We start from the raw sequence: 143,803 nt of genomic DNA on the forward strand, positions 1-143,803 counted from the left end.
GATACAGGCTTGCAGGCTACAGTTATGGGAACACATCTGTACCTATCATAGGCCACTCACAAGGGTAAAATTACACAACAGCTTAAGGTGTTAGCAGAATCAGGCCTTTATATTCACTGAAGTCAAGAGGACTACCTGTGTGCTTAATGTTAAGCATGTGCTTATGTGTTTGCAGCAGCAGAGTCTTGGACTGAAAGCTCCTTGGGGGTAGGCTCTGTGGGTGAAATCCTAGTGCCAGTGAACCCAAAGGCAAAAGTCCCATTGATTTCACTGGGGGCAGAATTTCCCCCATGTCATCTTCTGTGTATGGTGCTGTGCTGAATGTAGGATCAGTGCTTAAAAAGAATAATGGCCGGAAAGCTAAACTGACCAGTTGAGTTCACTGCCCAGGCTGAACGAAACTTCAACAAATTGACAGGCCAAATGGGGAAAAGGAAAAGTGCTGTGATACATGCTTTCAGCTGGACTAGCCAAAGGGTTGCTTAGTAAAAGGCAAGGTCATTTGGGGGCAAAAGAGTGAGTTTAATATCATTATCCCTTTAAATAAAAACCTAATCTTTCCCTTATTTCTTTTCTAAGATGGCTCATTGGAGATCTTCAAACATTCCTTGCAAAGTCCTTTGGAAATGGAAAGAAGATTGCTGTGACTGCTGCTGCTACTGATTGGCTAAAAGCTGCACCCACAATGTGTGCTAAACCAGCCTCCTGTCTGCGCTATCCTCCTTGCCCCTTCTCCCTGCTGCCTATTTGTTTTTTAGTCTCCAACTGTCTTGTCTCTTTGATCCCCATCCTATAAAGAGAACCACATCTGCGAGTCCCCATCCCTGCATGGAGTCTCATTGGTTTCTCTGGTGCAGAGGTTTGTTCATGCAGTCCTCTTGGCAGGATCAGGGCCTTAGACTGTAACCTCTCTGGGGCACACACTAGGTGTGTCATTTACTAGGTCTTTGTACAGTGCCTAGCACGCCTGGGGCCCAGATTTGCTTGAGCCCTTTAGATGCTATCACAACATAAACAGAATAAATAAATCAAGACCAGGGGCGGCTCTAGGTATTTTGCCGCCCCAAGCACGGCAGGGAGGCTGCCTTTGGCGGCTTGCCTGCGGGAGGTCCCTAGTCCCACGGATTCAGCGGCACGCCTGCAGGAGGTGCCCCGAAGCCTGGGGACCAGCGGACCCTCCGCAGGCATGCCGCCGAAGGCACTCTGCCTGCTGCCCTCGCAGCAACCAGCAGAGTGCCCCCCATGGCTTGCTGCCCCAGGCACACGCTTGGCGTGCTGGCGCCTGGAGCTGCCCCTGATCAAGACCAATAAATGAATTATCTACAATGAGTTGGTTTCTCTTTGTTATTCATCCTTTTGATGTATAAAGAGAGCCTGAAAAGGAATTTCTATTGTTTACTGTATAAATTAATGTCTTTTCTAGTCTTTTTTCTGGGAAAACTCTATAGATGTCTTAGGACTCTGACATCACAACTACATGGGCAGTGAAACCTGAGTAGCTGAGACAGAAAGTGATTGTAATTCACACTGTTGAAAACTGTTTAACATCTATTTACTCAAATGCTCAGTAAGCAGTTGAGAGAAAAGCTCTTGTTGTTAAAGATTCAACAATGACCCTTTCAAAAAAATGTCTTCTAGCTAAATTAGGAGACACCAGACTTGATATTCCTGCTATTTCAGAGGATATGTCTACACTACGGGATTATTCCGATTTTACAGAAACTGTTTTTTATAAACAGATTGTATAAAGTTGAGAGCACGCAACCACACTAAGCACATTAATTTGGTGGTGTGTGTCCATGTTCCAAGGCTAGCGTCGATTTCCAGAGCATTGTACTGTGGGTAGCTATCCCATTGCTATCCCATAGTTCCCGCAGTCTCCCCTGCCCATTGGAATTCTGAGTTGAGATCCCAGTGCCTGATGGGGCAAAAAACATTGTCGTGGGTGGTTCTGGGTACAGCCTCACCCCTCCATCTGTGAAAGCAGCAGCAGCAAACCGTTTCGCACCTTTTTTCCTGGGTGAACTGTGCAGAAGCCATACCATGGCAAGCATGGAGCCTGCTCAGCTCAAGACAGCAGTCATGGACATTGTAAAGACCTTGCGCATTCTTGTGCAGTCTATGCTGAACCAGGACCTGCAAAACCTGGAGGAGGAGGTGGCTGCGGCACAGCGGCAACGAGAGTGATGAGGATATGGACACAGAATTCTTTCAAACCATGGACCCCGGCGTGTTGGAGATCATGCTGGTAATGGGGCAGGTTCTAGCCATTGAACGCCAATTTTGGGCCCGGGAAACAAGCACAGACTGGTGGGACCGCATAGTGTTGCGGGTGTGGGACAATTCCCAGTGGCTGTGAAACTTTTGCTTGCGTAAGGGCACTTTCATGGAACCTTGTGATTTGTTTTCCCCTGCCCCGAAGCGCCAGAATACCAAGATGAGAGCAGCACTCACAGCTGAGAAGCGAGTGGCGATAGCCCTCTGGAAGCTTGCAACGCCAGACAGCTACCAGTCAGTCGGGAATCAATTTGGAGTGGGCAAATCTTCTGTGGGGGCTGCTGTGATGCAAGTAGCCAAAGCAATCACTAAGCTGCTGCTAACAAAGGTAGTGACTCTGGGAAACGTGCAGGTCATAGTGGATGGCTTTGCTGCAATGGGATTCCCTAACTGTGGGGGGGAGATAGATGGAACCCATATCCCTATCTTGGCACCGGAGCACCAGAGCAGCCAGTACATAAACCGCAAGGGGTACTGTTCAATGGTGCTGCAAGCACTGGTGGATCACAAGGGACGTTTCACCAACATCCACGTAGGATGGCCGGGAAGGGTCCATGACGCTTCCGTTTTCAGGAACACTACTCTGTTTAAACAGCTGCAGCAAGGGAATTACTTCCCAGACCAGAAAATAACTGTTGGGGATGTTGAAAATGCCTATAGTTATCCTAGGGGACTCAGCCTACCCCTAATGCCATGGCTCATGAAGCCATACACAGGCAGCCTGGACAGTAGTCAGGAGCTGTTCAACTACAGGCTGAGCAAGTGCAGGGTGGTGGTAGAATGTGCATTTGGCCGTTTAAAGGGACGCTGGCTCACATTACTGACTCGCTCAGACCTCAGCCAAACCAATATCCCCATTGTTATTGCTGCTTGCTGTGTGCTACACAAACTCTGTGAGAGTAAGGGGGAGACCTTTATGGCAGGGTGGGAGGCTGAGGCAAATCGCCTGGCTGCTGATTACGCACAGCCAGACACCAGGGCAATTAGAAGAGCACACCAGGAAGCGCTGTGCATCAGAGAAGCTTTGAAAACCAGTTTCATCACTGGCCAGGGTACGGTGTGACTGTTGTGCTTGTTTCTCCTTGATGAAAACCCACCCCTTGATTGACTCATTGCCTGTAAGCCACCCACTCTCCCCCTTCGTTCACAGGTTGCTTTCTAAGGAAATCAAGTCACTATCATTTAAAAATCATGTATTCTTTATTAATTGATTATAAAAAGAGGGAGAGAACTGACAAGGTAGCCTGGGTCGGATTTGAGAGGAGGATAGGAGGGAAGGAAAAGGTCACTAACAAATTTCAAAATAATGACAGCCTTTTGGTTAGGCTGTCCACTGGGGTGGAGTGGGCGGGTGCACGGAGCCTCCCCCCACGCATTCTTACACGTCTGGTGGGTGAGGAGGCTAGGGAACATGGTGAGGGGGGAGGGGGGTTATACAGGGGCTGCAGCAGTGCTCTGTGATCCTGCTGCCGTTCCTGAAGCTTCACCAGACGCCGGAGCATGTCAGTTTGATCATGCAACAGCCCCAGCATTGCATCCTGCCACCGCTGATCTTCCTGCCGACACCTCTGATCTTCCTGCCCCCACCTCTCATCTCAAGCGTCTCTCCTGTCCTCACGTTCATCCCTCCTATCCTCACGTTCACTGGCATCTTTCATGAACCATCCACTCATTCAGATGAGCTTTTTCATTGTGGGTCACTTTCATGATTTCCGAGAACATTTCATCTCGTGTCTTTTTTTTCCGCCGCCTTATCCGAGATAGCATTCGGGATGGAGTAGGGAGGCTTGAAAAATTTGCAGCTGCAGAAGGGAGGGAAAAAAGGGAGAGAAGTATTTAAAAAGATACATTTTATAGAACAATGTCATAAACAGATAAGCAAGAGTTAATAGAACAAAAATGCTTCATATCTCTTTTGCCTGGAAAGGATTAACAAGAACAGTGAGCCTGGCAATCACCTGACCAGAGGACCAATCAGGGGACAGGATACTTTCAAATCTTGAGGGAGGGAAGTTTGTGTGTGTGCTGTTAGTTTTTTGTTGTTGTTCACTCTGGGGGCTCAAAGGGACCGGACGTGCAACCAGGTTTCTCTCCAATCTCTCCAGTACAGGCTCTTATAAGTTCAGAATAGTGAGTACTAGTTAGATAAAGTGAGTTAGGCTTATGTTTGTTTTCTTTATTTGCAAATGTGTATTTGGCTGGAAGGAGTTCAAATTTGTATTTTGCTGAAAGAATTTTAATTTGTACTTGTATACTTCGGCTGGGAGGGTATTCCCAGTATCTATAGCTGAAAGACCCTGTAACATATTCCATCTTAAATTTACAAAGATAATTTTTACTGTTTTTCCCTCTTTATTAAAAGCTTTTCTTGTTTAAGAACCTAATTGTTTTTTTATTCTGGTGAGACCCCAGGGGACGGCGTCTGGATTCACCAGGGAATTGGTGGGGAGAAAGGAGGGAAGGGGGAGAGAGAGGCTAAATTCTCTCTGTGTTAGGATTACTGTCTCTCTCAGGGAGAATCTGGGAGGGGAAGAGAGAAGGAGGGGAGAAGATGAATTTTCCTCTCTGTTTCAAGATTCAAGGAGTTTGAATCACACAGTGATCTTCCAGGGTAACCCAGGGAGGGGAAGCCTGGGAGAAGCAATGGTGAGGGAAAGGGTTTACTTTCCTTGTGTTAAGATCCAGAGGGTCTGGGTCTTGGGGGTCCCCGGGCAAGCTTTTGGGGGGACCAGAGTGTACCAGGCACTGGAATTCTTGGTTGGTGGCAGCGCTACAGGTTCTACGCTGGTAATTAAGCCTAGAGGAATTCATGCTGGTACCCCAACTTTTGGACGCTAAGGTTCAGAGTGGGGAATTATACCATGACAAATGGTTACACTCTTTCACGGTGCACATGTGATTTCCGTACAAGGTCGCATTTTGCATCTTGATATTGAGTGCCTGTGGCTTTGATGTTAGAGATCACAGATGCAGGTTCGGGCAACAGAATTCAGCTTGCAGGCGGCCATGGTAAGCCATTGTCTTTCGGTTTCTGCAGCCTTCATATATCCAGCGCCCTCCTTTCCCACATATCAAGCAAAGCCCGTTGAATGCTGCGGCTTTCCTGTTAACGTGCAGCAGCAGAAACCAAACTCCTCCCACCCATCCAATTCTCTGGGATGATCGCTTTACTCCTCCCTCACCACATGGCTGGTATCAGGGAAGATCCCTGCTAGCCAAACACAAAAATGCTCAGCGCCAATCACCCCCCCGCCCGCTCCTCCCCCTGCTTGGCTAACTCCAGGGAAGGATTTTTTTTCAGTCACAGGCAAACAGCCCAGTAGGAATGGCCACCTCTGTCCCCTTAATTTAATTCCTGTATTTCAACCAGGTTACCATGAACGATATCACTCTCTTGAGGATAACACAGCGAGATAAAGAATGGATGTTGCTTGAATGCTAGCAAACACCGAGCTCATACGCTGCCAGGCTCTGTCATGCAATGATACCAGATTACTTGCTACATGCATGGCGTGGTCAAGTGTCCTACCATGGAGGACAGAATAAGGCTGCGCTGCCCAGAAACCTTCTGCAAAGGCTTTCAGAGTACCTCCAGGACAGCTTCATGGAGATGTCCCTGGAGGATTTCCACTCCATCCCCAGACACGTTAACAGACTTTTCCAGTAGCTGTACTGGCCGAGAATGCATCCCAAGTCCTCAGGGCAAAGTAATCATTAAAAAACGCTTGCTTTTAAACCATGTTTTATATTTGCAAAGGTACACTCAACAGAGGTCGCTTCCATGGCTTCATTGTCTGGGCTAGTGGCTTGGGAGGGCTGGGAGGGTACTTCTGTCAGGCTGAGAAAAAGCTCCCGGCTGTTGGGTTGAACAGTGTGCTGTGTGCTCTCTGCAAGTGCATCCTCCTCTTCCTCCTCATCTTCCCTGTCCGCAGAATCCTCAGCCATGGCTGAGATTACCACCCCCACCTCGGAATCCACAGTCAGGGGTGGGGTAGTGGTGGTGGACCCCACTAGAATTGCATGCAGCTCAGCGTAGAAGTGGCATGTTTTCGGCCCTGCCCCGGACCTTCCGTTTGCTTCTTTGGTTTTCTGGTAGGCTTGTCTGAGCTCCTTAACTTTCACACGGCACTGCACTGAGTCCCTGGTGTGGCCTTTCTCCATCATGGCCTTGGAGATTTTTTCAAATGTTTTTTCATTTTGTCTTTTGGAATGGAGTTCTGTTAGCATGGAATCCTCTCCCCATACAGTGATCAGATCCAGTACCTCTCGTGCGGTCCATGCTGAAGCTCTTTTTCGATTCTCAGGAGACTGCATAGTTACCTGTGCTGATGAGCTCTGCATGGTCACCTGTGCTGATCAGCTCTCCATGCTGGCCAAACAGGAAATGAAATTCAAAAGTTCGCGGGGCTTTTCCTGTCTACCTGGCCACTGCATCCGAGTTCAGATTGCTGTCCAGAGTGGTCACAATGATGCACTGTGAGATAGCGCCCGGAGGCCAATACCATCGATTTGCAGCCACACTAAACCTAATCCGACATGGCAATACCAATTTCAGTGCTACTCCCCTTGTCAGGGAGGAGTACAGAAATCGGTTTTAAGAGCCCTTTATATTGATAAAATGGCTTCGTTGTGTTGACAGGTGCAGGGTTACATCAGTTTAAAGCTGCTAAATTCAGTATAAATGCGTAGTGTAGACCAGGCCTAAGGTATAAAAATGAGGTGCGGGGGAGGGGGGGGACGGACTTAAAAAAACCTTCTATCCATTGAAAAGGAGCAAACATAGCATGGAAATGTTTTCCTTCTTGCAGGTCACCTCTACGCTAATCCTGTATGGCCTGAAGGAGACATGATTTACAATAATGCTTAATATATATTTGGTGTGGTTCCACTCTCCTTAGGATAAAGCAAAAGAGCTTGGCAGACAGCCAGGATGAGGCATTGTTTCCTGCATTCTTCATTAAAAAAAAAACAAAAAAAACCCTCTTCTAAGCCCACAAGCCACCTGTAGCCAGGGCTCCCCTTCTGTGTCACAGGAACTGCTTAACCTGTTACCATAGGGCTGATTTCAATGTTACAAATGGAAGATCCGGCGTCATCCCTCATACCCTGCACACCAAGGTTGAGGAGGGGGAGGTGAGTTATGAAAGCATTTAATAGCTTTTACTTTCCTCGGGTTTCTAAACAATTCAGGGTGACAATTCAGAGGCCACACAGCAAGCTGGAGGTGTGAGAAAGCCCATGCATGCGGAGCAGTACCACGCTTGCTGGGTTTTAGTAAAGCTTCCACTACAGCTAATAGATTCAGTAGCCTTAGGCAAGCCCGGGCTGGGATTGGATTTCCTTGCCAGCAGAAGCACGTGCCAGTCTGGACCGAGTGCTTTTTGCTTCATGTCCCACTCTGCCCCAGGCACTGAGATAGGTCAGCCAGCCTGTGCAGGGGAGAGATTGCAGTGTGTAAATCCACTGGGGCAGGGACCATCTCTTTGTCCTGCATTTGTACATAACCTAGCACCATGAAGGCCTGGGCCGTGACAGGGGCTGCCAAGTGCTACTGAAATACAAACAAGTTAGAACTTTAAGTGGCCAGGACAGTGGTTCAGAGCAGCAACTTACGATGAATTGTCAGGCTGTGCTGAATAGGAGTCAGTACTGTCTGTGTATTTTTCACAGTGAAGGCAATACAATCTAGTGGCCTGGGGAGAACTATCAGCCCATTTACAGCTGGGGAAACTAAAGGATGAGACTGGGCTGTATAGGGCTGACTCTGGTGGGGGCAGGGGGGATTGAGTAAAATGCCTGACTGGGGGAGGACAAGTAGGGCTGGGGATTGATCTTTGCAGCGGGAGAGGGCAGCAGGAGCTAGGCAGGGGTGACTGAGCAGAAATGCTGGGGCTCCAGAAAAGGGTGTTGCTGAACTGGCCAAGCGAAATGGCCAAGTAAAGCCCCACATTCAATTAACAGTCACTTCTCTTGGGGTCCATAATGGGAACATGGGGCATCTGTTACTTGGGGGCTGCGTGCTGTCATGCATATGAAAGCAGAGCAGTACACCCAGCCAGGCCCCTTGCCCCCACTCCAGCTAGCTCCCCCACTGGGTCCCATGCCCCCCTCCAGCCAGCTGCCCTCCTTCTCACCCAGGGTACTTGCCTCTACTCTGGCCAGGCCCTAGCCAGGCCCCCAACCCCAGTACCACCAGACCACCCTCCATTGGCCCCTGGCCCCCTCACCAGCCAGTTAGGGTTACCAACTTTGAAAACCGAACACCCTTGCCCCACTCCTGCTCCGCCCCTTCCCTGAGGCCCTGCCCCCACCCACTCCATTTGCCCCTCCATCCCTCGCATGCTCTCCCCCACCCTTGCTCACCTGCTCATTTTCAACAGGCTGGGACAGGGGGTTGAGGTGAAGGAGGGGATGAGGGCTCCAGCTGGGGGTGTGGGCTCTGGGATGGGGCCGGGGAGGAGGGGTTTGGCCTGCAGGAGGGGGCTCTGGGTTGGGGGTGTGGACTCTGGAGTGGGGCCATAAATGAGGGGCTCAGGGTGCAGGAGGAGTCTCCTGGCTAGGGTAGGGGGTGCAGGAGTGGGTGAGGGCTCTTACTGGGGGTGCGGGCTCTGGCGTGGGGCCAGGGATTAAGGTTTGGGGTGCAGGAGGCAGCTCTGGGCTAAGCCTGAGGGGTTCAGAGTGTGAGAAGGGGCAAAGGTGCCAACTTCTGCTGCGCCAGTGGGTGCTCGACCCCCCTCTGCCCCTGGCCCCACCCTGACTCCACCCCTGCCCTGCCCCCTCCCACCTCTGCCCATCCCTCATTCCTACCCCTTCCCCAAATTCCCCGCCCCAACTCTGCCCCATCCCTGCCCCTATTCCAACCCCTTTCCCAAATCCCCAGTCTGGCCCTGCCTCCTCCCTTGAGCATGCCATGTTCCCTTCCTCCCCGCTCCCTGGTGCTTACCTCAGGTGGCTCCCGGAAGAGGCTGGCATGTCCCGCCGGCTCCAAGGCCAAGAGGCAGCCAGGTGGCTTCACGTGCTGCCCTCACCCGCAGGTATTACCTCTGCAGCTCCCATTGGCCATGGTTCCTGGCCAATGGGACGAGCGGAGCCAGCACTCATGGTGGGGGCAGTGCACGGAGCCCCCTTGGCCATGCCTGCGCCTAAGAGCCAGAGGGACATGCCAGCTGCTTCTGGGAGGCACGTGGAGCCAGGGCAGGCATGGAGCCTACATTAGCCCCGCTGGGGACAGCAAACTGGAATTTTAATTGCCTGGTCAGCAGTGCTGACCGGAGCCGCCAGGGTCATAAGAACATAAGAACAGCTGTACTGGGTCAGCCCAAAGGTCCATCCAGCCCAGAACCCTGTCTACCAACAGTGGCCAATGCCAAGTGCCCCAGAGGGAGTGAACCTAACAGGTAATGATCAAGTGATCTCTCTCCTGCCATTCATCTCCATCCTCTGACAAACAGAGGCTAGGGACACCATTCCTTACCCATCCTGGCTAATAGCATTAATGGACTTAACCTGTATTAATTTATCAATTTCTCTTTTAAACTGGTCCTTTTTCAACTGGGCCATTCTGGTTGAAAACCAGATGCCTGGCAACCTTACAGCCAGCCCCAGTCCCTCACCTCCGTTTGCCTTTAAAATACTGCAGAGCTCGACCTACAGGAGCAACACAGTGTGTGACTCTCTAGTTCAGAAATAACAGTCCAGAGTGACTTACCCACCACCATGGTGCATGGCAGCGGTGGGGTCAGGATTAGAACCCAAGATCTGCTGTCTCCCATCCCCCTGCTGAGTTCTCCAGACCTGGCAGAAGGACCCCCCTGCACACACACATCTGAAGCAATGAGGGTGTTCTTCACATTCTGTCCCTCATCAAATGCAGCGTGGCCCACGACAATGCTCAGCTGAAGCTGTAGGTGCTGCAGCACAGGCCATGCACGCCCACAAGCTTCACTGGAGAACACCGTAGGCTGCATGTTTGGCCACCCCCGAAAAATGGAATCACAGAAACGGTGCTTTGCCCTCCTCTACCTTCCTGCTTTATGTGACATGTTCCCCTAGATGGGGCATCAGGTGCAGTGATTGGCTCTGGGACTTCAGTGCGTGAAGCTCTCTTGCCTGGGTAAAGAACATAGACTAACCCTGCTCCTGTCCTGAAGGGCTTAAAACAGCCCTAGAAGAGGGCTGTGGCGGGGAACCAGTAAGCCTGGGCCGTGAGCTAAAGGCTGGGCCAATTGGGGAAGCAGCTGCAGCTAGGCCACACCCCTGTCAGGCCACAGCTGGCCCTATAAAAGGCCCGTGAGCCAGGAGCTGACAGAGTCCCCCTGGCAATAGAGAGAAGGATGTGGAGTGGGGCCAGCTCCAGCTCCAGCTCCAGCTCCAGCTCCAGCTCCAGCTCCAGCTCCAGCTCCAGCTCCAGCTCCAGCTCCAGCTCCAGCTCCAGCTCCAGCTCCAGCTCCAGCTCCAAGAACCCCCTGGCTGCAGGCCTTGATAAAGGCCAGAACAGGTACTGGGGCTACAGAGGGGTAATCTGGGGTAGGGAAAGGCAGCAGGTCCAAACCTCTGTTTGCCAGTGATGAATGGTGTGTACACTGCAGTCTGCCCCAGTGAGTGGGGGCTAGATGGTGACTGGCAGTAGCCATATACTGAGGTGAGGTGGGGAGAGGGGGTTCCCCTGGGAGGGGAGACCCAGAGACTGGGGGTGGTACTGGGGAAAGGGGCACTGGGGTCCAGGAAGGACACTAGCCAACAGAGGCTGCTTTGGAGGCTGGTGAGCTAATTCCCTGGATGTCCAGTGAGAGGCACCATGCTGGTGAGTTGCCACAATGCTCCAAGGCTGAAGTGGACTCATGAACCCCTATATGTGGTGTGACACTCCCAAGAGCACCATCCCCAAATTGGTTGTGAGTTCTAAACTTTGATTGCACCAAGTACAAACTCCTCAGGCACCTTCACAGCCTGAACACGGAGTCACAGACAGTCCCTATGGGTGCTCTGGTCTGTCTTGCCACCCAGGTGAGTGTAGCTCTGTGATAGACAGCCCCTTACACCAAGAAGAATCACAGCAATATTCAGTAAAAGCAGCAAAGAGTCCTGTGGCACTTTATAGACTAACAGACGCATTGGAGCATGAGCTTTCATGGGTGAATATCCACTTTGTTGGATGCAAGTTACTCCTAATCCTAAAGGACCAATCACTTACCTCTGGCCAGTTACTCTTTAGGTCTCATCCAAAGACAATGTTTGTAGCTGACCCTATAATAAACTACATGAAGTTTTATCAAGCAGGAAAAGGACATGGGAGAGTTATTTACAAGGCTAAAGCAAGTGAACATAGACACACAAATGGGTTACAAGCTCATGTTTCAAAAGGTAATATAGGCTTCTCTCATCAGCAAGCTGTAATTGTCCTTTAGGGCTAACCCAGGCTAAGTTGCTGGGGAGCTCTTGCTTATGCCTAGAAACACCTTGTCCTCCAAGCAGCACAGAGGTGCTAGGTCCTTTGCCTTAGGGTTTTTATCCCTCTCCTGCCATGTGCTCTGAGCTTTTAAAAGTGATGAGGTCATGGCCCCCAACCTGCCCCCATTCCAATGCCCCTGTGACCAGGGTGCTGGAACAGTTTGTATAGTGGCAGTGCTAAGAGCCATTGAAACAAACTGTAAACTTGGATATGATGGAAATCACTTCTCGACAGGGGATGCTGCAGCACCCCCAGTGCACCAAGTTCCAGCACCAATTCCTGGGACTACCCACTATAGGGAGACAGAGAGATCCACTGTGGAAGTGTGGGCAACACAGTTTTTAATTCAATAAGCCTCACAACCCTTCTATCCTGTGAGTTAGGGAAGGATCAGGATCCCTATTTTACAGATAAGGAAACTGACACACATAGCTCATTGCATTCCAGTGCCAGAGCTGAGCTCGGCACAGGGCCGAAAAGGCTGGGCCTCCTTTGTGCCTTGCCTGTCCTGAGCCAGCTGTGGGCTTCTTTATCTCCCAGAGCTGATCAGAGCAGCCCAACTTGCCTCCTGGCTGCCTAGGGTCCATATGACTGTTCCAACAGCTTGGAATAACTAGAGTGCAATTGCACTCTAGCCTCAGCCCCGTTTCTGCTCTGTGCCATCAGGGAATCCCTACATAGGGGAAATTCCGTAGGGCCCAGATCCATCAGCTTAGTGACCCTTTATGCTAGGAAACCCACAGCACAGGGGTGAACTAAAGAGACCCACTGAAATTAAATACCCTGTCTAAGAACTCATGGTGAGCGTGGCAGAAGTTGGAATAGAATCCATGAGTCTGTAGACACTACTCTTGCTACATGTAAAATTTCTAGGAGCTCAGGTTTGCCAGCCACCTTCTGGAGTTTGCTCTGCTAGTGCTAGCCTGTGAGGAGGCTTGGCAAAATTCAATTTCAATTTTTTTCAATAATTTCAACTGATATCACTTCTCAGCCTTTTGGCTAAAATCAAGTGTAAACATTTTGATGGATAATATCAATGTTTATTTATAAGCATTTACTTTTAAATTGTTGTCTATTTACATTTTCCCGGTTGTGCAAAATTATGGATTTTAAGCATATTTTTCAGTTATTGATCCATCAAGATGTTTACAGTTGCAGGAAATTCTGGGCAGGGCAGGTGAGACAATAATTATTTAATGGCAAGAGACGATGAGATTCAGAATGTTAAAGCTCTATGACTGTTAAAGCACCACTTGGCAACATCACATGTCAAAACAGACAAAGTATCCTTAACTCAAGTTCTGACAAGTTCTGAGGCAGCATTTTTCTTCTTTTGCCTATCTGCCAGTTTGATTATTACTGATGGGGATGTTTTTGCATGGGTCTGTGTGCGTACGTGGTGAAATTGATGTTTACTGATAAAAATCGAATCCTTCCAAGGCTACGTGTAAAGAGTGTTTTCACTGTGCTGTGCAACATCATAGTGTCTTGCACGGCTGTCCTCCTGGTGTGATGCTGACGTGACGATGACAGATAGTGCTATCCTATCAGTCTGCCGTGGCGGGGGCAAACATGACCGTGCACAGATTTCTGAGGCCCCCCCCACACCCCATGTACAGAGGTGCTGGAACTGCGGATGCTGAGGATGCTGCTGCATCCCCTGACTTGAAGTAGTAATAACAAACACCAGATAGGTGGTTTCCATCATCAACACCCCCCACTATAAGAACTGTTTCAGCCCCCCTGCCCTGCCCACGTGTTCTGCTGTGACGTTTCCTCCCGGTTCGCTGGCACAGAGGGGACCCCCGGGCGTGAGGCTGAGCAGGGTGAGGGCTACCACTAGGGGGAGCCAGAGCCCGTGCTTCGCCTTCCCGCCAGGGGCCTGCCGTGCTCAGCAGTCTCTCAACCAACCCTGCTGGGAAGGCGGGACCTATGGAAACCAAACCCGACAGAATGGCAGCGCCAAAAGCCAGTCAAATTGTAGATAACTCCGAAATCTAGGCGGGAGGAACATCCTGTTGGTTAAGATGCCCCTCCGGGAGGCGGAGGGAAGGGCAGTGTCCCGCCCCTGGCGAGCTACTGGGCCAATGGCGGAGCGCGGTGCGGCTAGGCTGCGCTGGCAAAGGCAGGTAGCGCTGCTTCCTGCGGCCCCCACCCCCCGGCAGGGCCCGATCCCCGAGCGGCCCCCGGAGCGGTGGAGGCCGCCCCACCCCGCAGGCCAGGGCCCCGACCTGCCCCGGAGCGCCCCCCCCGGCTAGGTCCGGCCGGCCCCTAGGCCAGGTGTCTGCAGGCGGGAGTGCCGGGGTGAGCCGCGGGCCCGGCGTCAGGCCGATGCGACGCCCCTGCCCCCCGCTGCAGGCCGGGGGGGCGGGCTGACCTGCCCGGGCCCGGTATTGCACCCGGCGGGCGTCGGGCCTTCCCGGAGCCTGGCTGGGGCGGGGGCGTTCCCGCGTCTCGCCATGGCCGGGGCCATCGCCTCTCGGATGAGCTTCAGCTCGCTGAAGAGAAAACAGCCCAAGACCTTCACGGTGCGGATCATGACCATGGACGCCGAGATGGAGTTCAGCTGCGAGGTAAGCGCCGGGCGGCTGCTCCCGAGCCGCGCGGGGACGGGCCAGTCCCGCCGCGGGGCTGGGGGGGCCCCGGGGACACTGCCCGCCGGGGGGGTGGGGGGAGGCCAAGTGTAGCTGCCCAGGGCGGAATGTGATCAGCGCGCCAGGGCTGGCACACCTTGTGAAAAGCTTGGGGTGAACTGTAATGAACAAAACCGGGCCTGAGATCATCTCAAACATAGTACTTCCCGCGCCGCGAATGGCCCCTTGCGTCCTGCTGGGGGCTCTGGCCTGTTGGTAAATCAGAGAAACGTGCTCCCCACTGAATCCACTTTCTGCTGTCCCCCCTCCCCACCGATATTCCCTTCTGCCCGTGGTGGGGACCTGCTAGCTAAATATTGTACAGATCCTCTGTTGCGAGATGAATGTGCTTGTAGCCCGAAGATGTGCGGTTTCAGTTTGAATGTCCTTGGATCTACTCACGGCCACCTGCATCTGTTCTGGTTAGGAAGTTCTATGCTAAATGGTGCCGTTTTTCATATGCCTGCATTGTACAGGCACTGGAAGACTACAAGGAGGACCTCTAGGAATCCATTGTTAAGCTAGCAACCAAGTATAACGACTTACCCAAAATATGTGTAGGGAGAGAAACTGTATGAATATAAAGAACTTGTGTGTTAGTGCAGGAGGTTCCTTGGTGCTGTGCTGTGATTCACCAGAGGGGATGCAGTTGTGTCGTCTTGTGGGAGGCTCCAGGGTACTGTGCCATAATATAGAAGAGAGGAAGTCGTGTCTTTGCACAGAAGGTTCCTCAATGCAATTGTCTTGTGACTGCCAACCTCTACCAGAATGGTACAGCGCATCCTTGAGCAAAGGAATTGGGGGTGGGGTCAAAAAATAATTGCTCTGATTATATTGCAAAATAACAAAATTGGCTCTGGGTCATCCCCTATGATGATGGTAAATTAGATACTTTCCACTCCCTTGTAGCCCCTAAGAAAGAACGGCTTGCGGGTACACTCTGTACAATAGGTAAGCAAAAAGCTGTAAACAAATAACTATTAAGTTACAGTGAGGTTTCTGAATGACTTGAAATATCTTTTGGGGATGCTGAAGGATAAACTTTGAATGCCTTTGGCCTTTCGTACCCTTTGTTATCACCCCCAGCAACATCACTACTTTAGTCTGCTCTAGGAGTGCTGTCTTAGTCATTTGTATTTTCATATCAATCTGCTTTGATCTTACTAACTGGCAGACAGCAAATTCCAGAGATCAAATTTTGCAAGGAGCATAGGAGACCTAGTGATTTGCCATTGTAAGTTGGCATTACAGCTATCTGGTGCTAGCTGTCTGAGTGATGCAGTTCGAAATAGAAGCAGGATGAAGTATCCAAGGGGGTGGGGGGAGGGCAGTAATAGAGACTGAGCATAGGCTGTGAGATGGCTTGAGTGTCTTCACAACATGATGTGGCCCTGATCCTGGGTTGGGCCTGTGGGCACTAATGTAGTGTAAGTAACTTGTTCCTAGGCAAAATATGTCACTAAACTGGAGTCCTAAGAATGTATAGTATCCAGGCACTTGCTATCTGGAGAATGATGCAAACAACGTGAGGGAGGATTTGGAGGGGTCCATCAGATAAATCCAGAAGCATTGTTCTGATGAGAGGTCTCCACCCCTCAACTACTGGAAGGTGTGGGTGCTGAGAATCCTGGCAGGTTGTCGTCTCCAGACGTGATTTGGGCCTCCAATTAGTCTACAGCTAGAAGGTGTCAAATTACACTTGAAGTTTTCTCCCAATACTCATGTCAGGGTTGCTGATGTGATGGCCACTCTACTGCTTGCTCTCTCTAGGTACTCCTAGCACACGGTCTCTGTAGTTTAAGTGCTTAGCCTTAATTATACTAGCCTCTGAGAATAAGCAATGATTTAGTCACAGAATCCGTGACTTCCAATGACCTCCATGCCTTCAGCCTGTGGTGGTCAGGAGCTGCAGGGTCCCCTGCTGCCCACAGGGGCAGGGAGCGGCAGGGTACTCCCACTGCCTCTGATGGCCCCACAGAGCTCCAAGCTGCTGCAAGCAGCAGGGTACCCTGCAGCTCCCGTCTGCCACAGGATACCCCATAGCTCCTGGTCACTGCTGGCTTCAGGTGGTGTGGGGACCCACAGACCCCCATTTTCTCACGGATATTTTTAGTAAAAGTCATGGACAGGTCATGGCTTCTGTGAAATTTTCCTTTTTGCCTGTGACCTGTTCGTGACTTTTATGAAAAATAGCTTCCTCCAAGGCAGTATATTATAATTAAGGCTAAGATTGTGTCAGATATCAGTGACCCTCCTCAGTCTGAGCGATTGAGAGAGGAATGGCGCTACTTAAAATTCTTGGCTTTTTTTTTTTAACACCCTCTCCTGTTTAACTCAAATACTTGACAACAGTTAGAAAGAAGAACAGGAGTACTTGTGGTGCCACAAGTACTTCTGTTCTTTTTGCTGATGGAGAGTAACACAGTTGCTACTCTGAAATCAGTTAGAAAGAAAAAAATCTCTGTTAAAAATTCAACTCTTCTGCCCCTTCAGTTAAGGTCTGAGAAAGCTTTGTGTTCTCTGGTCCTCCAAGGAGACCTTCAGAAAAGGAAAGAAGACTTGATATTACTGATTTCTAAGGAGTAGTAGCTCCCCCAGTTAAAAAAGGCCACTTTTCAGGCTTTTATGCCCACCCTGAACAGAGAGGGCGTAAACCCGGTTTTGGTTCCTGTTTGTGAGTGACCTTTAAGAATAAGGAATGTTAATATTCAATACCCACACCCTGGCCTAATTTAACTAAAAAACAATTGAATGGATTCTCTCCATATGTTCTTAAATAAATACATCTTGTTTCAGCTAAGATCAAGCATGGAAAACTTGAGCCCAAAACGAGAGTTTTTCAGTAAGTGGGGGCAAAAAGAGTTGTTTGTAACTCATTTATTTTGCACTTGCTACTTACTGAGCAACCGGTGAATTGGCTTTTGTGGAGCTTGAATTATACTGGTTGGTGTAGTTTAAATCTAAGCTCCTAGAATGGCTGACCAAATGCTGTCTGTGACAAGGATAAACAAAGCCTTCAAATCTTATATGGCTTATTGGGCCTCTCTAGTAGTTGAAAATTGTTCAAGAAGATGTGTAGGCTAAAGGGATTTTGTTGTGGCTTTCTCTTCCTTTTCCATCTGTTGTTTCTTCAATATTTCATTTTTCTATCTTATAATAGATTATAAACACTGTTTTTCTTTGTGGTTGATATTTAACCCTCATGAGCCTAACTCATATTGCTGTGTTTTGTAATGATCCGGTGGACTTCTAAATTGGGTAATGGATAATAGGAAGCTGATGTAAAAAGGTTGTGCCTTTTTAAATGGAGAGCAACAAGTAGTTTAAAAAGAGTCATGGGTCTCCTGTAACTCCATTGAGTCCAATGCAATTATGCCGGGGTGAGTTTGGCCTTGTATGTTTTTATCATTTGTAAAATGTCATTAATGGCTCTGGATAATGAAATCCTCAATCCCCAGAAGAGGTAGAGACAATAGAGCATAGCAGTGCAACTGCATATCTCAGGGCATGTCTGCACTACAATATTAGGTTGATTTTATAGACATCGATCTTTAGTAACCGATTTTATACAGTTGCTCGTGCGTGTCCCCACTAAGCGCATTAGGTTGGTGGAGTGCGTTCTCAGTACTGTGGTTAGCATCGATTCACAGAGTGGTGAATTGTGGGTAGCTATCCCACAGTCCTACTGCCCATTGGAATTCTGGATTAAGCTCCCAATACCTGATGGGGCAAAATCATTGTTGCGGATGATTTTTGGGTACATGTCATCAGTCTCCTTACCTCCCTCCCTCCCTCCTTGAAAGCAATGGCAAATAATCATTTTGTGCCTTTTTTCCTGGGTTATCCGTGCAGATGCCATAGCACAGCAAGCATGGAGCCCGCTCAGCTGCACACTGCTTTTGTGACTGTTGTAAATACCTTGCGCGTTATCCTGCAGTATGTGTAGAGCCTATCTAGGAGCTGCCAGCACGAGGCAGATTGTGAGGAGGACATGGACACAGACGTTCCTGAAAGCATTGGATGGGGCAATTGGGATATCCTGGTGGCACTGGGGCATGTTGATTCTGGGCCCAGCAAACAAGCAGAAACTGGTGGGACCGCATAGTGTTGCAAGTATGGGGAGATTCCCGGTGGCTGTGAAACTTTCACATGCATAAGGCCACTTTCATGGAACTTTGTGAATTGCTTTCCCCCTCTCTGAAGCTCAAGAATACCAAGATGAGACCTGCCCCAACAGTTGAGAAGCAAGTGGCGATAGCCCTGTGGAAGCTTGCAATGCCTGACTGCTACCGGTCAGTTGATAATCAGTTCGGAGTGGGCACATCTACGGTGGGGGCTGCTGTGATCCAAGTAGCCAGGGAAATCGGTACCCTTCTGCTAAGGAAAGCTACAAGAAGGAACTTTCTTCCCAGACCAGAAAATTACTGTTGAGGATGTTGAAATGGCAATAGTTATCCTTGGGGACCCAGCCTACCCCTTGCTCCCATGGCTTATGAAGCCATAGACAGACAGCCTGGACAGCAGTAAGGAGCAGTTCAACTGTAGGCTGAGCAACTGCAGAATGGTGGTAGCATGTGCCTTTGGATGTTTAAAGGGGTGCAGGCGCAGCTTGCTGAGTAGGTCAGACCTCAGCGAAAGCAACATTCCTATTGTTACTGCTGCTTGCTATGTGCTTCATAATATCTGTGAGAGTAAGGTGGAGATGTTTATGGCAGGATGGGAGGTTGAGGCAGATCACTTGGTGGTCAATTTTGAACAGCCAGACACCAGGGCAGTTAGAAAAGCACACTGAGGCACGCTGTGCATCGGAGAGGCTTTGAAAAACCATTTCATGACTGACCAGGCTACGGTGTGACAGTTGTGTGCATTTGTCCTTGATGCAAAGCTGCACCCTTTGGTGAATGTACTTAGAATCATAGACTTTAAGGTCAGAAGGGACCATTATGATCATCTAGTCTGACCTCCTGCATGACACAGGCCACAGAATCTCACCCATCCATTCCTGTATCAAACCTGTGTGTGAGCCTTGTAGTCCTCAAATCATGGTTTAAAGACTTTAAGGTGCAGAGAACCTTCCAGCAAGTGACCCATGCCCGACGTTGCAGTGGAAGGCGAAACCCCCCCAGGGCTTCTGCCAGTCTGCCCTGGAGGAAAATTCCTTCCCAACCCCAAATATGGCGATCAGCTAAACCCGGAGCATGTGGGCAAGACTCACCAGCCAGCAGCCAGGAAAGAATTCTCTGTAGTAACTCAGATCCCATCCCATCTAATATCTCATCACAAGCCATTGGACATATTTACCGCTAATAGTCAAAGATGAATTAATTTCCAAAATTAGGCTATCCCATCATACCATCCCCTCCATAAACTTACCAAGCTTAGTCTTGAAGCCAGATATGTCTTTTGCCTCCACTATTCCCCTTGGAAGGCTGTTCCAGAACTTCACTCCTCTGATGGTTAGAAATCTTCGTCTAATTTCAAGTCTAAACTTCCTGATTACCAGTTTATATCCATTTGTTCTTGTATCCACATTGGTACTGAGCTTAAATTCCTCTCCCTCCCTGGTATTTATTCCTCTAATATATTTATAGAGAGCAAGCATATCTCCCCTCAGCCTTCTTTTGATTAGACTGAACAAGCCAAGCTCTTTGATAAGACAGGTTTTTCATTCCTCGGATCATCCTAGTAGCCCTTCTCTGAACCTCTTCCAGTTTGAATTCATCCTTCTTAAACATGGGAGACGAGAACTGCGTACAGTATTCCAGATGAGGTCTCACCAGTACCTTGTATAACGGTACTAACACCTCCTTATCTCTACTGGAAATACCTCGCCTGGTGCATCCCAAGACCGCATTAGATTTTTTCACAGCCATATCACATTGGCGGCTCATAGTCATCCTGTGATCAACCAATACTCCGAGGTCCTTCTCCTCCTCTGTTACTTCCAACTGATGCCTCCCCAGCTTATAACAATAATTCTTGTTATTAATCCCTAAATGAATGACCTTGCACTTTTCACTATTAAATTTCATCCTATTACTATTACTCCAGTGTACAAGGTCATCCAGATCTTCCTGTAGGATATCCCGGTCCTTCTCTGTATTGGCAATACCTCCCAGCTTTGTGTCATCTGCATACTTTATTAGCACATTCCCACTTTTTGTGCCAAGGTCAATAATGATTGGTCCCAAAATCGATCCCTGAGGGACTGCACTAGTAACCTCCCTCCCTGACAATTCACCTTTCAGTAAGATCGGTTGTAGTCTCCTCTTTAACCAGGTCCTTATCCACCTTTCAGTTTTCATATCGATCTCCATCTTTTCCAATTTAGCTAATAATTCCCCATGTGAAACTGTATCAAATGCCTTACTGAAATGGAGGTAAATTGGATCCACTGCATTTCTTTTCTCTAGAAAATCTATTACCTTCTCAAAGAAGGAGATCAGGTTGGTTTGGCACGATCTACCTTTTGTAAAAACATGTTCCATTCCTTGTAGGCTTTCTGCTTTTTCTTTATCACCTCTCTGAGATGCTTGGTCTACAATTCCTGCCTATTAATTTTTTCACCTATCTTGGGATGCGGGCTTCTGATAGTTTCTGCAACTTTGACTTGAAGTAATTCCAGGCTTCCTCCACCTTAGATCCCTAAGTTCTTCAGTCCAATCCATTTCCCTAACTAATTTCCTTAGTTCTTTAAAGTTAGCCCTTTTGAAATAAAAAACCCTAGTTCCAGATCTATTTTTGTTTATCCTTCTATTTAGTTTAAACTGAATTAGCTCATGATCACTCGAACCAAGCTTGTCCCCTACAGCCATTTCTTCTATGAGGTCCTCACTACTCACCAAAACCAAATCTAAAATGGCATCCCCTCTTGTTGGTTCAGCAACTACTTGGTGAAGGAATCCATCAGCTATTGCATCTAGGAAAATCTGAGCCCTATTATTATTATTATTATTTTATTTATTACTAGCATTTGTTCTCCAGTCTATATCTGGGAAGTTAGTCTCCCGTGATCACACAATTCCCATTAGTATTTACTTTGTTAAAAAAGTCTCTATCCATATCCAGATCAGATTCTGGAGGTTTGTAGCACACCCCAAGCACTATCTCAGGGGAGACTCTAGTAACTTTCTTCCTCAATGTGATTTTTTTGCCCAGACAGACTGTTTTATCCATTCTATCCCTTCTTAATCCCTTCCCTGTAAAACAATCCCCCTCCCCCTTTTGACCACAGCTGGCTCAGAAAATAATGTCCCTATTGTTCTGAATCCATTCATTCTTTATTTATTAAAAAATACATGAGATCACTGACAATGCTGATTAGTAAAAGGAAGCCTAGGTGTACAAAAGGTTTGATAATGGGTGGGGTGGGGGAGGAGGGAAGGGTTAGGATTAGGGTTAGGGCTTCGAATGACAGCCTTCTGTTGCTTGAGCCAGCCCCTGGAGTTGAGTGGCAGGGTGCCTGGAGCCTCCCCCTCTTCTTGGGCATCTGGTTGAGGAGGATATGGAACTTGGCAAGGGGGGTAGGTGGTTATACAGGATGCAGTGGGGTTCTGTACTCTAGTTGCCTTTCCTGCAGCTCCGCCAGATGCCTCATCATGTCCATTTGCTCCCCCATTAGCCTCAGCATCTCCTCCTGCGTGTTCTGATCACACTCGCTGTATGCTTTCCTGGCCTCTGCCACCGAATGCCTCCATGCATTCAGCTGTGCCCAAGCAGTGCGAGAAGATTGCATGAGCTCTGAAAACATGTCATTGCCAGTGCGGTTTTTTTCACCTTCTAATCTGCGATAACTTCAGGAGTGGAGTTGATGCGGGGAGCATAGAAGCATTTGCAACTGCAGGGGAGGAAAAAGGAGAGTAGACTTTACAGAAGATACATTTCTGAGAACAAAAGGGAGACTCTTTCACAGTGAATCAAGCAATTCACAGCAGACAGCACGTGTTTTAGGTACAGGGTCACATTTTGCCTTTCATATTGAGGGCTTGCTGGTATGATGACATATCACACACGGCTAGGTGACAGAATTCAGTTTGCAGGCAGCCATGGTAAGCCAAAGGTTATGTGGGGTTGGCTTCTTCCACGTTCATGACATGTGAGAATGGTTTCAAACTGCAGCGCCCTCTTTTCCCATAGCAACCAATGCCGGTTGTGTTTGCCTTTTAAAAGGAGAGGTTGCAGTTTTGGGGTGGATGTGCAGCACACCCCTTCCCCTTCCCTCCATGGGGCTATTCTCCAGGTTAATCCCTTTTAACCAAGTGCAAACAGCCTAGCACGCCCAGGGTCTAATGTGTCAGGGATCAGCAAACAGAGGGATTACTATTCCCTTACAAAACTGCCCCTGTTTCAACCAGGTGACCATAAATGATATCACTGTCCTGAGACTGACACAGAAAGATAAAGACTGAATGTTGCATGAATGTGACCAAAACCCAGGACCATTGACTGTCATGTTTTGTGCTGCAGTGATTTCGGACCAGTTGCTACTGGCATGGCATGGTAAAGTGTCCTGCCTTGGAGGATGATATAAGGCAGCCCTCCCCAGAAACTCTCTGCAAAGGCTTTCAGAGCACCTCCAGGAGAGCTCCATGGAGATGTCCCTGGAGGATTCCCGCTCCATCCCCAGACATGTTTAACAGACTTTTCCAGTAGCTGTACTGGCCCCGAATGCATCCCAATTGCTCAGGGCAAATCAGATATTAAACACAATTGCTTTTAACCCCTGTAATGTCGTTACAAATGTGCACTCACCAGAGGTGCCTTCTCCGCCTTCAGGGTCCGGGAGCAATAGGTCCTGGGAGGGGTATTGGCTCCAGGTTGAGGAGAAGGTTCCGGCTGCCGGGGAGAACAGATTCTCCACTTGCCTGCTGTGCATTCTCCTCCTCCTTTTCCTCATCCACAAAATCCTCATCCTTGTTGCATGAGGCTGCCACCTTGCAGGTGTCCACAGAGAGTGTTGGGGTACTAGTAGGGTTCCCCCCTAGAACGGCACGCAGTTGATCATAGAAATGGCATGTTTGGGGCTCTGATCTGGAGCAACCGTTTACCACCTGAACTCCTTAATTTTCATGTGGCACTGCCATGCATTCCTGATGTAGCCTCTGTCCACCATGCTCTGTGCAATTTTGGCATATATATTTCAGCATTTCTTCTACTGGATCAGAGTTCTGCCTGCACAGTCTTCTCCCCATACTGCTGTCAGATCTAGTGTCTCCCATTTGCTCCATGCTGGAGCTCATTTGTGATTCTGGGACTGCATGGTCACCTGTGCTGCTGAGCTCGCCACGCAGACCAAACAGGAAATGAAATTCAGAAGTTCCCCGTGCTTTTCCTGTGTTCCTGGCGAGTGCCTCGGAGTTGAAAGTGCTGTCCAGAGTGGTCACATTGGAGCATTCTGGGGTAGCTCCCGTAGGCCCATACCATTGAATTGCACTGCGTCTACAGTACTCCAAATTAGACCCAGGAAGTCAATTTTAGCGCTACTCCCCTCTTCGGGGAGCAGTAAAGTGGTCGATTTTAAGGGCCCTTTAGGTCGGCAGAACGAGGTTGGTTGTGTAGACTTAACATGGCTAAATTCTACCTAACCTCGAAGTGTAGACCAGGCCTCAGAATTGCTCAGGAGGACACCTCTTTCCTTTCCAGGGACGGAGGGGGAGTTGTCTTGTACAAGACAATTGTTCTCTCCCTGTAAGAATGTCAGTTAATAATATATGTAGTGGCTTTCTATGGCGTGAAAACTACTCACTTCCTATAGGCTGTACAGTATTTGTCAGATAACAAAGTGGGTTGGATTTGAACTGCTAAGTCTTACATCTTCAAATGACTCCTCAGGGAGGCTTCTGCTAAAGAAGCCCTTTTTTTATCACTGCAGATGAACTTCCACAGCCTCTCCTGAAAGCACACAGAGAAACTGACAAGAATTGTCAGTGTATTCTCTGTCAGTGCTGTTATAAAAGCAGAACCTGCAGGAACTCTGCTGCGATCCTTTGCTGCTGCTGTTAGGGAGCCTTATCTTTGTGGGGAAGGAAGGAATGAAGGGAGGTGACTTGTGGCCTGGTGGCAGCACATCAGGGCTTGCATTCCACCATCGTCCCTTGCCTTCCATACTAGAAGCAATGTTGGAGGGATTATATTTAGCTGGAGGGGATTTGATAACCACCCACCAGACAAAAGACAGTCTGCTGCAATTTGAGCCTTTGATGATGTGGATCCTGGAATGAACCCTGAAAAGAGCATTGGGACATGAGGTGAAAGAATGATATGCAGCTACTAACTGCCATGTATTTGTCCTGGAAACAATCCCCCTTCTTCCCCCGCCCCGTGTGTGCGCACACAGACATGCAGAGCTCTAATGAAGAGTCTGTCTTCAGGTTGGAAGGATGGTCATACCCCAAAGGGGCAAGACTTTGTGGTGAGGGGATGAAGCTGCCAGTGAAGCGGCTTCCTAGAGATTTGTTCTCTTGGGAGAAATGTAGGATGCAGATTTATTCCTGCTCTTTCCATTCACTTGTCATCTGTGCACAAAGCAACTTTTCCTTTGTATTGGCTGGAAGAGCTAATGGCCAGTTAGTCCCATGCAGGGGGAGAGCTGCTACAGTGTTCCTGCTATGGCTGGCAGTACAGGGACTCTTCTCCCTGATGAGCCATGGCAGGTCTATTGGGTGGAGAAGGCAGGGAATTACTACGTCCGGCCTTCTGCCCCTCCTGCATTTGCTTGCCCCTCCCCATGTCTTTCAGACACTGCTGTTCACTCCCAAGGCTTCTGCCCAGCCATTGGGGACCCCATTGCTATTGAGGCTGTGAAATATTGGAAAGGATTAGTTTGTTAGTAATTGCCTAGATTTGGGCAGATAATGCATTTTAATTCTGTTTTTACTTCCTCCCCACTTCAAACCCCTTGGTATCCCCACAACCTCCTGCCCAGTCTCCTGATATCCACCTGCCCGCCACCATCTGCTCCTCTGCCTCCCTCCCCGTCTGCCCTTCACTGCATGCTGCTTCTCTGTCTCCATCCTCATCCATTGTTCTGCTGCCACTGCTTCCACCACGTGTGTAAGTGAATTGGCTGTGTGTGTTGGCAGCTGTATGGTGATGTGAAGTGAAGGGTTTGAGGGGATCTGGTAGTTATGATGCTGGCTGGTAGAGCATGTGTTTGAGGTTGTGCCGTATGTTACGTAGCTCTAATTGGTGGCTTAGGTGCTTTGTATTGTTGCTGGGAAATGAACTTCAACAAACTTAACTCTTATTTTAAAAGGTCTTTTTTGTGGGAATAATATAATTATTTGCACTTCTCTAGTGCCTTTAATCCAAAAATCTCAAAGCCTTTAACAAATGTAAATGAATCAAGTTCCCCCAACCCCTGTGGGTGTGACATTCCCCAAGGTACAGTCTGGGCTGTTGACCATCGGTGTCTCTTTAAGTCTCTAGCCAGGGGTGCCTTTTACACTGCTTTGTAGTCAGAACAGCCACTCCTGACTTGCTTGCGCAGCCTTCAGCATGCAAATTCACTCCCAGCAAAATACATGAGCATGCTGAGGAGTTACTCATGAATTACATACAGGGTGACACCTGCAAATTCTTACTCTCAGCCTTGTCCCCCAGAAATGTGTGTCTTGTGCTGCTCAGTACCTTTCTGAACAGTATACGCCCATAGAAAGTCCATCACTTCATCAAAGGAAAATGGATGTTTCCCACATACTCTAATCCAAACATACTGGATAAAATAAATCAATAAGATAAATTTATTAAGAGACAGATTTTAAGAGATTACAAGTGATGATGCATAAAAGTCAGGATTGGTTACAAAAGAAGTGAGTAATGCACAAGCTAGTATTTAACAAGCTTAAATGAACTTAAAAGCAAAAGTTTTGTCTCAACATACACTGTAGTAAATTCCACAGGCTAGGTCTCCTTCCAGTCTAGGACCACTCCCCTTTACTTCAGTTCTTTCAGGGTGGTTAATATCGTGAGCAGAGAGATGGGGGGAGAAGACATGAAGTCAAGTGTTTTCCTCTCGCTTTATAACAATTTCTTGTGCTAGAAACATCCTTGCTCAGTCATGCTGACACGCAGGGTCAAGCAGGACATGAAGTTTGAATGGTCCCTGAAGTGGAAATTTCTTGTTTATACTTTCCTGTTGCTGAAGAATTGCTGCTTAAGCCATGATAGCTTATTAACACCTGGCTGGAGTGCTAGTGTGTCTTTGGGTATGTCTACACTACGAAATTACTCTGATTTTATAGAATTTGATTTTTGGCAACAGATTGTATAAAGTCGAGTGCATGTGTCCACACTAAGCACATTAATTTGGTGGTGTGCATCCATAGTACCGAGGCTAGTATCGACTTCTGGAGTGTTGCACTGTGTGTAGCTATCCCATAGTTCCCACAGTCTCCCCCGCCCATTGGAATTCTGGGTTGAGATCCCAATGCCTGATGGGGCAAAAAACATTGTCGCGGATGGTTCTGGGAACGTGTCATCAGGCCCCTCTCTCCCTTCCTCCCTCCATGAAAGTAACGGCAGACAATCGTTTCATGCCTTTTTTCCTGGGTTACCTGTACAGACACCATACCATGGCAAGCATGGAGCCTGCTCAGCTGACCATCCCCTTATGTCTCCTGGGTGCTAGCAGATATGGGACTGCATTGCTAAATAGCAGCAGCTCATTGCCTTTTGGCAGCAGACGGTGCATTATGCCTGGTAGCCATCGTCATCGTACTCCTGGGTGCTCTTTTAGCCGACCTCGGTGAGCTCGGTCAGGGGTGCCTTGGCAGACATGGGAGTGAGTCAGCCAGGTCATTCCCATTTTCTGCTGAGCAGCCAGGAGATGACAATGGCTAGCAGTCGTACTGCACTGTCTGCTGCCAGCCTAAGATGTAAAAGATAGATGGAGTGGATCAAAACAAGAAATTGACCAATTTGTGTTGTATTCATTTGCTCCCCCCTCCCTCCCTGCCATGAATTCAACGGCCTGCTAAACCCAGGGTTTTCAGTTCAATCCTTGAGGGAGCCATACTGTGTGACAGTTGTTTGTGTTTCTCCTTGATGCAAAACCACCCCCTTTGTTGATTTGAATTCCCTGTAAGCCATGTCGTCAGTCGCCCCTCCCTCCGTCAGAGCAACGGCGACAATTGTTTCGTGCCATTTTTCAGTGCAGACACCATACCATGGCAACTATGGAGCCTGCTCATCTCAACGTAGCAGTCATCAACATTGTAAACAACTTGCACATTATTGTGCAGTTTTTGCAGAACCAGAACATGAAAAACTAGGTGAGGAGGAGGCAACAGCAGTGCGGTGATGAGCGATGAAGACATGGACACAGAATTCTCTCAAACTGCGGGCTCCAGCGCTTTGGAGATCATGGTGTTAGTGGGGCAGGTTCATGCTGTGGAATACCGATTCTGGGCCCGGGAAACAAGCACAGACTGGTGGGACCGCATAGTGTTGCATGTGTGGGATGATTCCCAGTGGCTGTGAAACTTTCGCGTGTGTAAGGGCACTTTAATGGAATTTTGTGGCTTGCTTTCCCCTGCCCTGAAGCGCCAGAATGCCAAGATGAGAACAGCCCTAACAGTTGCAAGCTTCCACAGAGTTATCTCCATTCGCTTCTCAACGCCAGACAGCTACCAGTCAGTCAGGAATCAAATTGGAGTGGGCAGATCTACTGTGGGGGCTGTTGTGATGCAAGTAGCCAAAGCAATCACTGAGCTGCTGCTACGAAAGGTTGTGACTCTGGGAAATGTGCAGGTCATAGTGGATGGCTTTGCTGCAATGGGATTCCCTAACTGTGTGGGGGAGATAGGGGTATGGGTTCCATCTATCTTGGCAGTGGAGCACCAGGGCAGCCAGTACATAAAGCGCAAGGGGTACTGTTCAATGGTGCTGCAAGCACTGGTGGATCACAAGGGACGTTTCACCAACATCCACGTGGGATGGCTGGGAAGGGTTCATGATGCTCGCGTCTTCAGGAACACTACTCTGTTTAAACGGCTGCAGCAAGGGATTTACTTCCCAGACCAGAAAATACAGCTGGGGATGTTGACATCATATAGTGTGGCAAGTACCTGTTTCTCCTCTGCTGGCTCAGTCCCTTTTTTCCCTGGAGACACAGGCTTGGGCAGAGTAAAGTCCTTCCCGGTTGCGCAGGGTATGGCTGATCCTTTTCTCAGTCAGTCCCTTGCTCTGTTTTTCTCCCCTTCTGGGAAGAGTACAAGTCTTCCTGGCTGGAAGAATTCGGAGTCTTGCTGCACCTACTCACTGGCAGCTTCTCTCACTCCCCCCCCCCCTCCCCCCGCTTCCCTGCCAGGGAGGGTTTAAAAAGGTCTCCAGCAATTTGGGCCAGTTGAACCTAATTAGTTCCCTGGCAACCCCTGTTCCAGCTGACCCTTATTCCTCCATGGCTATCTCCGCTCAGTGAATAGGGAGAGGCCTTTTAGCCCCTCTGGGACTAATTACTATCCTTCTTTTGGTAGCTATTTGTCCTGGGTTTGTCACAATAGTTATCCTTGGGGACCCGGCCTACCCCTTAATGCCTTCGCTCATGAAGCCATACACATGCAGCCTGGACAGTAGTTAGGAGCTGTTCAACTATAGGCTGAGCAAGTGCAGAATGGTGGTAGAATGTGCATTTGGACGTTTAAAGGGTTGCTGGCACACTTTACTGACTCGCTCAGACCTCAGTGAAAGCAATATTCCTATTGTTATTGCAGCTTGCTATGTGCTCCACAATCTCTGTGAGAGTAAGGAGGAGACATTTCTGGTGGGGTGGGAGGTTGAGGCAAATCGCCTGGCCGCTGATTACACACAGCCAGACACCAGGGCGATTAGAAGAGCACACCAGGAAGTGCTGTGCATCAGAGATGCTTTGAAAACCAGTTTCCCTCCTACCCCCTCCAATCACAGCTTGTTTGTGAAGGGAATAATCACTGTTTAAAAACCATGTACTCTTTGTAGGGGGAGGAATAGCTCAGTGGTTTGAGCATTTGCCTGCTAAACCCAGGGTTATGAGTTCAGTCCTTGAGGGAACCACTTAGGGATCTGGGCAAAAATCAGTACTTGGTCCTGCTAGTGAAGGTAGGGGGCTGGACCCAATGACCTTTCAAGGTCCCTTCCAGTTTTAGGAGATAGGTATATCTCCAATTTTTTTTGGGGGTGGGGTGGGGTGGGGTGGGGAGGGATAGGTCAGTGGCTTGAGCATTGGCCTGCTAAACCTAGGGTTGTGAGTTCAATCCTTGAGGGGGCCATTTAAGGAGTTGGGGATTGGTCCTGCTTTGAGCAGGGGGTTGGACTAGATGACCTCCTGAGGTCCCTTCCAACCTTGATATTCTATGATTCTATGAATTGATTGTAAAAATAGGGAGAGAACTGACAAGGTACCCTGAGTGGGGTATGGGAGGAGGAGAGGAAGGAAGGAAAAGGCCACTTCAGAACTTGCTGAATGGCAGCCTTCTGTTGCTTGGGCTGTCCACTGGGGTGGAGTGGCAGGGTGCATGGAGCCTCCCCCCCCAAATTCTTGGGCATCTGGGTGAGGAGGCTATGGAACTTGGGGAGGGTGGTTAAACAGGGGCTGCAGTGGCACTCTGTGATCCTGCTGCCATTCCTGAAGCTCTGCCAGATGCTGGCGCATGTCCATTTGATCCCGCAGTAGCCCAAGCGTTGAATCCTGCCTACTCTGATCTTCCTACCGCCACCCCTCATCTTGATTGTCCCTCCTGTCCTCACGTTCATCCTTCCTGTCCTCATGTTCATTGGCCACTTTCCTGTACTGTGATATGTCCTTCCACACATTCAGATGAGCTCTTTCATTGCAGGTCGACTGCATGATCTCAGAGAACATTTAATTGTGCGTGCATTTTTTTCGCTGCCTTATCTGAGATAGCCTTCATGATGGCAGAGGGAGGCTTGAAAAATTTGCAGCTGCGGGAGGGGAAAAAAAGACATTTTACAGAACAATGGGTATACTCTTTCATGGTGAACAACACTATTCACATTACACGGCACATGTGATTTCAGTACAAGGTCACATTTTGCATCTTATATTGAGTGCCTGCGGCTTTGGTGTTAGAGATCACAGACGCAGGACCGGGCAATAGAATTTGGCTTGCAGGCGGCCATGGTAAGACATAGTCTTTCGGCTTTTGCAACGTTCATAAAAGCAGCGCCCTCCTTTCTCATATCAAGAAAAGCCTGTTGGGTGCTGCGGTTTTCGTGTTAACGTGCAGCAACAGAAACCAAACTACCCCCCCCCCCAATCCAATTCTCAGGGATGATCGCTTTACCCCTCCCCCCACCGCATGGCTGGTATCAGGGAAGATCCCTGCTAGCCAAATGCGAACAGCCCAGTGCAAATGCCCACTCCCCCCTCCATTGCTTGGCTAACTGTGGGGAGGATTTCTTTTCAGCCACAGGCAAACAGCCCAGTAGGAACAGCCACTTCTGAATGTCTCCTTAATTTAATTCCCGTATTTCAACCAGGTTACCGTGAACGATATCATTCTCCTGAGGATAACACAGCGAAATAAAGAACGGATGTTGCTTGAATGCCAGCAAACACCGGGACCATACGCTGCCAGGCTTTGTCATGCAGTGATACCAAATTACTTGCTACTAGCATGGCGTGGTCAAGTGTCCCACCATGGAGGATGGAATAAGACTGCTCTCCCCAGAAACCTTCTGCAAAGGCTTTTCGAGTACCTCCAGGAGAGCTTCATGGAGATGTCCCTGGAGGATTTCTGCTCCATCCCCAGACATGTTAACAGACTTTTCCATTAGCTGTACTGGCCGCAAATGCATCCCAAGTCCGCAGGGCAAATTAATCATTTAAAAAATGCTTGCTTTCAAACCATGTACCACTTGGGAGGGTATTTCAGTCAAGGTGAGAAAGAGATCCTGGCTGTTGGGGAGAACGGTGTGCTGTGTGCTCTCCTCAAGGTTGTCATCCTCTTCCTCATCTTCCCCTTCCGCAAAATCCTTAGGCATAGCTGAGAGTACTCCCTCATCAGAATCGATGGTCAGGGGTGCGGTAGTGGTGGCGGCCCCCTCTAGAATTGCATGCAGCTCAGCATAGAAGTGGCATGTCTGCGGCTCTGCCCTGGAGCGTCCATTTGATTCTTTGGTTTTCTGGTAGGCTTGTCTGAGCGCCTTAACTTTCACGTGGCACTGTAGTGAGTCCCTATTGTGTCCTCTCTCCATCATGCCCTTGGAGACTTTCAAATGTATTGGCATTCCGTCTTTTGGAACGTAGTTTGGATAGCATGTAATCGTCTCCCCATACAGCGATCAGATCCAGTACCTCCCGTACGGTCCATACTGGAGCTCTTTTTCGATTCTCGGACTGCATGGTCACCTGTGGCGATGAGCTCAACTGGCCAAACAGGAAATGAGATTCAGAAGTTCACCGGGCTTTTCCTGTACAGCTGGCCAGTGCATCTGAATTGAAAGTGCTGTCCAGAGCAGTCACAATGGTGCACTGTGGAATAGCTCCCGGAGGCCAATACCATCAAATTGCGTCCACACTAACCCTAATTCAAACCGGCGATGTAGATTTCAGCGCTAATCCCGTTGTCGGGGAGGAGTACAGAAATCGATTTTAAGAGCCTTTTATGTTAAAGTAAATGGCTTTGTTGTGTGGACGGGTGCAGGGTTTATTTGATTTAATGCTGCGAAATTTGACCTAAACTCATAGTGTAGACCAAGCCTTTATTTCTGAACACTTGTTTGAGCCTGCTTTTCTTAAACTTGGAGCATGGTACAGCAATGATGCGTAGTAGAATCTTATAACCCACATATAATGTTGATACATTCAGAGTGGTGGCCGTGTTAGTCTGTATCAGCAAAGACAAGGAGTCCTTGTGGCACCTTAGAGAGTAACAGAATTATTTGGGACAAGCTTTCGTGGGCTAAAACCTACTTCATCTGAATAAATTTGTTAATCTCTAAGGTGCCACAAGGACTCCTTGTTATTGATGTTGATCCATGTATTTTACCAGGGCAACAATGTTCAGCAGATGGAGTTTTCAAATGATACCTCACAGGGCATACTTTGATATTTTTTTTTACAAGGCTCTCTCATGGGCTCCTCCTCTCATTTTGTACTAAACCTCACAGAGCACTAGTTTTGGTTTGTTTAAATATATTTTGTTTTAAATCTGCCCCTCAGCAATTCCCAGATGTATATTTTGGGAGATTAAACCTCCTTTGCATCTGTCTACAGTGCAACTAACATCTCTAAATTAAACCCAAATCTATAATAATTCCTAGAAATGGAAGTTTAATGTCTTTTTACACTGTACAACTTCATAAACACAGTTAGGATTTTATTTTAAAGCTTTTAATTTGTTTAGGGAAATATTAAAGGTACAAACCCACCCTCTCTCCCTGTTTTCTGCTTTCATTATGGCCATTGAAGTGTGAAGTTTAATTAATCAGCAGCATATTAAGGGTGGAGACCTAGGGCTGGTTTACACCAGAAAATCAGATCAACTCAGCTGTGTTGCTCGGGGTATGAAAAATCTGCACCCTGAGCATTATAGTTAAGCCAGCCTAAGCCTCCTTGTAGACAGGACTAGATTGATGGAAGCATTCTTCTGTTGACTTACCTCAGGGATCGGCAACCTTTGGCACTCGGCCCATCAGGGAAAGCTGCTGGTGGGCAGAGGTGGTTTGCTTACCTGCAGTGTCTGCAGGTTTGGCCGATTGCAGCTCCCACTGGCGGTGGTTCACTGTTCAGGCCAGTGGGGGCTGCAGGAAGCGGTGTGGGCCAGGCCACCTCTTCCCACAGTCCCCATTGGCCTGGAACGGGAAACGGCAGCCAGTGGGAGCTGCAGTTGGCCGAACCTGCAGACGCCAAAGGTTGCCAATCCCTGACCTAGCTATTGCCTCTCGGGGAGGTGGATTTACTACAGTGATGGGAGAACCCCTCCTGTCACAGTAGAAAGTGTCTACACTGAAGCGCTACTACAGTGCAGCTGCAGTGGTTTAAGTGGACATACCCTACTTGCATAGCTCTTAGTATCACTGCATTATGGAAAAGCTGGGTTTGCCCCACCTCCCTGAGAACTAGACCACAGATGTTTTATAATATTGACAGATGGCTTTGTACAGGTAACCTGCTTGGAGATCAACATAGACCTTCTTTCAGCAAGATTATCTTATTTAAATGTTCCAGAACAGTTAGCACTGTGTCACGATTAAGGTTAAGATTTTTGTCATGGTTATTTTTAGTAAAAGTTACGGACAGGTCACGGGCAACTGTGATCTGTCTGTGACTTTTACTAAAAATAATGGGGGAGGGGCTGACGGGGAGAGGGCTGAAGCCTGAGCCGCATGAAGGCCGGGAAAAAGTTCAAGCTCTACTGTGGGAGAAGGGAGTCCAGCACCCGCTCTGCAGCATCTGACAGCGCCGGTGCCTGTGCCACAACCCCAGTGGCTCAGAGCTCTGGGGTCCCCCTGCTGCCCACAGCAGCTGAGTGCTCCGGCTCCCGCCACCGCCTGTGGTGGCTCAGAGCTCCAGGGTCCCCACTGACTGATACTTTCAGCCCCACTGCTCCTGGTGCTGAAATGGAAAATGTCACAGAGGACTCTGGAACTCTCAGAATTCGTCACATCCGTGACATAATCTTATCCTTAGTCATGATGTAAGCTGTTAAAGTAATCTAGCAACAGTAACGCAGTTCTGTCAGTAGGTGAAACTTTCAGATGAGGTACTGTAATATCCTTGATTTCTGCTGCTGTATCTGAACTCCTGTCCCTGTGTGCCATTGTGAGATGATCAAATTCATTTAGGAAGGAAATTGCATCTTTCCATGCTTTTTTTTTTTTTGTTCTTTCTCTCCATGAATTAAGGGTAGGTTGGTCTCTTAACTCCCTCTGATTTTGTGGCTGGCCAGGGACCCCATATCTTTTGTTCTTCACTTGTGTGTCTCCTTCCCTACCCCACTTTCTCCTTTTCTTTGCAGAGTTCCACATCCGGTAGGGTGACTGTCCTCCTAGTAGGGTGGGTTCTCCATTCAACCCCTTCTATAAGGCCTGGGATCTTAGATCCAAAACTCCTCTTCAAATTCTTACTCTGCGGAGATTTAGCTGCTACCCCAGCTGGTTCCCTGACCTTAATACAGTGAAACCTCGCTATAATGCGATGTTTGGGGTCCAAAAACTTCCATCATGATAAATGTGGGGTTGCGGTATAGCATGGTTTCAAGCCAGTCAGTGGTCCCCCAAGGCGGTGCATTGATGTGCGCTGCCTAGTGCCCAGCACGGGAGAGGAGCCGCAGCCCTCCACCTGCCAGGGACAGAACTCCGAGGCTGTGAGTGCCAGTGCTCTCTGTCCCCAGCAGGTGCGGGGCCGCGGCCTCTCTCCCCTGCCATGGTGTTGGGGACCACTGGTACTATGCCTTAAAGAGGAGCCAACCTATGATCACATTATATGCAATTTCATGTTATGGTAGGTTGTATGATTGAGAGATTTGACTGTACTTTGACAGCAGGAGCTTTGTGGGTCTTATATTAAAAGTGAAATGAAAAGGTTTGCAACCAATATAGAGAAATAATTTAAGCTCCCAAACCACCAAGATGCAAGTTTAGACTAAATGTATTTGTCTAAACTTTCATCCTGGTCTGGGGCTTAAACTAATTCTTTATTGGTTGGAAAGCTATTCAGTTGACTTTTCAGTAGATGGGGGCCCAATGCTGACATGGTATGGTATTTGTGGTAAGATTCCTTATCAGGATGTTGAGCACTACTTAGCTAAGCCATGACACCTATGTTTCAACCCAGTAGTAAACCAGGGTTCTCTTTCTGGCAAGTTGTGGGGCCAAATTGACTTCTTGAGTGTTGCACAGGAAGCGATGAGGCTGTAAAACAAGGCAGAATTTCATAGAATCAGAACGTCAGGGTTGGAAGTTACCTCAGGAGATCATCTAGCCCAACTCCCTGCTCAAAGCAGGACTATTCTCCAGACAGATTTTTGCCCCAGATCCCTAAATGGTCCCCTCAAGGATTGAACTCGCAACCCTGGGTTTAGCAGGCCAATGCTCAAACCACTGAGCTATCCCTCCCCCCAATTTGATTCTAGTGCTAAAAAGTGATGGCAGATGAGTAAATGGGAGATGAGTGAACTTCCCCTTCTTTTGCACAATACTCAAAGTTGTGTACATCCCTCCCCACCTGTAGATAAATACCAAATGACAGCAGTTTGACAGTGGTGTAACAATACCAATAGTAACAATGAACTGTCTTAATGCAGCTGAGCTTCAACAAATAGCTGGCAAGTTAACAGCTCAGGGAAAAACATATGGTTGTCAGCAGCAGTAAATTTTCTCTTTAAAAGGTAGGAGAGGGGGAAAAAAACCAAACCCTTCCCTGACTGCAAAGTGTATTTCAGTGAAGTAACTGAAATGCCAACTGCCAAATCAATGTGTGATTGCTCAGTGCTCTTATAACGTTCTGAGACTGTTCGGGAGGTGGGTGCCAATTGGAAGCTGCATTTCCTGTATTAAAAAAAATAATAAAAAATAAAATCAGCAGAGTGGAGGGTCCTATTTTAATTTGAACTTTCTGGTGATGCAAAGAGGTGTGCACACCAAAAAAGAACGCAATGCCAATTGAATTCTAACAGGTTGTGTGACTTGGGAATTAGCTTACCCGAGACATCTGCCTTGCCTGTGGTATAATTCAGCTTTGCTTCCCCCTTCTTATAATATTTAAGTCATTCACGTGAGACATATTCTGTGGTCTGTGTACCTTCCTTTGTACTGTCCCCTATGAATGGACAGCCCTCTCTGATCCTGTATGTCCCATAACCATCTTCTCTCAATTTTTTTTTCAAATCCTACCTTTCCTACCACAGTCTAATTCCCTATAAACCATGACAGTTTCTGTGGCTCTGACAGATTGTTGTTATTTTTAAGATAAACATTCTTTTTTGAGGTCGAAATTCATCTATCTGGTTGTGTGTGTATTTTTAATACTATATAATGCTCTTGTTTTGCTTGCAGTGCCATCCTACAGGCAGCAGCCTAGGAGATTCAGGGGAGGTCTACACTATAGCTGGGATCGATGCTCTGAGATCAATTCACCGGGGGTCGATTTAGCGGGTCTAGTGAAGACCCGCCAGATCGATGACAGATTGCTTTCCAGTCGACCCCTGTACTCTGTCCCAGCCAAGAAGAGTAAGGTAAGTCGACGGGAGAGTTTCTCCTGTAGACTCCCCCGCGGTACTCTATCTAAGGTACGCCGACTCCAGCTATGTTATTCGTGTATCTGGAGTTGGGTAGCATAGGTTGATTTACCGCGGTAGTGTACATGTAGCCTCAGTCTGGGCAATTTGGACAAGGAACTAACTTTTTACCAATGGCTTATCTCGCTTCTGGAAAGCACTGCATCACAACTAACAAACAGCATTTCTCCAAAAGCTGTCTATCATTTTATTATTTGTATTATTGTAGTGGCTAGAAGTTCCAGGCATGGGTCAGGCCCTCATGGTGCTAGACGTACAGACACCGAGCAAAAAGACTGTCCCTGCCCCGAAGAACTTATAATCAAAGTATAAGACAAGACGTATGAGATGTCTTAGTAATCTAAGTTCTGTTTCACAGTGTATAACAATGTCTCATTGTTTTTGTGCTCCCCAGTCTGTCTGTATCTGTATTAATATTAAAATATGTGTAAATGCCCAGTACACTTTCATGCTCAATATGAATAATATAGAGAAGCAGAACCTTTTTGTGGCTACAGTGCAACATAAATCTGCAACAGTAGTACCACAAATACTGGGGAATGGATTGCAGAGATCCTATGAAGTTTAAGAGCGTTCCACTCTTAGTGCTTTAAATAAATCAAAATATGCTGGGCTTTCTCTGAAAATGCAATCATTCCGCCCCCCAAAAATCAACAACTGATACCTCCCCCACAAATACAGTTGGTAACAGAAGAGCCCCATCTCCCGAAAAGCTGCATTCCTTCCAAACATTTCTGCCCTCTCCTAAAGCCCAAGAACATTGATGGGTTTTGCAGAGTGCCTATCAGGTGTGTAATTCCCTACCCAAATTTGCTCAATTGACGTTACCCTTCTTAGTTGTATGGTGAGGCGCCTTCAGCTCAAGTGTGTCTGCTGGTCTCAACTGTGGCAGTATAGTGCATGGAGATTTCTTGGAAAGGCAGGTGCCAATCTGTTATGGCCTTTGTAGGCAAAAATTGTGATACCAGTTCTTCTGTCATACACCTTTTGTCAGTCAGTCAGGAGTAACTCCTGAACTCAGTACAGTAGTAGAGGGTTTCTTGACCATTTCAGGTTGGCGATCCCTTATTCAAACTCAGAAATTTTCAGGATACCCTTACAATTGCTACAAATATAAGAATAAAATTGTAACCATCTTATTGTTGGTAAGCTTATATAATGTGTGTATATAGCAGTTGCAGGAGAATACTTGACCTGGAAATCAACTATAACTACATTTGACCTCACCAACTTTGAAGGTTTTGGCCCTTGTGAAGTTATTCCAGAAATTTTTTCTTTGCTTTAGAACTGTAATAACATCTTCAGTGCCTTGCAACCCCCTCCTATTCCCTTTTGCGACCTACCCCCAGGGATTGTGACCCATTGATTATGAAACGTGGCAATAGTGTATCAGTGTTAGTGAAGGATTGGGTGCTTTCTTCTTAAACTCCACCCAGAAACCAGTTGGCAGCCAGTGCAGATCGTAGAGTACCGGTATAATGTTTGCAGTGAAGAACCCCACTTAACAAGCAGGTAGTTGCATCCTGCACCTGTTTCTGTCTCCAAATGGATTTCAGGTGTCTCTCCTTGTAGAGCACATTATTGTACTCTAATCTCAAGGTGACAGAGGCACAGATTGCAGAACTGAGATGTGGATCTGGCAGGTGCATAACCTCCTGGACACATCCAGGGTGGGAGAGAGCCATCCCAGTTACTGTTGCTATCTGATTATCTCACTTCCAAATTACAAACTCAAGTGTTTAAATGATGGTAAATACCCTCAGGCTAGGAGGTCTATTTATAATTTTCAACATCTCTTCTGGCTATTTTCCCCCTAAGGTACCCACTGTTACCTGGATAGAGCTTCCACCCCCCACCCCTCCCCAGATCCCAGGCAGACACTGAGATACACGCTCAACTGCACCATCTGGGTTGATGTGCCTTAGTGCATTTTCAACCTCCTTGGTGGTTAACTGAAATAGAGTTTAATTAAAATCTCATTATCAAGTTGTCCTACAACATTAGTAAATAAAAATAACTTTAACAGCTGCCTCTTGTGACTTAGTAAGTGGCAGTTTCAAGGATTTGACATCTGTTCATTAAAAAAGAATTTGAAAAATATTGAATATTTTTTATTTCCTGTCTGCTCTCAGAAGGTTTTAAATCCAGCTATATTGTGGTCTTTTTTTCCTACTGCTGCTATCGTTTAAAATTCCCAATGAGAGGGGGAGTACACCCCATAGCAAGCTGCCGTGGGTATGCCTCGTTTGGATTTATAAGATGCCTTGGGAGTCATTTGGACATCTCCCTTATGGGTCAGGGGGTGGATGTGTCTGTCTCTCTTGTTACAACCTGTTTGATGCACCCTCCATTTTACTACCTCTTATTTGATGCACCTTGCTGTTTTAAAAAGCACAGCTAGCAATGTTCAGCCAGTCTTTTTCTCCACTTCAGCCTACTTACTCCTATTTCCATTACTTTCAGTTTTGCTAGTGAAACCTGCTTACCTCCCCTCCCCATGTCACTTCTATTTTATTCTGCTCCCTACACCTGGATCATCCTCCTTATTCCAGCATGATAGGTGCCCATCTTCTTTTCATTCAAATCTGTCCTCAAAGCTCACTTCATCCACAAAACCTATAAACACAAGTGTGTCATGTTAAGAGTTAGTGCTGTTCTCTGGGACTCTGTTTCACTCGTCTGTGTCTGATCTTTGTCTTTTTAGACTGTACGCTCACCGAGCCAGGACTGTGTCCTCTAGGAGTGGTACAGGGCTCAGTAGAATCTGTGCTTGAATAAATAATAGTGACCTGCTTGACTGAGGATCCATTTTCTTCTTTAGTCACTAAGCAAAGTAGTAAACACAAATGTTTGTTCTACGGGCTCAAATAATCTCTTCAAGGTCACACTTTCAATTGACAGTTTGACCCCTATGATTTGATTCTAACAAGTGACTGAATAAATAGTTCCTTCTTATATAACAGGTCTTATCCCTGTTTCATATATGGGGCCATGCCGGCTTGCTTTAGTCACAAAAGTAACATTTGACTCCTGTTCAGTCTACTGAGCCAACACAGCTGCAAGGGAGCGAGCTGGATTCTGTTGTGGCTCTTGTGCTCTTGGTTAAACCTGTGCAATCCCAGTGGTGTTGCACAAGTGTGACTGAGAGCCGAATTTGGCCTGCAGAACTGTTTTCCTAATGAAGCCCCAGAAGGTCAGAACTCAGCTTGACTCTTGGGTGGCAGAGTTTGCAGGGCTAGTAGTTAGACAACCCAGTTTTCCTTGTAAATTTAATCTGGAGTCATTAAAACAAAAAACACGGAACAGCACGATGCCTGCCTTACTATCATTTTGCAGAGTAGATCCATATGTGAACTTTCTCTCACAGCAACTGGATCTTCTCCTTGTATGTTTTTTCACTAAAATGTGGCCTCCCTACCATTTACCCTGCAGTATTTATGGAAGCTCAGCCAACCTCTCTGCTCATATTTGCAGCTACTGTGTAGGCTGTAATTGCCTAAGAAGCAGTTGTGACACTTATAGTAAGGATGCAATACCACAATAAATTGTATTAATAGATATCAGAGGGGTAGCTGTGTAGATTGGATCTGTAAAAAGCGACAGAGTCATGTGGCACCTTAGACTAACATAAGTATTGGAGCATAAGCTTTTGTGGGTGAATACCCACCTTGTCAGACGCATGGGACGTATTATCAGTGATGCTTTGGCTGCCTGCCAATTGCATAATGACTCCTGGTGCAGGTTAATAGGTAACGGACCCCCTGTTAATAGATCCCAAATCTGATCATGTGAATAACCAATGCTGGATGTACTGTATTCCAGCAACCAGCTGCTGAGTTTTTAAGTGCTTAGTGCTGTTTGTTTAACACACTCTTTGCTGATAAATTACAAGCACTCTGCACTTAGTAAAGAAAATAAATTCCAGCCCCACTAAATAACAGCTTTGCAGCACTTAGCCCTGTTTATAGAGTAGTTCATCCACTATTCCCCCAAGACTCGCAAATATAGCTAACAAATCATGTGAAGATAAAGTCAGTGGGGTAATATGAGACCACAAATGCAAGATCGTTCTTTTTGAAGGCTCTGGCTCAACAGTGACATTGAAGGAGCATGGTGGCCCCAAACCTTGTTGTGCCTGGACTGTAGCAGAGCCATTGCTGTTAGTTTAAGGTCACTCATCTAATGTAGTTTTCATTTAGGGATTTAGCTTTTATTACAGGAACCATTCTAGTTCACGGCCGAGGTGGAGAATGTTCATTATAAACCTTGCTTTCAGGCACTCGAACTTTCTAAAAGATGATCCTTTATGCTAAACAGGCCCATGATTAATATAAGTGGGGGGGATGGTGGTGTAAAGCACAGGTCAGAGAGTCAAGAAGTCTTGAGTTTTATTCCTGGCTGTATGTCAGGCTCTCTGTGTAACCAGGCTAAGTCATTTTGCCTCTCTGTGCCTTTTTATGTTCTTTGCTTGTAAATTGGGGATTACTGATACTTGCCTATCTAATAGGGTGCTGAGTGTTTAGATTAGGAATGTCTGTAAAACACTTGGAGTTCATGCTGTCTAAAATGCAAAGTGTTATAAGTAGAGCACAGTGTTTGTCATGGAGGTTGCAGGAAGTCACAGATTCCATGACTTCCTGCAACCTCTGACTTCTGTAGCGGCCAGTGTGACTGACCCCAGGGCCAGCTGCTTGGGTGGCCCTGGGAACAGCCACAAGGCTGCTGCTGAAGCGGCTCTGCAGTAAGCCTCTCCGGGGGCCCCGCAGCCAGCCACACCAGCTGCTGCTGGAGTGGCCCTGGCCCCCAGGCCAGCTGTACTGGCTGCTTCTGTGGTTGTCCTGGACAGGTTTAGCTCCATTAATTTATTTTATAACTATCTCCTAGAACTGGAAGGGACCCGGAAGGGTCATCGAGTCCAGCCCCCTGCCTTCACTAGCAGGACTAAGTACTGATTTGCCCCAGATCCCTAAGTGGCCCCCTCAAGGATTGAACTCACAACCCTGGGTTTAGCAGGCCAATGCTCAAACCACCCCCACCCCTAAGATTCAGTCAGGGATATTTATATCAGGTCACAGGCTGTGATTTTTTTGTTTCTTGCCTGTAACCTGTCCATGACTTTTTAGTAAAAACACCCATGATTAAATCATAGCCTTAATTATAAATACAAAGATGTGGAACTCAATCATGTACGTTGAAATAAACTGGATTCCTATTCAACTTCTATTTTCAGTTAAAGTGTGTGTGTGGGGGGAGTATGGTAATATGATGTGGTTGGGATTTTAACACCACAGTAAAACGTACGGTTCCCACAGCAACCATAACTGTCATTACATGTGTGCGTTAAGGCCTAAAACTTAATAGCATAAACAGTCATTCAAAATACTTTATACACAAAGGGCTAAATTACATTTGTGGAGAGAAACCACAGATCTCAGTTTAAATGCTGACCACTGGTATTTGAAACTAACCATAGACCTCTTTCTGGGGAGGAGTGAATCTTTGAATTTCCTTACTTGTGGTAGTTAACTCAGTGTTTGTTGTGGAGAATTTTAACATAGGTTTTCGCACAAAGTTATGTAACTGCAGATCATTTGTAGTCTGCAGGCTGGTTTAAACTCCAGCTGGAGTGCCTCAGTGTAGTTTGCAGTCTAAAGCACAGCTGGAGCTTCAAAACATTGATTCCATAGAGTACAAATTGCATCTGTGGATGAAAGCCTCCCAATGGCAGTGCGCAGTAACCTGAATTTGAGAACGCTTTCTTTTCCATCTGTGGTGGATAAATGTCTGCACGTAAACATTAATTGGCCCTTTAAAACAATAGCCATAAAAATGGCCTTTTAAAAAATTGCTGATGCTGTTTTACCCAAAGCAATTTAGTCCTAGTTAGGAAATAACCTCTTGCTAAAAATGTTGGCAACCCAAATCTGTGTTCTGAATTTTAGAAGTGCAAAATAGCATCTTAAATCTTTTATTCTCTCTGTATTTTACTTAAAACCCCAGATTAAACTCCCCTTGAAAAAACTGGCCAGAAAAAACTCCCTCCCAGGCTGAGCCCTCATACACCAAGTTGTATCCCATTGCGGGGGTTGCGTTTGAGCCCCTGGAATTAGGGCATGGATAGGCAACCTATGGCACAGGTGCCGAAGGCGGCACTTGAGCTGATTTTCAGTGGCACTTGCATTGCTCAGGTCCGGCCACCGGTCTGGGGGCTCTGCATTTTAATTTAATTTTAAATGAAGCTTCTTAAACATTTTAAAACCCTTATTTACTTTACATACAACAATAGTTTAATTATATATTATAGACTTATGGAAAGAGACCGTCTGAAAACGTTAGTATTACTGGCACACGAAACCTTAAATCAGAGTGAATAAATGAAGACTTGGCACACCGCTTCTGAAAGGTTGCCGACCCCGAATTAGGGCCTTCTAATGGCAACACTGGAAAATCAACCCTGGATGTTTTCAACCTCACTGTGTCTTATGTGAATCCAGAGATGCTCTCTGACATTTGATTTGTTTTTATTTGAGCATCTGCATTCTTCTGTTCTTCCGAATGCTGTGGTAACATTTGTGCGTGGGTTGGGTGGAGGAAGGAGTTCTGATCTGCTCCTTTTGACTCAAAACGGCTGTGGAGTAATGAAAGGGACTACATATTCCTTGACTGCATTACCCACAGGGTGGCAGTGTGTGACAGCAGCTGGTACTGGTGAAGCACTTTCTCTGTTCTTTAGCATTAATATTGAAGCTGTCCAGGTGGTACTAAGATTGAGCAGCAGTGACAGGGAGGGGTGCTGAGATTCTTCTGCCCATGGGCTTTGGGAAAATGGCCCTATGTCCCTGCCCAGCAGTGTTTCCATCCATGCAAATGGAAAAGTGAAGTGGCTTTGGAATATAGGATCTCCTGTTTTATATCCCTCTTTATCCCTCCCCCCCCCCCGCTCCCTCCTCTTTCATTTTTTAAAATCAAACTTTAGCAAGGCCTAGGCAACGGTGAAACTGTGGAAGATCATGACCTGTGGCCTGGACCAGTTTTCTCAGCTCCATCAGTTACTTTTTATTACCAAATGTCTCCAGTGTAAAGTATGGTTGTATTCTGTGTAAAAATAGCCCTTTGTTATACCACAGCTGCGCCTTGTGTGTGTCTAGAACAGAGCTGCAAACTTCAGTGATAAAAATGAGGCTTTTGTTACTTTTTATGCCTGTCAGTCCTGCACAGCTAATGGCTCTGGGAGAATAAGATGGTCTGTTCTTGTTTGTGCATCATCGTTAGAAATTGTTTAAGTTCTGGTTGCAGGGCCAAATTCTGCTCTGCGACATCTGTGAAACCTGACAGAAGATATTGAAGTGAGTCTAGGGATAGCTGGGAACAGGATTTGAAGACATTGAGGTTGCACATGTGCAATTAAGGGCAGAATTTTGCACACTGAATATTGACTGCTGATGGTGATGTAGGCATCAAAAAAACTCAGATTTTTCAGATCCCAGGTGAGGTTTGGTGCATTGGCAGTAAGAGAAACTGACTTCATTCTTCTAAACCGAACCAATTTGGTAAGGTTTCACTGAGACATGCTCAATATGGGACCGCCATAAAGGCATGTTTGTAGTCTGTTTCCAGAGTAAAATCACCCTTCCATGCAGTGCTGGGTAAATTGCTGATCTGCTGTCTGCATTCTGTGGGAGGATTTAATGTATAGTGTGATTGCAAAAGGATAACATTGGCATTCCTAGTGCTGTATCTTTATTACCAGGCATGACAGTGGGAGTAGTGGGGGAGGCCAAGCACACATGCAGGAGAAAGTGCATTTGATGTGGCTGAATGGAAAAGTAGAGGGTGGAGCTATATATAATTGAATTTTTAAAATGCCATTTGCTCTTTGCTCTCTTGCTGCAGGTGAAGTGGAAAGGAAAGGATTTGTTTGACTTGGTGTGCAGGACCTTAGGACTCCGAGAAACCTGGTTCTTTGGACTTCAGTACACAATCAAGGATACCGTGGCCTGGCTCAAAATGGACAAGAAGGTTGGAATAGGACTTTTTTTTTGGGAGGGTGGGGGGGGAAATGTGTGTGGTGGGTGGAAGGGTAGATCTTTCCCTGGCTGTCCATGCATGAAACTCAGAGATGCATCAGAGGGAATTCTGAGGGTGCACCAGAAGCAGAACTAGGCTTTGGCTGATCTATAGATACATTAGTCAGGAGATCCTATTACAAGATGATTGTCCTCCAGCACAGCTAATGTTAGGTCGGACCTTCAGTCTATCCCTGAACCATCACAAAGCCTTAGACCAGGGGTCGGCAACCTTTCAGAAGCGGTGTGCCAAGTCTTCATTTATTCATTCTGCTTTAAGGTTTCGCGTGCCAGTAATACATTTTAACGTTTTCAGAAGGTCTCTTTCCGTAAGTCTATAATATATAAATAAACTATTGTTGTATGTAAAGTAAATAAGGTTTTTAAAATGTTTAAGAAGCTTCATTTAAAATTAAATTAAAATGCAGAGCCCCCCGGACCGATGGCCAGGACCTGAGCAATGCAAGTGCCACTGAAAATCAGCTCAAGTGCCGCCTTCGGCACCCGTTCCATAGGTTGCCTACCACTGCCTTACACTATACGTACAAAGTCACTTCTACGCTATAAAACTAGTGTGTTAGCTGTTTCAAGGGACAGCCATGTTGTAACCATACTCCCAAGATGATTGTAATGTAAATAGAGTCTAATATCCTATTTGGAGAGTCCCCATGTGTACATGAATGGCAGACCCTTTAGAGATGGTAGCTTTCCAGAATATTCTGTGCAAATAGTAGAAAAGTGAGGTTGAAGTTTGACATTTCTTTACTAACAGTCTGCCAGTGTTTGAGGTATGGAAGTACCTAGGAAGGAGAGACAATAGTGAACGTATATGGGAGATAAAGTTAAGGAAAAGAATACTTCCTGAGAATGTGATCCTCTTGGTTGTTGCATAATCTCCTAATGGAACCACATTTCCTTTGCTTGTATGATTTAAAACTGAACTGGACAAACCACTAGAAAATGTACAATAGGGAATAATCCTGTATGCCCGCTCCTCCCACCACCTAGGTATTCTTCCTTCTGGTGTCTGAGAGGAAACTTCTTGAGCAGTATTGAAACAAGGGTCTGGTTGAGCCTCTGTTTCAAAACACAAGATATTTAGTTCAGTGAACAGAAGTTAGGATTGTATCTCTCTCTGCCTAAGAAAAAATATGGAAGCAAATTCCAGGCTCACCAGTTGTCTTTGTAGCAGGAAACTGCATATTTTGAAGAAAGATTTATGTGTGTTGGTAGAACCCTGTATGTGCTCAGCAGGGAAGAAGAAAAATGAATCCTCTGCCTCCTGAAAAATTGTACTCCATGACATGCAGGATGATTTATTTCTGCTTTGAGTTTGTTTTATAAATATGTAGAAATTGCAAACTTCTTACAAGCCTGTGAGGCAATGTTTCCTGAACTTCCCAGATTTCATCATATTGACCAGGTGACCAGAAAATCTGGAAAGGGGGGTGCTGCAGTTTGAGGGGAAGTAGAAGTTTAGCACCTGTGTCTAGGCTATAAGAGGCAATGGTGTTGGAGGGGTTGCAGTCACTGATTGTCAAATCCTGCAGGTTCTGGATCATGATGTTCCAACAGAGGAGCCGGTCACATTTCACTTCCTTGCCAAATTTTACCCTGAGAATGCGGAGGAGGAGCTGGTTCAGGAGATCACACAGCACTTGTTCTTTCTGCAGGTATGCACTTCAGCAATTGGTTGTCCTTCCCAAGGGCTGGGGAATGTGGTGGGTGGTAGGGCTGTAGATATGTTTCTTAATGTTGACTGGCTCTGGCCATCCCAGCATGGCTTCTCTTCTTTAAGTTCAAACCCACTCCGAAATGAGCAACTTCAACAAGCACATGGTGTTCTAAAAATAGAGAAAAGATGGTTTGTGTAAACCTAGTAGCATTCAACCTAATCGGTCTATAAATCTGGGAGCAGGAGATGACTAGCAACATTAATAGGGGGAGAGTATATCTCTGTGAGAGAGGGGCAGTTTCAGGAGCTGAGCAAAGTGCAGGAGGCGTCACACCCTTGCAGCCAGTGCAAATGTCATGTATCAAGATATGCTGCTAGCTGTTTATAATGCATGGCTAGCATTTTCATTGTATAAAACACAGGTACATCTTCCTGAAGGAGAGCAGGACGAGTCCAGCCCTTGCCATATTCAGGGTACACTGTAGAACTCTCCTCTTCACCAAAGTAGGCCCCAAATTACTGGAGCAGAGGAAAATCCCAGAAGCCCAATGGAATCAGAAGCTGATGGCTAAGATGGAGTTGGATGGAGAACTAAATGTTCCAACTAACATATTGTCGTTTGCAAACTGTGATAACCATACCTAGCTCTTGTTCAGCACTTTTCATCCAGTAGATCTCAAAGTATTTGACAAAGGAGGTCAGTCACTATCACTGTCTTTTTACAGATAGGGAAACCGAGGCACAGAGCCAAAGTGGGTTGCCCAAGGTCACCCAGCAGGCCAGAGCTGGGAATAGAACCCAGATTTCTTGAGAGCCACTCCACTGTGCTGTCCACTAGGCTACATTTATAGTAATAGGCTCTTTAGCTTTAAGGATTTGTAGAGAGAAGGAAAATGCCATGCAACTTTGTTTTGGGGAAATCTGCGCTGATGCTGTTGCAGTGGCAGCTCTCTACTTCAGGTGATTAAGGTACTTTCATAAGAAGTCCCATTTTTCAGGCAAGGATGATTTCTGAAATAACTACCTTTTGGGCTGCAACATTCCAGGTTTATTCTCAGCCCATAAGTGGACTTGTGTGTATGTGTGAGAGACTTACCGGACTAGGAAAATTACAGTGATGTCTAGTGGTTACAGTAGGATTCCTTGGTTCTATTCCCAGCTGTTTTTTTCCTTGGACAAGTCATGTAGGCTTAAACTTTCAAGTGACTGCTGATTTTTCTATTTTGGGTGCCTCAAGTTGAAGAAGGAAGTTGGATTTTCCAGTGTCCCAAGTTAAAGCACCCCAAATTAGTAGATGCTTGGCTATTTAGCCCCAAAACTGAAGCCATCCAGATCAGTGAACACTTGCAAATGTAGGCTTCAATCCTCACTGTGCTGTTTTTTGTCCCTCTGTAAAATGGGTGTAAAAGCTACCTCAATGGGTTGTTGTGAGACTTAATGTTCATGAAGTACTCTGTGCCCTTATATAGTACCTTTACTCTAGGGAGCAGAGCATTAGTGTTAATTTTCAGGCCCTTTTTGTTGCTCAGATACCTCACATAGGTATTTTAAAATTATTTTAAAACGACAAACTTGCCACAGATTTAATCCTGGGTGAGGAAAAGTGCCTTTGATGTAATTTAAGAGTTAAAGCAGTGGAAAACTGCATCTCGCAAGTGCAGCATGTGACTTCTTACTAAAGTGCAAAGTGAAGTTACTGTAGCTGATTGTGTGTCAGTGTGACAATCCAGTTAAAGCTCGCGTTGAAATAAAATGAACTTTTTTTCCTTTGGAAAATTAGTGTTTAATTAAAAAAAATAATCAAATGCATGAAAGTCCGGAAATGCAGAGTAGTGGTCCTCAGTAGCTGTAATTTGGCCCTCGTGGGAGTGTGTGCAGTACTGTGCATGCCACTAAAAGTACTGTCACAAGGCGACTCACAACTCTGATAATGGTCAGTGGTATTTGAGGGTGGTTGGCACCTCCTGGATGAAGACCAGGGTTTCCAATAATCCAGTAGCCAATAATTAATCGGAATCCAGTAGCTATTTATTAATCAGTAGCCAATCATTAATACAGATAGAATTTATGAAGGAATTTAAAAAAATGTAGAAAAGTCAGTGATTTAATGTATTGGAAGATGAGACATTAAAACAGTGCATGATGGAAATAGGTATCAGTCATGGTTACCAGAATCCAGAGGAGCAACACTACAGCAATGACAAACTAATCACAGTCTTGTCTAGGTCCTGATAATTGCTTATCCCTTGCCAATATTTATAGTAAGGTTGGTTACAATCCCATTAGTTCCTCTTTCCATATCAAGGATGAAAATACATACTTGTCAGGTACATTTCATACATTTTCAAGCACAGCTGTTTGGTTACTCATTACTTTTATATTTTATATATTCCTGTCGGTTGTGGTTTAAGACATTACTTGCTCGGTCACAAAAGCAGGACACTGTGTTAAAAATCAGAGGGGTAGCCGTGTTAGTCTGGATCTGTAAAAGCAGAAAAGAATCCTGTGGCACCTTATAGCCTAACAGACGTTTTGGAGCATGAGCTTCTTCAGATGCATGTCGTGGTATTCACCCACCAAAACTCATGCTCCAAAACGTCTGTTAGTCTATAAGGTGCCACAGGATTCTTTGCTGCTTTTACTGTGTTAAAAGGTCACTATATCTTAAGTTTAGCAAGCTTGTATTTTCCCTTCTTAGCATGACCATAGAACAGTGGTCCCCAACCTTTTTTGTCTGGCGGGTGCCAGACGACGAGCCACAGAGGACTGTGGTGGCGGACAAGCATCCGCCAAAATGCCACCGACAAGTGGCAATGTCAATAGACATCACCGCCAAAATGCTGCTGACAAGCAGTGTCATCCAGAGGCGTCGCCGCCGAAATACCGCAGAAAATCTGTGGCATTTAGGCAGCGATGCCTCTGCATGACGCTGCTTGTCAGCAGCATTTCGGCAGATGCTCGTCTGCCGGTCAGTACATGGACGCACTTAGACGCCGCCCACGGGCACTGCGTTGGGGACCCCTGCCATAAAGGATTATATTAGTCTAGGTCATGAGCAAGCTATAGGCCTTGTAAAAGTCTGGTTTGTAGTTGAGCACTGACTGAGCACTAAAGCAATCACAGTTATTCCCGTATATAATAATAAAAAATCCTTCATATGCTCAAAGAGAAGGAGCTGCAGATGCTGTACAAGTCATTGTTTTGAAGTGTGTGTGTGTGTGTGTGTGTGTGTGTTTAGACTAACAAAGGGATAGGTTTATTTTTTGCTCAGTAGTTTTGCATGTGGAACTAAAGTTCTTCTCATGAATCCAGAGGTGGATTAAAGTTTCCCAGGGCCCTGGGCCACAGCAGGTAGGGGGCCTCTCCCCACCCCTTCCACTTATGGCCCCACCCCTTTCTGCCCCTTCCCTGGGACCCCACCCCTGTTCCATCCAGGGGTCCCCTCCCATTCTGCCAGCCCCACAGCCCATTTGCTCCTTTCTGGTTGCCCCCATCGCCTGGTGACCCCAAGACAGGAGAAGCTCTGTCCCCATGCCACAGCTTCCCCAGCCACCCCTGCTCTTCTTCAGGGGACCAGGGTAGGGATGCTGGAGTTTCTCCTGCCCTGCCCGCCCGGCGCTTCTGCTGGAGAGTGAGATTGGGGGGTGGGGGGCTTCCCCTGGTGCCCACAGCTTCTGGGACAGGGTTGGGGCACTGGAGGCTTCCTCTGCCAGGGACAGGGTCGAGTGTTTTGGGGGGGGGGGGCCTTCCCCCTCCGAGGGGCTTCTGCCGGGGGTGAGGTCGGGGGGTTGCTGGGGTCAGGAGATCCCAATCCCATGTCTTCTGCTGGGGGCAGGGGCTGCTGGGGAGGCTTCCCCCATCTCATGGCTTCTGCCGGGACAGGGTAGGGGTGTGTGCTGCGGGGGGCTCCCGCTGTGCTTGTGCTGGGGACCTGGTCAGGGGTTGCAAGGGCTTCATCTGCCAGATGGCAGAAACCGGGGCCCCCGGGCCCTGTGGGTCCAGTGGCTAATCCGCCACTGCACGAATCCATCTGAAACAGTGGCTTGTGGAAACCTGATCCTGTTCCCCAAGGAGTGCCAGAGTTTGCATCAGCCAGACTTGTGCCCTGTCTGAGGAAAATCTTTAACTGGCTGGTTGGCAGCCCTAGTTAAAACAAACTGCAGCCATCTGCTGTGATGGTTGCGCCTTGCATAGCTCCACTAAAGCAATGTTATATCTCCTTTGCTCAGGTAAAGAAACAGATTTTAGATGAGAAGATCTACTGTCCTCCTGAGGCATCTGTGCTGCTGGCCTCCTATGCCGTCCAAGCCAAGGTAGGCACAGGTGAATGATGGGAAATCTCCCATGAGCCCATTGATGTCCAAGTGATTGGTTTTATGTCCTCATGCCTTTTGAGGTGTCAGATGCTCAGTGATAGACCTTCATCTGCTGAGGAACTGGAGCTGTGCTAAATTTGTGCAGACTTGAGTGAATGGCAGGAATGCCGGCTTCATTGCCTTCTCTGTGCTAGTGACCCTTTGGTCCTTTAGGATAGACCCTGCATCCCTATTAGGAATTTGCAGCGAGGGCAGAGCTTATAAACTACAGTACCCACACCAGCTGGTGTTGCTACAGGATCGGATAAATCGTCATACCGCACCCCTGCTCTCGGCAGAAGCCATTCTACTGCCTGTTCTTTCACCTTTCAACTCTTCTTTCTGCCAAAGACCTTCCAGCTGGACTGCCACCATGGTATTCAAATAAAACCCTCCATTTCTGGCACCAAGCCTTGCTTCAGTCCATCTTATGTTTGTTAGTGCAGATTTGCTGGGGTGAGGGAAATATGGTGAGGTGTTTTTCTTTCCCCTCTTCCTTTCTCTTAGACATCAGGTCATGGCTTCTCTTGTTACAGCTGGCCTAGCCAGATCACAGGTTCAGCAGTCATTGGGTTTTCTCCCTTTGAGCCAAATTCTTGTCTTGCATGATAAACCTGAATTGTGCTGGGGACCCATATGAAAGTGGCTAGCCGGGAGGAGAAGGGATCACAGAGTCAGAACTCAGAGCAGCCACACTGTCATTATTGAAACCTGCAGGCTATAGTCATAGTTACAGCTTTCTACATGCCTGTTGATCAGAGCTTTTGGCCAAAGGAATGGCCTGCCCCCCACCCCCCATGTATGAGAAAGTGAATGTGGAGCAGTGCTTAGTGATACACTGGGCATAGAGACATCCTGCTTCTCTCAAGCCATCCATGATGTTCCTCTTCTTTATGAACTGCAGTTGCAGAAGGGGGAATTTGTCTCACCATCTTTGTAGAGCCAACACTTACCCCCTTGTCTTTTCCTACCTGTCTGGCACTTCGCCTGTTGTGTCATCCTACCCCTTTGTTCAGACTACGTACCTCATTAGTGTTACCTCTGCATAGTTGGGTGGCACTTGACATAAGTATATATTGGTAAAAGTTTGGACTTATTAAAAAAAAGTGCAGGGCTTTTGGGTTTTATTTGTTTTATAACTAAACATTTTGTCTCTGTTTTTAACAAAGTGTTATAATTTTATTTAGAGCAGTTACTAGCCAGGAAAATATATCTTTTTAAAATATTTATTTGCTAAGAAGCATTGTACTGAGTATTCATTCAGCACCCTTGTATTCAAGAGCATGAGCGAACATTTGGTTTGATTTCGCTCATTTCCTGTTTCATACAGAATATACATGCAGGCTGTGTCTATACTACAGCTTATGTTGAGATAATTTGTCATTCAGAGGGGTGAATAAACTGCCCCCCGAGTGACATAAATTACATGGACATAAGCGCTTGTGTGGACAGTGCTGTGTTGGCAGGAGAGCTTCTCCCACCGACATAGCTATCGCCGCTTGCAAAGGTGGGTTTATTATGCCGATGGGAGAGCTCTCTCTCCCATTGGAATAGAGTGTCTTCACCAGATGCGCTGCAGCAGTGCAGCATGTATGTATGTGTAGACAAGCCCACAGTGACTCTTCCAATCACAAAAATAGTAGAACTGTTGAGTAAACACTCTGTGCTGTTAGTTTCCCAGCCACTTCAGCTACAGTTCACGTGCTCAATGCCAGGCTGAAGTTAAGTAAGACATATGTGGTCTTTTCACTGTACCATCTCTCCTGCCCCAGCCACTTCTGCAGTTCCTCTGTTGACCACATGCTTATTAACACACTTTTGAATTGTGCTTGATGTTTAGTTGTTTGTAAAGTGCAGCATGGTTTTAAGCAGGGTTTCCTACCTGTGAGCTGTGATATTCTATGGAATCACAAGAGGGCAGCAAAAAATCCCCCTTGATTTTCAACATCTTAATCCCAGGGCTTCCATGACTGCTTCCTCTAGTGACCTCACCACTGTCATCTACTGGCTGAGCATTCCTGCAGTTGGGCTGGTGCTGGTCAGAGCTAGGAAGAGAGAAATTTTTGACTGCTGGTCTCTCACCTGATAAACTGTGGGACAGTGGCCTCTAGAGGTAGGGATGAAGCCACTAAAAGAGGCATTTCCCTAATGATCCGCTGTTTGTTGTAAGCAAGTGCTTAACAGTAGTGCAAACTGATGCATTTACATTTGATTTCACTGATTGACAAGTGCATATTTGTGTTACTGTTTTACCTTTATCTATAATAACAATGTAACCATCAGGGACATAAAATATGTCTTTAATTCCAAGAATGAACAAAGTAGTATTACAAATACTGTGAATTTTTCCCTCCAGTGTTGCTTTCAAATCACCTCCACCATTTTCAAATGTTGGTATAGTCTTCAGTTTCAAATAGTAAGCATTAGGACAGAATCTACTGGAAAAATACATCCCTGCTGAAAACAACAAAATCAGAGATTTTCCTATTTTTTTTCAATGTGATTCATTCAGACTCTAAGCCCGTTCAGCCTCTCTGATGTTGTAGGATTCCTGCAAGAGTTATTTTTTCCCTATTTGTTTTTATTTTTTCCTAAATAAATAATGCGTTGCATTTATATTCAAAATATTAATGTACACAGATTTATACAGTACGGTATAAACCAGATGTCTGAGTGATACAAAGACAATCTCAGAGTATAAACACAAATATTAATCATATAGTTCAATTAACAAGAACTAAACTGCCATGACAGTTTTTGAGTTATAATTGAATTGGAAGATTTTTTTAATGTTTGCCAAATCATTTGAACCAATATATCCTGCAGTATTTCGGCCATTTGTTGATTTTCATTTTTGAATAATTAATGTTCTCATCCAGAATTGCTCCCTGCACACACATTCCTTTGGATGTGGTGACATCCTTGACCGTACTAAAATCACATAATCCACGCACAGTCTTAGGTCCCCATGATAGATCACAACCTAAAATAATCATATTAATACTATTTATCATTTTTTTCCAGCCAGAAATAATTTATTTTCTGCCTGTCCAAGTTCATGGAGTTGTGTTGTCTCCCAGCTCCTGCATTTTTATTATTATTTCCCAGTTTGACGTGTTCAGTAGATCCGTATATGTAGCCTGTTTTTGAGAAGCACTGAGCACCTGCAGCTATGATTGAAGCCAGTGGGGAGTTGCCAGGTGCTCAGCACCTCTCAGGATCAGGCCAGTGGTATCTTTGTTGTATTAATTCATGTCTGTGTTGGCTCTAAATCAGTAATTCCATCCTTAATCTCCAATTGTGTGAGATGTTGACCATTTTGCTGTTGAGGGGTTATATGTACAGATTGTTGATTCTGAACTCTGGTGTTTGTTAGTATATGTCATCGCAGCTCAGGCATTAAATGGAGGCTGATTTGGAATGTCTCTTGTCTTCCTATTGTTGCTGTTTTTTATTATTTGTCTCTCTTGTAACAATTGCTACTGTTTGTTTTTTTCCAAGCAAGAAAGAGAGATGAAGGACATTTTCATCATGAAATGACTGACTTAGGGAAATGGTATCCTGTCTTTAATTGGATGATGCTGTATTGTGACTCTTGCATTGAGAGATGAATTAAAATCAAAGTATTTCCTGTACATATCACTTGTAAATCATCTCCTTTCAGTCAACTGACTCATTTCAGGCACTGTGACTTGGCCATTACGTGCCCTGCGAACTGTGCAGGAGGAATGTTGTTTCTCTCACACTGCAGAGATATTCAGCGTTTGAATCTTTAACTGATGCACTTTATATCTGAAGTGGTGGTTTTGCCAACTTCATTTTATATGAAGCTTGAAATAATTTATAATCTAAACTAGTGTGAATAATTGGGCACACTTTTCAAAAAAGAATAGTAAATTCGGTCAGAAAATAAGTAAGAGAACTTCTGGCAGTGGGACAAACTGTCTGAGAAGTGTCCCCAACTGTCCATTGAAATTTCTCTTTTAAAAAATTGTTCCTAATGTTAAATTTATTAAATAGGACACTGAGAGGTGACTGAAAGGGGGTGCCAGCTGCATCAAATGACTTGCTGCTCTTGGTCCATGCCACAAAAACCATTGATGCAACTGGACCCCTTGTGGACAGCCTCAGCTTAGAGGTCAAAGTCTGAATAGCTATGAAGAGCAAACTCCCCTCTTGCTGCTAGAAGGGGACCCAGGAGAACAGGGCTGAGGCCCATTGGTGGGAGTTGTTGAGGGGTGTTTGCTGTACTACTGTCCAGCTATTCTGGAGATGAAAGAAGGTAGTTGGTCTCCAGGCCTGCACCATACAGCAGCACTAACATCACAAAGAAAACATATGGGGCTGACACACTGGCCAATGTGTATTGTGTACTCTACTCTCACACAGTGGTTATTTTAAGGGTGTGTGATATTGAGTTCAAGTTCAAGAGTGTAGATGGTTTCTATCTTATCTTCAGACATAATTTCTGTGTGTTGTCGCCATCTCAAATATGCAGTGTTTGCGTTTCTTTTCAGTATGGTGATTACGATCCCACTGTTCATCAACGTGGCTTCTTAGCACAAGAGGAGTTACTTCCAAAACGGGTAAGGAGTTCAACCAGGCAGAATCCTAAATTTGTGGCAGGGTCTCTAGAACTTACTGGCATCTGCTGTAGAATATTCCTGTAGGACTACCTACAAAAGCCACAATGGTAAATTATTTTCTCCTGATCAAAGTTCCCTTATTGAGGCAAGTGATACAATGTGCCATGTCCTTTAGCCACAAATGGTCACCTGGTAAAGCTGTACCACAACAGCAGCCTGCTGTTGACACAACTTATACTGGCAGAAGGTATAGAAACACCACCCCCTCACCGAATGACATTAGCTATGCCAGCAGAAGAACTAATCTGTTGGCATAGAATCATAGAATACCAGGGTTGGAAGGGACCTCAGGAGGTCATGTAGTCCAACCCCCTACTCAAAGCAGGACTAATCTCCAGACAGATTTTTGCCCCAGATCCCTAAGTAGCCCCCTCAAGGATTGAACTCACAACCCTGGGTTTAGCAGGCCAATGCTCAAACCACTGAGCTATCCCTCCCCCTGCGTCTACACTGCAGGATTTGCTGGCATAGCTCTGGGTATGCTTGTGTTGCAGCGGGGAGCAAGCCTCCCAGCCTGTGTGGCCAGACTCTTGCTAGCGGGGCTTGAGTTGGAGCACTAAAAGTAGCAGTGTGGAGATTGTGGCTTGGGCTCTCAAGCCCACGTGACCATCGAGGCTTGAGAGCCTGAGCTCCAGTCCAAGCCACAGCATCCATGCTGCTGTTTTTAGCATGCTAGCATGAGCCCCACTAGGAAAAGTCTATCTCCCCAGGCAGGGAGGCTCCCTCCCAGCTGCAGTGTAGCTGTACTCTCTGTGGCTAGCAGGGGGACGTAGCTATACCCACAGAACTTTGTCGTGTAAACCTGGCCATACTGAATGAGGAAACCTTAATCTGTACCTAGAATATTTTAATAAATATGGAAGTGAATGTTTTCTGCCCACTGGCTTTTGCCAGAATAGCAGCTGTATTCTGCAGGTGTCCTGGTGTTGGCTTGGGGATGGCTGGAGTGTGGTGTGCTCAGAAAGGCTAACTGAGAGCTGATTAATGAGAGCATAGGGTTGATCTTAGCTTAGTCACGAGGGAGTTGGAAAGGCATATGAACTGGAGATTAGATGTTAGGGTTGGGATGGTGTATGTGAGGGGACAAGAAGGGCATTTTGAGCTTGAGGCTCCCTGTTTCTGGCTTATTCTTTAGGTGATGAGTCAAAGCCACAGGTAGGACACTGTGAGTTGAGGATTTCTCTGCCTGTCTTTCTTAGGTAATTAACCTGTACCAGATGACTCCAGAAATGTGGGAAGAAAGAATAACAGCCTGGTATGCAGAACATAGAGGCAGAGCAAGGTGAGTGTCTATTAAGTTGGGCAATTGACTGATGTGAATTCTCTAGCCCCTCTGTGAGCAGTCAGAGAGTGAATAGGGTCTCCAAGATCCCTAGCAGGCTATGGATGAGTTCTGCTAAAAGAGCACTTCTGGTAGGTCAAGCTCAGGTCTCTGCCAAATTCACAGCCATGAAAAATGCATCACGGACCGTGAAATATGATCTCTTCCCCTTCCCACCCTCATGAAATCGTGTCTTTTGTGTGCTTTTACCCTATACTGTATTATTCACTGTACAAGTGCTGGAGAAACTAACTAGGGGCCGTGCTCCTCTTGACCTGCTGCTTACAAACAGGTAAGAATTGGTAGAGGAAGTAGAAGTGGCAGCCTAGGCAGCCGTGACCATGAGATGGTTGAGTTCAGGAGCCTAACAAAAGGAAGAAAAGAGAGTAGCAAAATACGGACCCTGGACTTCAGAAAAGCAGACTTAGACTGCCTTTGGGAACTGATGAGCAGGATCCCCTGGGAAGCTAATATGAGGGGGCAAGGAGTCCAGGAGAGCTGGCTGTATTTTAAAGAAGCCTTATTGTGGGCACAGGAACAAACCATCTTGATGTGCAGAAAGAATAGCAAATATGGCAGGTGACCAGCTTGGCTTAACAGAGAAATCTACAGTGAGATTAAACACACAAAGGAAGCTTACAAGAAGTGGAAACTTGTACAGATGACTAGGAAGGAGTATAAAAATATTGCTCGAGCATTCAGGGGTGTAATCAGGAAGGCCAAAGCACAACTGAAGTTGCAGCTAGCAAGGGATGTGAAGGGTAACAAAGGTTTCTACAGGTATGTTAGCAGCAAGAAGGTGGTCAGGGAAAGTGTGGAACCCTTACTGAATGAGGGAGGCAACATAGTGACAGAGGATGTGGAAAAAGTGAAGTACTCAGTGCTTTTTTTTGCCTCGGTCTTCAGAGACAAGGTCAGCTCCCAGAGTGCTGCACTGGGCAGAACAGCATGGGGTGGAGGTGAGCAGTCTTCAGTGGGGAAAGAACAGGTTAAGGACTATTTAGAAAAGCTGAACAGGCACAGGTCTGTGGGTCCAGATCTAATGGTGCTGAGGGAGTTGCTGATGTGATTTGCAGAGCCTATGGCCATTATCTTTGAAAATTCATGGCGATTGGGAGAGGTCCTGGACGATTGGAAAAAGGCAAATATAGTGCCCATCTTTTAAAAAGGGAAGAAAGAGAACCCAGAGAACTACAGACCTGTCAAGCCTCATTTCAGTCCCTGGCAAAATCATGGAGCAGGTCCTCAAGGAATCCATTTTGCAGCACTTGGACAAGAGGAAGGTGATCAGGAACAGTCAACATGGATTCACCAAGGGCAGGTCATGTCTGACCAACCCGATTGCCTGCTATGATGAGATAACTGGCTCTGTTGCTATGGGGAAAAGCAGTGGATGTAATATATCTTGACTTTAGCAAAGCTTTTGATACGGTCTCCCACAGTATTCTTGCCAGCAAGTTAAAGTAGTGTGAATTTAGATGAATGGACTATAAGGTGGATAGAAAGCTGGCTAGATTGTCGGGCTCAATGAGTAGTGATCAACAGCTTGACATCTAGTTGCAGCCGGTATCAAGCAGAGTGCCCCAGGGGTTGATCCTGGGGCTAGTTTTGTTCAACATCTTTAATGATCAGGATGATGGGATGAATTGCACTCTTAGCAAGTTCGCAGATGACACTAAGATTGGGGGAGAGGTGTAGATACACTGGAGGGTAGGGATAGGATCCACAGTGACCTAGACAAATTGGAGGATTGGGCCAAAAGAAATCTGATGAGGTTCAACAAGGACAAGTGCAGAGTCCTCCACTTAGGACGGAAGAATCCCATGCACTGCTACAGGCTGGGGACCGACTGGCTAAGCAGCAGTTCTGCAGAAAAGGACCTGGGGATTACAGTGAACAAGAAGCTGGGTATGAGTCAACAGTGTGCCCTTGTTGCCAAGAAGGCCAATGTCATATTGGGCTGTATTAGCAGGAGCCTTGCCAGCAGATCGAGGGAAGTGATTATTCCCCTCCTGTTTGGCACTAGTGAGGCCACACCTGGAGTACTGCGTCCAGCTTTGCTCTCCGCACTACAAAGGGATGCGAGTCCAGCGGAGGGCAACGGAAATGATTAGGGGGAGGGGGCACATGATTTATGAGGAGAGGCTGAGGGAACTGGGATTATTTAGTCTACAGAAGAGTGAGGGGGGATTTGATAGCAGCCTTCAACTACCTGAAGGGGGATTTCAAAGAGGATGCAACGATGCTTTTCTTAGTGATGGCAGATGACAGAACAAGGAGCAATGGTCTCAAGTTGCAGTGGGGGAGGTCTCGGCTGGATATTAGGAAACACTATTTCACTAGGAGGGTGGAGAAGCACAGGAATGAGTTACCTAGGGAGGTGGTGGAATCTCCATCTTTAGAGGTTTTTAAGGCCCAGCTTGACAAAGCTCTGGCTGGGATGATTTAGTTGGGGTTAGTCCTGCTTTGGGCAGAGGGTTGGACTAGATGACCTCTTGAGGTCCCTTCCAATCCTAATATTCTGTGATTTCATGGGGGAAACCAGCGTTTTTCAGATTGAGCGTCCTGACCCAAAAGGGAGTTGCACGGGGGGTCATGAGGTTATTTTAGGCAGGGGTCACAGTATTGCCACCCTGGCTTCTGTGTTGCCTTCAGAGCTGGGTGGCCAGAAAATGGTGGCTGTTGGCCCGGCGCTGAGCTCTGAAAGCAGCACTCTACAAGTAGCAGCACAGAAGTCAGGATGACATGGTATGGTATTGCCGCCCTTACTTCTGTGCTGCCGCTTCCGAGCGGGGCGGCTGGAGAGTGGTGCCTGCTGACTGAGGGCTCGGCTCTGCACGCAGCAACACAGAAGTAAAGGTGGCAATAGCACACCATCCCATCCTTACTTCTGTGCTGCTGCTGGCACAGCTCTGCCTTCAGAGCTGGGCTCCTGGCCAGCAGCCGCTGCTCTCCAGCTGCCCTGCTCTGAAGGCAGCACTGTCACCAGCAGCAGTGCAGAAATAAGGGTAGAATTACAAACCCCCCCCCCCCCCACAATAACTTTTTGAGGCACCCTCACAACTCCTTTTTGCTTCAGGATCCCTACAATTCCAGCACAATGAAATTTCCCATTTAAATAGCTGAAAACATGAAATTTATTATTTTTAAAATCCTATGATTGTGAATTTGACCAAAATGGACCGTGAATTTGTTAGGGATCTATTCATGCTGGATAGTGAAAAGGAAGAGACTATGGAAGAATGATCTGAATTACAAATACTGTATTGTGGGCAGGGATAAAAGTATGAACAGTGGTGTTCTGGATCAGCCCTTTGGACCTGAAGTCAATTTAGCAAGGCAACCTCCCTCTTTCTAGGCTGCCAGCACAATGGAGATAATGCTCACAACAAAGAACGTGTCTACACAGTTTTTTGGCATTACAACTCTCTCAGCTAGATTGTTTGTTTTCTACCAAAATTGTTAAATCAGTACACCCTTAGTGTGGATACAGTTACATCTGTACAAGGCACCTACATAGCAATATAGATTATACCCTTTCCCCTACCAGAATAAGATATACCAGCGTACGCACCATTATATCAATAGAACTGCAGCAACGTGAGAGTGTTTGTACCATTGAAGTTATGAGTATGGCTAGTGTGGTACAATTTTGTAAGTAGACAAGTCCTAAAGGAGCAGTTGGAGAGAGCTTTTACCACTCCCAGTGCCCCCTGCTGGCCTGTCATAATGGTATGTTGAGATTTTAGTGGAGGCTCTGGAATGCCACTGCAGCAGGGCCATGCGTGTGGTAGGGTGTGGCATCACTCCTGCTGCTGAGCCACTGAAATGGCTTGAGATGGGAGTGATGCTCAATGGGCAGGAGAGAGAAATAAGAGTCTGGATTCGTGAGATTTCACTCACTTAATGATTCCTTGTACCACAAGCTAGTATGGGTAGTTATACCCTTACTGGACAATACACTTCTTCTTGGGGGTGAGCAAAAAGCAAGAGATGTCTGAAACACACGGCTGAGTATGTTCAAGGGATTGGGGTAGAGACGAGGCCTGAAACGTTGCATCCTCTGTGCTGTCATTAATAGGCATTAGGATGCAGGTAAGCTGCAAACTGGGATTTACTGGGGATCTTTATCGATTCTGCTAGTAAACAGGGACTTGACCCTTTCAATAGAGACAGTCCTGGCTCCAGTGCATTACATGCCTGCAAGGCTTAGAAGGCACCTGTTTCCTGCCCCCCCCCCCCCTTCCTGTCTGTAACTTTGGCCTGTATTTACCTGACAGAGATGAAGCTGAAATGGAATATTTGAAGATCGCTCAGGATTTGGAGATGTATGGAGTAAACTACTTTGCAATTAGGGTGAGTTCAGAGTTTGGGTCATGTTTTCAAGGCATCTTGAGTCCATTGTGTGTCTGGGGCAGGAGAAGAGGCATTTGAGAGGGATAATCCTAGTGTTAAAGGTCCCCTTGTCAACTTGTCTTGAGCCTACTGTGTGGAATTCAATGCTGCCTGCACTCCCGCAGTATTTTACCTGTGGGCGGGGGCAGGGAGGAGAAGGCAGTGGATAAGCTGCTGCCAGAAGCCTCCCAAAAGGATGAGTGAATGAGTCACTACTGCAGTGCATTATGCCTGGGAAGCAGGATCCCCTCTGGGATAGTTGGTGCTGCATCCCTGGTCAAGGCTGGATGAAACTAGTAGAATGTAACCATTTGTGTCAGATCCTCCTTAAATTTTCCTGCTTCAGATAGAAATGGTGTGTTCTGCTCTGTTCTTCCCTCCTGTAGAATAAGAAGGGCACTGAGCTGTTGCTTGGGGTTGATGCACTGGGGCTTCACATCTACGACCCAGAAAACCGACTGACCCCCAAAATCTCTTTTCCATGGAATGAGATCCGGAATATCTCTTACAGTGATAAGGAGGTAGGGCACCTTTTTATCCTATGTATAAATACCAATAGGAATGCAATAACAGATCAGAGAGACTTCTCTTATCTCCTGTTTCACGTGCACTTGCTCTCTCAGTCATACCAAAGCTGTCTGTCTTTCCAATAGAACCCTTAATACCCAGGCTTTTGTATGTTTTTTGAAAGCAGGCATTCCAGAGCTCAGCCCAGGAGCTATTTTTTTTTAGAGCTCTCTGTTTAACCATTTTAAAAAGAAAAATTACCCCTAGTGTGCACAGCTCAGCCAGCTGAAAGCTCAGAAGATGAGAATCTTGTCTTACTATGAATATGCCCTGGCATCGGGAAGTATAATTAAATGCATTCCTGGTAAGAAATGCTTTTGGCTCTCACTGCTTCATTATAGTACTCTGAGCTTCCGAATTTTCAGACTGCCAGGCTCAGTGCAACAGATTGAATCTTTTCTTGGTGTCAAGTAGTGTAGGCCCAACACCTATGGTCGATTTTTGATTATGTGAATAGGAATCAGGGTCAGTGCTACCATTTAGGCCAACTAGGCGGTTGCCTAGGGCACCAACATTTGGGGGCGCCAAAAAGTGGTGTCCCCAATTTTTTTTAAAGCCTTTCAGCGGCTGCTGCGCTGGGAGGGAGAGGGAGTCTGAGCCGCCGGCAGGCAGGCAGCCCAGGGCTTCCCCTGGGTCAGTGCACCGCTGCCGACAGGCAGCCCAGGGGTTCCCACAGCATGGCTTCTGGAGCAGAGGTGAGCTGGGATGGGTAGGTGCTGGATGGCTCCCCGGGGAGGGCGGGGGCTGCCATGGGGGGGCTTCTCAGGGCGGGGGGGGGGGCGCCTCAGGGCAGAGATGCCGCAGGGCTGGGGGGTGTAGGGCGCAAGATGGCAGTTTTGCCTAGGGCGCGAAACTTCCTTGCACTGGCCGTGTAGGAATGACTTCCTGAATAGTTGTAATCCAAACACCAGCACCACTAAGACTAGAATAAGGGCTTGGCTACACTTGCAAGTTACAGCGCAATAAAGGAACCATGGGCTCCCTAGCTCATTCCCCATCCACACTGGCAAGGCACGTAGAGCTCTCTGACTCCGCAGCTATAGCGCTGCTGGTACTCCACCTTGGTGAGTGGAATAACGTTTGCGGCGTCCCCCTGGAGCACTGTGGTGCCAGTGTGGATGACCTGTCCTGTTAATTCGCTCTGATCAGCCTCCAGAAGTGTCCCACAATGCCTGTTTTAGCCACTCTGGTCATCACTTTGAACTCTACTGCCCTGCCCTCAGGTGACCAACCATCAGACCTGCTCTTTAAATTCTGTGGGAATTTTGAAAATCCCCTTCCTGTTTGCTCAGCCACATGTGGAGTGCTCTCAGCGAATCTTTCCAGGTGACCATGCCTCCACGTGCCAGGTGATCCCCAAGTGGAGCAATGGTGAGGTGCTGGACCTCATCAGTGTTTTGAGGAGAGGAAGCTGTCCAGTCCCAGCTGCGCTATAGCGGAATTACAATACCTTTGGGCAGATATCAAGGGACATGATAGAAAGAGCCATGACTGGGATGCTCTGCAGTGCAAGGCTAAAGTAAAGAAGCTGTGGAATGCCTACCGCAAAGCCTGTGAGGCAAACAAGTGCTCCCATGCTGCCCCCGTGACCACCTGTTTCTACAAAGAGCTGAACGTGATACTTGGGGGCGACCCGACCTCCACTCTGAGTACCACCATGGACACTTCAGAGCCCAGTTCAACAAGGCAGGAGGAGGAGGAGGAGGAGCAAAGCGGGAGCAAGTGTGCTGAGGCAGAGGAAAGCACCCCAGAATCCCTAGATGCATGCAGCCAGGAGCTGTTCTCAAGCCAGGAGGAAGGTAGCCAGTCACGGCAGCCGGTGCTTGGGGAAGGACAAACACCAGAAGAGATTCCTGGTAAGCAGCTTTTTATTTTGGGAAGGAAGTTACAAGGTGGAGGCTCTTGGGGCGAGGCGGATTAGGTCTGCATGCATGCCTAGACAGGGTGCTGATGTGCTCTCACATCACGGTAATCGGCCTCAGTGATTTCTTCAAAGGTCTCATCCAAAACTTGGGCAATCCACTTGTGCAGGTTTCTCGGGAGAGCCACTGTGGTCCTTGTCCCAGTAAGGCGAACTTGTCTGTGCCGCTGTGCTGTGAAGGGGGGAGACCATTGCTGCACACAGGCAAACTGCATATGGGCTGGGACAGAAGCTGCATTGCAGTAGAAGACCCTCCCTTGCTTCCTGGAAAATGTGAAGACAGTGTTCAGTATAGGGGCCCCCTGCTGCTGTTGGCTCTCCCCATGGCACAGAAACCCGGAGAACAGTACAGCCATGAAACAATAAGTCATGCTTGACCCTGTGCTTACCATTTTGGGGCTCCCATGGATTTGTGTGTGCTTGCTTTGGGATGGGCAAATCATGCTATTGCGTAGACTGTTCTTGCCCTTAAGTACAGAGGAATCATTGCTCTGTCAGGTGTGAACAATGCTGCCTCTGTAAAGTGTTACATTTTGCCTTTACAGATGCAACCTTGAGATCTCAGCTGTCCATGTTATCACTGGCCAAAAGACTCCGAAGAATCAGAAAGAGGCCACGTAGAAGCAAGGAAGACATGTTGCATGAAGTAATGCAGCATTCAAGTAATGAAAATCAAAAAGTGCAGGAGTGGCTGGAGAGTGAAAGGAGGATTCACCAGCAGAACGAGGAGTGCTGGCATAAAAGTGTGCTGCTCTGGCAGAAAAGCATGGATCGGCTGATAAGCATAATGGAGTACCAAGCAGACTCTATCCAGGCACCCGTAGCCATGCAGGCAGAACACTACTGCGCCCCCTACTTCCCCCCACAGCCCTTGTCCCAAACTTTCCCTTGTGCCCCCATTTCACCTCCAACCCACTTTCCCCAACATCTGGGGTTCTTACTGTCACCAGCTGCCTCCAACACCTGTAGCTTCACGACCCAGACCTGAAAACTATGACCCTTACCCACTGCACTCAACCCCCATCACCATGCAGTACAGCCATCCTGAAGTGCAGCACTCATTGCACAGCACTCCAGACAGGACATATGCAAATCTGTGATCGTACCGTTCCCCACTCCATCCCCTTGCCTTTTCTGTTTCCCAAGCAGTTTTGTTTCTTTTTAATAAATAAATGGATTTTTTGACTTTGAAAACATTCATTATTATTGCATAAAGTAAAAGATGCAGTAAGTAAAAGGTTTCTAGCCCAGGAAAGAAACAGGCACTGCAAGTCAGCGTAGCAAACACAGATTCCTACTAACATTGGAACCACTGTACTTCACTCCCGTGCAGGGCACCAGACATTACTGGTGGCTTTCAGCCTCAAATTGCTCCCTCAAGGTATCCCTAATCCTTGTTGTCCCGCGCTGGGCCCCTCTAATAGCCCTGCTCTCTGGCTGTTTAGATTCAGCCTCCAGATGTGTGCGTGAGTAAATCGTTCACCCTTCCCTTCACAAATGTTATGGAGGGTACAGCACGTGGATATAACCGCGGGGATGCTGTCATCGGCCAGGTCCAGCTTCCTATGCAGAGAGAGCCAGTGGCCCTTTAAACAGCTAGAAGCACACTCCACAGTCATTCTGCACCAGCTCAGCCTGTTGAACCACTCCTTGCTACTGTCAAGGCTCCCTATGTAGGGTTTCATGAGCCACGGCATTAAAGGGTAAGTGAGGTCTCCAAGGATGAATGATTTCCCCTACAGTGATCTTCTGGTCTGGGAAAAAAGTACCAGCTTGCAGCTTCCAGAACAGGCCAAAAGATGCGTGTGTCATGCACCGTTCCGGGCCAGCCTGCGTTAATATTAATGAAATGCCCATGGTGATCCACAAGTGCTTGGAGAACCATAGAGAAATACCCCTTCTGATTAATGAACTCAGAGGCTAGGTGGGCTGGTGCCAGAATTGGAATATGCATGACATCTATTGCCCCTCCACAGTTAGGGAAACCCATTTGTACAAAGCCATCCACAATGTCCTGCATTTTACCCAGAGTCACGGTTCTTCTGAGCACGATGCGATTAATGGCCCTGCAAACTTGCATCAACACGATTTCAACGATTGACTTTCCTACTCCAAACTGGTTAGCGACCGATCGGTAGCTGTCTGGAGTTGCCAGCTTCCAGATTGCAATAGCCACCCGCTTCTCCACCGTCAGGGCAGCTCTCAATCTCACATCCTTGCGCCGCAGGGTGGGGGCGAACTCCTCACATTGTCTCATGAAAGTAGCCTTTTCTCATCCGAAAACTGCAGCCACTGCTCATCATCCCAGACTTGCATGACGATTTGATCCCACCACTCAGTGCTTGTTTCTCAAGCCCAAAGGTGGCGTTTCACGTTGCTGATCACGTCCATGAATGCCACAAGCAGTCGTGTCGTATGTGTTACTCGAGTCGAAATCCTCGTCGGAGCCCTCACTGTCACTTTGGATCCTAAGAAATAACTCGACTACCAAACGTGACGTGCTGGCAAGACTCGACAGCATACTCAGCAGTTCAGGCTGTATTCCCACAGACCAAAAAGGAAGACCGAGCACACAGTACAAAAAACATTGAAAGATGGTGCCAAACGTGGATGGAAGCACAGGGAATGCTGGGATGCGAACCGATATGTCATGGGGTGTTGGGACAGGACACAGAATGCCCTGCTCCCTTCCCATAAGCCACAGCGCCAGAATGGGAAGAGGTGCTCTGTGGGATGGCTGTCCATAATGCACCGCTTCCAATGCTGCTGCAACTGCCACAAATGTGGCCACACCAGTGCACAAGCAGCTGTCAGTGTGGTCACACGCTCTCCGAAGGTGGATTTAAGTCTCAGCACTCTACATCTGCAAGTGTAGCCAGGCCGTAAGGAGGTAAAACTGACTATAGAAAGTGAAAATGGCCAATTCCCTGTTCAGCCTCAGGTAATTGCACAAAGGAAACTAGCTACCTTCAGGATAGGTAAACAAATTAGCTGTTTAATTTCTGTTTTATTTTTAATTTAAAGATATTTGAGGGCAAAAAGCTATAGATTTCTCACTTCAGCTGAGTTTATGCGTGATTTTCTTAAGTGATAAGCGCATAATTTAATCTCTTTTTTTTTTAAGAATTAAAATTAAAGCTCTCCATAATGTAGAACAACAGCCCAAGCACAACAGTTTTTTTTCTTTTCCCAAGACTCTTTTCTGCCCATACCCAGGTCAGTTCAGTGCAAGCTCCCTGATCATGCGTTACTCTAGGACTCTGAGGCTGAAGCAGCTGCAAGTAGGCCTTGGCTTAATAGATCTTTCTCCTGGGGGAAGGCACTGTCATCTTCTATTATGTCAACAATCCTTGTAATAAAATGACCACAAACTGATCTGACATGATAGTAAGCAGGCTTAATAGCAGTGAATGACAGCTATATTGACACAGTGGAGGTATTTAATCTATTTTAACAATGATCAACTGTGTATGTGGAACTGATATTACTCTGGAACCTGGAGTAGAGGGTGGGCCTGGGTTTCCCCCAAACCTCCCAACTCCTGATCTAACAGAGGAGGTTCCACCAGAGGGGAAGGTCTCTGGGCTGTTCCCTGACCCACATGGTGGATCAGCAGAAACTGTGGGGATTGTTCTTACTCTTTTTTTCCCCATACTGGCCAGTGATGAGGTTATCTGAGCGAATAGCAGATTTGAGCCATGAAAGTGGCCAAACCGAGGGCTACTGAGAATCTCTGAGGCAAGCAAAATCCACCAATAAGCGCAGGACCCACCAAGGTAGAGGAGGAACTTTATCACTAATATATCTATAAATAAAAAACATAGACTCTGTTGGAGTTAAAATCCAAATAAATTTATGCACATCAGCCTATGTGAAAGACTGTTTGCCAACGCCGTTTACCTAGAGCAGCACCGGGGTGGCAGTGGCACACACCAGGGCCAGGGCAGGCTCTCTGTATGCCTGCCCTGGCCCCATGCTGTGCTGCTCCAGGAAGCGCTGTGGCACCTGGGGGAGGAGGGGCAGAGGGCTCCACATGCGCTGCCCTTGCTGCCCCTCCAGGTACATCCCCTGAAGCTCCCATTGGCCACGGTTCCCTGTTCCCAGCCAATGGGAGCCTTCGGGGGATGTACCAGGGCTGCAGGGAAGTGGCGGTGGCTGTTTCTGAGAGATGTGGGGACCGCGGTGCTACGGGAGGCAATCCCACGGGCCGGGTCCAAAGCCCTGATGGGCTGGATCCGGCCCATGTGTTGTTGTTTGCCCACCCCTGCTCTACTCTGATGGGTCACAATTGTTTTTAATCCTCCCTGTTCCTAGTTCCCCATAGCCTGCTGGACAGAAGCACCTCGTCTTTGGTTGGAAGGGTGGGTAAACAACCCCATCCAAGACCTGTGAGTTGGTCATCAGAGAGCACTTGCTGAGCAGACAGGAATCACTCTCTCCTCTTGCAGCTTAAGGACATTGCTTCTGCAAGCACTTGAGCTTTCATGATGAGGAACAGCAGTTCTTGATTGCTTTTGATCCTAGCTGGCCTGTTTGGCAGGAAGCCAGGAGGACTGCTCTCAGGCTTGTTTATCCAGTACTCCATTGACCTGCTCTTAGCCAGCATGCTGTGAAATTCTTTCTGCTACCCTGTTTTGTTCTAGGCTCTGAGTTTGATAACTTTTTTTTTCTTTTTCTCTCTTTTCAGTTTACAATAAAGCCACTGGACAAAAAGATCGATGTTTTTAAATTCAATTCATCAAAGCTGCGTGTGAATAAGCTGGTAAGTTCACAGGCACAGTGATTTTATTGTCTGCAGCAGTGGCTCTTGAGGAAGTCTCTATAGAAAATGTGAGGCAATGTTCTTTCAGGGTTTTCCTTATTCACATATCTTGACTACTGTCAGAGGTAACACACCTGACTTGAGGGACTGCAGGTCTGATCCAATGTTTTGGATCCAATCAAGAATGTATGGCCTCTGAGAGAGAGTGGGGGAAGAGTCAAGCTCCTTCATGGAATTTCTCCCCATCTCTTCCATTGATCCCCTTTTTTGAGCCTTTTGGTTACATCTGCCCTGCACTGTAAATAAAACATTCTTCTCATCTCCTTCATTCCCCGAATGTCTTTTTGCTTCTCCTGGGCTTCCCCTGCTACTCTGCTGATTTGTTTCAGGATGATTGCAGTGTCTAATAGAAAACACTAACTGGTCTGTGCTCACTTAGTAGTGAGCTTCTATCGGGACACATCCCTTGAGTCATGACAAGTGGTTGTCTGAAAAGAGGAGGTTAACTCGGATCCACTGCATTCATCTTACATATGGCCATTTATGCAAGATGAGAAAAAGAAGTTACTCACTTTAGACATTTGTGTCTGTTTTGACTCTGAAGTTTACAGCCGGAAAACCACATCATAAATATAAAAGCAGCAAAGAATCCTGTGGCACCTTATAGACTAACAGACGTTTTGGAGCATGAGCTTTTGTGGGTGAATACCCACTTCCTCAGATGCATGTATCTGAGGAAGTGGGTATTCACCCACGAAAGCTCATGCTCCAAAACGTCTGTTAGTCTATAAGGTGCCACAGGATTCTTTGCTGCTTTTACAGATCCAGACTAACACGGCTACCCCTCTGATACTTGACATCATAAATCTAGAGCCAGATTTTCGAAATTGGTCGGTAGCCAACAGTGCTTGTTGAGGCATCCAGACTAGTGACCAGACTTTCAACAGCACTCTGCATCAGGAGAACAATAAGAGCTGCTGGCTCTTGAAAGTCTGACCCAGAATCTGTAATACCCATTACTCTGCTGCTCTCTCTAGAGGAGTATATTTTGGGTTCTTTTGTGGGTAGGCAGAGGGATTTCTGTCCTGACTCTGCCAACATAGTCTGCCCTCCACCTAGTCTCAGGAAAGGTACTGTTACCTTAGCAAGGCAGGGCCTAATCCTTGGGCCTTATACTTACTGGACTCTCCTCAGTCTCACAATGGTATAGCTCCACTGACTTCACAGTACTGAGATGAGTCTGAGGGAGGTTATAGAGGTTTCACCTACCCCTTAGCTTTTTCCTCCCATTCTTCCCGCCACTGTCAGTTTCAGATCCTCCTCCTCCTCTGCCCCAAGGACTAGAATCAACTGCATTACTCTACAAGCTGTGCAACAGGCATGGCTGAAGGCTTCCAAGGCTGTGATCCTGCCCCAGGCTGGGCAGAGTAAGTGGGTTGAATGCTGTGCATCGGGTAGCCTTTTTGTCTTTTCATCCCCCCCTCCTTCCCGAAACTGAAGCTATATTTCTTACGGCACTGTAAACCTCATCCCATAGTGCTCCTTGAACCTGTATGAGGGTTGTGATCCAGCACATAGGAAAATGCATTGAGATGTAGAAGACCTGGGTTCCATTCCTGAGGGTAACTCACTCCACCTTTCTGAGCCTTGGTTTCCCCATCTGTAAAATGGGGATAATGATACTTTGTAAAGTGCTTTCAGATCTATGGATGAAGGTGCTATATGAGCACTAAGTATTAACTCTGGTCTATGTGGTGGCATACAGATCATGTCATCCAAGTATGTCTGTATGTTCATTTCTTTCCTTTCTTCCCCCTTATCTTTGGTTGGGACAGATTCTTCAGCTGTGTATTGGAAACCATGATCTGTTCATGAGGAGGAGGAAGGCAGACTCACTGGAGGTCCAGCAGATGAAAGCACAGGCCAGGGAGGAGAAGGCCAGAAAGCAGGTGAGAGAGACACCTTGTAGTACAACCCAGCTGTGAGCCAAAATCAGAAATATAACTATACTAGGAGGGAACAGAATATTACAAACCACCAGCACTAGGTACGCAAGGCAGGCCCTGCTGAACTGCTCATCTCTCGTAGCCTGCCCTGTTATTACCTGTAGTTCTTACTCTTCGATATATGGACTGATGGCAAAATGGTTGACAGGTCACCAGACTACAGGCTTGGGGGTATAAGTGGGTGGGGAAAAGGATAACCTGTGCGCATGGTACATATGTTTGCATCCATCCCTACCTAGTCCTGTTGCAGGAAAGTTGTACTGTCTTGAGGAAGTTGATTGTAATTAAGGCAGGAGTTGTGCTTTGCCATTGCACTGTGCTCTCATTTCCTAATTAGATGGTGATGGAATGAGTGCTGGCATTTTGGGGCCTGCAGCCTGCATGCTGATTTGATCCTGGCCTCTATCCGCCACAGGTCAGGCAGCAGGAACGACATGTCACAGGCAGCAGCTTGTAGCCAATGAGCATATATCAGCAAATTGGATTGTATAAATCATTGTTTTCTGTTCATAGATCTTTTCTACTCATTGAAACCCACACAGCTAATCTGAGTGCTGCTGCTTAGAATATAAATGCTCATTTCTGAATAAGCCACTAGATAGCAGCAGTATCAGCCAGCTGTACCAAGAGACTTTAAATGCAGATGTACTGCTCTTGGGCTAGGTCTACACTGGGCAGGGGAGTCGACCTAAGATATGAATAGTGTAGCTGAAGTTGGCGTATCTTTGGTCGATTTACCTGGCCGTGAGGACGGCGGCAAGTCAACTACTACTGCTCCCCTGTCAACTTTGCTTCCACTGCTCACCACAGTGGAGTTCCGGAGTTGATGGCAGAGCTATCGGGGATCGATTTTATCGTGTCTACACCAGACGCGATAAATCAATCCCCAATAGATGGATTACTACCTGCCGATCTGGCAGGTACTGTAGACGTACCCTTGGATTCAGACATATCTGCTGAGATTTATTGCACAGGATTGGGGGTTAGAACTGAGTCCCTTGCCCAACCAGGAGACCTGTGTCCAGTTCTCCTTTTTTCAGCTTCCTATGTTCAGAGAGGCTCAGAGCATGGCAAGGGCAGCACTCTCGTCTTTGGTTGGGAGGAGAGACTACTTGCATCTAACCTAGGTGCCTCTGGCCAGTATAGGAATGGTGTTGGCAGACTAAAAGGAACCCCAAGCAGTCCTCCTGGAGGTTGAGGATGATGAGTGACCTGGAATCTTCAGGAGTTAGCGGGGAAGAGGGCACTGTTTGGAATTTGATGGGCTCTTTGAGGGATATGAAGGACCTGTCTAAATGAAGCCAGGAAGAACTGAGAAGCCTGAGTGACTGCCTGGTAGGGGTCTAGGGGCTTTGGAAGAGTTACTAGGGAAGTGACCACCTGTCTCTGGAGGTAGGGGATGGGTACACATTTATCACTGAATTTGAGATGAAATGGTTAGAGCTTTGCAAGCAGGCACAGAGGAGGAGGAATAATACCTGGCTCATATCTAGCGCTTTTAATCCAGAGATCTCAAAGTGCTTTGCAGAGGAGGTCAGGCTCACTATCTTGATTTACAGAGGGAAAGTGACTTGCCCAAGGCCGCCCAGCAGGCCAGTGGCAGAGCTGTTAATTTAAACCCAGGTCACCTCAGGCACAGTCCAGTGCCCTCGCCACTAGGCTGTATAAGAAGTGTGGAGATTTGCTGCCCTCCCTTGGATTAACCCCCTTATTGTATCTCGCTGCCTACACTCCAGGGTTACTGTGTGAACTGGCTCTGAGCAGCCTTCTCACATCATGAGCCCTGAATGGGATCCCGACCATAACAAGTGATGATTGATGAAGGGTACTTTAGTAGAGAGAAGCACCACCATTAAAGCAATGGGTGTCCTGCTTTCAGAACATGGCCGGTGCCTGAGGATCACAGGGAGATGGCTTACCTCCTTGTTCAGCCCATTAAACTTAGCATGTGGCCTGAGTAATGCAGTGATCTATACATGTACCCTGGGTATTTATAATGGGCCCATCTCTGTGAGATCTGGGTGCTGAGAGGTGGTGAATTAGCTGGTTTTGCAGTTCCCTTCCACCGCTTGGTTAGCAAAGGTTGCAAGTTGTACAGTGTGCAGCTGCTGCTTAAGATACTGAATGCGGGGTGCTTTCAGAGGCAGTGTATGTGCTGCACATTCTCCTGGGAGGAGGTGGAAGGGATTCCACTAGATTAGGCTGTATCAGAGAGAGCCTGACTGGCTGTTTCTCACATGGAGAAGTCCTGTGACTTGCACACTGTGAGAGGAGGCAGCTTGACTTGGATAGGAATCTTATTGTTGGTGATCATATGCTTTCTGGCCTACCCATTAATGAATGGAATGGGGAAGAATTTCCAGTGCATTAGGCTTAATCTTCTGTTGCATCTGATGGAAAATAACAAAGGTCCGTGTTGTTTGAACTTGTGGCTCCCAGTGCTGTCATCCTGGGATCACAAAATGCTTCACATGCATTAATAGGCCTGTCCCCTTTTGGTAGTGAAATATCCCTAGTTGACAAATGGGTAAATTGAAACAGACGGAGGAGATCTTACTCATCCGAGTGCTCTCCAGCTAGTAGACAATATTCCCATCCTGTCCACGAAATGCACCATATCTAGGGAATTGTAACAGGGCTGAGGGAGACTCCATCCAGTGCAAGGTGAGTGCATTCCGTCTTTCTTAGGGCTGGGGTGGGACGTACGTAACCTACATCTGTGCCTCTTCAGCCTGAGTCAATATACTTGCCCTTCTTAGCAGGGCAATGAGGCCTTAAGGCAAAAGTCAATGTACTTGCCTCTAATAGCTGGGCAGTGCTGCCCAATGGCCAGTGTCAATAATTTGCCTCAGAGGAGCAGTAAGGCCTAGTGGCTAGAGTCCACAGGTGCACCTCTCTTAGTAGGGCAGTAAGGTCTAATGGCCAAAGTCAGTAAATTCATCCCTGGTAGCAAGGTGGTGAGGCCCAGCTGTCTGTCAGGAAGGGGGCCGCCACGTGCACAAAGGGGTCTGGGCCCTCCCTCTCCATTGGACACCAGTCCAGGGTCCTGGGAGTGCTGGAATGCAGTTCTGACTGAAACACACTGACTCAAAATTCAGGGTCACTAACAGGGCCACTATCTAGTTGCGCTGGGCTGCTTCCTACCGTATTTCCCGCTGCTGCAGTCTGGGCATCTCAGCTGTCTCTGGGTTCCCTGGTCTGCACTGTCCCCAGCAACTCCAGACTCTGCAGGGCCTCCGTGGGTAGCTTGGCGTCTGCCTGGGTTGCGGCATCTCTAGCTCCATGACCTCAGGCTTCAGCTAATCCTTTGCTGGAGCTGGTGGCATCCTTCCTCCCTGGCAGCAACTCCCAGCAGCAACTGAGCTGAGCTTCTCCCTTTTTTACTAGTGCATTTGGAGCATGCCCAGTAGAGTTGAGGGGGCTTGGTTAACACAATGTAATGTTAACCCTTGCCTGTCTAGTGTGAGGCGAGTGTGCCCTGTCGCAGGAATACACTGAATGTTGGTTATTCTAATATTTGTTATTTCCTTTCCTTCCTCTCCTCTCATCTCCCTAGATGGAAAGACAGCGGCTGGCTCGAGAGAAGCAGATGAGGGAAGAGGCAGAGCGAACAAGGGATGAACTGGAGAGGAGGTTGTTGCAGTTAAAGGAGGAGGCGACAATGGCCAATGAGGCTCTGGTATGTCTTTGTGATGGTTGTTCTCCAGTCACTCCAGACGTTCGTGACTTCCTTTGTTGAAGTCAGCAGACATACAGTGTGCATTCTGAGGCTATTTGTAAGCCCCGGTTTGTGAACAGTGATTAAAAAGACAGATGGGTCAGTTGAATGGTGTGGTGCAAGGGCCCTGCTATGACACAGTCTCAGTGGAGGATTAACTGGAAGCAGAGAGCCTGAGAATCAGTGTCTTGGTTGAAAGCTTATTGCAGTGGCCAGGGCACTGCAAGGATTGTGGAAATGGGAATTTGAGCACATGTGGGTCATAGTATAAAGGTGGGGCAGGGGACCTATGGTCCCTACCATAGGGATTTTGAACATGTCAGAGTGGGGCCCTTGTGTATGCTGACACTGCTGTATGTGTTGGTTCCCAGATGAGATCTGAAGAGACAGCAGACTTGCTGGCTGAAAAAGCCCAGATCACAGAAGAGGAAGCCAAGCTGCTGGCTCAGAAAGCAGCTGAGGCGGAGCAGGAGATGCAGCGGATCAAAGCCACGGCAATCCGGACAGAGGAAGAGAAACGGTTGATGGAACAGAAGGTCGTGGAGGCAGAAATGTTGGCATTGAAGATGGCAGAAGAATCGGAGAGAAGGTCAGAGGGAGGAACCCTACACCTGCTTCCATGCTCCACTTTCCAGATCTGCCAATGAGTTTAGCTGAGACAGTATTCTGGGGTCACACCTTTATACGGGCCTTCTAAACTGTGTGCAGTGAGCTCTTGGTATTCCAGACACGTGTGAAGGCTAGATGACCACAAAACTCAGCTGGTTTCTTTCTTTAGGCAGTTATGTTTTCAAAATTAGGCTGCTTCTGAATGGTAAACTGATGCGAATAAACATATTGGGTCTCCCTAATTTTTGTGTATTTGAGCCTGATGCTGGAGAATTCTTATAGGAGAGAGACAGTGAGGAGAGAGTGACCAGGAGAGGGAATTTCAGCTACTGGCTTTGGTGAGTGGCTGGAATGTAGTCTTCCTTTCAAACTGTCCATAGGACTCTTCTTCCCTGGCTCATCTTGGAGCACTAACTAGAATGTACAGCCATTGGCTCAGATTATCAAGGAGCTGTAGGATCAGCCACAGAAACACCTGCCGTGTTCTCTAAAGTATTTGGCTCCATTAATTAATAACACTTTAGTTTTGCTTCTAGATATTAATCTCAATTCATCATTCTCTCCCTTGCTCCGGCATTGCACTCCCAGATCTCTCACCTTCCTGACTAGTCATGAGACTTCTGTTGCATGTTGGGCCTGGGGACCCTTTGCACCAGAGACCCTGTTGCATGTTATGCCTGGTGTTCACAGCCTTGGTATGCCAGAGCTCTTGTCACGTGTTGCATTAATTAGTGGGTGAATTAGTGTTATTTTTAACTTCCTCCCTGTTATCACTTATGAGTGCACTGGGCTTCAGCCCTCTCACTTGTTCAATAACTTTATTCCCAGTCATCCCTTCTCTATCTTGAGCTCCCTTTAAATTCTGATTCAGCAAAGAAGGCTTCCCTCTCTCTCTCATCTCTCCTTTTGCTTTCTACCCAGGGAGTGTTCTCAGGAGCTGCCATACATCAAGGATAAATGGTAGTATGAGAACCCTTGGGCCCTGAGATTGACATGTTAAAGTCCATATAGGACTTGTTGGGCATTTTTCTTCTGTTCCTTTTAGACAAACAACCCTCAGTAGATGATTAATATTCAGAAGACCAAAGATTCTGCTCCCCAAGCCAAAGCTTCCTACCTCTGCTCTGATTTTGGTCACTCACTGTGTTCTCAAGTTGTCCTCCCCACTCCAACAGCTTGACCTGATTCTCCAGGTGTCAGTCTTTTTACAAATGCTAACACAACATCCATATTTTAGAGCACTTTGTGACTTGAATTTTCTGCGGCTGCTTTGTTTGTGTTCTCCACTGCCCTGCAGGCCTGAGACCTGATCAGCCCCTCTCCAATCCCCTATTAAACCAGCCTTGGATGAAACGCGATGTTCACCACTAAAATTGGGGGGGGCACCCTTAAACTTAGAGTGCCCTAAATTGAGTGGGTAACAGCCCCACGTGCAGTATCAGATCCTATCAAGAAGGAGAAGACCTGGTAGGTCATCTAACCCAGTGATTCTCAAACTAGGACTGCCGCTTGTTCAGGGAAAGCCTTTGGCAGGCCAGGCAGGTCTGTTTACCTGCCATGTCCGCAGGTTCGGCCGATCGCTGCTCCCAGTGGTCACGGTTCACTGCTCCAGGCCAATGGGGGCAGTGGGAAGTGGCGGCCAGTACGTCCTTCGGCCCACGCCGCTTCCTGCAGCTCCCATTTGGTTGGAGTGGCGAACCGCGGCCAGCAAGAGCTGCGATCAGCCGAACCTGTGGACATGGCAGGTAAACAAACTGACCTGGCCCACCAGGGGCTTTCCCTGAATAAGTGGTGGCCCTAGTTTTAGAATCACTGATCTAGCCAGTCTTCTCCATCCTTGACAGTCGGTGCAGGTTTGTTTTCTTCAGTATTTGTCCAGTCTAGTTGGAAGGTCTCAAGTGATTGGGTTTCCGCCATTTCCCTTTTGGAAATTATTCTGCAGCTTAATAGAACTCATTGCCTGATAAATCCCAAACTCCCTTCACCCACACTTTGGTGCTGCTCTATTTCTCCTTCTCTGACTTTCATCCCATTCCATTCCTTCCCTGTCCATCTCTGATCTGATGTTTGTTACTGTACGTAGGGCAAAGGAGGCTGATCAGCTAAAGCAGGACCTTCAGGAGGCTCGAGAGTCCGAGCGGAGAGCAAAGCAGAAGCTCTTGGAGATCACCAGCAAGTCATCATACACGGTAAGAGTGTTTTATATTACAGCTCCATTTTTAACCAGGAAGAGGGCAGCCTCCACTTGAGGGCTTTAAAAGAAGTTGGGCTGTTTTCCATAGTGCCACCTCCTAATCAGAGGGGTTATGAGATTACTTTGTTGTGGAACTCAGTTAGGGTAATTGCAAACGGTTTCCTGTGCTCCTCAGCCAAGTCCAGATCTGGTGGTCTGCAGTTTAGCAGAGAACAGACTGCTTCACTGTGTCTCCCATCTACCCTTTTGCCTAATACAAGAACAATGAGGTACAAATGAAATTGAAAAGACAACAGATTTAAACCCAATAAAAATTGTGTTTTGTTAACCTGTGGAGACAAATATAAAGTATTGAGGCCAAGGGCTTAGTGGCATTCAAAAATAGGATTAAACACTTGTGTGAATAAAGGCATCCTCTGTTTCCTTAGATCAGATAAAAATTGATCAGAACCTATAAACGCATTAACCCAACCTCCCTTCCTGTGTTCGGGAAGAGACTTACCCTGTGAGAGATTACTCTATAACTGCTAGTAAGAGGATTGCACACCTTCCTTTGGGGGATCTGGTACTGGTTGCCATTGAAGATCAAATACTGGGCTAAATGAAAGTTGTTCTGATCCAATCTGGCAATTCCTTCCTTCCTGGCTTTGCTTCTTTTGCTGTGAATTTTATTGGGACCTGTGAATGCCATCAAGTAGTCTCCACCCCGCAGCATACACCTGGTGGCCTTGCTATCCATCCTGTTGTTCGTTACTCCCAAGAGGTGGGAGACTGTGGCGTGAAGGAGTGTGAATAATCTTCACAGATGCATCCCATCTGGAGCAATTACCAAACCTTTCACCATTTCAATTTTTCTTTGAAATGCCATCACCTCAAGTAAGTGTTTAAACAAGCCGCATGAAGGTGGTTAGAAGTAAATGGCTTCTCGTCCACATTCTCCAAAGCTATCTGCGAATGATCAGAAACTTTTAAGAGATTGCAGTGATTGAATGTCTGAGATTTCCAGACTTAGGGCCCCTCCACTGAGGGCTAGCCGCTTCTGTGCTTCATAAGCCTACTCTTTGAACACACCTAGCTTTACTGCCTTAAGGACTAACAGGCTGCTGGGGTCCAGTAATTCTTATGATGACTTTGTCATACACAGATGGAGGATTGTGGTTTGGAAGCCAAATGGTCATATCAGCCAAGTACCAACAGCTGTGAGGAGCTTGCAGCTCCAAGCTCTCTCAGGCTGGTGGGTCTGTCCTTTGTTAAACCCACAAAGCAGAGACTAGCGAGTTCTCTCCTCTCCTGCACACACTCTTCTGTCTCATTCTGTGCCAATCAGCAGCCAGTGCAGATCTATTTTGCCTATAGAATGGAAGTATAATTAAGGGAAAGATTGTTGGACAGAATCAAGCTTGACTCCACCCCTTTCCTGTCCTAGAGGCATTGCATAGAGAATTGTTTTTCCTGCTGTATATTATGTTGCCTTCCTCCCATATCTCCTCCTTTCTTTAGAGACAGGGGACCTTCTCCCACCAGAGCACCCAGTATGGAGAAAGAATCATAGAATATTAGGGTTGGAAGGGACCTCAGGATGTCATCTAGTCCAACCCCCTGCTCAAAGCAGGACCAATTCCCAACCTTCTTTTTTGCCCCAGATCCCTAAATGGCCCTCTTAAGGATTGAACCCACATCCTTGGGTTTAGCAGGCCAGTGCTCAAACTACTGAGCTATCCTTCCTCCCTCTCTCATCCCCAGTTACATTGCAGAGGCTCCCTGTGGATTTGCTGGTGCTCCCGCTTCTGCCCTTCGGGTTAACTCTGCAGGTACCAAGACATCACACCAGCAAAAAGGCTGCTATTTTCCAAGGTGCCAAATGTCAGTAGTATGCGAGTATGGCTATTGTAGTTTCATCAGCACAGTAATACTTATTTTTAAATCTCTCTCTCCTGTCCTTCCGTTGCTATGCCTGTCTCTCTTGCTTTTCCCATGCGGTCTCTCTCTTTCTGCTCTGCTCTGCTGCATGTGTGTTCCAGGGCAGTCAAGTGAAATGTACTGAAATCCTGTTCTTGCACATTGCTTCAAAGAGCTGGCTTCTGGTAAGTCCTCCTTCTCTGCTAACACGCAGAGGGACCCAGCTGGGCAAGAGCCATCAAGGAAAGAGAATAAGAACATAGTGGCTTAAGGGGGATCAGAAGACGTGACCCTCAGGTGAAGGCAGCTGTCTAATACACAGTACAGTACCCAGACTTCCTCCCTCTGTTAACCAATCTGTCCCACTGAATGTGTTTTTTCTTGTCTCATTCCTGTATTTTGGTTACTCAGTCCCTCAACTCCAGAGCAGGCAGGATCTGATCCCTCTATGCTGTCTAAGCAGCAGATGGCTAAGCTACAGAAAGGACAAAGACTTACTATTTTCGTAACTCAGTCTTCCACCAAACTGGTAGCAAATATGCTTTATAAAAGGTGCTAAGTTGTTCTCAGAGCTCTTGAAGCCCATGACCAGCCTGCTTCTGAGGGGTTTTTTTATGTTACCAAGCAGGGAGAATTAGGCTTATTTAGGACCAGTGTGTGAATTTGAGTCTCAGATCAGCAGGGATAGGAGGCATCTTTGCACCACTCTTCAGTGACTCAGTTTGGGCTGATTGGCTCCAAAGAGAGCGTTATCAAGTTCCCATCAGTGGGAAGGAGAGAGATCTTTACACAGCTGAGGGGGGGAACACCCTTGAGGCTCTGAGAAGAGCATGATGGTGCCTTTACAATCAATGACATCCCGCTTTTCAGATGCTACTCTTGATCTTGGCTGTCAGCAGCTACCTCCACTCCCTCTCCTTCCTTAATGATCTATCCCAGCCCTTTGGTTTTTTTCCATTCATGGTACCTCTTGTATCTCATTATTTCAATGTGCCCTCAGCCTATTTCACTGCTCTTAGATACTGCACACTCCAGGCAGTTCTAAATATTGTCTGCCTTTCTTTGATCCTGTTAGCATAACCAGTTCTCCTGTGCTTGTCCTAAATTTTCCAGCTGGCAAGGACAAAAGAAGATGGCAACTTACAGGCCATGACTATGATGTGACTTTGTTTTCATTCCTTCTGCCAATCGGTGTCTTCCATGCCTTCAGGCACTTAAACCTTACCTCTTGGTGATGGCTGCTACAAGCAGACTGTTTGCCTATATTTGTTAAGTGCAAGAGACTGGTAGTGCAGCATTAAGATTGTACAGTTAAAATCACTTCAAGGGAGGAAATGCAAACGTTCTTCGAGTGATTTCCCTGTGGGTGCTCCACTTCAGGTGTCAGCGAGGCCTGGCGCCGTCAATCGGAGATTTTCAGCAGCAGCATCTGTCAGGGCCATGCGTGCGTAGTAGTCATCTCGTGGCGCTACTGGCACCTTGACTAGTGTGTGACCTGACCCCCTCAGTTCCTTCTTAACCGTCCTCAGCCTGAGACAGAGCTCTGGGGAAGTGTTCCAATGTCATCTTCTACAAGAAACAGTTTAAATAAGTTAGTTGTATACTTCATAAGAGGTTGGTTAGTTTAAAAAAAAAAAAAAATTTTTTTTCTCTCTTCATCGTTGTTCCCCCGGAAACACTCAACTGCCTCAACGATGCCTGATTCATCAGGCTTTAGGAGATATGACCCCTGCTGTGAAGCGATGCCAGTCTCCAGTGGACGCTCCTTGTTTTTTTCGATGCCTTGATGAGTGGCACATCCCTCAAAAGTTTGCTCACTTTAGTAGTCTTAAAGTGAGAACCAGGCATGAACATGATTTCCACCTCAAACTGATTCTTATGGAGAAATCGCTCTAACCGAACCGGGACAACAGACCTCCCCGTCCACTTTGGAATCAACTGAAGATAAGGCTCAATCCTTGACAGGTTTGAAGAAAAGAGTATCGACCTCTCCACAGAGAGAATCACAAAAAAAGATACTGTCTTCTGTCAGGTCGCTGTCGTTGGTGCTGACCGCCATGGGTGAGCACCTTTGAGGCACAGGGCACCTCCAGCACCATCTGTATCAAGACCTCTGCTGAGCCTAAAGTGAGAGACATGGCGTCAAGGTATAAACATAGACATGGCTCCTCCATGGCACCGACCACAATGGTGCAAGAAACTGCACAGAGACCCTTACTGACAGTCATGCAGCCACTGATGGACAAAGTCAAGATGGTGCCGCCTGCATCAGCTAAATGAAGCCGCAAAACACTGCCTCACTTTACGGCTCCATCTGAGACTACATCATTGGTTCCACCAGTACTGCAAGCAATGGCACCACAATAATTTCTCAAACAGACATTTCAGTCTCTTCAGTACTGATGGCTCTGCAGAATGCATTGCCACAGACCAGCCTACATCTCTTATTGCATCATCAATGCTTAGTGACGAAGAGAATGAGGAAGAGGAGGAGGATGCGTTTTAATCACAGCATTCCTCCTCTGAGGAACGCAGACTCCCGGGGGGACCCTTTACGGTTTAAAACCCAGTGTAGGCAGGCAGTCCATCCATGGTATAGACAACCTTGGATGTCAAGTATCAGGGGGTAGCAGTGTTAGTCTGGATCTGTAAAAGCAGCAAAGAGTCCTGTGGCATCTTATAGACTAACAGACGTATTGGAGCATGAGCTTTTGTGGATGAATACGAAACCCTGGATGTGTCCACCTATGCCAGTCCTCATGCAGTGGCCACTCTGGGCCCCATAGGCAGCATACAGGGCTCATTCTTATCTCCTAGAGGCGAACTCAGATCATCTCCACCATCCTCCAGTCCACAAATCTTAGTAGCCCAGGAGGACACAGGAGAGGAAGAGGAGAATGCTGAATAAGAGCCCACATCACCAGCTCACAATTCCTCTTAATCATCAGATGACGCCATTATGCCACCACCTCCTACCATAGCATATGATTTCAAACAGTTTCAAGAACTGTTCAAAAGAATTCTGTTGAACCAGGACAGCCCCCTGGAGGAGGTCCAGGACACACAATACAAACTTTTACAGATTTTACAAACCTCGTCCACCTCTAAGATAGCCTTGGTGATAAATGATGCCAGCCTGGAACCAGCAGAGAAGTTATGGCAAACACTAGCTACCATCCCACCAACATGCAAGAGGGGAGACAAGAAATATTATGTGCCTACCAAAGGAATGGATTTCCTCTTCACCTGCCCACCACCCAACACTCTAGTAGTTGAGACAGCTAACTAACATGGCAAGCATCCACATTACAGGTCCACTCCTCTGGACAAGGACTGCATGAGGCTCAACCTCTTCGGGAAGAAAGTGTATTCCTCAGCAACTTTGCAGTTCACAGAGCTAATTACAGTGCTCTCCTACAAAGTACAACCATAATAATTACGGCAAATTGTATGAATTTACCAACAATCTGCTGGAAGAGAAGTGGGGCCAATTTAGAGCCGTATTGATGGAAGGACAACTGGTAACCAGAATGGTCTTGCAAGCATCCCTGGGTGTCACTGACACAGCAGCACAAGCAACAGCTATAGTGGTTGTCATGCATAGGTTATTACAGCTACAATCTTCAGGAATTCCGAAAGAGTTGCAAGTGAAAGTAGTAGAACTCTCTTTCGATAGGGAAAAACTGTTTTCCACCTAAACCAATGAGGTCTTGAGCAACTCTCCGCACACTAGGTACTTACACACCTCTCATCAAACGGAAGTGCTACCAGCCATACCCACGACATAGAGGCACATCGTTCCAGAGACCCTATGAGATGCAAAGACAGAGATGGAGACCATCTCATCACAGCCAACAGCGAACAAACAGTTTTGAAAGATTGGTCCAGGGTCTGAATGATCTCCCCCACCAGACAGCACCACTGACAAATATTTCTCGCTTATTTGGCCATCGACTGCGACCATTCATGGGCAACAATCACCACGGACTGTTGGGTCTTAGAGGTCATAAGATTGGCTATGCTATCTCCTTTACCTCTTGCCCACCCACCTTACCCCCGTCCCCATCCCTCTTCAGGTACCCTTCTCACAAGCACCTGCTGTAACAGGAAGTAAACAATCTTCTACAACTTGGTGCTGTGGAACTAGTACTCCTGCAATGCAGGGGGAAAGGCTTCTACTCCCACTACTTCTTAACCCAGAAGAAAAACTGGGGATGCAGAGATCTCAGGAAGCTCAACCAGTTCGTCCAATCCCAGAGATTCAAGATGGTCACACTAAGTACGATAATACCTGCCCTGGAATGTGGGCACTGGTTTTCAGCCCTCGCCCTACTAGACGTATATTTCCACATTACCATCACCCCAAGCTCATAGACGATTCCTGCAATTCACAGTAGAAAGCAACCACTACCAATATAGGGTTCTACCCTTTGTCCACTGCACCATAACTCTTCTCTAAAACTCTCAGGGTAGTCGCAGCACACCTTCGCAAACAAGGAACAATGATTTTCCTGTACCTAAACAATTGTCCCCTGAAAGGCCCTACCCAGATAGCAGCGACAGAGATCACCCAGAGAGCCCTCACACTCTTCCAGAACCTAAGTCTATAAATAGACATACAAAAGTCAACCCTTGTGTCCGTGCAGCGTCGGGGTGCACCTTGACTCCATACAGGCCAGAGCGGCACTACTGATGAACATGCGTTGCAATGATCAACCTCATCTTGGTAGTCAACACCAGTCCATGAATCATGGCACGGAACCTGCCTGCAATCGTTAAGTCATAGCAGTTACAACCTTCATATTAAGCCACCCAAGACTACACATGCACTGCCTTCAAGGGTGTCTGAGTTCGGTGTACACACCCAATAAACACAGCCTAAACATAAACCTACCACCACCACCAAAGGTACTGGAATCTCTACAGTGGTGGACAAGACCAGAGAATGTGTGCACAGGGATCCCCTTTCATCAGGCTCTGCCATAGATGATAATCACAACAGACGCCTCATCTGTTAGGCTTGGGCACCCTCCTGTACCACCATGCAATTTAAGGCAGATGGTCACATGTGGAGACCCAACTCCATATCAACCTGCTGGAACTGCAAGCAGTACACAATGCCTGTCTCTGCAGCCTACCACTCCTAAAGAACGGACTAGTACCAGTGATGACCAATAACATTGCATGCATGTTTTATGTTAATCAACAAGGAGGGGCAAGTTTCCATTCACTGTACAATGAGGCCATGAAATTATGGAACTAGTGCATCCATCACCACATAAATATCTTGGCCTCCTACCTCCCTAGATGTCAGAACGTGACAGCAGACACTCTACACAGACAGTTCTCTCAAGACCATGAATGGGAAATGAACCACACAGTCCTAGAATTCATATTGCAACAATGAGCCGTCGCTCCCATCGATTTATTTGCAACGTCACTATGCCTCAAGCAGAAGAGTGGACACTTGTGAGCAGGATTGGGACATTAGTCATTAGGGGATGCCTTCCTCATCACATGAGATGCAGCACTTCTATATGCATTCCCACTGATTCCACTGCCTTCTAGGGTGAGACACAAGATATGTGCCAACAAGGCCAAAGTCATACTGGTAGCCCTAATCTGGCCTAGTATCCTGACCTGATGCACATGGCAGTATATGTCCCACGAACTTTCCCATCAAGGGTGGACCTTCTTTCTCAGGACAACGGAAGTGCGCCAACCTGCATGGGACCTAAACCTGGTTCTTAAACACCTCACCAGACCCCCATTCGAACCTCTGGCTATTTGCTTCTTGCTCCATCTATCGATGAAGGTGGCATTATTGGTTGCAATCAGCTCCGCCAGACGAGTAAATGAAATAGGAGCACTAATGGCCAGTCCCCGATACACTGTATTTTTTTAAGGACAAGGTCATATTGAGACCTCATCCAAAATTCCCCCCTAAAATATCATCCTTCCATCTAAACCAGCCTATTCACCGTCCCACATTTTATCCCATTGTATGTGGGAGCGCACAAGAGACTATTTTGCACTTTCTAGACGTTAGACGTGTAATAGGTTTTACCTGGACAGAACAAAGCCTTTCCGAAAATCCTTAAGGCTTTTTGTCTCCACAACAGAGTGATCCAAGGACTCCGCTATATCTACACAGAGACGCTCTACATGGATCTCCAAGTGCATCCAACTCTGTTATCAACTGAATAAAACAGAATTGCCAAGAGGGCTCAGATCTCACTCTACCCGACATCAGTAGCTTTCCTGAACAATGGACCAATCCCAGATATCTGCAGAGCTGCTACTTGGGCCTCTGAACATATGTTCATCAACCACTATGCAATTACCCAAGACTCATGATCAGACTCCATACTAGGCCTAACTGTGTTTTCCATGCAACTCCAAAGTCCCCCCCGCCTCCACCCTCCATCATAGCGGGGCACAGCTCTGCAATCACCTGAAGTGGCGCACCCACACGGACAGCGCTCAAAGAAGAAGAGAAGGTTACTCACCTTGTGGAATAACGGAGTGCTCCACTACCCACCCTCCTCCCCTCTACTTCGGAGTTCACAGTAAGGACTCTACAGTAGAGAAGGACTTGAGGGAGTCTGGTTGTACGCACACTAGTCAAGGCACCAATGGCGTCGCAAGATGCCTACTGTGCCCATATTTCCCTGGTGGACACTGATACCGAAAATCTCCGATTGACAGCACCGGGATGCACCGACACCTGAAGTGGTGCACCCACACGGATACACATCTTGAACAACCTCAGTTACCACACAAGGTGAGTAACCTTCTCTTAAGATACCTCAGTTTAGTAATCACAATTTGCCATGGGAATTTCTCACCTCTTGTTACAAGTTTATTTTAGGATTACTGAAAATGAGAGAAGTGAGATGGGAAAATATTTCCCCCAGATTTGAAGTTGGTGTACGTGAGAGCACTTTGTGTATAATTGGTTTCACTGTTCTTTGCTCTCTCTGTGGTCTCCGGTGCATATGATCAGTTAGTCTATTCTTCACCTGCTTAGGTGGCTCTTCCATACAGCAACAGTGAAGAGAGGGAGGAATGTAGTTGTATAACTGCAGAAAGTTGGCATGGGAACTCAGCAGATGTAATATCCGAAACTACTGTTAAAATCTGTAAAACTTGAAATCTAGTAATTTTTTAACCAGTGATTTAAAGGGCAGAAAGGGAACCATATTGATCATCCAGTCTGACTTCCTGCATAGGCCAGAAAACTTCATACAGGTAAAGCTGTCCAAAGTGCCTCAGTCCCACTGAAAGTCCATGAGATTCAGGGTCTGTCTACACTGCAGTCAGGAGGTGAGACTGCAGCAAGGGTAGACATGCCCAAGCTAGCTTTGATCTAGATAGCTGGAATAACAATAGTGCTGAAGCTGCGGCAGCATGGGCTGAACAGCGCTGCCCGAGCAGCTAGCCCATGCTGCCATGGCTTCACTGCTATTGTTCAAGCTAGCTAGATCTCAGCTAGCTCGGGTATGTCTACGAGTGCAGCAGTCACACCTTTGGTTGCAATGTAGACGCGCCCTTAGGCTCTTCAGTCACTTAGGAACTTTAGTCTGTTTTACCTCTCTCTGAGATTCTGATATTTAAAGTCACAGGTGTCCCTTTGAAGAGTCTCACAGCAATATTAACTTGGCTGCGTTGCACACAAACAGCAGCAGGATAAACTCTGTGTTGGCAAAGAAACAGGAGTAGGAAATGGTATTTACGTATTATGCACAAAGTGGGTAAATTAACATAATCCTTGCGCCAGGGCAAGCATCTAGCTTCAGCTGCCTTGTTCTCACAGCTTTTGCTTGTTCAGAATGTTCCCATTTCAGCGTCAGTTCTGCAGGACAAATGAAATGATGTCCTGCTGGATTTGTTCATTGCAAGCGAGGGACAAGCCCCTACTGCAAGTGAAGTTTATGCCTATGGCAAGGGAGGGAGACTTATTGTGCGGAGTAAATCCATTGCTATCCCAATCAGAGCTGCTGCTGCCAGCCTTGGACTAGCTACAACAGTCCTTGGATTATCTTAATCTAGGGAGCAAGGGAGCTCAGCACAGCATTCTAGTCTGTGAAATCCGCAGATAGTTCCTGCCTTCGGTCCCAGAGTCAATACACACAAAGCATGGCCTTATTCTTCTTTGAGTGATTGCTCATATGCATTCCAGTTAGGTGTGTGCGCACCGCGTTCACGTTCGTCGGAGAAACTTTTGCCTTAGCAACACTCGGCGGGTCAGCTGGGCGCCCCCTGGAGTGGCGCCCCTATGGCGCCTAATATATACCCCGGCCGACCCAGCCACCCTTCAGTTCCTTCTTACCACCCGTGTCGGTCGTTGGAACAGTGGAGTGCAGCTTCGCTGACCTCCACACTCCCTAGCTACTCGTAGTCTCTTCTAGTTATATTCGTAGTATAGTTCATTAGAGTTAGTTGTAGTTCATAGTTATAGTTGTTAATTAGTAAGTATTGCGGGGTTTGGGGGATAGCCCCTTCCCTGCACGGAGCTCATGCCTGGCTCACCGGGTTTCAAGCAGTGTTCGGCCTGTCATAGGCCGATGCCGACAGGAGATCCACACGATTCCTGTCTGAAGTGCTTAGGGGAATCCCAATTTGCAAGGCTTTTAAGCCAAGGACAAAAAAGGAGCGGGACATTAGATTGAAGCAGCTCCTGATGGAAGCGGCTCTGACACCGTCGCCCTCGGCACCGAGCACGAGCCAGTCGGTGAGCAAAGGCACCCCTACAGCACCGGGCGTCGCCGGTACGCCTAAGGATTCCCGGCACCGGCCACCGCTGGCACCGAAATCCACCCCACGCCGCTCCCTCTCCCCGAGGTCGAAGACGGCGAAGGGTCAGATGACAACGCCAGTGTTGCAGCCAGAGACTGCATCTAAGGCTGACCGTCTGGCACCGATAACTGCTGCGGCACAGCCACGAGGGCAGTTGAGTCTGGCACCGGACAGCTCCCCGGCACCGGCCGTGGTAGAGCTCACCTTACCATCGACTCCGGAGACTTTCTCGGCGGCGAGGGACTTGATTGCCATAACTGAAGTGGCACCGCCCCTAGCCCCGGCACCGCCGGTGCGGGTATTGCAGTCCCTGGGCAAGCCGACCCTGACCAGACCGCCGTCGATCAGCGTAGGGGACCGGCACCGATCAAGATCACGGTCCCGCCGCCGCTCTGAGTCGAGACATCGCTCTCGGTCTCGGCACCGGTCCTCGCCACGGCGCTGGTCGGGCTCTCGGCACCGGTCAGTCTCTCGATCACCAGCACGCTACTTGCGGTACCGCTCCAGCTCCCGGCACCATACCAGGCACCGTACCTCCCGGAGCAGATCAGGGCGTAGAGACTCAAGATCCCGGTTGACCTCCCGGTGCCGGGCCGGTCGCAGGTCCCGGTCTCGCTCTCGGTACCACTATGAGTACTGGCACCGGTCCCCACGATCAAGAGGTGCAAGATCGGTCAGGACTTCAGCTCCAGGTTTTTCTGCTCCACCTTGGCCATCCAGACACACGTCCACATCCTCCCAGGCGGACAGCTACTACGACCGGGACCAGGATACAGAGGTACCGGTGGGGGTGTTCCAGTACTCTCGGCCGCAGGACATGGGATCTCAGCAGTGGTCCTTCTGGACACCCTGGGTGTACCACCAAGCCCAGGGTGCTCCTCTGGTCCAGACACGCTCTGCTGCCTCAGAACATCGGGCACCAGAGGCCACCGTTTCCCGCCCCCCCACGGTTGAGTCAGAAGAGCAAGTCACACATCCTCTGGACTTCCCGGGGCAGCTGGAGCAGGAACCATCCCAGGAGCAGGAGGCCATCGAAGACCCCTTCGTTCCTGGGGTATCCTCCTATTCCTCACCGGATGAGGCTGTGGCAGGGACCTCATCATCAGGGCCCCCGCCAATAGACCTCAGGGCCTCTCAGGACCTCCTGCGCAGAGTGGCCCTCAACATCAACCTCCCAGTGGAGGTGGTCTCGGAAGTCGAGGATCCCGTGGTGAGCATTCTCACCGCTGATGCTCCCACCCAGGTCGCACTGCCGTTCATTAAGACCATCCAGGCCACTGCCGACACCCTCTGGCAGTCTCCAACCTCCATTCCACTGACGGCTAAGGGAGTTGAGAGAAAGTACATGGTACCCTCTCGGGGGTACGAGTACTTGTACGTCCATCCTCCTCCCTCCTCCTTAGTTGTCCAGTCGGTCAACGAAAGGGAACGACATGGCCAGAAGGCACCAGCCCCGAAGTCCAAAGAGGCCAGACGAATGGATCTCCTGGGTCGTAAGGTGTACTCAGCGGGGGCCCTACAGCTCCGTGTGGCCAATGAACAGGCTCTACTGAGCCGATATAACTATAATACTTGGGCTGAAGTGGGTAGGTTCTCCGAGCTGCTACCCCGGACTCACGCCAGGAGTTCAGTGCGTTCCTGGAGGAGGGAAAGAAAGTGGCCAGGACCTCTCTCCAGGCCTCCCTGGTCGCGGCCGACTCGGCAGCCAGAACCTTGGCCTCGGGGATTACCATGAGGCGCATCTCCTGGCTCCAGGTCTCTAACCTGCCTCCGGAACTGCAGTACACCATCCAGGATTTACCCTTTGATGGCAAGGGTTTGTTCTCGGAGAAGACCGATCCCAGGCTGCAGAGCCTGAAGGATAACAGAGTCGTCATGCGCTCGCTGGGGATGCATACCCCCGTAACCCAGCGTAGACCCTGCAGGCCCCAAACTCACCGCCCGTATTTTCCACCTCGCCAGAGGTAGGACCTCAATAGAAGGTGCGGGCTGGGAGGCCGCAGACGCCAGTCCGGTTTCCAATGAGGCCAAAACCAGGGACCCTCTAAGGCACCACCAGGCCCCAAGGCTTACCAGCCTCAGAACAGGATCCTCTCCCTCCCTTCTCTAACCGCCTCTCCCACTTCCTCCTGGCGTGGTCCCAATTAACATCAGACCTTTGGGTTCTGCGCACAGTGAAGCAGGGATACCACCTCCAATTTGCTTCATCACCACCCTCCCGCCCCCCTTCCCGGTCCCTCTTCAGGGACCCCTCTCAGGAGCAAGCCCTCCTACAGGAGGTCCAATCTCTCCTCGCTGCAGGAGCTATAGAGGAGGCATTAGACGAGAGGGGGAAGGGGTTTTACTCCCGCTATTTTCTGATCTCCCAAGTCCAAGGGAGGCCTCAGATCTATCCTAGACCTGCGGGGCCTCAACAAATGGATGCTCAAGTTGAAGTTCTGCATGGTCTCCCTGGGAACGATTATCCCATCCCTGGATCCTGGAGACTGGTATGCCGCCCTCGACATGAAGGATGCGTACTTCCACATTGCCATCTTTCCACCGCACAGGAAGTACCTTCGCTTTATGGCCCACCACCAGCACTTCCAATTCACAGTCCTCCTCTTCGGCCTCTCCACGGCCCCGAGGGTGTTCACGAAGTGTATGGCCGTCGTTGCCGCCCACCTCCGCCGGCAACAGATACATGTGTTCCCGTATCTGGACGACTGGCTCCTCAAGGGGTCCTCTCAGTCTCAGGTACGGCAGCACGTCAATGTAGTTACGGCCCTATTCTCCCGGTTGGAACTACTTCTCAACACCTAGAAGTCCACCCTGGTCCCCACGCAGAGGCTGGACTTCATAGGGGCAACGCTGGACTCCACTCAAGCCAGGGCCTACTTGCCTTAGCCCCGCTTCCAAGCGATCGTATCGATCATACGAAGCTTACAGGCCTCCCCGATCACCTCAGCTCGCACCTGTCTTGGACTCCTGGGACATATGGCCGCATGTACTTATGTGACAAAGTATGCCAGGCTCTGCATGAGACCCTTCCAAACGTGGCTCCATTCGGTCTTCTGCCCGGGAAGGGACCCTATAGACGTCCTGGTGACAGTTCCCCCCAGCCCCCTCCGCTCCCTCGATTGGTGGCTAACTCCATCCCTGGTATGCACAGGGATGCCGTTCCATCCACAGCCGCCGTTGATGAACTTAATGATGGATGCATCATCCCTTGGTTGGGGAGCCCACCTAGGTCACCTGCGTACCCAGGGCCTTTGGTCGTCCCAGGAGCTGACACTCCATATAAACGTCCGTGAGTTGAGGGCAGTCCGCCTTGCTTGCCAGGCGTTTCAACTGCATCTGCATGGCCGTTGTGTTTCGGTGTTCATGGACAACACAACAGCCATGTACTACATCAACAAGCAAGGAGGGACCCGCTTGTCTCCCCTGTGTCAGGAGGCCATTCGACTCTGGGACTTCTGTATAGCCCAGTCAATAGATCTGGTGGCGTCCTTTCTTCCAGGGGTCTGGAATGCTTTGGCGGATCGGCTCAGCCGGTCCTTTCTATGTCACGAGTGGTCAATAAGACCGGACATCATCCATTCACTCTTCTGGAGGTGAGGATTTCCCCGCATAGACCTGTTCGCCTCCTGCTCGAACAGGAAGTGCCAGGAGTTCTGCTCTTTTCAGGGTCTCTCCCCGGGGTAGATCACGGACGCATTCCTTCTGTCGTGTAGGCACCACCTGTTGTATGCCTTCCCTCCGTTTCCCCTGGTTCACAAGGTCCTGTTGAAACTCCGCAGGGACAAAGCGCATCTGATCCTGATCGCACCTGTGTGGCCCAGACAGCACTGGTTCACCACCCTGCTAGATCTGTCCGTAGACACCCCAGTTCTCCTCCCTCTCCTCCCGGACCTGATCACACAAGACCATGGCAGGCTTCGTCACCCAGACCTGCGAGCTCTCCACCTCACGGCGTGGCTCCTGCGTGGCTAAACGCAGCAGAGTTGAGCTGTTCCGCGCCGGTTCAGCATGTTCTCCTCAGCAGCAGGCAGCCTTCCACCTGCTTCACGTACTTGGCAAAGTGGAAACGCTTCTCTTGCTGGTGCGCAACACAGGGCGTTACTCCTTCGGATGCCTCGATCCCCACGGTCCTAGACTACCTCTGGTACCTTAAGCAGCAGGGCCTGGCGACATCCTCTCTGAAGGTGAACTTAGCGGCCATATCCACTTTCCGGCCAGGTGAGGGCAGCCACTCCGTGTTCTCCCACCCCTTGGTGTCTCGGTTCATTAAGGGCCTAGAGCGTCTCTATCCCCCCATACGTCGCCCTGCCCCTACCTGGGATCTTAACTTGGTCCTAACCAGGCTCATGCTCCCGCCATTTGAGCCACTAGCGACTTGCTCGCTCCTGTACCTATCGTGGAAAACAGTGTTCTTGGTGGCCATTACATCGGCCAGGCGGGTCTCCGAACTAAGAGCTCTCACGGTGGACCCCCCATACACTGTTTTCCATAAAGACAAGGTACAGCTGCTCCCTCATCCGGCATTCCTCTCTAAGGTTGTGTCTGCCTTCCACACCAACCAGGACATCTTCCTCCTGGTCTTCTTTCCAAAGCCCCACTCTTCTCTGCGGGAGCAGCAGCTATACTCCGATGTGCGCAGGGCACTCGCCTTCTACATTGAGCATACAAAGCCGTTCTGAAAGTCTCCCCAACTGTTTGTGGCGGTCGCGGAACGGATGAAAGGCCAGCCAGTCTCCTCCCAGAGGATCTCCTCCTGGGTGACTGCATGCATCCGTGCATGCTATGACGTAGTTCATGTCCCTTCGGGCCACCTTACGGCGCACTCTACTAGAGCTCAAGCATCATCAACTGCCTTCCTGGCGCGCGTGCCTATCCAGGAGATATGCCGTGCAGCGACCTGGTCATCAGTCCACACCTTCACTTCGCACTACGCGCTGGTCCAGCAATCTAGAGATGATGCAGTCTTTGGCGCAGCGGTTCTGCATACCACCACATCTCACTCCGACCCCTCCGCCTAGGTAAGGCTTGGGAATCACCTAACTGGAATGGATATGAGCAATCACTCGAAGAAGAAGAGACGGTTATTCACCTTTGTAACTATTGTTCTTCGAGATGTGTTGCTCATATCCATTCCAAACCCACCCTCCTTCTCCACTGTTGGAGTAGCCGGCAAGAAGGAACTGAAGGGTGGCCGGGTTGGCCAGGGTATATATCTGGCACCATAGCGGCGCCACTCCAGAGGGCGCCCAGCCAATCCGCCGAGTGTTGCTAGGGTAAAAGTTTCTCCGAACGTGCACGTGGCGCGCACACACCTAACTGGAATGGATATGAGCAACACATCTCGAAGAACAACAGTTACAAAGGTGAGTAACCGTCTTTTCTTGAAAGTTATTGTCAAACCTCCCACCAGCCCATAGTCCTTTTGCTGTGATCCCCCAAGCCAAGCCAAGTAAAGCTGGGGCAGGTTAGCCTTTGGCTAGAAGACCTTAAAGGAATAGTGTGTGCAGGAATTAGTGTTGGTGATTTTAGTACATGGCGCTTTTCTCTTTGAATCAATAATAAGCCGGTTCCTAGCATAATACTAGAGGGTGCTGTGTGAGATAAGGTGCCATCTTTCAGATGAAGCTTAAAATGGATGTTCTGACCAATCGTGGCAATTGACTATACCATGGAACTTTGCAGGGGTCAGGATGTGTTGGTCAGAGTCTGAGGTCCTGACCGGTTTCTGATTTGGGGTAATTCCATTCTGCCACCCTTTTCTTTGCTCTTCCAATTGAATATAGGATTCTTCTATCATAGAGGGTTTTGTACTAACACCCTTCGCTTCCTGTCCTTAACTGGTATGCAGTTTTACTGTTAAATAGCTGCCAAGATTCACCCTAGAGGAAGCTGAATTCCAGCAATGTCTTTAGTGATCCTTGTGTATATATATTAAATAAAAATAATACCTAACTTTTAAATAGTGCTCTTCTTCAATAGATCTCAAAGGTCAGTAATATTATCCTCATTTTACAGATGGGGAAACTGAGGTACAGAAGCAAAGTGACTTGCAAAGAGGCAAGTGAGTTGCCCAGGGTCACTCAGCAGGTCAATGGCAGCGCTGGTAATAGAACCCAGGTTCTGAGTCCCAGCTCAGTTCTCTATGCACTGGGCCATACTGTCTCTCCTAAACTGCTTAAAGTGTTAGAAATCCTTCAGTTTGAAAGGCACTATGTTTAATGTAAGTAGTTATCTTTTATTTCCACTGTGGCATATACTAGGTTCTTCCGATGGTTTTGATAATGAAGGTATGAATCACATTGTCCCAGCAATACTCTCCGACCCCTGTACACAGTAAATGAGATACTTTCTTGATCAATGTCGTTAGAGGCAGCATAACATCTTTGAAAAGGGATGCAGTGAATTAGCACATAGCCAGCATTGTCCATGCAGTCAGAGAGCCAGGTCTTCACTAAAGCACCACTAAGCAGCTTCTTGCATTACAGGGTCAGCCATTGTCTTGTCTCTTTAGCTTCCTGCTACAGAACGTTCACAGATAGCAGTGGCCATGTGACCAAAGATGATTAATCTGTGCTCTGTCTTTAGCAGCCCATGAACTCAGGTATGACAGCGCTGCCTGCCGACCTGCCAAGCTTCAGCCTCATCAGTGAGAGCCTCTCCTTTGACTTCAAGGATACAGACATGAAGAGACTTTCCATGGAAATAGAGAAAGAGAAGTATGTAGCTTGCTTCCATAGTCTGTGTGCACATGTCAGATTAGTTCCTTGTATAGCACAACTGCAATGAATGGAGTTATTCCTGGTGAATTTGGCCTATTGTTCTGAAATGGTAGATCTCAGATTGGTGACAGTGTTTGGCAAAATGGGAAGGCCTCTACATTTCAGCCTGCTTGAGCAGACCAGCTGAGTCCCTGCCAGGCATGTGGTAATGTGGTATAGTTGTTAAGAAATTTAGTCTTCTGTCCCCCAGGATGGGTTCTCTGTTGCCCTGGTGGAATCTTGATCTCATTGAGGCCTGGGCCACACTACGCTGTTAAACCGATTTTAACAGCATTAAATCGATTTAACGCTGCACCCGTCCACACTACACTGCTCTTTATATCGATTTAAAGGGCTCTTTAAATCGATTTCTGTACTCCTACAAAACGAGAGGAGTAACGCTAAAATCGATATTACTATGTCGATTTAGGGTTAGTGTGGACGCAAATTGACATTATTGGCCTCATTCTTTTACAGTAGCTACGCACAGTGCACTGCTCCAGAAATCGACGCTAGCCTCGGACCACGGATGCACACCACCGAATTAATGTGCCTAGTGTGGACGCACACAATCAACTTTATAATATCTGTTTTATAAAATCAGTTTTAGCTAATTTGAATTTATCCTATAGTGTAGACGTACCCTGAGACCAAGAGCTGAGCAGGATTCAAAACAGGCTTGAATAATGAGACCTGTTCAGTTACTATGTTAAAAACAGACAGGATATTCACTCATCTGCTGTGGACGTGAGCTAGCCACTAACTTCTTGGGATTTGAATTAAACTTCCCTTATAGTCCAATTAGTCCGTAATTATCCATTCTGAGATTTCTTGCACCTTTTTCTCAATCATCTGGTGTTGACCACTGTTGGGGTGAGAGATTCAACTAACTAGACCACACTCTGATACGGTATGGCAGTTCCTGTGTTTTTACCATATGTGAGAAACTGAGATGCAGAGATGTTAAATGATTTGCCCGAGGCCACAGAGGAGAGGATTAGAGCTGGGATAAGATCTCAGGAGTTTCCAATTCCCAGTCCAGTGCTTAAATCACTGGATCACATCATCTCTCTCTAACCACACAGCTCAAGTGAGAAGAACAAAAATATTCTATCTGTGTTGATCCACTGCAGGCATGTCTGTACTCCAAGTGCTTGGGTGCAGTTCGTAACAGGGCCTTACGCGTAGCAGGGCAACCTGGGATGTGCTGGTATTTTGCAACCTCTGCATGCTTTGCCATGTGTTTATTGCTTTGGTCTCGGTACTGAGTCAGTCTTGGCTGCCCATAGTGTGCTACGCAATGTATAATGGGAGACAGTTAAGGCCAAAGTGATGAACCATTTTAGGTGCATCAGTACTTGACACCTTAAAGGAGACCTATTTTTGAGACAGTGCTGAGCCCCCACCCTCTAAAAATAAGGACCCTTTATGACATCTCGAGGCACCCAGAATCACTAGTCACTCTTGGGAAATCTGGCCTAGATGAATTGAGAATTTCATGCATTTTGGTAGACTGGGTTTATAAATACACTGTGGAGTAGAACAACATTGTTAAAACCAGTAGCTCTCATTGGAATTGCAGAGGACTAACCAGCATCATGCTGCAGTTACTAGCAGAGATGGGGAGGTATATAAACATAATCTGGGCATGCTAGACTGGCTATTTTTTCATACCTGCATGACACAGTTTTGCTCTTGAATTGGCTATCTGGCATCTGTTTTTAATAAGGAACAAACTGCTCAGTGTAGTTCACTGTACAGCTTACATTAGTGTAGTCAGTTTCATGCTCTAGACATGATGAAATTAAAAGCCCCTATCAGTTGTCATGGAACCGCATAACCACAAGGCTGTGTATTGTGTGTGCCAGAGTGGAGTACATGGAGAAGAGCAAGCACCTGCAGGAGCAACTAAATGAGTTGAAGACTGAGATTGAGGCGCTGAAACTGAAGGAGAGGGAGACAGCGCTGGATATACTGCACAACGAGAATGCCGACCGAGGCAACAGCAAGCACAACACCATTAAAAAGGTACCCAGGTTCCTGCCTTGCTCCTGATGAAAAACAGGGCTTAGACTCTGCTCAAGGAGTTGTCATAATATTTTGATTTAGGTGCTTGTCCATGAATGCTTAATCCAGACCAAGATTTACAGAGACTCTGTGCAATAACTCTAGGTAGCTCAGACTGGTGTGTCTGTTGGTTGACTTACCCTTGTAGTGAAGACAAGCCCTAAGTTACGCTACTCCAGTTACATGAAGAACGTAGCTCAGGGGTAGGCCACCTATGGCACAAGTGCCGAAGGCGGCACGCGAGCTGATTTTCAGTGACATTCACACTGCCTGGGTCCTGGCCACTGCATTTTAATTTAATTTTAAATGAAGCTTCTTAAACATTTTTAAAACCTTATTTACTTTCCATACAACAATAGTTCAGTTATAGATTATAGACTTTTATAGAAAGAGACCTTCTGAAAACGTTAAAATGTATTACTGGCACGCAAAACCTTAAATTAGAATGAATAAATGAAGACTCGGCACACCACTTCAGAAAGGTTGCTGACCCCTGATTGTAGCTGGAGTCGGCATAGCTTAGGTCGACTTACTCCAGTGTCTTCACTGTGCTGCATTGATGGCAGACGCTCTCCAGTCGACTTACCTTACACTTCACAGAGAGTAGTAGTACTGGGGTCAACTAGAGAGTGCTCTGCTGTTGATTTAGCAGGTCTTCACTAGATTCGCTAAATCGATCCCAGTGTGGATCTTCCCTTAGTGAAGACCAGCCCTTAGTTTGGGAACTAGAGAATCAGGAAAAATCATAAGGGTCTCTCTTTGGCCATCACAGCTGACTCCTGTCTATTCCATAATGTGAGAGACATTACACTATACATTCCTGAGTTATGGGTCCTAGGTGGAGAAGGCCCCCTCTAGCCTGGATCAAGGCAGCCAGCAGTCTCAACCCCTCCCATCTCACTTACCATAGAAAGACAGAAGGGGACAGGTGGGTGCATCAGGTTGACTGGTCCTAAATCTTGTAAAGCTTTAAATACTGATAGTAAGATTCTTGAATTGCACCTATTGCATGAAGTAATTGTTCATTACCCCTTGTTTCAAGTCACTATCTGGATCCGGATAGTACTTGTACTTGGCCAAAGGATTTAAAATGACTGTACCTTACTGGCATCAGCATTAAGCAAATGAAAAGGTCCTAACAAAACTTATCCTTTTTAAAAAACTGATCCAGTTTCTTCTGTTGCTGAGAAACTCTGCTACTCAATCCCCCTCAACCCAGGAAATTTTAACAAGGATCTGATTTGGAAATCCAAGCATAAGGAGTGTTTTTTAGCCAGGCTTTCTTACAAAAGTTTCCTTCCTTTTGAAAGGTCTAGAACTCCTAAGATATGTGCCGGGGCTACAATGTAAGGGGGACAATGCCAGTGATAAAAGTCACACTTTAAAAATTATATCTTTCCTGTGTTACTAATCCCATCAGAGTATTAAAACAAAACATTTCAAAGTTCTGATTTGCTCTGCCTTTCACCATGGAGAGTTTGATTTTACTGTCCCAACTGAACTTGGAACAAAGAGTAAAATAATCTAGTCAGTTTCAGTTCCTAGTTCTCCTGTTCTAGCCCTATGCTGCCTGCGTTTCCAGTTGGGAGAGCGAGAGAGATACTGATACTTAAGTGCACACAGAGCTTGTGTTTTTAGAGTCTGGAAGCCTCTTTGTTCATATTAGGCTTTGATAAAGCTCTCCGTTTACATGCTGGAGAATCCCCTTTTAAGCTGAAAATGCTACATTTGTCCTCTATACAAATCTTAAAAGCTGTTGGCAGAGAGGAGAGTGAGTCCCATTTGTCTCATTGAGGAAGGTGATTAGGCATTCGTGAATCGTGGGTGAATCATCATTGCAATCAGGACTGTCTACTCAGTCTTTGTTCACTAGCTGAAGCTTGAATCTTGTCCTCTCTGCTCACCTTCTTAAGTATTTTCCAAGGGGGGAAGCAACAGAGAAGCTGTGGCAGCACTAGGCCATGTTGCCTAGTGGATAAAACACTGGACTAGGTCTCAGAAAACTGAGGTTCTGTTCCCATGGCAGCTGCTGCCCTTGGGCAAGTCACTTCACTTTTGCTCAGTTTCCCCATCTGTAAAATGGGGCTAATGCTACTGACCCACATTTTAAAGAGCTTTTGAGATCTACCAACGAACAGCATTATCTAAGAGCTAGGGATTATTGTTTATTATCTCAAGCAATGGAGCAAAGATTTTTAAAAATTGAGTCTGTTAGGAGGAGTTAAAATAAAAACTCAGACAACTTGCTTCGTGCCATCTGGTTATGAGGAGGGCTTTAATCTTTACAGCTATGACAGAAGGGGAGATTTGAGACACCTGAAAGAGCAAATTATATCAATAGTTTTTCCCTACTTAACTAATAACCCCCTCACATCTCCTGGACACTGCTAAACACTCCAGCCTGACGGGCAAACTGTACAGATTGCACAAATGACTTGGCATTGCTCAAATCACAGAGGAATTTGTTTTGTTTTTTGTTTTTGTTCATTTTACTTTGCTGGTTTAGCCTCAAGCCCAGGGCAGAAGACCTATCTGCATATGAGACTTCAAAGTAGGTTATTCCAAGGTACTCTGTGTGTGGTGATGGGATCGCCATCTGTAATACTAACCTATGCATGAGCTTGCCTGTGAAACACGCTGCTATAGCCAACTGTCAGTGCTGCAGCCCCCAAAGTGCACCATGAGCCTGAGCCCCCCAGCAGCATGCTTTGCAAGTGTGAGATCCAGTGCCATGGCCCACCCCACCCTTACATGGAGCAGAAGAGCATGTACTAGACAGCAGGATTGTTCTGTCTCATCTTGTCTGTGGGATTCACAGCTTTTGTCTATTCGCTTCTGTCCGAAGTCCTCTGTCTTGGTGGTGTCCTCCTTGATGAAAGCTGAACTGGGACAGTAAGTGGGGAGCAGTACCCCCTTTTTTTTTGCTCCACCGGCAGCATTCAGCGCCCCCCCCCCCCAATGTCCCGATATTTTCTTCCTCTCATCTGGTTACTCTAGGAGTGGACTAAATGTGGAATGCCTCACATGCCTGATCCCACTTCACTGCGTGTGGGTAGAAATCTACCAGAGAAATGGATGCCCTTTGCAGACTCTGCAGGGTGTTGCAAAGTAAAGTAGAAGTTGCTTCCTCCTCCATTTGCTGCAGATGAAAATTCATGAGTTTAAAAACAAAAAAAAACAAAAAAACCCTCAACTTAAATTCACTCTTGATGCTGCCGCTTTTGCTTCAAAACTGCCTTGCGGAAGCCATAGCTCTGTCTTAGAGCAGAGCAGCTGGTGAATGTAGAGTCAGCATCTCTCGGCTGAGAGCTGCTTATTCAAGAGAAATGTCAGGGGAAACAGCTGAAGCCAGCCAGTATCTGGAAGCATCAACCAGGCAGGCGTGCAGCTAAAGCTAGTCCTATGAGACTAACACAGTTAGAATTGTTCCGCCACAACTGATACCCAGAGACTGGTATTCTCAGTTTTAAGCGCCACGTTCTCGCTCCTTGTCTGCAGTCCTGTAGAATCCTGGAAATGGAAAAGACCTTTTAAGTTCCATCTTGCCCAGCCCCATGGGAGCACAGTTGTTCCCTATAATCTGTTCTCCAGGGCACTATCCAGTCCATTTTTAAATGACTCTGGTAATGGTGCTTCCACCACTTCCTCTGGGAAGTTGTTTTATTGATGGAATGTTAGCTGAGCAGCAAGACTGCCTCAATCTCTTTCATAGCGATGCCTCCATTTCACAATATTAGTACCATGGCCAGACTAGGACTCTTTCTTTATTGCCCTAATATCTAGGGGCCAAATTCTGCTCTGTAACAGGTGCACAACTCCACTGAAGTCAACGGGAGCAGAATGTGACCATTGCAGCCTAAACTAATGCTACCATCCCTCAAATTTTGTTTTTCTCATCTTTCATCCCTCTGCTGCAATGCTGTTGCCCTACTCCCTATCCCCGAGTGTACTAATGCCTCCTGCTCAGTTAACACCATGTCTGTTATCTACAATATGTGCTTTTCTCTAAAGACTTAGCCTCTTGGATAGGCTCAGTCTGTAGTGGCATGTGTGCAGTTTACTGACTTGTGTGCCTTTGTGAAGACCCTTTTAATACCACCTTTGAAGCTGTCTGAGGTATCTCTCTTTACCATAACAAAGAGAAAGCAGGTGTATCCTGATCTTCAGACACCGGAGGGCTACAGTAGGCGCTGATCGTAGCATTGAAAGAAGAAACTCTGAGACTGCCTGCCACACTAGCAGCCCCTCTCAAATGCAAGCAGAAAGCTTCTTGGCAAACTTATTTTGAAATGCACTGTTCTGTAGTGTAGTGGGGATCAGGTTGGCCTTACACATGAAAGGCCCCTGATTCAAAAACAGGAAGAGAAGCTTCAGTCTTGGGAGGCAGTGCTGCTGTGGATAGAGCACTGGTCTTGGAATCAGGAGATCTGGCTTTTTTTGGCTTAGGCAAGTGACTCCACTGCTTTGTGTCTCAGTTTCCCCCTCTGTAAAATGGGGATAATGGTTCTTTTCAGAGTGCTTAGAGTTGTACGGATGTGTTGGAGCTAAGTATTTGAAATTTGATTTTATCATTGTATTTTAGTTCATTTCCTATTTAATGATACACTATTACTAAAACTGGGGGAAAAGAAAGATGCCCAGAATTTCACCTTTCTGGATGTTCAGTTTGCTGTATTTTATTTTTCAAATTGATCAGTGTTTTTCAGGATCTATTTCTGAATCAAAGATGTTTGCTCTGTTTGAAAAGTAGCAGAAGTCAGTGTAGACAAAAATATTAGTGCTTCTTTTATTAAATAATCTGCAACTCCAGTCTTAGGTGTGTGAGTGGCATCTGTAGGCTGACAGTGTGGAGAGCATTCTGTTCAGTTAGAGCTCACCATAGGGATGACGTGATACAGGTTAAAGTGTTAGCCATAGACTGTTCACTCCTGGATCCTGGATCTGCATTGTTAATGGAGTGGTCTGGATGGTCCCATCTCTTAATCTGCAGTTATTTTTAAGAAACCTAGTGTCATCTTGTAATCCAGTTGTGGGCACAACACTGGGATAAAATGAAGCACTGATAGCTCTTGAAAGAAATAATCCATCAACTGTAAGAAATTCTGGGTCTGGAAGGGGAGCCCCTCCTGTAATTAAACCTGATTCACAGCAAATGTTGTTTTTGTGACCTCTGGGCTTTCGTTGCCTGCCTTTGAAGATGCCTGCTAAATTTTTCATGTTTAATTATGTGGTTAACATGCTAATTCCTTTTTATGAGCTCTGTGGGCACAGCACAAGCACTTCATCTGGAAACTGATTTCATTCCCATGTACCTTGTTCTCTCTCTGATGCCGATCGGCTCTACTAGCTCCAGCTGGCTCAGCTTCAGGAGGTGTTTGCTTCTTAGACTGCTGTGGAATAAAAAACTCAAGGCATTTTCTCTTCTCCACACTCTTTGACTTAAGGGGCCCCTCTCAGGACAACAAAGCTCTGCTTAATGTCAACAGGATTGAACAGAATTTATTGAGGTGTCACTTTTTTCCCCACTTGCTTTTCTCTTGCCTGGATTTCTCCATCTATCACAATGACCCCCTGGGAAGTACCCAGTCTGGGAGCTAGGCATTGTCTGTTCCTAGAGCAGTAGTCTTGTTGTTAGTCAGTGATTTGGTAGTTCTGCAAATGGGATTAGTCTCGTAGTGTCAGAATCTCTTTTCATGCAGCTGCCATGTCTTCCAGTGTCCAGGGTTTCCATTCAGTGATTGCACTTTGACTTACACCTTGCTTCATTTTCCAATGGGATCCTCAGGTGGAACTTGGAGATCCCATGACACTCTGAGGAGAGGAGAAGGGATGTAATTTCTTTCGATCAGGTTCACATTCTTTTGCTCAGTAAAAGCTGATCATGATGTCCATGGCTGAGTGTAAGCTATTACAACTGTGTAATGGTTGTTTTGTACCAGCCCAGTCAACAGCTGATTCATTCCTTTGTAGAGGTGCTCTGAAGGTTTGTCTTCCATTTGTGAAAAGCCCTCTCTGTGTTGTCAACTGGAGTTTTGGTAGCCCTCTTCAATCATCAATTATTTACCATCAATAGGCTGGCCTTGCTTACTTTGTGTCTTTGGGTTGGGGATGGTAGCCCTGCTGCATAGCTCCAAGTATAACATGTTCTGCTAGTTTGGATATCTGGAAGCTGACTGGATATTGAGGAATGGAAGGGGCAAGTCAGATTCAGAATCAGGGGTCAAACTTATAGATTCAGCTTACTTTTGTGTATTCCTCTTGACATTCACCTGCCAGAGCCCTCACGTTGACACTGGTAATGTGCATGTTAACAATGGAGTCTTATGGGGCAGTGCACCCTGGCACCTTCAAACACACCTTCTGGCAACAAAAAGAGGAGTGTGTGACTGCAGGGTAACGTCCCTGTAAGAGCAATCCCTACTTCACACTACCGTCTCCTGAGGACTAAAATGGCAGATAAGGTGCAAGCTGGGCAAGTCAAAGGAGTGCAGCTGAAAATCAGGCCTGTGGAGCATATCTAGGGGTCCCATAAAGCCATATCTGCACTAACCTTTTATTTCCCATCCTGGCTACCTGATGCAGCTTCATTGGTGTATTTGTATAGACAAGGCACCAGCTTTAACAGCCATGTGCTCTAGACCTCCTCTGAGTCAGAGTGAAACTGACTAGAACAGAGGTGGGCAAATGGCCTGTGGGACTGTCCTGCCCGGCCCCTGAGCTCCTGGCCCAGGAGGCTCATCCTTGGCCCTTCCCTGCTGTCCCTCCTCCCCCACAGCCTCAGCTCACTCACTCTGACATTGGCGCAATGCTCTGGGTGGTGGGGCTGTGAGCTCCTGGGGCAGCCTGACCCAGTGCTCTGTGCAGCGTGGTGGCGGCATGGCCTGGCTGCAGCCAGGCGGCGCGGCTGCGGCACTGCCAGCCACTGGCGCTCCAGGCAGTGGGCATGGAGGCATAGAGCAGGGGGCATTGGATAGAGGGCAGGGGAGTTCGGGGTGGTGGTCTGGGGGTGGGGCTGTGGATAGGAGTCGGGGGGGAAATAGGGGGTTGAATGGGGACAGGTGTCCTGGGGGACAGTCAGGAAGGAGGTGGGGTTGGATGGGGTGGCAGAGGGCAGTCGGGGCAGGGGTTCTGGGGTCAGTCGGGACAGGGATAAGGGATGGTTGGATGGGGCTGGGGTCCCGGGGGGTGGGGCTTCCAGGCAAGAGAGGAGGGGTTGGATGGGGCAGCGGGGATCCAGGGGCAATCAGGAGACAGATAGCGGGGTGTGTGGATGGGGCAGGGGTCCAGGGGGTGTTGTCAGGGAATGGGGGGGTTGGATGGGGCAGGGGTCCTGGGTGGACAGATAGGAGGTGGGGGCCAGGCCACAACCCCCTCCCCTAACCGGCCCTCCATAAAATTTCTGAAACCTGATGCGGCCCTCGGGCCAAAAGGTTTGCCCACCCCTGGACTAGAAACATAAAGGAAAAAGACTAGCTTTTTTTTTTTTTTTTTGTTCACACTGAAATGTAACAAGTAAAAATCAGGGCTGTCATCTTGCCAGTGTTTGGAAGGTATCACCTGCAAATTGATTTTCATCTGCTCCCATTCAACACATTCCTCACCCATGCTGGGAGGACACGGAGGACCTGTGCTCTGGCCCCAGTCTTGAGGAGAGTAAAGGTGGTGTGGGAGCAATAGAAATAGAGAGATTGTCAAGGGGAGTAGAAAATTGGGTATGGGGGGAGAGGAAAAATGATGGGAGTCTTTAAAATAGAGAAGGAAAGTTAAAGCATCCAGCGAGAAGTGGAGACTAAGAAGGGCAGATGTGGGAGTGGAATGGGAAGGCAAGGGGGGGGAGAGAGAGAGTGCTAGCTGTGTACAGTGTTTTGAATTTATGATTTAATAGAGAATGTAGCTCTACCAACAGTCTGAAGATGTGCCATGCCACGCTTTGAATAGGGTGCTGGGGGTAAGACCTGCCTCTCTTGGGGGGTATAGGTCACTCGCCCCTTGAGGCTGGCAGGGATGCAAAAGCCATGAAATGAGAATTCTCTGTTGCAGTCATTTTGAGGTGGTGCTTGTAGCACAGGTAAGGAAATTGCTATTTAAAACCGGGCTGTTAATATGAGCATCCCATAAATCAGAAGCCTCCCCTGTCCCCTCTTTTGTACCCCTGAGCGAAAAGGGAATGTTTATCACGTGTGTCCAGGCTTTTATTTTTCCCCCTGAGCTTCTTGGTGGGTTTGTGGCATCCCTGTGCTGTAAACAAACTCCATGCCTGGAGGCTCGAGCTCCTGCCCTAAAAGATTAGCATTTTATTCCCAGTACCTCCTCCCCTCCTCCTTCTAACCCTTCATCTCCAGTACATTGAGGAGGGTGTGTAAATGGATTTGGTGATCTCATTTCAATGCCACATGATTTTGCTGTGCCAGCAGAAGTTCTGCGCATGGAGTTATTGGGTTAGCTGCTATAAAATGGGTTTGGATGTGAGGGACTTATTGTTTGATTTAAAATCAAATAAAGAATCTGGAACCCCTGGCTTAAGGGTAGATGGTTTGCAAAGGCCCAGCAAAGAGAGACAGGGAATGAATCTCCATGTTCTCTTTTCCTTCTCTTGATGCATTTTAGCTCTAGCTGCCTAATTGCCGTTCCTCTCTCCCTCTACATTTTCTTTGATGGCTCTAGTAGTACGTTGTGGAGTCCACCCCCCCCCACCCCCTTCCTGCAAGAAGGAGATTATCATAATACTGCCTTGTAAATCAATTTTCTCTCTGCGCTGACGAAAATGTAATTTGCTCTTAATCACTCGACTTTGGCTGCACAATCTTATATTACACATAGATATTTATTTATTCTTGCTTCCCTGGGGGGAAATGGAATCGGTGTGTGGAATGCTTTAGGAGGGCAGCAGAGAGAGCTTGTAGCTGATCCAGGGCCAGGCTTTCCAGACAGGAGGTGCTGGAGTTGTTGCTAACAGCTAAACTAGTACCAGCCAGGAGGCACTGAGGGGAAGTGATGAGGCGCCTCTCAGTTTTCGTTGCCAGTTTTAGGGGTGCTATAGGGAATGGTGTAAAAATAGCGTCAGCTGTTCCCATCCCAGCCTCTGCCTATGGGCAGCAGTGTAGGGATACTGGCCATAGGGAGTACTGCAGTCTCCTACTTTTATAGGACCATGGTGCAGGGCAGGTAAGAGTGAACCTAGTGGGTCCCAGAATAGGGAGTGGGGTTTCCCAGATATCTGGTGCCTCTCTCTTTTGCAGCAGAAATGAAATGAAAACAAGCTTGGTTCAAGGAATCCCACTGCACCTCCCACTTACATAAGTCCTCTGGCCAGCCAGCAGTGCTCAGTATGAGGAGTCAGGCTTGTTTCTTCTCTGCAGAAGCTGGGGACAGAGCCTTCTCTGGCTCTGACCTTTTTTTTAATTGAGTGGGTGTGTCAGGCTTTGTCATGCCACTTGCAGTCTGGATGCAATTGCTACGTGCGACTCCAGAGTGAGTGTGCAGCTCTCTGGGCAGCATGCAGCACAGTGGCTGTCAAAAGCAGGAGGCAGGCTGATTGGCGAAACACCTCCTGGGATCAGAGCTTACCTGAGCTTTTCTTGCTGATGCCAGAGGTGGGGGAGGGGAGCCAACCAAACACAGCCCTTCTGTAATTCCTCCACAGCGGAAGAACAGTAATAAATATATTTACAAGCTCTTCAAAAAGCTTTCTGTCCAGGAGCAGGATGTCGTCACTGACGGAAAGTAACAGTCTGCTCAGTCAAGAGCAAACTTAAATTCCTTCTGTGTTGTTGACATGACAGATTTTAATCAGATGTGAGAGGGCAGCTGGTTGAGAGATGTGGGTTAGCCCCAGGAAATGGTGGAAGCTACTCCCAATTTGTGAGAGCCTGCTGATGGCTGTCAAGAGTTGTCCCCACACCTAGAGTAATAGGGGTGGAGCAACCTTGCGCTGCTATCTGGATTCCTGGAGTGGAATCGCAGCCGGGGTCTTTAGCTGGCTAATGGGATGGTGAACCCTCACTGCCTGGAATAACCCACCTCCTATTAGTATGGGGCCCTCTAGGTTACACCAAGTAGGAGGATTAGTTTGAAGCTTCCCAACTGCTGCATGTGGGCATAAGATAGGGTCAGGAAAGAATTTTTCTCTATGGAATTATGAGAAGGTTTATGGCTTTCTCAGAACACCCAGCGTTAACCATTGACCCGAACAGTGCCCCAATTGGTCTGTTCTAGTACAGCCAATTCAGTGTATATGTGGGCTCTCTGGCCAGATTTGACTGTTATACTGGTGCAAGTTCCACAGAAATCAGCTGGGCCACTTGAATGTAACCAGGCAAAACTTGGCTCTCCTTGCTCAGTGCTGTACTTTGATGTATGGCCTGTATCTCCTGGCCATTGTGGCCATTATGCTAGAACCTGCAATAGCTAACCCAACCCAGGAGGTTACAGGACACTTGCATTCTGTTTCAAGGTCTCCCATTGGCTCACTTTGTGACCTTGAGCCAGTCACCTCATTGCTCTGTGCCTCAGTTTCCTTATATATTAAATGGGGAGAGCAATGCAGGTCTGCTCAGGAGAAGTGATGTGATATCTACAGAACAAAAGCATTAATCAAGCACTGAGTGGGGTTAATGCCTAGAAGGATAGAACAGAGCTAGATTTCTTTTTTTCTCCTTGCATCTATGTAGGATCCACTCATTGCTATGCTTTCCTATGCCCTGTCCAGATTTGCAGCAGCATTTACCCAGACTTGTGCAGCCTTCAGCTCTGAGGCTGCTGCAAAAAGAGTGATTATGTTGGTTTAAAGCGTTACTAGAAACACAGAGGAGGACGGGAATTGATGGAAAAGCCCACATACATCAGAAGGTATCAACAAGAGTGCAGAGTTGAATGAAAATAGGTCAGAATCTCCCTCTTAAACCTGAGGGAAACATTCTATATTTCCCTTCACTTTAGATCAGTGTTCTTAACTGGCCCTTGTCACTGAAGTGTCTGAGCACGAAGTTCATGGTGGTCTCTCTGAGTAGCACCTTTCAGTCACAATCATCTTCCTATAGGCCAGGGTTTCTTTGTGTGTCTCGATCCAATTAAGGGGTTCCAATATTTCCTCTTTAATTGAGCAGGTACCTTGATGGCCACACCAAGCAAAGGATTTGCAAGTGACTGTGGGATTGGAAGCTCATGGGAACTTTTACCCCTAGGCCATTCCTGTTCTCCCAGCCATGAGCCTAATCGGAAGGGATGATGAATTGCTTCAAGCTGAGTTAACCCTTTGCTAGACCAAGATGCTCAGAGGCAGTGGCATGTCTTCTCTTGCTCATACTCAGCTGAGGGGGAAAACCAGCAAACCATAGAGAGTGATTGTCTGATCAGGGCATGGTGGTAGGAGGAGAGAGAGGCTCCTCTCTTTGGAGCGGGGAGCTACTTCAGCAAAAACAAATACATCAAATGGACTCTGCAGATACACAAGGCATCTAGTTTTGACTAACCCTTCTGCAACTCCCCAGTGGAGAGTGTTTTCCTGAAATAATTTCCCTGCTTTTTCTTACTGCTCAGCTGACCCCTCTCTTCTTCACCCCTGCTCGCTGCCAGTAGAATTTGGACTAGAATGATTCAGAGGGAGTATTATGGCAGCAGAGGCTTTGCTTCAAGGGAAGGAAGAACCCAGTGAACTAAACTGGCATTAGGGGGGGTTATATTTGCTTTTGCAAGCTGATCCCTCTTGTTGGCATATTGCAGTGTCTAGCCATAACCGAGCATCCATCTGTGAAGGTTGTCCACTGTTGTAAACAACATTTCTTCATGAAATTGGCCTAGAGCAGGTATTCTGCTGCCCTCCTGCTTCTCCCAATGCCGAGCATTACCCTTAACCCTCTTTTATTGTAGTGATTGGCTAATGGCACTACGCGATCGCAAGAGACCAGGTTTAGTTCTTGCTGGATATCAGTGAGAATGTTTCTCCTGTGGAGCTGTGTGCCTTTTCCTCTTCCTGCCTCATGCAAATTAATTACAACATTTGATCCTGCAGGTGTCTTGAGGAGGGCCAGGGCTTTGCAAGGGAAGTGGCTTGCCAGTGGAATGAGTCTGTCTTCTCCCTAGTGTGTGGATGAGACATCAGTAAATCCATCTGAGTCTAAACCATTGAGCACTGGATTCTGTGGACTCCCTGCGTCAGCTGCTTTGGTCCCTCCCCAACTCATTTACTGATTCAGTTGCTGTTAGAAGGTGGCAATTGTCCTAGGGCACTTGTTTCTGTAACTGTATTTAAGTATAGTGACTTACTTGTGGGGCCCTGGTGTTTCCTTTATCTTCCTGCTCAGGGTCTTGTTTCCAAAGAAGACTGAGTGGTGGTTCTTGCTGGGGTATTATTTTATAAATACCCTCTATGGCAGCATAAATAATCTGCTGCTGCTTCCCAGACAGAGATGAGACACATTCCCTGCCCTGCAATGGAGAAAGTGCTCTCAGAGGTGCTGCATGTCCTCTGCTCCTCCTGCCTTCAGTAGGAGTCAAAGATGCTCAGCTCTTTGCAGGATCTGGCCCTAAATAAGAGCAGGCAGCTCTCAGGTGAGGGATTTGTTGAGGAGGAAGGTGAGCATGGGTTTGAAGAAGGAGCCTGCCACCGGAGGCAGATGTGGCTCGCAGCTATAGTAAGCAGTTACAAGAGGGCTGGCTTTCAGAGGGGCTTGAGATCTGGAGCTTCACTAGGAGATAGAGCTCTGTCCCTCTTAAAATCAGGCCGTGGATCTGTGCATTGCAGAGGTGATGAAGAGGGAGTACTTGACAGTCTCCACCTGAACACACAATTCCCTAGTTTTGGGGTAGCAGGACTGAACTACACTAAACTTCTTGCTTGGGATCAGCAAATAATACATAGTATTGGACTCTTCTCAGCATAGCTGGTTGGACCTTGGCTTTGGGAGCACCGTTATCAAGAGGAGAATGCACTGACTAAACCATCCCCAAACAACACACAGAACCCAGCATGAGCGGCAGCAGGTTCGAACACTGGCACCATGAGTCACTTTGTCTGGCCTGCCGCCTTCTGAACTCCCTATAGACCTCAACCGGTCACGCATTCAGCTGACTGCCTGCTGTTCCTGCCTCTCATGTTTTAGTGAATGGGGAGTGTTCCCACCAGACTTTCAGCAGAGAGCCTCCAAGTTCCCGTGTAAACAGGAGGGGGAGGAAAGTGGTTCAAACTGTGGTGAATTTTAATTGTTCATCCCCACCCTTGCAGTGAGGCGGCTCCTTGGACAGGGCTTTCAGCACTCGGTGATCCAGGTTTGTAAAGTATCTGCAGCCTGCTGAGCATACAGGGAGCCAATCCTGCTCCTTTTCACTCGATGCAAAACTCCTAGTGACTTCCTTAGAAGCAGGATCTGACCCATCGCAGGGCCCCATTTTCTCCATGATATAACAAACCTAAATGCTACAGCAATGTTAATTACATTAATTTATTCTGTTGCCATGCAGCATCCTTCTCTTCAGATGAGACTTGTCAAAAAACACAGAGTGTAACTCTCAGTATCTACTAGGTCTGCTAAAACCTGCTGCTCGTCCTAGCCTGCTGCTCCCCTCCTGTATCCGCTGCCCAGGTATCGCTGCTGGAGACCCTCCGCCACATTACCCCTGGGAAAGGAGGGGGGCTGAGTCAGGCTAGGGTGTCAGTGGACATTTAGGGAACTGGAGAGAGGAGCCAATGAGGCTGGCTTCCCTTTTACACCAAAGTGAGAGGGTGTCTCTAACTGGAGCCTCAGTAGTATCAGGCAGGGTAGGCCAAGGAAGCGGGTCTAAAATCCATGCAGCTGTTCTGAAAGGCTGTTTGTAAACAGCAGTTTGGCACCGCCCCGTTCCCAGCAACGCTGGCCACTCCTGACCTGACTCCAGCTCTGGCTCCTACTGCTCCCTGACTGCGAGACCTGAGCCGGCATCTTTACTGGCTCCTCTCCCTGAGCCCCAGCCTTTTCCACTGCCAGGCTCCCAGGAACAGTGCACGGACATGTCCCCCACCCCACACACACCTCTTGCAGGGATGTCTAGCAATGGCTGGGGTAGGCTGCAGGTCCCCAGCTAGCAGGCCAGTGGCTGAAGAAATGGGGACAAAAAAAAATCTTTCCTCTTTCTGTGCAGCACAATGGAAACAGAGGCTGATCATGGAGCTAATATCCCCAGTCAGAGAGGTGCTGCAAGGCATAGACCATGGTGGGCTCCCATGGTTGCAGCACAATGGAGAAGTCTGCTGAATATTTAAGAACTTGCTAAAATACCAAAGTCCACAACCAGCCTGCCTGGGATTGCATAGCAGTGCATGGGGCAGGTCATGTGCTGATGTGGGAGAGGGAAGGGCTATGCAGACTCATGGTCTCAGCGTGGTAGCTTAGAATCTCTCAGACCATTCTCTGCCGCTCACAAAGTGAGGTGGCCTGGAGAGAATTTGGGCCCTTGTTGGGGAGGTGAAGAAGGCCCAAGCCGGGAGCTTTCATCAGTTGTCTAGGTGGGAGAGAGTAAGTCTCATTGATGGGCTTATCTTCTGAGATGTTCCTCCAATGGCGCTTCATTTAAATGCTCTTCCTGTACCTCCTCCCTCCTGCTATCTTGGCTAGATGGAATCTTGGCTCCAGGATACTCTCTGGGCTGAATGATGGGGAATTCCTGCCCCTCTCCTTCCCCTGGCTGCTACAGCAGGTATCTCATTGTAGCTCCACAACTGATAGTGGCCAAGTGAGACTAGACTCTACCCAAGTCTCACCAACCAGCTTCCGGGGGAATCCAGTTCCATCACCTGACTTAGAGGAACAGCCATGATAAACAGCTGATCTAAGCAATTCTGAACTATAGTGCTGATTGAAAACATCCCCCCATCTCGATGAATATGCCTCATACAAATCTTATTTAACCTTTTTATTACTGACCTTGGCACAAAAAGTGGGAATGTGCTAATAAAGTTTGCGGATGACACAAAGCTGGGAGGTATTGCTAACACAGAGAAGGATTGGGATATCCTACAGGTAGGTCTGGATGACCTTGTAAACTGGAGTAATAGTAATAGGATGAAATTTAATAGTGAAAATTGCAAGGTCATGCATTTAGGGATTAATAACAAGAATTTTAGTTATAAATTGGGGACACATCAGTTGGAAGTAACAGAGGAGGAGAAGGACCTCGGAGTATTGGTTGATCACAGGATGACTGAGTCGCCAATGTGATAAGGTCGTTAAAAAGGCTAATGCAGTTTTAGGATGCACCAGGCGAGGTATTTCCAGCAAAGATAAGGAGATGTTAGTACCGTTGTACCAGGCACTGGTGAGACCTCATCTGGGATACTGTGTGCAGTTCTGGTCTCCCATGTTTAAGAAGGATGAATTCAAACTGGAACAGGTTCAAAGATGGGCTACTAGGATGATCCGAGGAATGGAAAACCTGTCTTATGAAAGGAGACTCAAAGAGCTTGGCTTGTTTAGCCTAACCAAAAGAAGATTGAGCGGGGATATGATTGCTCTTTATAAATATATCAGAGGGATTAATATCAGGGAGGGAAAGGAATTATTTAAGCTTAGTACCAATGTGGACACAAGAACAAATGGATATAAACTGGACACTAGGAGGTTTAGACTTGAAATTAGACGAAGGTTTCTAACCATTAGAGGAGTGAAGTTCTGGAACAGCCTTCCAAGGGAAGTAGTGGGGGCAAAAGACATATCTGGCTTTAAGACTAAGTTTACGGAGGGGATGGTATGATGGGATAGCCTAATTTTGGCAATTAATTTAGCAATTGATCATTGGTTATCACAGGTAAGTATGCCCAGTGGTCTGGGATGGGATGTTTGGTGGGTTGGGATCTGAGTTACTACAGAGAATTCTTTCCTGGGTGCTGGCTGGTGAGTCTTGTCCACATGCTCAGGGTTTAGCTGATTGCCATATTTGGGGTTGGGAAGGAATTTTCCTCCAGGGCAGATTGGCAGAGGCCCTGAAGGTTTTTCGCCTTCCTCTGCAGCGTGGGGCACGGGTCACTTGCTGGAGGATTGTCTGCAGGTTGAGGTCTTCAAACCACAATTTGAGGACTTCAATAACTCAGACATAGGTTAGGAGTTTATTATAGAAGTGGATGGGTGAGATTCTGTGGCCTGCACTGTGCAGGAGGTCAGACTAGATGATCATAATGGTCCCTTCTGACCTTAAAGTCTTTGAGTCTATAAAGTGCATTAGAAAGTGTGTTACTCAGAAGCCTCTTCTGTAGGAGATGCTCATGTGTCAACAGCTGGCCAAAATGTTTCAGGACCCTTGAGGTATTTTCTGTGTCTGATCAGACTGCCAATGTTCTCATGCTGTAAGACTGTTCTCAGATGCGGAAAAGGGGAAGGCCGTAAATGTTTGATCAGTGTTTGTAATCTGGAACAGCCTTTCTGAACACCAGCAGTACCAGTGGACCTCACTGGTAGATGCAGGTGCTCAGCACTTCTGTGTATCAGGCCTCTAAACCTAAACTCATGTGGTATGTTGCAGTCCCCCAGAATGTATTGGGATAGCATTGTACAGGGCTGATGGGAAAGCAGGTCAAGCTCTTTCTTCAGCCTGTCTCTTAACTCTTTTGCAGCTCACTTTGCAGAGCACCAAGTCCCGTGTGGCCTTCTTCGAGGAGCTCTAGGAGGTGACCCAGCCATCCTGCACTGCTGCTTCCAGCGAGCCAACCACGTGCCAGCCAGAGCCTCCTTCAGCAAGGCTATATAGGCACATCCCAATGGCTGGGGAGCCAGGAACACAGCCCCTCTACATGCTGGCTGAGTGCACTCTGGTACATGATGCTGCTCCTGTGCAATAGACTTGGTCCGTCAGCTGTCCGTGGATTTCAGCGTGATGATTTCTAGTTTAGTGTATCCTAATCCCCCTTGTAGGTTTTTAACTAGCTACTCTGTTCTACCGTTTATAATGCAGAGCTGTGTATCCCTTGCAGTCTTTTTAAGCAGTATTTGTATTTGGGCATGACTGTCGTGACTTCCTAGGAGCTGGTGAGCAGGCACATGTGCCTTGGAAGGGATGCCTTTCCCTTCCGGCCCTGCTTTAGGGAATACCACAAATTATGTGCACTTCTGCAGGTGGAGATGTGGTGCTTTCAGCAGTTCAGGAGCCAGGCGGCGAGATGTGTGCTATTCTCTCCATATCCCCAGTACTTCTGCCTGTCTCTTGGAGGGGCTGAGTACTGGTAGCTCCCACTGGTGACACACACAGTGGTATAATGGAATGCTTTAATCAGTGGTACAGCCTCCCCTATGAGAGCATGGTTAGGTCTGGTCTTCCTGCCTGTCAGAGGATCTAACAGACCTAGAAGGGGTTCAGAGATGTGCTGTGGGAATAGGTCTGGAACGACTTCTGTATAAGGAGAGATTGAAAAGATTCTGGCTGTTTACCTTAGAGAGCTGCTGCATAGAGGAGACATTACAAAGGTGTGCAAACTAATGAACGGTATGGAGAAGATAGATCTCCCTTCTCCAGTATGACGCAAGAGCAAGGGCATAGTCAAGGAAACTGAAAAGTGGCATATCCAGCACTGATTAAAGGAAATACTTTCCCACACAGTGTGCGATGAGCCTCTGGAACTCCTTGCTACAAGATTCCAAGAATTTTGTAGGATTTGATCTTTGTCAGGATACAAAAATAGCCAGAAATCTAGCAGTGGACATTTAAAAAGTGAAGGGGTTCTGGAAGAGATATGAACCTTCATGCTTGTGCCTAAAAGCTGACCTCTAAATAATGTAGATCAGGAGGGAATTTCCTCTATGCTGTAGTCATCCCATAGCTACCTACTGCAGCCGCCTTTTCACTTTCCTCTGAAGCATCTGGCACCTGCCACTGCTGGAGATGGGCTAGGTGGACCATGGGTCTGATCTACTCATGGGAGCTGCATGTGCTCAGCTTGTCTGCACATCACCTCCCTTGCTTCATTTTGATTCCCCTGGTAGAGTGGTAACCAGCACCCCACAAGCTGGGATTCTGCTGAGAGCAGTCTCAGCATCTCTTTACTGTTGAGTCCTGTAGAGTGGCAGGAGCTGCCTTGCTCTGGTGGTGGCAGAGCCTATGGTTTCCAGTCCGTGAAGGAGCATGCTGTGAACACTCATGGGGCCTGTGCCTGCTGTGAGACAGAGCCAAGCAACAGGGTTGAGTTACTAAGGGTACGTCTAGACTACCCGCCTTGGCGGGTAGCGATCGATTTCTCGGGGATCAGTATGTTGCATCTCCTCTAGATGCGATATATCGATCCCTGAACGCGCTCCCCTTTGACTCCGGAACCCCACCAGCGCGAATGGTGGAAGCAGAGTCGACGGGGGAGCCGCGGACATCGATCCCACGCTGTGAGGACTCGGGGTAAATCGATCTCAGATACTTCGACTTCAGCTACGCTATTCACGTAGCTGAAGTTGCGTATCTTAGATCAATTCCCAACCCCAGTGTAGACCAGCCCTAAGCAGCCACGGTGAGTGTGGCTGCTAAATGAAGTCTCTCTCTCTCCTAGCCAGGGACTCTAGACAGCTATGTCAAAGAAGTCAGTGGCATCCTCAGCTCTTGAAAGGATGTAGGTCTGCTGCCTTGGGAGGAGAGGAGTAACTCCTGGCACGTGGTTTGTCCTCATCCTGCCTCCTTTGCCAGTGCTAGCCCCCATCCTGCCCTGCTTTGTATTCTGTGTTTTGGGGGGTGAGTGGGGAGAGGTGCTAGAAATCACTTTCAATTTATCTCCCGGGCACTGGAAGTAGGGGCGCTGCCGCCCCTCTGGCTTGAAGTAGTTTCCACTATATCCAGGGTTTACTGTTTGGTTCAATGGCTTGCAGCCCCCCCCACTATACAAATTTGTTCCAGCACCACTGTTGGCATCCCCTCATATAATGCACTTATGAGCTATTGTGCCCTGCCTTTGTGTAATGGCCTCTGGTCTACTCCCTTCCCCTCCCCCCATAGGCAGCTATTATCCCATAAGCTCACCCCTTTGCTGCTGTTCTGCGCCAGCATAAAGCTTTCGTGGCCTGGCGGTTATATTCATTACGTATAAAGAAATACACTCTTCAACCCTTAAGTGCTGCTGCTTGCCAGACTGCAGCCAGTTCGAACAGTGCAGCTTCTAATGGGTTAATCCAGGTGTTGTCCTGGAATGCACAGTGTCAAGATCTTTCCTGTGACATGGGGGCACTTGGAGTATAGGGAAGCATGATTCCTCCCAGTGCAAACAGCATTGACTCCCCATGTCCTCTTGTTGATGCTGCAAGGAGAGCAAATGCTAAGCATGTCTCCTGCCGGACAAGTGCTTCAGTGTCATGCCAATGGCTTGTCTTTAATCCCACCTAACCATACAGCCTGAACTCTAGAGTGGGAGCTTCTCCCACACATACCACCATAAAGGGTTATGGCCACGATGCGAAATGTTTGTACATCTTTTGTATCAATGTTTTTGGCCACCCTAGGGAGCAGAAAGAACCCTCAGTGGTCTCAGCAGAAAGTCTTGCAGGTAGCAATGGAGATCCCACAGATTGGAGCAGGCTGCAAAGTTGCAATAATATTGGGCTATGGATTAGCTTTTCCCTTGAGCTGTCTCAATTCAGCTGATTGGGGTTACAGCCCGCTCAGAGTCTCCATCCTAAATCCTGCTTTTTAGGGGTTTATAGATCAGCTCTTAGCTCTCCCTCGGGGCTATAACCACAGCAGATCTGGGCTTGGCTTAGGAGCAGAAAGAGGCTTAATTTAAAGAGGAAAAACTGTTAAGCCATTTTCAAGTTATAAAAGTAGAAAAGTGACCTGCCATGAGGGGTTGATTTCCAGGCTTGACTGTGGGGACAGGAAAGTGCAGGCATGTATTGCATTGATCTGTAGCACATCTCTCTGGCCAATTCAAGAAGAGTTCTTGCCTGGCTCTGAGGGAGCCCTAGCTGGTTCTCCACTCTAGAGGGACAATTGTGAGATGAGACAGTAAAGGGACAAAAGGAAAGAGGGGGGAACGAGGTCTTTTATTAAAAGATGCTTTTCCGTAGATCAGTTTCTCTCCCTAGTGACTCAATGTTAGTTATGTTTACTGCCCCTCTGAAAGGCTGGGCTAGGGCCCTTGGGGTGATCCAAGGGCTACACAGAACCAACAGCCATTTCAGCTTGAAACAGTAAATCCTGGCCCCAGTGAGTCAGTGGGAATTCAGTGGAGCCAGAATGGCACCCAGAGTTTGCAGCCATTTCATTGGTGCTAGTTAGACACGCACATTTCATGCCAGTGTTTTACGTACACACTTAGGTCCAGATCCTCAAAGGTATTTCGGTTCCTAACGTCTATTGATTTCAGTGAAAGTTAGGAGCCGAAATACCTTTGAGGATCTGGGCCTTAGACCATAATCCGGCAGTTTCAGATACATGTGGTCAACTTTGAGCTCATGACCAATTCCAGTGAAGTCACGCCTGATTTTAACCTGCATCCAAATTGCAGTTTATCTTATCTATGCTTGAGGTTTACAGTGGAGCAGCTACATGGCTGGCTGGCTATAAATTGGTAGAATCGGGGCAAGTTCTGACTGGAGCCAAGGCCAAAGAGGAGTTATTTTCCCCACCCCTCTCCCCTTAAATCCATAGCACTAGAGCCAGGGGTCTCCCACTGAAATTAACAGGCAGCAGGAAGAACTTCTTCACATAGTGCACAGTCAGCCCATGGAACTCGTCAGCAAATGTGATGGCCAAAACTAGACCTGGGTTCAATAAAGAATTTGGTAAATTCATGGAGGATTGGTCCATAAGTGGCCATTAGCCAAGATGGTTAGGTATTAAACCCTATGCCGCGGGTGTCTGTAAGCCTCTGACTGCCAGATGCTGGGGATGGATCACTCAGTAACTGCCCTGTACCGTTCATTGCCTCTGAAGTCTATGGTACAGGTCACTGTCAGAAACGGGACACTAGGCTAGATGGACCATTGATCTGACCCAGTATGGCTGTTCATATTTAAACAATACTAGCAATCGTGTCCTTGCTGCCCACTCTTAGCAAGGCTGAGCAAACACTAATGGTTCTCTTTAACCCGCCCAATTCACTTGCCTTTATTTTACTTTTTTCAGCAGCTTGGTTTAATCACAGAGGGCTGAATTTAGCCCTGTGGTGACTTCAGTTGAGTTATGGACAGGGTGGATTTGGCCCAGAGTCAGCCCATGGCTCAGCATAGTATATCGTGGCTTTTAGCAGATCACGTCCTTGAACCCTTTTATTTAAAAGGTCCCTGATATGCATTGACTCTCCTCCCATTTGGAAGTGTATGTGTCTGAAATTCAGATGGATGAAGTAGTCTTTTCCTTGGGATGGGGTCTGGGACAGAAAGGCCTTTTTTTTCTATTCCCGTGGATTGTTATATTCTAAAGCTACCATTGTTTGTTTTCTCATTTGTTTTAATAAAAATTGAAAGCAGTTGGAGGTGCAGTTGGTTTTTTGGGGGGTGGTTTAAAAAGAATAAAGAGCACGTTCTTGTAAAATTACAGCGAGTCATACAGCAGGTTTAACAAGAGACATTATTGCATCATCTCCAAAGTATTAAATTCACCATCAAGGAACTTCCAAAACGGAGACATGTCTACCTCCCCTCTGCTACATCACAGCACCCAGGAACCCTGAGCATTGAGATGTACCTGCAGCCCCTCTGCTATATCCCAGGTCCTGGGAATCCCCATCACTGACATGACTGCATCCCCGCTGCTATGTCACAGCATGGCACCTGGAACCTCAGCACTGAGACACAACTGTGCCCCTTCTGCTATATCAAAACACTATGGGCCATATCGTCCCTAGTCCCCCATGTCTGCTCAGTAGAGTAAAGGGGCCACAACGCAGCTTTTGCCTCTCTTGCATGGGCCATTCTACTACTGGGCTATTGCAGTGCAGGAGGGGAAGGAGACAGTGTAAAGCCACTATCCCCTTTTCCCCCATACAGGAGGCATGGCTGCAGACATGCTATTTGCTTAATAAATTGGCTTATTCTGGCTTATAAATGAAGTGGCTAAGTGAGGTGGATGCTGTTCATTAAATGTCAGAGAGAAGTTCTTGGCAGCTGTCGATCCTGATCTGACTTGACTTGGGAAAGCTCAAGTCTTCCTCTGCTTTGCTCACAGCTGCCCTGTTCCCTGACATGTCCCCAGAAGTTGTGTTCATACTGGCCTGACAGCCTCTCCCTGAGTTTGTGAGTAGCGCCAAGCACACTTGGCACATAAATAAATCCAGCTCTGTGGCGTGTGCCCCTTCAATCAGCTGTCATTTCTTAGCCACTTGTGCTGTCCTTCAACACATGGGTTTGAGTGCAGGGAGCTGCTGCAGAGCTGGGTTAATAGATATTTGACCCAGCTGCCTCAGCTAGGATGGGAGCAGGAAATGTTTTATTTTCATTATCCATCATTCAGGCCTTTGCAGAGGGCATGAGGACATGCACACAAAAAGCAAGGAGGCTGCTCCCTCTGCCTGGCCCCTTTCTCTGCCATCTGAGCCACAGGCAGGTTTTCAGCGGGGTGTTTGCATATGTCATTTAATGAATTCAGCAGCAGAGTTGTTTATCTGCTCTGTGTTTGCACAGCTCCGGCAGCAAAACCCCTGGAAATGAAATTTAGCTCTTGACAAGGGCTTGTCCTAGAATGATGGTTCTGTTTGTCACATTTATGTCCACTTTTTTTCAGTAAATAATTGACTCAGAAGTGGGTAGGCTGAGGTGACTCTTCTTGGTGTTGGTTTGTGTCAGTTTTGGGCCTGCCCCTAGGAGAGGGGTTGACTTTATTTTTTTAAGAGATGCTGAAAGGAGAGGGGTCTGCCTGCACTGCTCTATAAGGACCAGGCTGCAAAACAAGGAAAATAAAGAGACACTGACCTGATTTCAGAGGCATCAAACACAGAATATTTCTATATAATAGAGCTCACGGGTGTGAATGTGTGTGGCAGGCAAGAACCTCATATCTCAAGGAATTTACCTAGTACACAGACTAAAAGGGTTTTATAAATGCTCCCTGCAAGTCCCAGGTTAGGATTTTCAGCTGATGAGCGGTGGATTCTGTAATGCATGCAGGCGTTAACTACGTGAAACTAAAGGGGAAAGGGGGAGACGGCAGCCCTGAAAGTGATGGGAAGGTAGCAACAGCCTGTCTCTGATATCAAGGCTTGTTTCTTCTCAGGCCTCCTGTGGGGTAGAGGGGAGGAGATGGGCTTGCAGGAGTAACCTGACTGAACCCCAATAAAGTTTTGCATCCCATCAAAACAGCCATTCCTACACATGAAGCATGTCCAGCAGCACAAGGAAAATAAAGTACATGCAAAAGAGAATATGCTGAAAGGATTGAGTGATCTCAGGCCTCTGAAACATGTTCTGAAAGCTCCTGAGCAAACAGTGTTATTTTTAAAACATTAGGAAAAAATCCATCTCAAGAAGATCAACATGACAGGTGGCGGTTACCTGGGTGAGCACACGCCTGAGTCAAGAGCCACCTTGATTATTTGTGAGACATCAGCACCACGGAGAGCAGCGGGGCAGAGGAGTGAAATCCAACCATGGCTGCTTAGTCCTTCCTTGTCTCATGTTATAAGGAGCTGTCAATACTCAAAATTCAGGGCACAAGCTGATCACAAGAGTCAGGAAGAAATTTCTGACTGTGCAAAAGTATTGCAATGTGGTGTTTCCCTTCTCAAAGCCTTCAGTCCTCCTCCCATCATCCACATCCCATCCCTGCACTATGTTCCCTTCCCAGCTTGTATATCACATCAGCATCTCTCTTGGATTCTCAGCTGTTAACAGCCACCAGAAAGAAGCCCTCACTTTAGTCTTTGTTGCAACATGTTTGCATCAATGCCTTGGGATTCCTGCCTCAGTGCTCCCCCCCCGCAACCTCCCATTCCATTACTAGGCAGAACTGAGGTCATTCCATCTGCTTCTCATTGTTTTATTTAAATCAGTTTCCCCCCATTCTCCTCCATCCCTCCCTTTCTTCAGTGTGGGATCTCATCTGGTGTCTTTAGAGGCCTAGTATCAGAGGGTAGCCGTGTTAGTCTGGATCTGTGAAAGCAGCAAAGAATCCTGTGGCACCTTATAGACTAACAGACGTTTTGGAGCATGAGCTTTCGTGGGTGAATACCCACTTCCTCAGATGCATCTGAGGAAGTGGGTATTCACCCACGAAAGCTCATGCTCCAAAACGTCTGTTAGTCTATAAGGTGCCACAGGATTCTTTGCTGCTTTTAGAGGCCTAGTTTCCCTCAGAAGCCAGCTGGGTGGGAGTGTGGGGAGAGCAGGGGGTGGGGGACAGAGGGCTCCAATTCTCCCCTAGTTTCAGCAAGATGAAATTGTGTGGAGGTGTCAAGCTCCACGCTCAAGATCCCACTTAACCTGGCAGCCAGAAGCCCCATTTTGCACCCAGCAACAGAGACATGGGTTCTGGAAAGCAAATCCCCAGCGGAACATGCAGCGCCTGGGGAAAGGGCCCTGGCATGGCCTGAACCAACGTGGCACAGTAGGAAGCCTGCTAGAGAAATGGCTTGGTTTGGTTTTCTAGTGCAGCTGGCATTTCTCCTCCTCCTCCCTATTTGAGTCTGTTATTGGTCTTCCCAGGAGCAAGCTGAGTTTCCTGTTTGGCACCTAGGTAAAAAGGTGCCTCATATTTTCCAGAGACAAGCTCTGCCTTGGCTAATAAATATTCTGAGCGAGCCCCAGCCTTGGCCCACCCCTCTCTTGGAACAGCAGAGTGATTAATGGTAGTACTAATGATTAGGATGGCCCATGTTCCTCGCTGCTGACTGCGTCTGCATGCTAAGCAGATTAGCCTGGGCCAGGACTGCTCAGCCAGCCCCTGCTGTTCCCAGGGCCCAGTCCAAGCCTTTGTGGGGGTGGTACAGTGCTGAGGGCCTGAGCCAAGTGCCGCCGAAGCCAGAGTTGCTGCTACGCTGCTGGGGAATGTGGTGAATTTGTGACATAATGGCTGACCTCTCAGACAGGAGCAGGTCCTGGGAGTGGGGTCTCGCATGCAGCAGCGGGAATGGCCTGCAGTGTGCTCTGAGAGGCAGTGTGTTCTAGTGGGGAGAACAGTGGCCAAGGGCCCATTGTGATCGTCTGGCCTGACCTCCTGCATAGCACAGGTCAGAGACCTCTCCTACCATAATTCCTGCCGATCCTTTAAAAAACAGCCAATCTTGATTCTGAAATTGCTACTGATGGAGAATCCACCACGGCCCTCGGTAAATTATTCCAGTGGTTAACCACCCTCACTGTTACAGCTGATACCATAGTTTCAGTCTGAATTTGTCTAGCTTCAACTTCCAGCCATTGGATCTCGTTATGCATTTGTCTGCTAGGTCGAAGAGCTACGTATCAAATAGTTGTTCGCCATGCAGGTACTTATAGACTGGGATCAAGTCACCCCTTTGTCTTCTTGGTATGCTAACTAGACTGCACTCGTGTCTATCACTGTAAAATGTGGGTTCTCTTTCCAGCCCCACCATTGACTCATTGTGTGACGCACAGTCAACCTGTGGAACTCCTTGCCAGGAGATGTTGTGAAGACCAAAACTATTTTAGTTCAAAAAAGAATTTGATAAGTTCATGGAGGATGAGTCCATCAGTGGCTATTAGCCAGGATGGGCACGAATGAAACCCCAAGCTCTGCCAAATCTGCTAAATCTGGGACTGGATGATAAGGGATGGATCACTCAATGATTGCCCTGTTCTGTTCATTCCCTCTGGGGCACCTGGCACTGGCCACTGTCAGAAGACAGGACACTGGGCTGGATGGACCCTTGGTCTGACCCAGTCTGGCCATTCTTGGACAAGGAACTTTACCGTGACCTGCAAGAGGGGAAAACGGCTTTATGCCCTTTAGGAACATCAGCAAAATGTTACCTGTTTTTGATGGACTAAAGACCTGGAATGGGAGCTTTCTCTGTCATTATGGGCTCAATCCAGCTCTCATTAAAATTGATGAAGTTAGAGAAGACCTTAATTGATGGGGCTGGGGGTAGATGTTGAGTCTTCAAGTAACAGATCTTTATTCCACCTGTTTATTGTGTTGGAGCTAAATAGGTGTCAACAAAACCAGAGAGTGGAACAACAACCCTATCCTCTCTCTGTAGCCCACTTTTCCCTTCCTTGGTGTCTCTGACATCATGAGCTGACTGGTTCTGCAATCAGCATAGACTCTTGGGGGGGGAGCGGGGGTAGAAACAACTTGTGTCTCCCCACTGCAGGTCAGCTATAGTCTCTCTGTGCCTCCCTCTCCCCAGCTGTGTTACCCCTTCTGCTGGTGATGCCAGATTGAATTCACTCATAGCTGCAACAAGGTTTGCACTCAGCAGCACCAGGAAAGTGAGAGTTATTTTCCCTTTTAACATCTGGCTGGTTGCTGGGGAAGGCTGGCAGTCTAGGGAATTGCTGAGGAATGTGACTAGAATGAAGTCAAGTGTGTGTGAGAGAATAACCAATATAATATATATTTTTTATTACTGACCTTGGCACAAAAAGTGGGAATGTGCCAATAAAGTTTGCGGATGACACAAAGCTGGGAGGTATTGCTAACACAGAGAAGGACCGGGATATCCTGCAGGAAGATCTGGATGACCTTGTACACTGGAGTAATAGTAATAGGATGAAATTTAATAGTGAAAAGTGCAAGGTCATGCATTTAGGGATTAATAACAAGAATTTTAGTTATAAATTGGGGACACATCAGCTGGAAGTAACGGAAGAGGAAAAGAACCTCAGAGTATTGGTTGATCACGGGATGACTATGAGCCACCAATGTGATAAGGTCGTTAAAAAGGCTAATGCGGTTTTAGGAGGCATCAGGCGAGGTATTTCCCGGAAAAATAAGGAGCTGTTAGTACCGTTGTACAAGGCACTGGTGAGACCTCACCTGGAATACTGTGTGCAGTTCTGGTCTCCCATGTTTGGGAAGGATGAAATCAAACTGGAACAGATTCAGAGACAGGCTACTAGGATGATCCGAGGAATAGAAAACCTGTCTTATGAAAGGAGACTCAAAGAGCTTGGCTCGTTCAGCCTAACCAAAAGAAGATTGAGGGGGGATATGATTGCTCTTTATAAATATATGAGAGGGATAAATATTAGGGAGCGAGAGGAATTATTTAAGCTCAGTACCAATGTGGACACAAGAACGAATGGGTATAAACTGGACACTAGGAAGTTTAGACTTTAAATTAGATGAAGGTTTCTAACCATCAGAGGAGTGAAGTTCTGGAACAGCCTTCCAAGGGGAGTAGTGGGGGCAAAAGACATATCTGGCTTCAAGACTAAGCTTGGTAAGTTTATGGAGGGGATGGTATGATGGGATAGCCTAATTTTGGCAATTAATCTTTGATTATCAGCAGGTAAGTATACCCAGTGGTCTGTGATGGGATCTGAGTTACTACAGAGAATTCTTTCCTGGGTGTCTGGCTGGTGAGTCTTGCCCACGTGCTCAGGGTTTAGCTGATCGCCATATTTGGGGTCGGGAAGGAATTTTCCTCTGGGGCAGATTGGCAGAGGCCCTAGGATGCCTTCAGAGGACCCAGAGTGTAGAAAATTGCGTCTGCTGCTAGTGCACAGAGATAGCGGGGCGCTGTGCTGGAGGAAGGAGGGCACAAGAGACATAACAGGCAGGCAGGAGAAAAGGTGAGAGGGAATAACAGAAAGCAGCAGGAGCTGCAGGGAAATAGAGGAAAAGGAGCCTCTTATGTACCTCTCTAGCGCCCCCAGGAGCCTGCACTGATTTACACCAACTTTTCAGCCAGCTTCCTGGTTCCTGCTGCTTCCCTGAACCCACTTGAGAACAGGCAGTCACCTGAAGTAGTAGGAGCCAGTTAGGCCCTTAAGGCGCTGATATCTTCCCTCACTCAGGCCCTGCTACCAGCCTGCTTATTTGTCCCCTTCAACTGAGTGTTGAGAGCCACTCTAGCTAGCACAGAACAGCAGCCATGAGTGAAAGAAGAAAAGGCCCCTCTGGGGCAGCATTCAGAAAAAGAAAGAAGAAAGCAAAGGAAACTTTTCTATCTAAGCAGGAAGGAGCTCTCCTGAGATACATAGACACAAATGTTCACAGTGAGCCTTCCGGCCCCAGTGAGGATGTGAGTGTTGCGGAGATGCCTGATCTTCCAGTTAGTCAGAGTGCAGGTGACCTGGCAGCTGCTGCAGCATCCATAGCTCCATCTCAGATGGATGTCACCATGCACATTCCTGAAGAAAAGTGTAGATCAGAGAAGAGTGTGGTGGAGGCGCAAGAAACAGCTGCTGCTGAGTTTCGTTCTTTAAGTCTAGATGATCCAGGACTGTGGACTCACTTGAGCAGTAGCCTGAGGGACTTCCTTGTACTTCATGGGCCACAGCAAGTGAAAAACTTCACGTTCCCCAAAGACAGTGAAAATAGAAGTTTCTATCGAACGCATTACTGGTGTGAAATCCCCAGTGGTGACAAAGTGCAGAGGCCATGGCTTATGTATTCAAAAACCCAGAATGCTGCATACTGTTTTTGTTGCAAACTCTTCCAGTCTAATGTTCCAGCCACACTGGGTTCTACAGGACCGAAGGACTAGAAAAATCTGGCTAGAAATCTGGCATGCCATGAGAAGGCAGCAAATCACCAGAGAGCTTTCCATAGGTGGAAAGAGCGTGAGATGAGACTAAGGTTAAAGGCCACCATAGATGATCGGCATCAAGAGAAGATTGCATCAGAGTCTCTTTACTGGCAAAATGTTCTGAAAAGGCTCATTGCCATTGTGAAAATGCTTGCTACCCAAAACCTAGCACTGTGTAGCACTTCAGATCAGCTGTATATTTGTAAATTTGTGGAGCTGATGGCTGAGTTTGATGCTGTACTCCAGGAGCATCTAAGAAGAGTCACCACCCAAGAAATGTACACACCACCACTACCTTGGAAAAACCATTCAAAATGAGATCATACAGTTACTGGCAACAAATGTCAAACAGAAGATTGTGGCAGATCTGAAGTCAGCAAGATATTACTCTGTTATTCTGGACTGCACACCTGACATCAGCCATACAAAACAAATTACTTTAATGGTGCATTTTGTAACAACAGAACCAAGTGAAAATGTCCCTGCAATGGTGACTGTCAGAGAGCATTTTCTAGAATTTATTGACATTGTGATACTAAGGAGCTGGTATGACAAAGGTGCTTCTTAAAAAGCTGGAAGGTACGGGAATTGCGATAGCTAACACGAGAGGTCAGGGCTATGATAATGGTGCCAACATGAGAGGAAAGAACAGAGGAGTGCAGACACGGATCCGAGAGTTAAACTCTCGAGCTTTTTTTGTCCCATGCAGTTCTCACTCATTGAACTTGGTGGTCAGTGATGCAGCATCGGCTTCTAGTTAGGCTGCTGAATTTTTTAACGTAATTCAAAGCATCAATGTATTTTTCTCTGCATCAACTCGTTGATTGGAAATTTTGAAGCAACATCTGGGAACATCCTCTCTGACACTGAAACCATTGAGTGCCACACGATGGGAAAGTCGAGTGGAGGAGATAAAGCCTAACACACACCAAATTGGGAAGCTAGATGATGCCATAGTTGCCAGTATGGAGGATAATGTTATGACAGGAACGGTTTGTGGGAGAACAGTGGCAGAGAGAAATGGAATCACCAGAAACATACATAACTTCGCATTTCTGTATGGCTTAGTGTTGTGGCCTGACATACTGTTTGAAATAAACGTTGTAAGCAAGAGACTCCAAGGTGTTGACCTTGATATATCTGGAGCAACGGAACAACTGGACAAAGCAAAGTCATACCTACAGTCTAACCGGTCAGGTGAGGGATTTCAAAACATTCTGAAGAGCGCACAGAAGTTGGCTGAGGAACTTCACACTGAAGCTATTTTCCCACCCATTCAAAAATACAAGAATCACTGAAGAAGGCATTTTGATTACGAAGCATGGGATAATCCCATAAGAGACCCCAAACAACAATTCAAAGTTGAATTCTTTAACCAGGTGCTAGATTGTGTAATACAGTCAGTTGAAGAACGTTTCATGCAGCTGAAGGAACACAGCAGTATATTTGGGATGTTGTAGGATATTCCAAAACTCCTCACTATACCTGACGAAGATCTACACCAGCAATGCAGGGCGCTAGAGACAGTGTTGACACATGATGACGTGCATGATATTGATGCGAGTGATTTAGGTGATGAACTGAAAGCCCTTCCAAGATACATTCCAGCAGGATCAATCCAAAGGCTGTTCTGGAATATATGTGCACAAATAAGATGACCACCCTCTTTCCAAATGCTTTTGTTGCTCTGCACATACTTCTAACCCATCCTGTAACAGTTGACAGTGGAGAATGCAGCTTCTCCAAGCTGACGTTAATAAAAACACATCTACGCTCCACAATGACACAGGAGAGGCTGGTTGGCCTTGCAACCATCTCAGTAGAGCATGAGCTGGCCCAGACTGTGGACCTTCAAGAAGCAGTTCAAATCTTTGCAACTAAGAAGGCACAGAAAGCATCATTTTGATTATTCAAACAGATACAAATGCCAGTGTTTATTATGCAGACAAGAAAAGTTACATTTGCTGTTCAGGCGTTTGAAAATTAAGTGTTACTTAAAATTTTTGAACAAGGCATTTTAAGTTGTTAGTTCTCCTTTTTTGGGGTGGGTAGCAGAGCAGTACGATGAGAGGAGTAGAACAGGAAGAAGGCAGAATTGAGACCTTTCAGAGTTTTGTCCCAAGCAAGGGGACATGGGGGCATCATTTGAGCTCCCCGTCTCAGGTGCCAAAATGTTGTTGGCCAGCCCTGCTGCTAAGGCTGTGATGAACATGGCCAGAGCAGGGGAGCCTAGTTGAGAAGAAGGCTCGTGCAGAGGTCCCTAGGTACAGGGGCAGGCTGAACCACAGAGCAGAAAGGTGATCCTGGAGGAGCTCAGCATCGGTAGGACTAACAGGCAAAGGGGCTGGGAAGTGGAATGCTGCAGACAGCCCTGAGGTCAGGCATGTGGCAGAACAGCTGTAAAAAGCCTGGTGCCTGGGAAATGGTATAAATGCCCTGGAATAAGGGCAGGGGAACCGGGTACAAGGGAAGAGAACTCCCCCAAGCTCTCTCTCCCCGCAGCAGCACCTGGGCTGGATTAAGTGTGGGGGAGGAGCGCGTCTCCCCAGGCTGTGGCAGGTCCGCGGCTGGGCTAGGTTGAGTCCGGGGCTGGGGGAGAGGAATCTTTCCCTGACGCAGCCCTGAGTGCCTGCGTGGTGCCTGATAGGCTGCTGCATCGCCCTGCAGCTTAGAGGGAACGTAGCAAGGAGAAAATCCGGGGCCGCAGAGGGGACAACACAGCAGTGGCACAACTCCGCCTAGTCAGGGCAGGATCGCCATGATGCAGGGAGCAAGGGGTTCCGGGGGCCAGGGAGACAAAGACCTCCAGCCCTGGGTGGGTTAGGGGCTTGAAGACAGGCCTTGCCAGGTGTGGAACACAGACATGTTCCTTTGGGACTAGGGCAAGGGGCAGGGGAAACTCCTTTGTAGGACAGGATGGAGGAGACGGTCAGCGTTAAATGGACTGAAAACAGCCCCATCTCCCTCTCCTGACCTGGCGCCTGGGAGCATTGGTCACAGCCGTGACTTGAAGGACAAAAGGAAAGTTTTACTCTGTGTTAACAGCTAGCCCTGCAGGGCCATCCCAGCGACAGGGGACGGGCTGGCACCTATCTGAGCGAGCCCTGCAGGACCGTCCCAGCCATGGCAGAGGGGGGTGAAGGTCATTCTGACATGTGCCTCGCCAGCACAGCTGCGCCTATTCAGTGCCAACTGAAGGGTTCAATTCAGCTGACCTGTGGAACTGCACTCAGGGCACGGTTAGGGTTGCCAGGCATCCAGTTTTTGACCGGAACACCCAGTTGAAAAGGGACCCTGGTGGCTCTGGTCAGCATCATTGACGGGACAGTTAAAAGTCCGGTCAGCGGCACAGAGGAGCTAAGGCAGGCTCCCTGCTTGCCCTGGCTCTGCAAAGCTCCCCAGAAGCAGCCAGAATGTCTGTCCCCTAGATGCAGGGACAACCAGGGAAGGTCCAAGTGCTGCCCTCACCCCCAGCGGGGGCCCCACAGCTCCGATTGACTGGGGACCACAGCCAATGGGAGCTGTGGAGGCGGTGCCTGTGGGCTGGGCTGTGTGCATCGCACAGAGCCGCCTGGTCACGCCTCCGCCTAGAGGCTGCAGGGACATGCCAGACGCTTCCGGGAGCAGCGCAGAGCCAGGGCAGGCTGGGAGCTTGCCTTAGCCCCACTGTGCCACTGCCTGGGAGCCGCCTGAGGTAAGCACCGCCCTGCTGGAGGCCACACCCCAAACCGCCTCCTGCCCCCCAACCCCCTGCCTCAGGTTGGAATCTCCTGCTGCACCTCAACTCCCTCCCAGACCCTGCACTCCCACCTGCACCCCCACCTCTTCCCCAGGTCAGAACCACCTCTCACACCCCACACCTCCTCCTGCACCCCTACCCCAGCCCTGAGCCCCCTCCCACACCCCAACCCCTTCCTGCATTCCAACCCCCTGCCCCAGCCCTGAACCCCCTCCCACACCCCAACCCCCTTCCCCAGCCCTGAGCCCCCTCCTGCATCCCAAAACCCTCCCACACCCCAACCCCCTTCCCCAGCCCTGAGCCCCCTCCTGCATCCCAAAACCCTCCCACACCCCAACCCACTTCCCCAGCCCTGAGCCCCCTCCCGCACCCCAACCCCTTCCTGCATCCCAAACCCCTTCCTGCATTCCAACCCCCTTCCCCAGCCGAGCCCCCTCCTGCATCCCAAACCCCTTCCACACCCCAACCCCCTTCCCCAGCCCTGAGCCCCCTTCTGCATCCCAAACCCCTCATCCCCAGCCCCACTCCAGAGCCTGAAACCCCAGCCAGAGCCCTCACCCCCTCCCACACCCCAACCCCCTGACCCAAGCTGGAGGCCCCTCCTGCACCCATAACCCCTGATTTCTGGCCCCACCCTGGAGCCCACACCTCCAGCTGGAGCTCTCACCCTGCCCCAGCCCAGTGAAAATGGGTGAGGTGGGGGAGAGTGAGCGGTGAAGTAAGGGGGGCTGGATTGAGTTGGAGGATGGGGATGGGTCTCGGGGAAGAGGCAGGGCGGGGGTAGGGATAAGGGTGTTGGTAACCCTAGCGGGGTGCTGTGGGGGGACAATCTCCCCTGCAGACCCCTTGTTCCTCGTGCTGACGTGAGAGCCGGACCGAGGGGGGTCCTTGGCCAGTCTTTCTGGGATGTAGGAGAAGGTGGCAGTTGCTCTGGCACAGGCTGGAGTCAGCAGAGCTGGGAGAGGGGAGGGCTGCAGGGGTCGGGGAGAGGCAGGGAAGTCTGTGTGGGGGACAGATGAAGGATGGTTGTCGCAGGGCTGCCCATTCCCCACTGTGGGGGCAGAGCTTGCACAAAAGTGGCACCAGGGGCCTGGACAGGACAGTGGCAGTGGACAGGCGATGCCCTCAGCAGAAGCCCTTATGGCTGGAAGCCGCTCAGCCTCCACCCTTCCCAGAGCAGAGGGGTGGGGAGAGACCCCCACCGGGGGCTAGCCAGGCTCCCCGCCCCAGCAGATGGGTAATGGGAAGGGCAGCCCTGCTGTGGAATCCAGCTATTGTCAATCCCCGCTGCAGAGGCATTAGCAGGGCTAGTGCTGTGAAGTGGCTTGGAACAATTAAACCCAGTTCACTCAGGCTAATTAAACTGTCTGGAATCTCGTTCTCCTTCCCCTCATCACGGCTTCCGGTGTCTCTGCTCCTGGTGGAGACACATGGAAACGTTGCAGCTGAGAGGGGTGCCGTGCTGGTGGAGGATGCCCCGGACAATGGCAGGACAGGCAGGCTAAATGGGGGCAATAGGACTGGAACAGCAGGGGGAGCTGCAGGTCCGGATTGTGGCACACAGCTGGGGCCTGGAATAATTGTAAAAAAGTCAGGTGCCTTGAGGCTGGTGGGTCGGTGCCCGAGGAACTCCCAGCTCCTGCTGGAAATGCCCTGGCCTCCAGGCAGGCTCGGACATTACTGCGCCGTGGGACTGAGCCAGAGGTTTCCTACTTGCTCAAAGGGGAAGGTGGCAGAAAGCACTCCACATGCAGCATGGCTGACCGCCTGGCACAGAGATGGGCAAAATTCAGCCTGTGGGCCACATCCAGCCCATGGGACCGTCCTGCCCGGCCCCCAAGCTCCTGGCCTGGGAGGCTTGCCCCCGGCTTCTCCCCCGCTGTCCTCCAGCCCCGCAGCCTCAGCTTGCCCCGCTGCCGGTGCAATGCTCTGGGTGGTGGGGCTGCAAGCTCCTGGGGCAGCACTGCTGCAGAGCCCGGCCTGACCCGGTCTCTGTGCTGCGCTGTGGCGTGGCTGGCTGCAGCGGGGCAGTGTGTCTGCCTGTCCTGGGGTCACCAGCCACCAGTGCTCCAGGCAGTGTGGTAAGAGGACAGGGAGCGGGAATTGGGGGTTGGATAGAGGACAGGGGAGTTTGGGGAGTGGTCAGGGGCTGGGGTTGTGGATAGGGGTCGGGGCAGTCAGGGGGTGGGGAACAGGGGGGTTGAATGGGGACAGGGGTTCTGGGGACCATCAGGGAGAAGCGGTGGTTGGACGGGGCAGGGGACCGGGGGTGGAGTCATCAGTGAATGAAGGAGTTGGATGGGGCAGGAGTCCTGGGGCGCCATCAGGGATGAGAAGCAGGGGAGGAGGGGGGGAGGCCAAGCCAGGCCTACCTGTTTGGGGAGGGACAACCTCCGCTAACCAGTCCTCCATACAATTTCTGAAACCGGATGCGGCCCTCTGGCCAAAAAGTTTGCCCACCCCTGGCCTAGCACCTTCCTGCTGTCTCTAGCAGGCCTGGCCAGGGCACCCCTTTGGGCCTGTTAATACCACTCATTAGGTTGACCAGTAGGGGATGCTACTGAGCCATGTAAACCCCTTACCTGAAGCCTTCTCTCTGTGCCCTGCCTTCCCCACACTGCTAGTCAATCCCTGGGCGGTGTCCCTCCATCCCTCCACACATACCCCACCGCACCCCAGCTCTCCCAGCCTTGGGCGCCAGGTGTAACCCAAGATGAGCCCTTTCCCCTCGATCCCTCCACACACACCCCGGCTATCCCAGCCCTGGGCCCCCAAAAGCTCTACCTCAACTTGACCAGCAGCTCCCATCCCCTGCCTACTACTACTTCATTAATGATCTGGAGGATGGCATGAACTGCACCCTCAGCAAGTCTGCAGATGACACTAAACTGGGAGGAGTGGTAGATACGCCAGAGGGTAGGGATAGGATACAAAGTGACCTAGACAAATTAGAAGATTGAGCCAAAAGAAATCTGATGAGGTTCAACAAGGACAAGTGCAGAATCCTACACTTAGGATGGAAGAATCCCATGCACTGCTACAGACTAGGGACCAAGTGGCTAGGCAGCAGTTCTGCAGTAAAGGACCTAGGGGTTATAGTGGACGAGAAGCTGGATATGAGTCAGCAATGTGCCCTTGTTGCCAAGAAGGCTGATGGCATTTTGGGCTGTATAAGTAGGAGCATTGCCAGCAGATCGAGGGACATCACCATTCCCCTGTATTCGACATTCATGAGGCCTCATCTGGAGTACCGTGTCCAGGTTTGGGCCTCACACTACAAGAAGGATGTGGAAAAATTCAGAAGAGTCCAGCGGAGGAAAACAAAAATGATTAGGGGGCTGGAGCACATGATTTATGCGGAGAGGCTGAGGGAACTGGGATTGTTTAGTCTGCAGAAGAGAAGAATGAGGGGGGATTTGATAGCTACTTTCAACTAGTTGAAAGGGGGTTTCAAAGAGGATGGATCTAGACTGTACCTGATGACAGAACAAGGAGTAATGGTCTCAAGTTGCAGTGGGGAGGTCTAGGTTGGATATTAGAAAACACTATTTCACTAGGAGGGTGGTGAAGCACTGCAATGGTTTACCTAGGGAGGTGGTGGAATCTCCATCCTTAGAGGTTTTTAAGGTCAGGCTTGACAAAGCCCTGGCTGGGATGATTTAGTTGGGGATTGGTCCTGCTTTGAGCAGGAGGTTGGACTAGATACCTCCTGAGGTCTCTTCCAACTCTGAGATTCTATGATACTCCTGTTTCCTTGACCCCTGTGGTGCCTCCCAAGGACTCAGGGGGCTGTGTCCTGAGTGTGAGCCCCTGGGCTGCTGACTGGGTGTGGAGTGTAGCCCTTCCCCCCCATTGCCAGGCCTGCTGTGTGGGCAGCCTGCCATGGAGCTGTCGATCCAGCACTCTGAGATGCTCGCGTTAATAGCATTACATGTCATTTACCCAGCAATTTGCACATGACAATTGAAGTGGAATCTCGTCTCCAGAGAGCTTCTCGGTTAGACACAAACAAGTCCTCACCGGGTAAGATACAGGGCAAAAGCCTGGGGAGGCAAAGCCTGCAGGGGTGCATGCACGCATGCCCGCACACACACACACCCCAGGCCTAGCCTCTTCAATCCAGGCTGCATGGGGGTCAGGCCAACAAGGTGCACCTCTGCTCCCAGCGATGTCAGTGCCTGCCTAGCCAGTTGGCCCTTGACCAATGGCGCTGCACTGGTGTCACAGCACAGTCTGTTTTGTAACATGTCCATGGGCAGGAGGACATGAAATGAGCTAGATCTGCAGGGAGGAAGAGTTAGGTGAGATATTAGCAAACACTTTCTAACTCTAAGGGCAGTTAAACACTGGAACAGGATCCCAAGGGATGCTGTGGAGGCCCCGACCCTGGAGTTTAAGAACAGGCTGGACAGACACCAGTTGGGGATGATCTAGGTTTACTTGTTTCTGGCTCAGCGCAGGGGGCTGGACTAGATGACTTCTCGAGGGCCCTTCCAGCCCTACAGTTCTGTGCCAATCCATATCCCTAGCAACCACACATCTGCTGGTATGGGACTTCTGGAGCCTCCCTAGCTAAGACACCCACCCTTTTTCTAGCGCTTTGTAGGGGCTGAGAGTTGAACCTGTCTTGTGATGTTCCCAAGCACCAGGCTAAAGCCACATGGATCAGATTAAACAATACTTACTAGGAAGGAGAAGAGAAGTTCCTACTAAACCTAAAGAGAGGAGGCAGAAGTTCCTGGGTCTAAGACCTAGTCTACACTACACAGGTTGCATAAGGCAGCTTACATCTGTAACCCTTCTGCCCCTCTGAGTTGGCAGCAACAAGGGCCGGGTTCAGTATCCAGGGGTTCCGTTTCAGTAACACAATGCATAACCGGCTCGAGCCCCCACCCAGTGACCTGGGACACTCACATACCACATCCCCCTGGGCGCCTCTAGGAGGCAATACTTCCCCTCTCGCAAGCATGGAGTCTGAGTGTAGCAAAATCTTTTTAATAAAGGAAGGAATCAATGCAGCATCCCATTGGAGAAACACCACAAACAGGGTTATAACACAAACCATAAACAAAAACCCACCTCCAAGTACGTTTGGCATTGTCCTTTTTCCCCTTAGGGTTTTAAGTCCAATCACCCCAAAGTCCAACAACCCAAAAGTCTCTGGTCAATGCCACCCCAGAGTTCAAGAGTTTATCTGTAGAGGTCCCTCCCCCCAGCCTGGGTAGAAAGGGGCACCTTACATGGTCTGGGGCCAACTGCCCTGCCTCTACGTGGGTTCTGCTTCCGCCTTCTCCACAAACTGCTCCGCTTTACCAGCCGCTCCACTCTGCTCCTCCAGCCATCCTCACAAACTGCTCCGCTCCACCAGCTGCTCTGCTCCATGAGCTGCTCCAGTTCTCTCTGCAAACTGCTCAGCTCTGCTCGCTCTGCGGGCTGCTCCACCTGTCCCACAGCTACTCCGCTCTGCCAGCCACTCTGCTGCCCCGTGATCTGCTCCAGCCATCCCCGCAACTGCTCCACTCCGCCAGATGCTCGGTTCCACAGTATATCTTCAGGCTCCCCCACTAGTTAGCATAGTACTCAGTGCTCTCAGCTCAGTAATTTCAGCTGTTTAGTGATTTCAACTCTCAGTGATCTCAGCTCTTAGTAGGGGAGCCCCAGTGCTAGTGCACCATTAGCCCAAAGTGAGTTCAGCTCAGTAACCTGTATTTAGATTCTTGAGGGAATGAAAAAATCAACTCTGACATTCCACAGTGGAGAGAGGAGGGGGTGGAACTGGTGCTTCTGGCTCCACAAGGAGACTGCACCACCAGGCACAGATACCTGTCCCCAGCCTCTCTCAATTCTCTGGGTTTTGGAACCCATGTCCCTTGTCTAGCAAGTACCACTCAACTGAGGGTGAGTCATTTGTCACCAAGCCGTCCCACAGCTCGGCAGTCTGGGATAGGGTAGGCGTGCCTATGCAAATACACTCTCTGACATTCTTTCCACCAGATGTCAGGGTAGAGCTTATCCTGACTCTGCTTACACATCGACCTAGTTATGTCAGTGTGCACACTACAGCCTTGTCCCACCGGCGTAAGTGCCCTATTACACTGACATCATAACTCCATCTCCACGAGAGGCACAGGGCTGTGTTGGTGTAGTTAGGGCAATGCAGTGTCTGCGTAGACACTGTTACTTACACTAGCGCTTGGCTAAACTTCTTGTCAATTCCAGGCTCCATGCTGGTGCTATGAAATTGACAAGAGAGCGGGGCAGCTAGATGGGAACCTAGGAGGCAGTGACCATGAGACAGGGCTGCCCAGAGGGGTGGGGGCAAGTGGGGCAATTTGCCCCAGGCCCTGGGCCCTGCAGGGGCTCCCACAAGAGTTTTTCGGGGCTTGTGGAGCAGGGTCCTTCACTTGCTCCAGGGCCCCTGGAAAACTCTCAGAGGGCCTGGGCCCCCAGAGCTTCTTCCACTTTGGGTCTTCAGCGGCAATTCAGTGGCAGGAGGGTCCTTCCGCTCCGGGACGCACTGCCGAAGTGCCCCAAAGACCCGCGGTGGGTGGTCCTTCTGCCTGGGGGCCCCCCGTTGCCAAAGACCCCCGGCCCCCTGAATCCTGTGGACGGCCCTGCCATGAGATGGTCGAGTTCAGGATCCTGACACAAGGAAGAAAGGAGAGCAGCAGAATACGGACCCTGGACTTCAGAAAAGCAGACTTGGACTCCCTCAGGGAACTGATTGGCAGGATCCCCTGGGCGAATAACATGAGGGGGAGAGAAGTCCAGGAGAGCTGGCTGTATTTTAAAGAATCCTTACTGAGGGTACAGGAACAAACCATCCCGATGTGCATAAAGAATAGCAAATATTGCAGGCGAGCAGCTTGGTTTAACAGTTAAATCTTAGGTGAGCTAAAACACAAAAGGAAGCTTACAAGAAGTGGAAACTTGGACAGATGATTAGGGGGGAATATAAAAATATTGCTCGGGCATGCAGGGGTGTAATCAGGAAGCACAACTGGAATTGCATCTAGCAAGGGATGTGAAGATGGCAGATGACAGAACAAGGAGCAATGGTCTCAAGTTGCAGTGGGGGAGGTCTAGGTTGGATATTAGGAAACACTATTTCACTAGGAGGCTGGTGAAGCACTGGAATGGGTTACCTAGGAAGGTGGTGGAATCTCCTTCCTTAGAGGTTTTTAAGGTCAGGCTTGACAAAGCCCTGGCTGGGATGATTTAGTTGGGGTTGGTCCTGCTTTGAGCAGGGGGTTGGACTAGATACCTCTTGAGGTCTCTTCCAACCCTGAGATTCTATGATTCTATGAAGGATAACAAGAAGGGTTTCTACAGGTATGTTAGCAACAAGAAGGAGTACAGGAAAAGTGTGAGACCCTTACTGAATGGGGGAGGCAATCTAGTGACGGATGACATGGAAAAAGCTAAAGTACTCAATGCTTTTTTTGCCTCAGTCTTCACAGACAAGTTCAGTTCTCAGCCTGTTGCACTGGGCAGCACAGTATGGGGAGAAGGTGAGCAGCCCTCTGTGGAGAAAGAACAGGTTCAAGACTATTTAGAAAAGCTGGACGTGCACAAATCCATGGGACCGGATGCGCTGCGGGAGTTGGCTGCTGTGATTGCAGAGCCATTGGCCATTATCTTTGAAAATCCATGGCGACTGGGGGAGGTGCCGGATGACAGGAAAAAAGGCAAATATAGTGCCCGGCTTTAAAAAGGAAGAAAGAGAATCCAGGAAACTACAGACAGGTCAGCCTCACCTCAGGCCCTGGAAAAATCATGGAGCAGGTCCTCAAGGAATCCATTTTGAAGCACTTGGAGGAGAGGAAGGTGATCAGGAGCAGTTAATATGGATTCACCAAGGGCAAGTCATGCCTGAGCAACCTGATTGTCTTCTATGAGGAGATAACTGGCTCTGTGGATATGGGGAAAGCAGTGGACGTGATATACCTTGACTTTAGCAAAGCTTTTCATACAGTCTCCCACAGTATTCTTGCCAGCAAGTTAAAAAAGTATGGACTGGTGAATAAGGTGGATAGAAAGCTGGCTAGATCGTTGGGCTCAACAGGTAGTGATCAATGGCTTCATTTCTTGTTGGCAGCTGGTATCAAGTGAAGTGCCCCAAGGGTCTGTCCTGGGGCCAGTTTTGTTCAACATTTTCATTAATAATCTGGATGATGAGATGGATTGCAGCCTCAGCAAGTTTGTAGATGACAGGAATCTGGGGGAGAGGTAGATATGCTGGAGGGTAGGGATAGGATCCTGAATGACCTAGACAAATTGGAGGATTGGGCCAAAAGAAATCTGATGAGGTTCAACAAGGACAAATGCAGAGTCCTGCACGTAGGACAGAAGAATCCCATGCACCGCTACAGGCTGGGGACCAACTGGCTAAGCAGCAGTTCTGCAGAAAAGGACCTGGGGATTACAGTGGACGAGAAGCTGGATATGAGTCAACCGTGTGCCCTTGTTGCCAAGAAGGCTAATGGCATATTGGGCTGCATCAGTAGGAGCATTGCCAGCAGATCGAGGGAAGTGATTATTCCCCTCTATTCAGCATTGGTGAGGCCACATCTGGAGTATTAAGTCCAGTTTTGGGGCCCCCACTACAAGAAAGATGTGAAAACATTGGAAAGAGTCCAGCGGAGGGAAACAAAAAGGATTAGGGCACTGGAGCACATGACTTATGAGGAGAGGCTGAGGGAACTGGGATTGTTTAGTCTGCAGAAGAGGGGGGATTTGATAGCTGCTTTCAACTACCTGAAATGGGGTTCCAAAGAGGATGGAGCTAGACTGTTCTCAGTGGTGGCAGATGACAGAACAAGGAGTAATGGTCTCAAGTTGCAGTGGGGGAGGTTTAGGCTGGATATTAGGAAACACTATTTCACTAGGAGGGTGGTGAATCACTGGAATGGGTTACCTAGGGAGGTGGTGGAATCTCCTTCCTTAGAGGTTTTTAAGGTCAGGCTTGACAAAGCCCTGGCTGGGATGATTTAGTTGGGGGTTGGTCCTGCTTTGAGCAGGGGGTTGGACTAGATACCTCCTGAGGTCTCTTCCAATGCTGATATTCTATGATTCTATGACAGCCTTGGCTCTCAGCCCCTCCCTGCCCCCCCCCCCCCACTGCCCCTCTTCAGTGGGTGGAAGCGCTGCTGGTGAGGATGCCACCATTGACAGAAGGAGGGTAGTAATTACTGCCGTGGCTGTAGGTCAACCTTACATAGATCGACATAGGCTGTAGTGTGGACATGGCCTAGGATTCACTCCCTTCTGTTGGGGAGGCTCCAAGAGTGTGAAGATGGAGGGAAAAGAACTCAACAAGGAGAATCGTTATTTGTTTTGTGGTCTCAGCTAGAGGCCATAATGGAAATCAGGGCCCATGTGTGGGGGGGTTGTGCATGCAGAGTGAGAGATGGGCCCTGCCCAGACAGGGACAAAGGAGGAAGACCACTCGCATTTCAGAGAGGGGGCTATGGGCTGGACTAAGTTACCTGCTAGAAGCAGCCCCAGTGAATTCCTCATGTGCAGTAAGATACAGTTCAGTGTGAGTTAGAGGGTGTCCTCTGCTGGCCCAAAGAGACGGGCCCAAAGCCACACACGAATTCTGTAGCAGAGCAAGGAATAGAACCCGGCTGCTGGCGTCTCACTCCAGTGTCTTAACTGCAAGCCCATACATGAACCAAAAAGGGCCAAATCCTCAACTGGTGTCAATCAGTACAGCTCCACTGGCACCAGCAACACCAGCCAGTGGTCCTGCCCCAACCAGTGTCACTCCATTGGAGCAGTGTCACTACATTCAATTTACATCTGAAGAGAATCTAGCCCAGAGGTTTAAACATTCTCAGTAGAAATCACTTTGGTTCTTTAATTCCCGAGGGTTCACTTCTGTAGCATCTCTGAGTTCAGCACCTACTGAGTCTGCAGTTGTCCATGGAGCCTTCCAGGAAAGGACGAGGGAGATGAGACCTGAACCAATAACCTAAAAACACAAACAGAAAATTATTTTATCTATTTTATTTAAAACAAAAACCCTTCCAGGCTTTCCTGTATTAGAGAGAAGAGGCACGAATCCATTTTTTCTGCCTTAACAGAGCCAGGGCTCATTCTGCCAACCACCCACACCCTGCCATACTTCCTCCCTTATCGTTAATTTCAAGCGCTATGAAATATACATCCTGGGCTCTAATCCATCTCCAGCTCTAACATGCTGACTAATGGGTGTGTTGTGCTGCACTGGTGTAAGAGTCATTTATGATTTTGTTGTGGAGTCTGTTAAAAGCCTCAAACACAGTCCAAAAAAAAGTATTATGATTTGTGTCCAAACATTTCCCACAACTTACTGCCCTCCCCAATGTCCCTGTGTCCCGCCGTGAATCCATCTCTCTTAGGCCTTGTCTGTGCTAGTTGTCATTCCCCCCGAGTGCTGCTTGGAGCAGTGTGCCCCCTTATACAGACCAGGCCCTGGGAACTGCGAGCGCTTTAAGCATTGCCTCATCCAGCCCTGCTCTTACCAGGCTCAGCCAGCCCAAGGGTTAAATGTAGGAGCATAAGACTTGCCAGACTGGATCAGACCAGCTAATCCAGTATCCTGTCTCTGACGGGGCCATCGCCAGCTGCTTCCGAGTAGAGTGAAGAGAACCCTGTGCAAAGCAGTGAATGGATAACCTGCTCCCATGGGAAGTTGCTTCCTGTCATCTATCATTTAGAGCTCAGATTATGCCCTGGAGCATGAGGATTTGTATCCCTTCCACCTTTTTAATTTTTAAGAAACCTTTACTATTGTAACTCTGGGTGTCTGTGTTCTCCACAGAAATGCTCAGGCCTCTCTTTGATTCCTACTAAGTCCTGGGCCTCAGCAGTAACTTGTGGCAATGAGTTCCACAGGCTAACTGTGCACTGGATGGGAAATGGGCTGGTCTGTACCATGGCTCTCATTGTTTTCCAGCGGTGGAGCTGTGACAGTGGAGAATTACAGGACAAAAAGCATTGTGGAGACACAGCACACAGAGACATTTTGTTCTGCTGGAAATAATCAATATCACAGCAATATCAGAATTGCCAGCCTGGATCAGCCAGACCCCAGGCCCATATAGTCCAGTATCCTGCCTCCAAACATTGGCCAGCACCAGGTGCTTCCAACAAAGGTGTAAGGACCCCATAGACACTCTGGGATAATCTGTCCCTAGGGAAGTCTCCTTCTGACCCTCACTAGATAGTGATCAACTTAAACCCTGAAGCAGGAAGTGTAAGATTCCTTCCAAAATTCTAAGTTACTTTAGCATTAACAATGATATCTCTGGATAATCTCATTATCCACATACACATCCAATCCTGTTTGAATCTTGCTAACTTCTTGGCGTCAATTATATCATGTGGCCAGGAGTCCCACAGGCTGGTGATGTTTCCTTTGATCAGTTTCAAATTTGCCCCTTTCCATTTGATCAAATGCTCCCTAGTTCTTGCATTACAAGGCAGCATGAAGAGAAGTCCCTGTCCTTTAGAGAGGTTCTTGAAAGCTCAGTGTCTTTTGCGCTGGCATGTTTCGATCATTCCTTTTTTGGACATTAAACTGTTACGCGGAAGGCTCTAATCAAGTTACCTGTAAGGCTGGATCGCCTCCCCCCACTGTGGTTTTATTCACATGTTTCCATGTCCACAGTGTATAGACATGCCTAGCACACACCTCCTGGTATATTTCACTAAGTGGCTCATCGCATTGTCACGGTTTACCTGTAGGTATTCCTCTCACATCCCAGCATTTCTCATTCTCCCCAGTTGCCACTGGCTATAATTCCAGGCCAGAAAAAACAGCAAGATGTATGTGTGTGTGCGCGCACACACACACACACACAGAGTGTGTGTGCATCGGTACAGTGCAGGATGTCAGATCTGTGTTAGGACATTTATCTTCACTGCTGCTGGGAGATGGAATATCTCCTCTTCCTGGCTACTCCTTTGATGAGGTCTCTCTCTTCTCACTTAGGGCTTAGTGTCACAGCAGAGATCAGACATCATGCAAGTATGTGTTGTGGCAAGGTACCTTCTCGGTCTTCCCAGCCTCCACTGCTTTTAGCCCTGGTGAGACAGGCTTGGGTAATATGGCCCCCTTGGGACACAGGGGAAGTCTGTTCCTGGTATCTCCACCAGTCCTTTTAGAGTATATTTCTCCCTTGTGGGAGAGAATACTGCCTCTCCTCCTGGTGAGGCTCACTGTCTTGCTGCTCCTAACCTCCTGGCAGCAGGGCTCCTTCTCTCTCTTCTCTCCTCCCCCTTCCTCCCAGGGGAGGGTTTAAAAAGGTCTCAGGCAGCCCTTAGTTAGGATCAGCTGATCCTAATTAACCTCAGGTAGTTCCCTCTCAGCTGATTCTAATTGATACCTTGGTAACCCCTTCTCAGTTGAACCTGATTGACACGTAGTTACCCCCCAGTTGATAGGGAGGAGGGCCTTTTAACCCTCTGAGACTGATTTCTACTCCTCCCTTATAGCTGTCTTTCCTGATTTTATCACATATTCCCCCCTGCCACCCCGCCGTTCAGCACTACTGGGTTGGGCTACTTGGGTCGGCAAACAATGTACCCTTGAAAGGCCATCCGCGTGGCCATGCTTGATTCCGGACCTCTGAAGTGGAAGGGTTGTAGCGACAGGAACCACAGTGTCACTCTCGCATTTTTCTCTTTGTTTTGGTGCATCCACTTCAGAGGGGCATGGTCTGTGACGAAGGTAAACCTCCGTCCGAGTAGGTAGTAGCGAAGGCTTTCTACGGCTCACTTTACTGCCAGGCATTCCTTCTCTACTACGGCATATTTACGTTCCCTGGGCAGGAGTTTCCTACAGAGGAACAGGACTGGGTGTTCTTCCGCTCCAACCATTTGTGAAAGAACCGCTCCCAACCCAACCTCAGAGGCATCCGTTTGCAAGATAAACTCTTTCTCCCAGTCTGGAGTACCAGCACTGGGTCGGTGCAGAGGGCAGTCTGAAGATCTGCAAAAGCCTCCTCAGCTGCACTAGACCATCTACTATGTCTGGGCCAAGAGCTTTTGTTAGGTCTGTTAACGGGCATGCCCTGGTGGCAAAGTGGGCGATGAACCACCTGTAGTATCCAACCAGCCCCAGGAACGCTCTGACCTGTTTCTTCCGGACTGGTTGGGGCCAATTCTGTATTGCCTCTAACTTGTTTAGTTGGGGCTTCACCACGCCCCTCCCCACAATATACCCGAGGTATTTGGCTTCCGCTAGCCCAATTGCGCATTTGGAGGGATTTGCAGTCAGCCCTGCCTTCCTCAGGGTGTCAAGGACTGCTTCCACCTTCCCCACGTGCATCTCCGAATCTGGACTATGTATAATGACATCATCAAGATAGGCGGCTGCATACTTGCCATGTGGACGCAACAGTTTGTCCATGAGCCGTTGGAAAGTTGCAAGAGCCCCATGTAAACCAAAAGGGAGGACAGTGTATTGATACAGTCCCTCTCGTGTTGAAAATTCCGTCTTTTCTTTGTCGACCTTGGCCAAGGGAATTTACCAATAACCTTTGGTCAGGTCAAGGGTGGACAAAAATTGTGCTTTTCCCAGTCGGTCAATTAACTCATCTATACAGGATGTAGGGTACGCATCAAATTGGGATACTTCATTCAGTTTCCGGAAGTCATTGCAAAACCTCATACTGCCATCCGGCTTAGGAACTAGGACCACTGGGCTTGACCATTGGCTATGAGACTCTTTAGTGACTCCTAACTTCAACATTTTCCTGACTTCTGTCTTGATGTCTTCTCTTTTCACCTCCGGGATTTGGTATGGCTTGACATTCACCTTCACTCCAGGCTCTGTGAGGATGTGATGGTGAACCTTAGTAGTCCTGCCTAGCTTTTCTGAGAACACGTCCTGGTTGCATTTGATCATGTTGATCACCTCAGTTCGTTGGTCAGGGGTCAATTCTGGGGATATTCCTACTTGGCCAGGCGGGTTGCTTTCAGGGGGAGGTGACCTAGAGTGACCACATGTGCTTCTCTGTCTTGCCAAGGTATCAACAGGTTTATATGATAGATTTGTTCCAGCTTCCGGTGACCAGGCTGTTGGACCTTGTAATCGATCTCTCTAATGGCTTCTATTATCTCATATGGCCCCTGCCATCTGGCCAGGAGCTTGCTCTCCGCTGTGGGTACGAGAACCATCACCTGATCTCCCACCTGGAATTTTCAGATCACCGCTTGGTGATTGTAGTATATTTGTTGGGTCCATTGTGCCCTCTCCATGTGTTCCTGCACTATGGGGGTGACTTGGGCTATCCTGTCTTTCATCTGCAACACATGCTCAATGAGGTTTCTCCCTGGGTTCGGCTATTCTTCCCAACTTTCTTTGGCAATGTCCAGTATACCACGGGGATGGCGGCCATATAACAGTTCGAATGGGGAAAACCTAGTTGAAGTCTGAGGCATCTCCCTTATCGCAAACATTAGGTATGGTAGCAGTGTGTCCCAGTTCTTCCCATCCCAGCTCACCACCTTTCGTCTCATGTTCTTTAATGTTCTATTAAAACGTTTGACAAGGCCATCAGTCTGCGGATGATAGACTGATGTCCTTAGGGTCTGTATGTGGAGCATTGCACATAGATCCTTCATTAATTTAGATACAAAGGGGGTTCCTTGATCTGTCAGGATCTCTTTGGGTATTCCCACTCTAGCAAAAATTTGGATTAACTCTTTAGCTATGGTCTTGGACGTAGTATTCCGTAGGGGGATTGCCTTGGGGTATCGGGTGGCATAATCTAGCACCACCTGTATGTACTGATGGCCTCGGGCTGCTTTTTCTAGCGGTCCATAGCTATTCGCTCAGAGGGGACTTCAATAATCGGCAGAGGTACCAAAGGTGCCCTTAGGCGTGGTCGGGGCCCATGTAATTGGCATTCCGGACAGGAGGCACAATATTGTCAAACCGCCACATATATTCCAGGCCCAAAAAACCTCTGCAGAATTCGAACCAGGGTTTTATCTACCCCTAGATGCCCCCCAAACAGATGGCTGTGGGCTAGCTCCATCACACCCCTCTGATGTTTTTGTGGTACTAAGAGCTGTTCCACGACTTGCTCTTGGATCCGGACTACTCTGTATAGCAGATCCTTCTTTATCATATA

The 143,803-nt window shown here is 48.1% G+C and overlaps 1 protein-coding gene across 10 annotated transcripts; it reads left to right on the plus strand.

The window, feature by feature from the left end:
- The first annotated feature begins 14,099 nt into the window (after window positions 1–14,099).
- Window positions 14,100–114,719, plus strand: NF2 (neurofibromin 2). Of its 10 annotated transcripts, none has more exons than XM_030582315.1 (18): window positions 25,338–25,413; window positions 36,358–36,536; window positions 44,493–44,618; window positions 46,216–46,338; window positions 50,570–50,653; window positions 55,213–55,281; window positions 56,541–56,623; window positions 60,943–61,018; window positions 61,444–61,578; window positions 68,233–68,307; window positions 70,143–70,256; window positions 73,870–73,992; window positions 74,403–74,620; window positions 76,724–76,829; window positions 94,118–94,248; window positions 96,159–96,318; window positions 98,864–98,923; window positions 112,937–114,719. In XM_030582315.1, exons 1-17 carry the CDS (start codon window positions 25,353–25,355, stop codon window positions 98,897–98,899), a joined length of 1,899 nt encoding a protein of 632 aa, XP_030438175.1. In that variant the 5' UTR covers window positions 25,338–25,352; the 3' UTR covers window positions 98,900–98,923; window positions 112,937–114,719. The 10 variants fall into 10 exon arrangements, with proteins under 10 accessions (XP_030438181.1, XP_030438180.1, XP_030438178.1 ...); XM_030582313.1 differs by having other exon boundaries at window positions 98,864–98,908; XM_030582316.1 differs by having other exon boundaries at window positions 94,121–94,248; window positions 98,864–98,908.
- The last annotated feature ends 29,084 nt before the right edge of the window (window positions 114,720–143,803 follow it).

Source organism: Gopherus evgoodei, chromosome 13, assembly GCF_007399415.2.
Source record: "Gopherus evgoodei ecotype Sinaloan lineage chromosome 13, rGopEvg1_v1.p, whole genome shotgun sequence".
In the NCBI taxonomy this organism is placed as follows: Eukaryota; Metazoa; Chordata; order Testudines; family Testudinidae; genus Gopherus; species Gopherus evgoodei.

Bases quoted from the DNA above. Each gene is read 5' to 3' on its own strand.
- NF2 (XM_030582311.1), top strand. From the start codon at position 25,353: ATGCTGCTTCTCTGTCTCCATCCTCATCCATTGTTCTGCTGCCACTGC. The intron at 56,624-60,942 runs GTGAGTGTCTAT...TTTACCTGACAG, and splicing joins GAACATAGAGGCAGAGCAAG to AGATGAAGCTGAAATGGAAT. The intron at 73,993-74,402 runs GTATGTCTTTGT...GTTGGTTCCCAG, and splicing joins CAATGGCCAATGAGGCTCTG to ATGAGATCTGAAGAGACAGC.